This window comes from Cajanus cajan, chromosome 11 (genome assembly GCF_000230855.2).
Source record: "Cajanus cajan strain Asha chromosome 11, NIPB_CcT2T_4, whole genome shotgun sequence".
In the NCBI taxonomy this organism is placed as follows: Eukaryota; Viridiplantae; Streptophyta; class Magnoliopsida; order Fabales; family Fabaceae; genus Cajanus; species Cajanus cajan.
This window is the reverse complement of record NC_138527.1, coordinates 30,226,923-30,371,101: the sequence shown is the minus strand read 5'-3', so window position 1 is coordinate 30,371,101 and position 144,179 is coordinate 30,226,923. Positions and strand designations below refer to the sequence as shown.

The following is a 144,179-nucleotide window of genomic DNA, read 5'->3' as shown; positions in this document are numbered from 1 at the left end:
TACAATACAACTTAACTTGTCAACATACAACACAACTCAACCTCATCAACTTCATTATCTACTAGTCACCCCATCATATTCATTTCAACACAACTTAGTATATAGTAAAATCCCATCCACGCGCCTGGCGCACTCGTGGTTGCGCCCATCGCAGCACAACCAGAGAGCACTAGGGACCGACACGCCCGGCGTAATACCTATTGCGCCCGGCGTGAGGGAAGGCAGAGACTTTCTCCAAGTCTCACGCTCGGCGCAATATAAATTGCGCCCAACGCCACCTCTGGCAGAGACTCCCCTAGAGTCTCCACGCCCGGCGAGACAAAGCCAAGCCCGGCGCCACACCAGAACCTCAAAAACTGGAGTCATCCACTGATATTTCGCCCGGCGCGGTTCCACCACGCCCAGCGAGGACCATCCAGAGACTCACACCCTCAAGCCCGCCCGGCGCATTCACCATTGCGCTCGGCGTGCTTGCCTAAATGAAGTCTCTGATGGTCACGCGCCCGGCGCGAAGAACTACGCCCGGCGTGATACCCAGCAGTAACCCTCAATCTTTCGAAAAATCTCATCAAAACATACAAAATCAACTTCCCAGGCACATGCAATCGGTTCAAATTATCACATTTCCATCCAAGAACCCAAAAATACTACCTTTTTCCACATGCAACAACAAATCAAGGATTTCCCCAAATTTTCTCAAAAACTCCGAAACCCCCAAAAAAACAAACAGTACTCATTCAACACAGCCATGAATCGACCATCAATAAACATCTAATGAGTTTCTAGAACTCATTCACAGCCAAAAACAGCAAAAAAAGAAAGAAAATTACTAGCTTCCCTTACCTGGTCTCAAAATTTTCGAGCTTCCGGGAAGAGACGTTTAAGGAACGGAGAAGAGAGGAGAGTCGAGGAAGAAGAGGAACTCTAAATGCTCAGCTAGCAACCTGAATTACTTCACACCACCACCTTGAATCCAAGAAATCGAGAGTGAATCAGCAAAGAGGAGAAGAAGAGAGTGAGAGCTTAGGGCAAAAGAGTGAAGCTTGAGTGTGTACGATTGAATTGAAAAGGAAAAAGGAATTAGGGTCTCACAGAAATGTTGTATTATATATTAAAAAATTTGTTAGAGAAATAAAATTAAATAAAATTTTGACTTTAGTAACTTTTTTGTCTCGTAAAATAGGTTTTTTACTTTTATTTTTTTAAAAAAAAACAATCATTTTTGTTTCTATAAATTTTGTTGTTTCATTTTCATACTTGTCATAGATTGTCCGGCAAATCTAATGGAAAAAAGTTACAAAATTATATGGACCAAAATAAAAAAGAGAGAAAATTATGGGACTAAAATAAAAAAAAATCAAAACGAAAATAAATAAAATTAAAATGATTAAAAAAACTAGAATCAAGATGATTAAAATTTAAATAATCTTATTTTAAAAAGACTAAAGTTTTATTTAAGTTAAATTTATAAAGTTTGAATTCTAATTTATAATTATACAAAAATAAAAACATTAATTTTTAGTGACCATATAAAAAATTAAACTTAAACATAATAAAACTTCATATTAATCCTGTAAAATTACAATCGTTTTCAAGATACGAAGAAAATATAATAAACAAAAAATAGTAAAAATAAAATGTCTAAATATGACATAGATATTAAAATGAATGATAGTATACTAGTGTGAAATAATAAAAAGAGGTTTGTATTATAAGAGATATTAGTATGATGTGAAAATGATGTCAATATAATTTTGTTATTTTTTCGGTGTTTATAAAAATAAAACTTTTGAAAATTAGAAGTTGATTATTAAAAAAAAAACGAAGGCGCATTATTTCTATGTCTATTAATCTAATATCATTAATCAAAACTTAAAGTTTATATTTAAATTATAATTAAGTAAATTTAAAAAATAATAAGCGGCAAAAACAAAATAATCTCTGCTGGCTTTTAATCATGTTATTGAGTTGGTATTTTTAATATAATTACTTTTTATTATTTTATATCATAAAATTTGAATATAAAACCTTGTTTAAAGAGATAAAATTTAATGCAATAGAATTAACAACTTGTTAGTAAATTATATATATATATATATATATATATATATATATATATATATATTTATATATATTAATTTTTAAAAATATTGTAAAAAATAAGAATTTATTTTTTCCTATAAAATATTGAAAAGTGCATGCTTTTGTGAATATAATAATTAAAGGTAAAGTGAGAGATGAAACATTATTTTATGTAGAAAGGTCAATTGTTAGAATTGAACAAATTGATACCGTTGTCGGCTAAAAGGAGTTTGAACATTCAATCCAGTTTCTTGAATTTGAATTCCTTGAGCGTTGAAATACAACTAACTAGCTCATAATCATAATTACGGTATCTACTTTCCAAATTCAACTTTTTAAACCCCACCAAAAAGATTACTTTCAACTTTTCTCATTTTTCCTTCTATTCCACATCCTTTAAGTATTTCAATCAGCATAAATCTTATCATTAAAGATTCCTTTACGTATGTAACTCTCCAACGTAATATATATATATATATATATATATATATATATATATATAGAGCATATCAAGTGAGAAGAATTTATTATGAGAAGGTGAGAAGATTAAAATATAACTCTTAAATTAATCAAGTGAAAGAAAATTTGGGATTTAATCAAGTGAGAGAAAATTAATCTAAGGGTTATATTTTAACCTTCTCACCCTCTCATAATAAATTCTTCTCACTTGATATGCTCCCTATATATATATATATATAGAGAGAGAGAGGAGGGTTCAAACGACACCGGTGTAACTTTTACTAAGTGTTACACCGCTCAATAACTTTATATTAAATGTGAAGTTTGTAAATCCAACCGTTAGATTGAAAGTTCATATCTCTTAGATTATATATATCAAATTTTATATTAATCTAAGATGATTTGATACTTCAATTTTATAAAACAAAATCGACGTAATATATTTATTTCAAAATATACTAAAATATGAACACTTTGATTACCATCAAGTTGTTGTTCAATTTTAATAAAATTTGACATACATATATAAATTGATATGAACTTTCAATCTAACGGTTGGATTTACAAAATTCACATTTAATTTAAAGTTATTAAGCGGTGTAACACTTAGTAAAAGTTACACCGGTGTCGTTTGAACCCTCCTCATATATATATATATGAGGAATGCTAATATATTCCCACTTATTTTTTAGTGGGAGTATATTAGCAACTTACACCAAAATTTTAGGACAAATAAATAACTCATTTATTTTGATTTAGTTAATTTGTACAAAAGATATTATAGTAATTTAATTTAATTTTAAAAAAAATAAAATATTTTTTCTCTCTTATTAACTTCATTCACTAAGTCATTTCATGAGAGATAAGAGAGAAATGAGTTAAAAAAGGAATTTAATAGGAGAGAGATAAATAAGTTAGAGAAAGAATTTAATAGAAAAGAGAAATGGGTTGGAGATAAAATTTAATAAGAAAGAGAAATGACTTAGTGAAAGAAATTAATAAGAGAGAGAAAATATTTAATTTTCATTTAAAATTAAATTAAATTACTATAATATCATTTATACAAATTAATCAATATTAGCATTCCCCACACACACACACACACACACATATATATATATATATATGAGAGTTATAATAATACCGGTGTAATTTTTACTAAGTATTATATCGTTCAATAACTATATATTGAATGTGAATTTTATAAATTCAACCGTTAGGTTGAAAGTTCATATCACTTTTTATGTTTATATCAAATTTTGTTAAAATTAAATAATAATTTGAAGGTAAAGAACTTTCAAGCTAACGGTTGGATTTACAAAATTTATATTTAATATAAAATTATTAAACGATGTAATACTTACAAATTTTAACGATCCAGCCATTAAATTTAGAATTCTTAATGCATAGATCAAATCTGCAAGTTTTTAAAAAATTGAAAACTATTTGATACTTCGTTTCATTAATTCAAATCAATGTATAAAATGATTTTATGATTATCCTTCAATTTCAATTAATGAAATAAAATATCAAGTAATTTTCATATTTTTAAAAAGTTTATAAACTTGATCTATGCATTAAGAACTTTAAATTAAACTATTGGATCGTTAAAATTTGATGTAAAACATGAGTTATTAAACAAAGTAAGTCTAAATAAACTTACTCCTAGAATAAACGAATCCCTCATTATATATATATATATATATATATATATATATATATATATATATATATATATATTACTTTTAGAATATTATATATACAAAATTTAATATTAATTTAGGATGATTTAATATCTCATTCTTTTAGAACAAAATTGATATAGTATATATTGTAATGACCCACTATGATCGATACACATCACGAAAATCCTCAAATAGCAACAAAACTACTCACATGCTTAAGATTTTATACTAATTCTACATGGATATGCATAATATGACATGTATACAAGTATAAAAGCAATTAGAAACAACTCTATAAATATATACCTATATGTACAATCATTTAATATAAAACAGTATAGAATCCTTATTGTCGGTCAAGAACGACTATACAAGCTATACGCAGTAACACTATCATCAACAAAAAAATCACAATCCTATCATCACCAGCTTCTCATACCTAGTCTTGATATACTCACATACAACATATGATCATCATAGTTCAAACCCTAAACCCTAAACAGAAAAAAGGTAAGCTTGAGTCGAAAACACTTATATATATATATATATATATATATATATATATATATATATATATATATATATATATATATAACAATCATATAATATACAACCTCACTCCACAATCATACATGATAGTTACAATATTCCAAGCAAACATGTATCTCATCCAAACCATGTCAGACAAGACATCAACAATGCCTATGAACACACCTCAATACGCATCATATGCAACATATCAACCAATACGTTGTCGTGCATTCACCTATGGAACCAACCCAATCGTTTTCACACCTGAAGCGTCGGCTCGATCACAATAAAATAAGATACCAATTCCTCCTCTGGTTTCTCGAGTCTCATCATTTACACTAGGAAAGTCCAGTTCCACCATCAAGAATAGTATAGTTGAGTATAAGCTTATCACGACCTTGACATGTGTTACCAAGTCACATATGAAATTTTCCACTAATTATCCTCAAGGAAGCATGCTACCTTTCTAAGTATTTGGTTAAAGGTTGTATCCCTTGACCATCTACCTTACTCAACCACTAAGGACTTGGAAGAGACTCAACACACCTCAAAACCTACTCCAAGAGATATACTTACTCCATGAGGGTTTTCCAAACAATGGTCTACCTGAGCATCTCTCCAAGATACCCCATGTGGGATCTTCAATTTCCAAAATAATTTCCTCTCTTCAAGTCCTAAGTTAGCCATCATGGTTTAATGCTACACCACATTTTCAGCATCTACACCTCACCATGCATCTATTATATACATCACATCTAGTCAATGCATATAGAAATCAATAACATCAATCATGTATAGCACACTAATGTTTAACACCTCAACCAAAAATAGCATATCAATGCCTAACACCTCAACCAAGAATAACATATCAATGTTTAACAATTCATTCCATAATAACATATCAATGCTCCATTAATTCATTAAACAATAACATACCAATCATACAAAACATATCAATGCTCATCACCATTTCAACTTCACAAAAATAGCATATCAATGCTTATTATCATTTCAAATACACAAAGATAGCATACCAATTCTTATTATCATTTCAAATACACAAATATAGCATACTAATGCTTATTATAATCATTATACATCACACAACATGCAATAGACACAAGTATTCTATTCATGTTCATCAAATTCACCTATCATATATACAACATGTATCAACATACAACTTATCAAAATCACTTATCCTACAATGACAACCTTCACATAAAACAACGCATAGGAAGTTTTACTACTCCTATCATGTTCATCCTTATCTCATATGAAAGACAAGAAAATTTTATACAACTTTCATGAAGGATTTAGGTTCTAATTCCATCATCTAACATGTTAAAAATTGTAAAAGCCGCAACAATTTGCCTAAATGCTGACAGCTTGACCTTTGCTAACTAAAATGGTCATAACTGGAGTTCTAGAACTCCTTTTTAGGTAATTCTAAATCCATTGGAAGGCTAACATACAAGGTTATAACTTTTATGAAGAATAAGAACAAATTCAGTCATCTATCCCCATCACTACAACACTCAATTTTGCGTTTCAGCACTAAATTTTTACCAACTTAGTTTCTCTCCATGGCTGCAACACTCAACCGTGGCTACAACACTAGATCTCTGCCAGTCCAGTTTCCCCACCGTTGTAGTGCTCAACCATGACTGTAGCATTGAGTGCAAAAATTTTCTGCACTTTCATGGCTTCCCCCTTCGTTCCTTACCTACACTTTACCAATTTTTCACCTAAATACGATCTACACTCATTATCTTTACTAGATTCTTTCATGCAACCCATAAACCACAAGAAAAACAACATGCATGCACCAAAACTCAAAGAAATCATCAACATTTTTAACATTTCGTCAAGAACACCAAAACCTTAGTTTCAACATGCAATCAACTTCGAATTCATCCCCATAGTTACAAATTTTAGAAATTTTACCAACTTTAAGTTCTTAATTCATTCAACAACCCAACAATTAAGCCAAAACCTAAGATTCTAGTTTTCCTTACCTCGATTCCGAGCTCTCTAAGGAAAAAGAAGAGGAAGAGAACAAAGAACTCCAAGGCTCTAGCTACTTGAATGAAGGAAAGAGGGAGAGGGAAGGAAAAGCAACTATGAGCTTCCAAGGTAGCACCCCACCACCACCACAACTTGTTTTTCCTCTTTCACGGGCCAACCACGGAGAAGGAAGGACTCCCAGTATCCGTAAAGAGAAAAAGAAGAAGAAGAAAATCAAAGAGAAATGTTACATATACATTTTAAAATATACTAAAATATGAACATTTTGATTATCTTTAAATTATTGTTTAATTTTAATAAAATTTGACTATATTTAATTCACTATATTTAATTTAACTTAATTATCTTACATTTAAAACTACAAAACTTATTTATTATTAAACCTATCATACATAACTTACTTATTAGTATTTTATCATTTAAAGTATCACATTAAATTATATAACAAAATTAGTTTCTCTCCGTCGATGATGTTAAAAAATTAAAACAAGACTTTTGAAATTATATAAACTAAAAAAATTAATTTAAAAGGCTAAAAATAATTTTTTTAATTAAAGATATTAAAAATATATTTTAAATCTAGATTTATTTTTCTCCGCAAAACATTTTTTTTCTTTTCTATGAGATATAGATATCTTTATCAAAAATGTTTTTGATGTTCATTCAATTAACTTATTTTCTTATTGCATCATATAATTTTATTTCTTTTCCTTTTCATCTTTTTCTGTCTCCAGATATTTAAGGGCACATAGGTGCCAATACATCCACAAAAAATTTGAGGGCAACAGAGCATTGTAAGAAAAGGGTGGGAACCAATTTTTTTGTCCGATGGAAAATTGTCTGGAAGTGACCTAAGTAAACATGAATGATGAATCATATGTTAGTTGGATGAAGGACAGAGAGATTAGATTAGGTGCGAGTGTGACGCTGATACTGATGCCTGATGCCTGATGCCCAATGGCCACATTTATTTGATGCAAATCTTTGAATGCCGTGTTGCTTCGTTTTCGTCGCACAAAACTGCCCACTTGTCATCATGATATTATGTGCTTTTTTTCTTTTTGTAATATAACTTAATTCTTTTCTTTTTTTTCACTAAATTATTTGATTTGGAAAATATTACACTCATTACAAATTACAAATATATATAATGAAATATCTATTTATTTTAAGAATAAATTTTGATAGATTTATTTTATGTAATAATTTATATATTATATTAAATTTTAATGATTCAATTATTAAATTCAAAGTTTTTAATGGATAGATTAAGTAAAAATTTTAAAAATAAAAATAACATGATACTTGATTATATAAATTCAAATCAACTATAAAGTTATGAGTTATACTCAGTGACGGATCTATAAATTTTAGATAGTGGGGACAATTTTATGTATTTATAATATTAAAAATTTTACATATAACTTTTAAAAATATAAATATATCATAATTATTTTTACAAGTTTTTATATCTACGATTATAATTAAATATGAAAATAAATTAGATCAAACTAGATTATATTATAACTTAGTAGGTTTGAACCTAATTTTTTTAAAAAAATTATTATCCTAAATATGACTTTTTTATCTATCATAGACATTTTTTAAATGTTTGGTTAGAAATACAATCTCAAAGACCTACTTTATAATAATTTAACATTAATAAAAACATAAAAATAAATATGTTAAACTTTATAAAAATCAAGTTTAATTTATTTATGATATAAACATATTTTTAATATCTAATATAAATTTTTAGATGATAACTTATTTTAAAATATATTTTATATTAAAAATTTTAAATAGAACATAAATCTTTCAATATTTTTAATTTTGATTTTTTTAATCAACGTATACAATAAATAGAAAACACAAAAGATAAATATGTATGCTACAAATTTTATTTTTTCAAAAATTTAACTTTTTTCAATATATTACATTATATATGTGAGAATTAATATATATATATATATATTATAATTACACTTTTTAAATTTTTTTTGAAAAATATCAAATAAATAAAAATTTCCTATAAATTTATATTATAATTTAAATATATATTTATTTTATTAAAATATAAATTTTATTTTTTAAAATATATTATTTTTTAATAAAAAATATGTATGTATCAAATGATAGTGGGGGCAAGTGCCCCCACTATACTCTACGTGGATCCGTCAATGGTTATACTTAGTTATATAGATTATTGGCTTAATTTTTGTTGAAGCAAAAACCTTTCAAGTCAAGTTGATAAAAGAAGTGTTGGATATTTTTTGCAATGCCTCAAGTCTCAAGGTGAATACTTTTAAATTTAGATTTATCACTTCAAGAAATATTGTGCATGCCAAAGTTAATAAATTTGTTGTTATTTCTCTCTGTCAACACACTTGTAATATTGGGAAGTATCTTGCATATGATTAATTCTAGATTAGCAGGTTGGAAAATGAAGACTTTGAACAAAGTAGGAAGAATAATTTTAGCAAAGTTCACACTCACTTCTATGCCTATATACACCATGTAGAATCTATGGTTTCCAAAAGGAATTTGTGACAAAATTGACTTCACTATTAAGTAGTTTATATGGGGTAATGATCATTGCCATTAGGTTAATTAGGACACAACAAATTCTATAGCCAGGCCACATATCATCTCAAGCTTGGTTTCCAAACTCGATTAGGAAAAGGAAATGTGTCTCTTTGGTATGATTACCTTTGTCATTTTGTCCTTTTGTGCATATTTAAGACACTACTCTTCATGTTTGTGACTTATACAAGCATGGGTTTTGAAACTTTAATATCATACTAGAATTCTCGATGAAGCCAAAAAAGAACTCGTGAACCATGTGTTGCATGAAGACGTGAAAGATACCATCATTTGGGATCATTTTTTGACTGGTATCTACTCACCAAATTGTTCCTTCAAATGGCTTTCTATTGAGAAGCCATTGCTCTTATCTCCTTTGAAAATCTGGTATTGGGTTTATCAGAGAATATCCTTCATTTTTTATGGCTTACTTTACATGTTATCCTACCCACTAATATTTTTAGTCTTTTAGACATTTGTTTGTGAATTTTTCTTACAACAGGTGTGACATTAAGCAGGAGTCTTCAACACATATGCTTAGAGATTGTAGTTATTCTTAGCGAATTTGACAATACTTAAAACTAGATCAAAATAGTAACTTTTATAATATGGACTTGCATGAGTGGCTTCTTCATAATCTTCATAGTGCAACAACTACAATGTTTGTAGTTAATTGTTTGATAATATGAAAAGTAAGGAATGCAACCATCTTTGAGGATATCAACTAGGTCATGTGGAAGATCATCAATCAAATTCAGACTCTCTTTGTGGATATTAGTAACAATTTCTACAAAACTTTGAAGACGATGAAAGTTAGGACAATAAAATAGAAACCACCAATTTTTACAAATGTCAAATTCAACACAGATGATAGCTCACTAGGGAACCCAAGAGGTGCTAGTTTAGAGGTATAATTTGTGACCATAATGGACAATGGGTTTTAAGGTTTTTGGGCTATTATGGGGTTTTTACTAGTCTCAAAGCACAATTTTTGAGTATCTTTTATGAGCTTCAAAAAGTTTGGCATGATGGTATTTACAATCTTGTTTGTGAATTAGAATCCCTTATGACCTTGAAGTTGATAAGGAAAAATAACGTTTTCATCCATACTATTCACTTGTAAAGGGGATTAAACACTTTATTTCTTTAAATTGGATTGCTAGCTTTAAACACATCTTTTGAGAAGCTAATTCATGAGTCAATTTCTTGGCAAAACATGGTTTTACACATGATCAATCCATCCAAGTTTGGACGAGCAATCCTTCTCAACTTGCTCCCTTCTTGTTGGTTGATACTATAGATGATAACTGTAATAATCAAACAAGTCACTACACTTAATATAGTTTAGTTACAACACAGAAGAAAAAACTAAACAACATACAATTAATTCCATAGCTCTCATGGAATAATTACTTGGTCATTCATGAAAGCCATACATGTATAAGGTAGAAAACATAATATTGAAAATATAAAATCCTCTTATGAGGTTATATACACGCCTTGTACACATATACATTCTACATCAACTACATAATTGTATATAAAAGATCCATAATTGTCAATCACGCATCTATACAACAAAAATACTACATCAAAGTATCATTATCAAAAGTAGGCCACCCTTAGCGTGACCTTCCACTAGCAAACCAAGTATTCATGTTAATCTCATCCTCTTCCTATATCAAGTATGATCATAGCAATTTCAACCATAAAGAAAATACAAGATAAGCTTGTGAAATAATTTAACATGTACAACAATATAAAGTAGCAACATAGGCAACTTAAACAACAATAGTCATTTAAACAACACAAGTTTAGCTTATCAACAAATTACCACATACAACTTATAATATAGCACATCTTTAACAACTTCAACATAACAAAATCATCAATATAGACAACAATAAGCACAAAAATGTGTCATCATGCATGGCAACTACAAAGATCTCTTATAGTAAAGGTGGACAATTTAAGTGGTTAGGCCTTACCGAACTATAACGTTTGATCTAATCAGGTCAATTATGGACAATCTTAGGCCTCAAAGAGTGTTAGAACCAAATGGATATAAACCTACCACGATATTAGCTTGCAATACTAAGCCTCTTATGGGATTAGCTCATTGACTACCCTCCAAATACTATGCTTTTTTGATACTTGATTAGGGACTAAGTCCTTGACATTTTACTTTATTCATGAGTTGGTCACTTTAGACATGTATGTCTTGACCTTGCTCACATATGGATTTCACATAAACCCTAAAAGAGACAATTTAAAACAAGTACCCATTCATAAGCCAACTTACTTACTAAAGAATTCTCAACTAGCACTACAACTTATATCCACAAAATGAGATATTTTAATTTCTAAAACATTTTTCACACTCCTTTAGTTTCTATGTATCTTAGCAAAGACATATATATATATATATATATATATATATATATATATATATATATATATATATATATATATACCACATGCCTAACAATTTAATAATTTAATAAATTATATCATCATACAACTTCATAACTTAATCATCTATCAACTTACAACTTAATAGCATACATATCATTATATAATATATCAACTTGAAACATAATGAGTTATCATCATATCACCTACACCATACAAATTACTTATCATCTTTCAATCAAAAAACAACTTAAAACATGACATTAAAACCATTCAACTCGCGCTCGACAACACCCTTTAAGCGCTCAACACCATTGAGGCAAGGGCTTCCTGCCTCATCCACGTCCGACATCAAACTACCCATGTTCGATGCTAAACTACCCATGCCTGATAACCATTAAGGCAAAGAGCCTTCCACTCTTTCACGTTTGGCATGGCTAAACTCACGCCTAGTCCCAATCAAACATAGAGTTTCTACCTAACTCACATCCAACGCTACTCAACATGCGCCTAACATCATTTAGGCAGGGATCCACTAACTTGATCATGCTTGGCGCCACATCTTTGGGGCTCAATGTCACCAAGTCAGAATTCTCAAATTCTCACACTCAACACCACTTATTCACTGCCTACACTTGACTAAGACAGGGAGTTCGACTCTAATCCACACCTAGCGCTACTAATCCTATGCCTAGCGTGATTAGGGCAGATAGCCCCTAACTTGAGCCACACTCGATGCAATGAAGGCGTGCCTAACACGATGCTCATTTATGTACATAGCAGATTCACCAAAAGGCTCAAGTATTGAAATCAAACCAACCCAAATGATATGTAATCCAACAAATAACACGCACACACCACACACATGCACGCATATATATATATATATATATATATATATATATATATATATATATATATATATATATATATATATATATCATAGACATCACCAATACTACTCAAAACAATACATGCAACCAACAAAATACAAGAATCATCCAAGTCACTTAAGAGCACCTTCAAGAGAACTTCTCTAACTACACTTAGATTCATAATTTTAACCACTCTAATCATACAATAACGAATCTAGGCAACATAAATAACAATTATACAACATCATAATTCAATTCATAAAACTTTCCTTACCTGAACTCCAAGCACAACAGAAAAGGGATGACTCCGCATGTTTGATTTGAGACTCCCAACTCGAAAGCTTGAATCTCCAAAATAGTTAACTTGGATTAGTTGTAGGAAAAGATTGAAATCAAGTCTCAATAGAAAAAAGAAGAAGAAAAAGATTTGTCTCTACAAAATTTTTCTCTAATTTTCTTAAAATTTGAACTTATAAAGTTCACGTCTTAATAAATTTTTTTTTATATGTTATCCCTTAGACAAAACTATTTTTTTTAGAGGCAATCTAACTCTTAGGTCCCTAACAATCTTCATGACATTACAATAATATTAAAATCATATAATTAAATTAAAAACACTTAAATCACATAATATTACAATAACTTTTATCATTTTCATAAGAATATTTAGATCCTTCATCATTTTTGAGCTTCCTAATAAAAATTATAAAATCTTGAATGTCAACTCCATAATTATTTTTCTATTTAGAATCAAATTTTAAAAAATTTCATTTATCTTACATTATTCTCCCCCATTAAATAACTGTTGCACGTACATGTTTATAATTATGAACTTTTACTCTTTCAAATTCAAAGTCAAAAACACATTTTATAAAATAAAATCTCAAATTCGATTTATGTATATAGGTTAAATACCTCTTTTGGTCCCTTACAATGTTTTTTTTTCAATTTAGTCCCACTTTAATTTTCGGTCTCAATTTGGTCCCCAATAACTTAAATTAGTGCAATTTGGGACTACCGTCCAAATGATTTAGACGAAGTTAACTGTTGGCCACGTGGCATCTACGTGGATGCCACGTGGATACGCACGTGGGCGCCAAAATGCTGGAAAAAACCTGAAACTAGAACAGCTCGTTCTGAAAGTAGAACGGCCCGTTCTGAAACCAGAACGGCCCGTTCCAGAACGCCATGCTTTTTATTCTTTTTTTTATTATATCTATATTAATAAATATATAATAAATAAAAAATACAATAAATTAATATTCATTTATGAATAAAACTAAAAAAATAAATCAAATAAGATAAGACCTTTCAAAATATTTCTTTGATTTGAATTTATTCAGTTCAAAATCTTGACTAAAATGCTGCAATGTATTTCAAAAATTGAAAATAAAATTCAGGGTTTAGGGGTACCTCCTCAAGAACAGGTTGTTATTGTTGGGGTACATCATCAATGACTTCAAGGAAAAACACTGTTTCGTTTTATTCTTGACTGTATAGTGTCAATTTGGTAATAAGTGGTTCACTCCAGTTTGACTAACAATGAAATAAAACTTGTTACCATTGTCCTTAGTGATACACTGCATCATCCTTAATGATATACTGTATAGCCTAAATGTTTAGCAATTGAAGTTATTAATCCTCATTAACAATATTACCAAATCTAGTGTTTGAAATACTTTGTATTTTGATTTTTTGTGCCTGAAATTCTGGACTAGAACGGCCCGTTCTGAAATCAGAACGGCCCATTCTGGTTACACTATTGGTGTGTTAATTTTGGATCTGGAACGGCCCGTTCCAGATGCAAAATTTACACACCAATAGTGTAACCAGAACGGGCCATTCTAGTTTCAGAACGGGCCGTTCTGGTTCCAGGTGTATTCAAGTATTTTTGGATCCACTTACGTGGCATCCACGTGGCCACTAGTTAACTCCGTCTAAATCATTTGGACGGAAGTCCCAAATTGGAACGATTTAAATTATTGGAGACCAAATTGAGATCAAAAATTAAAATAGGACTAAATTAAAAAAAAAAACATTATAAAGGACAAAAAAAAGTATTTAACCATGTATATATTAAAATAATATTTAACCAATAAAAATTATATTTCACAAGTATAAATCAATCATTAATTATTAACTTTAAAACACTATATTTATCATGTACATAAAATTATATAAAAAAAGTCAAAGACACAAAATGTTAAATTTCAAATTTGTGATAATGTTCCGAACTCCCAAATCTATTGATATTTTATGGAGATCGTTTAGCATTTCCACGCACAAGCCTTTTTTAAGACGATCAACTTGCACTTTTGCATTCAATTTCAGCACGGCGGGTGTAGCAATTCAAAATCAAAATCGAAATCAATTCGATTTCATCAACTATTGTTCTTAGGTTGTGATTGGTTTATAAGGTAAATAAATTACTTTTTAATTATTTTAAAAGGGTTTTTGTCTTAATAAAATTTCTTGACAAATAAGCTTCTTTTACTAATTTATAATTAAAATGTAATTTAAAGTACAAGTTTGACAAGATAAATATATAAAATAATAACCTGAAAATGTTTGGTTTAGAAGAATTGATTTGAGTGACGTAGGGGGTGAGATAAAGAGGTGACGACATAGGAGTGATGTGTATACTACCTATGCGTATACGTATGACGGTATGGTGTGGGCCGCGTGGATTGGGTCAACCGACCAAATTATCCAATGAAAGTGTGGTGGTCAATGATCTCCATTTTTCAACGTTGCCTAATTCGTTTGAAAACAGCTTCATTATCATAAATAACTAGTACTGTACTACCAGTAATTTTTAAAAGTGAGTTCGATACATGTGTTCAAACTTCATTAATTTAATCGTAATTGAATTGTCTCAATTTCTTATATAATATACTATATATAAAATAACATTTCTACCCATTTTTCTTTATTTATTTCTTTGTCTGATTTTGTAACTCATTTAACAATGGATGGCATCACAAAGCCAAATAAAGGTTGCCTTGATGAACATGTGGGTTTATTTAAAGAAAGAAAAATAAAATAGAAGGCCTAAAATAAATAAAGAGAGTTGGTGAATGGTGACGTATGATCTTAGGTAAAGCAGTGACGACATAGGAATGATGTCATGTGTGTATTGCCTAAGTTTATGATGTGGGTGTATAGTGTAGACTGAGTCATCATGAGCTACCTTAATGTTCTCATTGGTTAAGCTGAAGTAAATGCCTGTTTCATTGGAGCTGAAATTAACATTGGGATCATAAATATGTGACAAATAAAATAATAAAATAAAAGAGAAATTCTTCTAGAAATATTTTTAAGAAAAATAAATAAATATATTGAAATAATTTTTTTATAAATTAAAATTAGTTTAAGTATAATTATTTTTTATTTTTTATTTTTTAAATTATTATTTTTGATTTATGTATAAATTATTTTTAAATTATAAAAAAAAAAGTTATTTCAATTTTCTTCCATGTTTTCTCTTCTAAAAATATTTATAAATAATCTTATAAAAAACATGGCCATACTAATATTATTATTAAAAGATACTCCACTTACAAGATTATCGATGGATGATCGAGTCATATTCCCAAAGCCGCAAACCCACATTTGTCGTAAGAAAACGAAACAAAACTCCATTTAGGTGAGGACTTTTAATTTCTCTGAAAACAACATAAATGAAGGACTTCCATATTTGTATGTTTTCTGTTTTTTACACGTTTCTCATTTTGTTTTTCATCACTCCGAAGAAGAAAAAACAAACACGTTTCTCGTTTATGAAAAGTAACGTAGAATAGAGAAATTGGTTGCAATGCATAATTATTATTTAAAAATTTTAATCAATATAAAATTGACATGTTTTAGTATGGTTAATGTAATTTTTAATTTGTTTTTCATCTCTTTAAAAGTTAGAAATAGTTTCTTTTGATCCTGTAAAATAAAAAAAAAAATAGTAATTCTGGTTGTTAAAATATATGAAATCACTAATTTTGATCTCTCGGTATTTATTTCTATGATAAATAAATAATATTTATATTAGGTATTTAGAAAAAATTTAAAAGTGTCACATGTTACTATTCTACATACATTAATAACATAAACTCTTAAGATGATTACTTGATATTTTGTTAAACGGATAATCATTTAAAGAGTGCCAGTGTGTCACATAAAAGTGAAGACTTACAAAATTAATTTTCTGATTTAGAAGATGATTTTTTGTTTTACAGAAACCAAAAATAAAACTCACTTATTAAAGTAATAATGTAATAATTTGTAATAAAAATAACGTGTGTATATTATTATTATAAACAAAATATTAAATTATTGTTTGTATGTGTTTAATCTATTATTTTCTAACTCAAATTAAAATCAATATTTTTTAAAATAAAATAATTACTAAATAAAATAATCTAATATTATGATTTACATTATTTATTGTAAATTCAAAATATAATTTTTATATTTAAATATATTATTTACTAATTTATATGTCCAAAAATATTTATTTGTTATAAATTTTAGTTTTAATCATATAAAAACAATCATTTACTCTGTATAATTTATGGGCTAAAATATTAGAATTAATAATGCCATGATAATAGATTAAATGATAATTAAAGATGAGATGAAAATAAAATAAAATAACATAATATAAAAGCTTGTGATTATTCCTCAATATCTGGTGGAATGAGTATGAGCCAGCTTGCTCCATAAAATAAATATGAAAAAAATCTTGTAATCTACAAGCTTTATTTAGAATCTAAAACTTTTGTGGTAGTAATTGTTATACTCATATTTTTACCTGCTTTCACTTTCAAATTGCAATATAATTCTTTTGTTGCTTCCATAGTTTGAATTGAAGCATGATGTTGAAAACCTGGTTATGGTGTTGTTGTGTTGTTATCATTACTGTGATTTCTTATTATCTTTATTCATCGGTGAAGAAAATTCGCATTTGCATACGTGGAACTTTTTCTAAATCATGTTAGTCAATTGTGCAGTCACGGCCAGCCTACAATCTTGTTTCGAAGCCCAATGGCCAAGGCCCATAATTGGGAAGGGTTCAATTTTTTTCAACTAAGATGTTTTTAGGAAAAAAAACACAAAAATAACTATTTTGAAAATAAAACGATATTTTTTTGTATAATTATATTATTCTTCTTTCAAGTATAATATATTTCATTCCCAAGATTAAGATTCAAATCCTCAACAATTTTTGGTTAAAATATATAAATTGCTAACACTCGTGTTAATCAATATTAGTAAATAAAATGATGTTTAGTTATCCTAATAAAACAACAAAGTTTAGTATTTTTTGTTGGTAAAATTGGGTTTTCTCCCCAATTTTCTAATGCATTATTTTCATAAAAAACATAATGGGATTTGAAACCTTTGTTTTGACCTCTGTTTCTTCAGACCTTTTTTCTTCCTGTGTTAACAACATTCCATTCTTCTTCTTCCTTTAGACTTCCCGGCTCACATTTTGCTAATTTTATCTAATTTGCTTTAGTATTTTTCTTTTAATTTCGCCATCATCTTTCTTTTTTTGACTTCATAACAATTTACAATGTTATTGCTCCTAGATTGACGGTGATTGTGTGTATAATGTGGCATATTATTTATCAAGAACTCGTTTAATTTTTTTATAGTACTTATATGGATGTACTATAAGTTATTTAATTTGTATTATAATATTTAAAATTATTTATCATGTTATAGTACTTTCAAAGTTGGCCGCTATGCCGTGCTAACCAACCAAGACTGATCACTATGTTCTAATATCTAACAGAAATTATGCTTTTCAAAAAATACTTCTATGTTAATTTAGTGTCACATAGGGTGTATTTTACGAGGGTATAGTTTTTACTGAATACAGTTTTTACTTTGATTGATTGAAAGGTTATGTGAGTTATGAACTGTTAAAGTAATTTATTTATGTCAGTTTTTAGATTCCTTGAGTTCCTTTGTGTTTTTTTCATCTCCATTATTGAAAATATATGTGACGTGCAATGGCAAAGACAATCCCTTTACTCTTTCTGTCAGGAGAAGGTAATTCACTACCATTCTACTCTTTTTCCTTGTTGAAACTTCTTTTATTATGTTAAGAGGTTCAATAGTTTTGTTCATTCACAACGGATTTTTGCCAAAGTTTGTAAAGCGATTAAAGGACATGAATTTTCCAAGGGAGGATTTTATTTTCAGCTCTCACAGTGAAGAGGTAATGTTAGATTTTCTTCTAGTCTACAAATTTTATTTGGCTGAATAAGTTTTCCTGAATTATAGATTATATTTTTTCAAGAGAGCACTATTTCAACTGAATGCTGATATCATTAAAAATGAGTCCGAGTATGTGCTTGCAGATGAAGATGCAAAGTAAATAAGAATTTGTTTGGTTGTAAACTGCAGTTTAAGCTCTACTCCACCAAATTTTTGGGTTTGTTTGCAAACACATCTATGTATTATACAATTCATATGGTTGAAATTTTGTTTTTTAATAGTTTGAAGGGTTTATTAAGTTACCTTGAAGTTGTGCATGAAGTTTGAAATGACCAGTTTTCTGGAGAAACGAGGGTGGACTAACCATGTTTATTAAGTTTTATGATCTATGTTTAGTTGGAACTTGGATTTGGAACCTACAGGAATGCGTTAGCATATTAAAAATTGCTAATCTTATGATCAAGAGCTAATAATTATCTCTTATTTTTATCTTACCGAGTATTTGACTAAAACTGTCATCCTATTCTTTAAGGAGTTAAAAATTTCATCCTCTATTTCAGATATATCTATATCTTTTTATAGTTTTTATATAATTATATCTAAATATAATTTTTGATGAATTAATCTTTACATGATGATTTTCTGTATTATTCTAACTGCTAGATGTTTCTGCAATATTTCTGTTATTCTTTGTTCATTTTCTTTGTCCAGACGGGGTACTGATTCTGGTGTTGAGGCTTGGTTTTTGCTTCTATCCTGGATGGGAGTTGTGGCATGGTATTGATACAAATGGAAACAAATGTAACTTTTTAATATAATATCTTACTAAGGTTCTTGAATAGGAAAGGATGTCTTGAATAGGAGGTATACTTGCTTCTCTATGTTGTAAACTTTCTGTTTCTAGAGTTTTGGCCATTGACCTTTAGTAAAAATGTTCAAATAGGATCTTTGGGATTGTTCTTTTGATAGAGTATGGGAATACCAGATTTACTTTCTGACACATATATACACTGTACTTTAGTGAATGCTTGCAGAAGTGAAATGAATAACTAATAGTACTGATGAATGAGAAAGAAGATAGAATGTGGGAACCAAGATTCTCCAAATTCTTCTTTTAAATATATTATTTTTAAAACTTTGAAATGTTGGATCCAAGAAAATGGCTATCAACAGTGAGCTAGGTGGCATCTTAATTTATGTCAGTGTTGTAGCAAACACAGGATTTGAGGAATATCTTTTCAAAACTAAGCAAATCTTGCATTTTGAGTAAGTTTGGAGAAATTTCTCAGCAAACACCTGTAGGCTGTAGGAGTAGAAACTGAAAAGAATTAAGGAGGTAAAACATATCAAACTTCTCCCATAGTTAAAAATTAACTAGTGCAACTCAATGTTTTTAGTAGCTCTCTTATTCAACTTATTCATAAATTCATAAATAATTATTTTTCTCCACATTTGTAACTAACAGGTTGTGGTGGTTTTTCTTTTTTCTTTTTTTGGGTGTTCGAATGCAGTTTGAGGTTGCAGGCAGAATCTAAAAGATTCTGGCTTGATGATACAAGCTTGTTTCCAGCTACTCAGGGTTTTGGTGACAGATGGGTTGACTTGGAATGTTATGGACTGTGTCCTGATTTGGTTCATTCTCACGTATACTTACGCTGCAGCAGAGTTCAAAAGGTAATGCAAGTTTGGAATTTTATACTGAAAAGGCATGGCAAGGCTCAAGTTAATAATTTGAAGCCTGGAAAGCATGTTCTCCCTTGATAAACTTACCAGGTTTGGCAATAGTAACAAAGCCTCGAAACCCATGGCATGGCAACTCCACAATCATAGGACTCTGCCTCATATAGGCAGCCATATTATCTGATACATGAGAGAATTTGTTTACTTATTTTTTCATCTTTGGGAAATGATGCACACAACAGAATGAAAAATATTGCCTCAATTTCATTGGCAAGTTCAAGTTACTAATCTTAAGGTGGCATGATTGAATTCTCATGTTGTAAACTCCACAGAGAACAATTCCTTTTCTTCTCTTTTCATCAACAAGCACATAAATCAATCTTAATGAAGTTGACAGTACAAATTATGCAAACACAAGACTTCAATTGCTGAAAAGGAAACAACAAATAATACAAATCCACTTTTGAATAACATCAATATAAAAAGACTGTAAGAGGTTAAATAAGCAAAGGAACAAACAATACAATGTTTTGTTGTAAATAGCCGTTTAATCACACTCTACCATATTGTAGGGTGTGTTGAGAATACTTCTTGCATAAAATAATACACAGCTCTGTACTACATTATTAGCCATGAAGGAAGTTCTATAATGGTATCCAGTAATGGGATGAATATCAAATTTTTTCCCTTTATTGCATAAACCCAGCTCCACCTTTTAATACATTGATAAAAAAACCATTCGAGGTCTAATAAAGGAAAAACAATACAAATATTTGAACATTGTACAAATATATGTTTGTACTAAACTTCATTGTGAACTTAAATGAAAGGAAGAAAGCACTGAAATCTTCAAACACGCTTGTGGAAGCTTGAAATCTTGGACCTCAAAGTGGCAAGAGTTCTGATCACAAGGAAGAATATGATTTTCAGTTTCAGAATAAAATGCATTCTGCAATACTGTACAATAAAGTGAAAATCTGAAATTGCAAAGAATAAAATACCTCTCTCTTGACGTCAATTAAAGAGATTATTTTTAAACAAAAAAGAAAGAAATATGATGCATAATGGGGAATGAAACATAGGAGAAATCTTAAAATTTGTCTTTGTTTGAATACTTAAAATTAAAAAATTTGGTGACAATAACAATTTATTCTAGTAATTTTTAAAACTCTATTGTCTGCTTTTCCTATAACTATGTTGGATATATATGGTTTGCAAAAAGATATTAAAAGTCCTTCATGAAAGGAATAGGATGCAGAATATACCTCAATCGGAATCATACCCTTCACCGCCCACTGTAATACGGGGAATGTGAGCAATTTTTGGCCAGTCCTCTCCTATTTCCTTCTCACATCGCTTCTCTAAGTCAGGATGGCAACCATAAATCCATAAACTATTCAGATTGCTATGACTTAGGCTTGTTGGAAGACACCTCAACTTGTCACAGAAACCAATAGTCAATTGGCGAAGCAAGGACAGGTTTCCAAAGCAGTCAGGCAAGAATTCTAGCTTTGGAAGATCATTTAATTCTAACCTCTTGAGGGCTGTCATATGTCGTAAAGCCTCATGCAAACCTTCGACCTCCTTACATCCTTTAATCACCAATTGCTTGAGAGAAGAACTAAACATCCATCGTGGAAAATTGGCACCTTTGTATCCTTTCACCATCAAACTTTCTAGTTGTTGAGTATCAGGTTGAAGTACTTCAACAATATCCTCACCCTTTTCTTCTAATTCTGACTCTTCATCATTCCTTTCCCATTTCAACCCCAATTCAATTAGTTGCTTACTTGACATATTAGCTTTTTGGGCATCCATTACACTTTTTACTCTCTCCAGATGTATGATGTGAAGATCTCCTTTCAGCTTCAATGCTCCCAATTCTGCCAAATGGAACCCTTTTTCCTTGCCAACAAAGAAGGTGGTTAAAATCCTTAGGGAAGTTAACTTCCTTATATGAAGTGGTAAGCTTGATAGTTTGTCACAATCCTTCAAGGATAGCTGTTGTAAAGCCATCAAGCGTGTCGAACTGTTAGGCAACTTTTGCAACTCTCGACAACCGTCTAATTTCAACATCAGCAAATTCCACAATTTACATAGGGATTCTGGAAGAGTTTCAAAGCGGCCCCAAGAAAGATTCAAGTACCTTAAATGTTTTAAATCACCAATTGAAGACGACAATTGTCTTCTTTCTTCACAATGAAGCAGCGCAATGAATAACATTTTAATACATGTGGACAAAGCTTGTTGGAACTATAACGACCAATATGTTGGGATACAAACAAGTCCCACAGTAATAAAATATAATAAAAATAATAATTTATATAGCTTAAATATACTTCAATGATTGAGAGGCCTTTTGGGTAATGACCAAAAGCAAAACCGTGAGGGCTAAGGCCCAAAGCGGACAATATCTCATCATTGTGGAGTATGTTTATGTATTAACCCTATAAAATAACTCTCATAAAATATTCTCTCAGACAAATACCATAAATAACCCCATCAGTGGTATTAGAGCCACAGGTTGGATTCGGTGACAACCAATAACCCTTATAAAAAAAATGATAATGATAAAGTGATATATAAAGACAGATTCCGTTGCATGAAAGGTTAGATCCCCTCAATGATAATGATAAAGTGATATATAAAGACAGATTCTACTGCATGAAAGATTAAGTCCTTTGTTTGAGGGGAGGATTGTTGGGATACAAACAAATCCCATAGCAATAAAATATAATAAAAATAACAACTTATATAGCTTAAACATACTTCAATGATTGAGAGACCTTTTGGGTAATGACCAAAAGCAAAACCGTGAGGGCTAAGGTCTAAAGCGGACAATATCTCATCATTGTGGAGTATGTTTATGTAATAACCCTATAAAATAACTCTCATAAAATATCCTCTCAAACAAATACCATAAATAACCTCATCACAATATAGGTCCTCAAAGATTTGAGCTTATGCAACTGACTTAGATTAATGGTTTCCTCACTACAATTTGAGAGATGGTGGATTCTTTCGGACAAAGTAGCTACAACATTGTCTTCTGTTGCAATGCAACAAACATCCTCTGCAACAGATTGTGCAAGATCATGAACAAGATCATGCAACTTTGAAACTTATAACTTTGCCAGATTTATCTGTTTTAATATCATGGAAAAGTGATCTCCAATATAATTCACGCCACACACCATCACCAACCTCTTCAGCATCTAGTATTTCATTTGATGAAATGAATCCATTGGCCATCCAAAGTTCAATTAAATATTGCTTCCTTATTTTTTCATCTTTAGGAAATATTGCACAATAAGCAAAACATTGTCCGAGTTTTATGGGTAAGTTTAAGTAACTTAACCTTAAGGCTGGCATTATAGAGTTTTCATCATGTGGTAAATTCCACAGGTTGCTTTCCTTGACATAGACCCACTCTTTTCTCTCTCTTTTGAAGCGTAGAAGACCTCCTAGTGCTTTTGCTGCAAGAGGTACTCCCCCGCACTTCTTTACTATCTCCTTCCCAATGTCAACAAGCTCTACTTGTTCTACCTCATTATGTCCAAAGGCTTGGTATTTAAACAATTCCCAACAATCATTGTCTGATAGCATTGACAATTCATGAGGAGGCATTGTTCCCATGACTGCTGCAACTGTAGGAAGACGAGTAGTGACCAAAATTGAAGCACCCTTTGCCCCACAAGCCTGTACAGATTTTAACCTCTGCCAAGTTGGTTGCTTATCATCCCACACGTCATCTAATACGAGCAAATATCTTCTACTTTGAAGCAGATCTTGCATTCTTCTTTGTAATGGCTCTAGATCCAAATCCTCACATGCATGCCCAGATGCTGCTTCGATGATAGCTTTTGTCACTCTCTTCAAACTAAAATCTTCTGAAATACATACCCAAATTCTCCGCTCAAAGTGGTTGACCACCTTCTCATGGTTGAAGATGAGTTTGGCTAGTGTTGTTTTACCAAGCCCACCAAGACCTACAATTGGATAGACCGATAAATCCTCATGATGAGAACCATCAGCATCACCAATTAAAAAATCTACAATTTTTTTTTGTATCTTTTTCTCTTCCATAGACTTGTGGTTCATTGATGAATGAGCTGGTTTGGCGCCACCCCATTGGCTCCACTTTTTTTCTGGAGCGGTCTCAGACAAATGAAACTTCTGCCTTTCTTCAGCAATCTCATCTAATCTCTCCCTTATACTTTTCATTTTGTTAGCAATTTTGAAACCAAAAACAACACGCTTGGGATGAAAAGAGTAAGAGAGGGTAAGCGAGTGCTTCGTGTAGAAAAACTAAGAGAGACGAGTAACACTAAAATTGTGGGTGATCGTAGCAACTCACTGTGATTTTTATTGAATAAGAGATGGCCTTTAAATAGCCATTGTACAACGTACTGAATTAACAAGAAGATAATAAAATATCTTATCAAATCAAAACTTACCAAAAAACTATCTTATCTAATCTGAAACCAAATAACTCAAAATCAAATAATTCCAGATAACTAAATCGGATATCCCGGATATCTTGGATATCTCGAATATCTCGGATATCTCGGATATCTCTAGAAATTTAAGATTATCCAACAAAACTCCCCCATAATCTTAAATTTCTCCTTCTTCTTTCATTTCGATGCTTCTTCCACCAGAGCGCGATACTCCTCTGTGTACCATGGCCCCGCGAGCCATGCAACGTCCAGCACCCCCTGCGTCGAGGTGGCTGATGCCTCTTTTGGGACACAAAAATACCCGTTGCTCTTTGGTCCACCTTTAAACCCAGAAAGTACTTCATGATGTCCAAATCGGTCATCACAAACTCCCTCTTCACTTCTTTAAACTCCTCAACTAGCTCAGCTTTACTTCCCATCTCACTCTTCTCAATTGATCCGATCTCCTCATCCGTTGCTTTCTTCCATCTTTCATCAAGTACCACCTCTTTAGATTTTATGTCTTCTGTTCTTGTCAATAGACATACTACATGTAACTCGTCAGTGGAGTTGTAGATGTCTTGCAAGCTCCGAGTTCTAAGTTGCTCAGGTTCATCATCTTCCTCGGAATGCTCATTGGTCCTATCCGAGCTTCTCCCTATTATCTCCGAGTTCTCCCTTTCAGAGTTCGAGCTCCCCGAGGTCGTTTCCGAGTTACTCCAACTCCACTCACTTTCCTCATCTACTTGGACATCTCGGCTTACCAGAATTTTACCTGTAACAGGGTTATACAATTTGTAGGCTTTTGCCTTTTCATCATACCCGATCAAAATGTACTTCTTGCTCCTATCATCAAGCTTCGTTCTGAGCTGAGCTGGAACATGACCGTAAGCAAGGCTTCCAAAGATCTTGAAGTGACGTATACTCGGTTTTTGTCCACTCCATGCTTCTTGAGGTGTCACATCATCCAATTTTGAATGTGGGCACCTGTTCTGTATATATATAGCACACTGTACTGCCTCTGCCCAAAACTTCTCAGGCATATTCTTCCCTTTAAGCATGGTTCGGACCATTTCAAGAATAGTACGATTCTTTCTTTCAGCTACTCCATTTTGTTGTGGTGAATATGGAGCTGTGAGAAGACGCTTTATACCTTGCTCTTCACAGTATTCCATAAACTCTGCCGATGTGAATTCTCCACCTCTGTCCGACCTCAAAGCTTTAATTTGCTTGTTAGTCTCTTTCTCCACCATGACTTTAAACTTCTTAAAAGCTTCAAATGCCTTTGATTTTTCTTGCAAAAAATATACCCAGGTCTTTCGAGAGAAATCATCTATGAAAGAGATGAAATATTTCTTACCACTGAAAGATGCTGGAGAGATTGGTCCACACAAGTCAGTGTGTATCAGCCCAAGTTGCTCCTTCGCTTTGTGCTCGGACGAGCTCGGAAAACTTGTCCTTGTATGCTTTCCAAGTACACACGCTTCACAAAACTTCTTGTCAAACTCAACACCACGTAATCCGAGTACCAACTCCTTCCTTGATAGCTCGGCCAAGCCTCCAAAGTTTAAATGCCCAAAACGAAAATGCCACATCATGGCTTCATCCTTCACGTCCAGCTTCAAGCACTTATTTTGAAGGATGTTCAGCTCCAGTTTATACATCCTATTCTTTTTCATCTCCACTCGGGCTATTAAACGATCATGCTTGTCCTTCAAATAAAGCACTCGATCCTTCATCAGAACCGAGTTTCCTTTCTCCATCATCTGCCCCATGCTTAAGATGTTATTCTTAAGCTCGGGAACGTAGTAGACATTCCTTATTTCTCCAACTCGTCCATCCTTCTGCATAAACTTGATGGTTCCACGCCCTTTTACCGCCACCTTGGAATCATCCCCAAATGACACGAATCCAGCCTTTACCTTGATGAGTTCGTTGAAGAAACTTTCTTCTCCACACATATGATTGCTCGCTCCAGTGTCCAAATACCAGACCGAGTTGTTTAGGCAACTTGAATCAAGCTCGGCTTCTGACTTCTCATATGAGCTTGGAGGCTCAATTGTTGATCTCTCGACGCAACTCAAGTTTAGCTGGACCTCGGAGGCAGAACTCGGACGTAGCTTGGTCTCCGAGCTCTGCGTCATCATCAAAATTCCTGCTTCCTCGTCCTCTTCTTCTGTGAGAAGATTCTTCCCTTTTTCTTCACTTCGGCTTTTAGCTCGGCAATACTTTGCTATGTGACCGTATTTGCCACAGTTGTAGCAATTTGCCGATCTGCATTCCTTTGCGTAGTGGCCGAGTTTGCCACACTTATAACATTCCACCTCGGACCTCGACTGACTTCCTTGGCTACGATCACCTCGTCCTTGTCCACCTCCATGGTCACCTCGTCCTCGACCTCGTCCTTGATCACCTCCATGATCACCTCGTCCTTTGCCTCGTCCTCCATGATCACCTCGTCCTTGTCCTCCTGATCTTCGGCCCTGAGTGTTCCGAGTTTCATTCAAATCAAGTTGCGCCTGTAATGCTTGATCAAGAGTATTCTTCATCTTCCTCCTCCTTTGTTCGTGGGCTTCGAGTGACCCAGCGAGCTCTTCCACTGAGAGAACTGACAAGTCCTTTGACTCCTCAATTACGCATGCAATACTCTCGAAATCATCTGTTAATGATCTCAAGATTTTCTCCACAATTCTACTTGCTGGCATTGGCTCCCCATTCCTTCCTAGTTGGTTAGCCACCTTCTCCACCCGAGTTATGTACTCGGATACTTGTTCCTTATCCTCCATCTTCAAACTCTCAAACTCTCCTCGGAGAGTTTGAAGTCGGATCTGTCTGACACGGTGGTTACCTCTGTGCGCAACCTCTAAGATCTTCCATGCTTCCTTTGAAGATGCAGCGTTTGCAATCTTCTCGAAACCTGACTCATCCACGGCATTGTACAAAAAATACAAAGCCGATTTGTCCTTCACTCGTGTCTTTTCCAATGTGGCAATCTGAGCCACAGATTGGTCTTCGTCCTCCTCGGGTTCTTGGAACCCCTTCTCCACTATGTCCCATAGACTTTGGGAACCCAACAAGGTCTTCATTTGTAAACACCAATTATCATAATTGGTTTTCTTTGACAGTTGTGGTACGGTCATTCCATTCACAACCTTTGCCATTACTCTCTCTTTCTTCTTTCTTCCCCCTTCACAGGCGCACACTGTTTTCCCCTCACACTCGGCACTCAGAGCATATAGCTCTGATACCAATTTGTAGAAAAACTAAGAGAGACGAGTAACACTAAAATTGTGGGTGATCGTAGCAACTCACTGTGATTTTTATTGAATAAGAGATGGCCTTTAAATAGCCATTGTACAACGTACTGAATTAACAAGAAGATAATAAAATATCTTATCAAATCAAAACTTACCAAAAAACTATCTTATCTAATCTGAAACCAAATAACTCAAAATCAAATAATTCCAGATAACTAAATCGGATATCCCGGATATCTTGGATATCTCGAATATCTCGGATATCTCGGATATCTCTAGAAATTTAAGATTATCCAACACTTCGTACCTCATCCAGCTCGTGAACTGCATGTTTTAGCTTTTGCAACCAATCCTTTATGGCTTCGTCTGAGAATTGCTTCACCGCAGCATCTTGAAGTGTGGCTTTGATTGCAGTAAACATGCTGCAAAGCTTAGTAATGTCACGACCCACACCCAGGTACAATGTCAAGTCCTCTTTGACGACTGCGATCAAATTGTCAAGCAGAAGTGCAATCATAGTCTCAGCCATCTTTCAAATTCTCACTCACAAAAATGAAAATACAAGAGAGGTTGTATGTTTCAGAAATGGCAATGCAATGATAAGATTACGGGGAAGTCTAGAAAGAACCCACAAGTAGTGTATCAAAAGAATTTTTTCTCCAGTTACAAATTTAACGTCCAATTAACTCTTGATGCTTTATGGTAGTTCTGTTTCCTCTACGCATTATTGAAATTTCATGGAAGGAGCGAGTTGTCTGTTTACTTTATGGTCAACTAATGAATGTGGTCAACTAGTGTATAGGCCCGTGGGATGCACGGGGAATACTTACATTAATGTTTGAAAATTTTAAAAATATTCATAATTGTATAAATACTAAACAAATTATTTATATATTTAATAAATTATAATGATTGTGTTATCTATAAATATAGTAATTAAGATATTCTTCATTCCTTATAGTTCAATGCTCAGAATTTATTTCAAAAAAAACTTTTAAATATAGTATAGTTATGATGTTGTAAAAAAATATTACAATCAAATTAAACGATTTTTCTTATTCACCAAAATTTCCTATATATTGTCTTTTTTTTATTACCATATTAGAATATTTGATAAATGGGTTGAAAATAAATAATATAATTATAAATCTCTTTTAAATATTATAATTTATTGGTTATTATCCTTTTTTAAAAAAATTAGTATGTCAATTATAAATGACAAAAATAACTTAGCGAATAACATCTCTTATAATTTCCTAAAGATCACAGATAAAAACTACATGGTATGGATAATATTTTTTTCTTTTTCTAGTAACTTATAAATATGATAATTAAAATATTATTCATTCACTTTAGTTTAATGTTCATAATTTATTTTAAAAAATATTTTAAATATGTTAGAGATATAGAGTTGAAAAAAATATTACAATCAAACATTTTTTTATTCATCAGAATTTACTATATATTGGCTTTTTTTTATTACCATATCAAAATATTTGATAAATAGGTTCAAAATAAATACTATAATTATAAATCTCTTTTCAAACATAATGAAATTATTTTATAATATTTATCTAAAGGAATATTTTATAAAGGTTATTTCAAACATAATTCCACAATAATTAAATATTATCCGTTTTGAGCCTAAACTCTCACGATTTTATTTTTAATCATCGCCCAAAAAATCTTTTGATCATTGGAGTATGTGTGTTTTATAAGTTGTTTCTTCTCTTATTTTATTGATGGGCTTGTTTATATCTAACAAAACATTATAACTTATTTGTCATTATTCCTTTTAAAATTTTTTAATATATTAATTACATAGTAACAAAAATAAATTACGAATAAATATTTCTTTAAAGATCACAAATAAAAATTACATGATAAGGACAATTTTTTTCTTCTAATAATCTATAAATATAGTTATTAAGATATTCTTCTTTTGTTATAGTTTAATGTTCATAATTTTTTTTAAAAAAAACTTTTAAATATAACATAGATATGGAGTTGCAAAAAATATTACTATCAAACATTTGTTCTTATTTATCAAAATTTATTATATATTAACTTTTTTATTACCATATCAAAATATTTGATAAACAGGTTGAAAATAAATATCATAATTAATTTTTTTTTTCAAATATTGTAATTTATTGGTCATTGTTCCTTCTAAAATTTTTTAATATGTAAATTACAAACAAATAATATCTCTTACAATTTCTTAAAGATCATAGATTAAAAATTACATGTAAGGATAATTCTTTTTTTTTCTCTCTCTTAATAATCTATAAATATAATAATTAAGATATTCTTCATTTGCTATAGTTTAACATTCAAAATTTCTTTTAAAAAACACTTTTAAATATAACATACGCGGTTGCAAAAATATATTACAATCAAGCATTTGTTTTTATTACATATTGACTTTTTTTTTATCACTGTAGCACAATATTTGATAAATAAATTGAAAATAAATGTTATAATTGAAAATTTATTTTCAAACACTGTAATTTATTGGTCATTATCCCTTTTAAAAAAATTTAATATATAAATTCCAAAGTAACAAAAATAAATTGACAAATAATTTTTTTTTATAATTCCTTAAAGATCACATATGAAAATGTTGGGATACAAACAAGTCTCACATTAATAAAATAATAGAAGCACAAACATATCTCAATGATTAAGAGACTTTTTGGGTGATGACCAAAAGTAACACCGTGAATACTTAGGTATAAAGCGGACAATATCCCATCATTATGCAGTTGTGTGTGAAATAACTTTATAAAAAAATAACTCTTATAAAATATCCACTTAGAAAAATACTATAATAAAACCCCATCAATGGCATTAGAGCCGCAGGTTGGATTCGGTAACAACCCTTAATAACTCTTTATAATTGATAATATGATCTACAAAAATAGATTTTGTTGCATGAAATGTTGAGTCCCTTGTTTGAGGGGAGGATTGTTGGGATACAAACAAGTCTCACATCAATAACATAAGAAAAACTCAAACATACTTCAACAATTGAGAAACCTTTTGATTGATGACCAAAAGCAAAACCACGAGGGCTTAGACCCAAAGCGGATAATATCATCGTTATGAAGTTGCGTGTGAAATAACTTTATAAAAATAACCCTTATAAAATATCCTCTCACAAATACCATAAAATAATCTCATCAAAAAATTACATTATAAGGATAATTTTTTTCCGAGTAATATACAAATAATAAAACTATATAATTATAGCAAAATATGAAATAATAATATAAATAGATAACAATCAAGGATTTAATTATCATGAATATAATATATTTTTATTGTTTATCTTTTTTTTTTAAAAAAAGAAACATGATCCATCCCTTTTAAAATTCAATTTTCTAAGTAACACAACAATAAAAACAAGAAAAACATAACGGTTAATGAATTCAATATAAAATGTGAAACTCTTATTTTTATTAGTCTAATCATATATTCACAAAATTTGAGTTCGAATTCCATATTGTAATCTTACTTTCTATCATAGCCATAATGCATGCCCACCAAATATTTGATAAAAAGTATTTGTATATGACTTTAAAAATTCTTTTACCAATCACTTCTAGACATACTCCCAAAATTACTAAATAGACATATACAACTCATCTTTAAGCTATATCATTCTCTTACCATATACATCTCTATAACAAAAATTAAATTCTTGCAACATAACTTTGTGGTTAAAAACCAGCCACAATTCCTCAACTTATTTTTTTTTTGTTATGATTGTATTCAACTTATTTTGGAACAAAATGAAATATCCTTCAACCAAATCCATACAATAAAATTATTTCAATTGGTACCATTTGTTAGGTTATTTTATGATATTTGTTTGAGGGAATATTTTATGAGAGTTATTTTTATAAGATTATTACACAAACATACTCCACAATGATGAGATATTATCCGCTTTGGGCCTAAGCCCTCACGATTTTGTTTTTGGTCATCACCCAAAAGGCCTCTCGATCATTGAAGTATTTTTGTGTTATATAAGTTGTTATTTCTTGTCTTATTTTATCGATGTGAGACTTGTTTGTATACCAACAATCATCCCCTCGAACAAGGGACCTATCTTTTCATGCAGCGAAATTTGTCTTTATATATCACATTATATGTTATGAGGGGTTATGATTGTATTCAACTTATTTTGGAACAAAACGAAATATCCTTCAACCAAATCCATACAATAAAATTATTTCAATTGGTACCATTTGTTAGGGTTATTTTATGATATTTGTCTGAAGTGATATTTACAACTCACAATCAAAAGGCTACCGGGTCTACAATCTTCAGACAAAGAAGCTAACAATCAGTAGAGATATTGAAGTAGATGAAAATGCTACTTGGAACTGGGAAGAAAAGTGAATTGAGAAGAAGACTATATACATGCCCATCAATCAACCAACTACATCAAGTTTGGAAGACAATAATCAAGACATTGTTATCTCTCCAGAATCTCCAAGAATAGTTCCAGAAAAAGAAGAATCATCACCTGAGTTTACTCTGAGACGAGTTAGATCACTAATAGATATATATGAAACCTGCAACTTGGCCATACTTGAACCAAGAAACTTTGAAGAGGCAGCAAACCAAGAAGTATGGGTCAAGGCTATGGAAGAAGAGATTAAAATGATTGAGAAGAATAATACATGGGAGCTCGTAGATTGCCCTCATGGAAAAGATATCATTGGAGTAAAATGGGTATATAAAACAAAGCTTAATCCTGATGGAACTATACAAAAGCACAAAGCAAGATTGGTCGTTAAGGGCTACTCACAACAACCAGGAGTGGACTACAATGAGACATTTGTTCCAGTCACATGCCTAGACACAATAAGAGCTTTAATAGCTCTTGCAGCACATAAAGGATGGAACATCTATCAACTGGATGTCAAGTCTGCCTTTCTAAATGGTGTACTTGAAGAAGAGATCTATGTGGAGCAACCACAAGGATTCGTGATGAAAGGCCATGAAGGAAAAGTAATGAGATTGAAGAAAGATTTATATGGCCTAAAGCAAGCTCCTCGAGCATGGTATAGTAAGATCGACCAATACTTCACTGATCATGGATTCAGGAGGAGTAAGAGTGAGCCTACACTATACATCAAGACTCAAGGTCAGCATACTCTTTTACTCTGCTTATATGTAGATGATTTTATTTATACTGGAATCAATACAAATATGATAATGGATTTTAGAGAAGACATGATGAAGACCTTTGAGATGATTGATCTTGGCTTGATGAGTTACTTCCTCGGTATAGAGGCAAGATAGAGAAATGATGGAATATTCATCTCACAAAAGAAATATATAGAAGTTTTACTGAAGAAATTTAATATGTACAGGTGCAAACCTGTAAGTACACCGCTAGTGATGAATGAGAAACTACAAAAGGAGGATGGAGCACTGTTAAGTCTCAATTTTACTTCTTTTTAGATGAGACTTATTGAACAAATTACACTCATCCTCTGAACCATTGCAATATAATTGTTCTCTTTTTGGTTCATTTTGTGTACAGATATAACTAACCCAAATTCAGCTAACAATACCTTAATACACCTCATTTTTTGTGCAGGTATTGAGCTAGTGACTTGAGGATTGAAGACTCTTAGGATTGGAAACCTAAGAAGCTAAGGAGCAGAGAAGAGGTTCTGCGCCGGGCTCAATATAACCCGCGCTGGGCGTGACAAAAACAGAGTATTTCATCTCTGCCAGTTATATTGCGCCGGGCGCAAAAGGAATTGAGCCGGGCACAAAAGGAATTAAGCCGGGCGCAAAAGGAATTGCGCCGGGCTTGTGTTGAGACAGAGAGTGCTTGACTCCTCTGGAAGAACTTGCGCCGGGCGCGAAGAATTGTGCGCCGGGCGCGGAACCCTAATCTGATCTCCCAGGCTCGTATTTGAAGCCATTTTCGGGGATCTTTCTCTCCATTCTCACATTGGGCGCCTCCAGGAGCTGCGGAAGGGATTCCCAGGGCTTGGGATCGTCCGTGTGCGGATCTTTCCTTCGGTTCTTCACTTCTTCTTCCATCTCTATTTTGTATTTGCCCTCTTTGTTGAGTGGCTTCACCCATTTTGTGGGGTTAGATGTAACCAACGTACTCTATTGTAATCTTTACGGTTTTAATGATATATATACATGTTGTTTTATTCTTTGTTGTGTTTGTTTCTATTCTTAATGCTTGCTTTGGATTGATCACCCTTTGCATGATTTAAGGTTCCATGGGTATTGGAAAATAACCTTTGAAACTAGTTCTGAAACATATGCCTAGTGGTGATTGTATCTAGGGATAGAGCTTGACCCATTAGTAGTCTTAAACCCTAGCCCGTAATGCGGGTGTAGATATTGGGTACTCAAGGGATTGATATTTAATATCCGCACCTAGGCTCTTTCTCTAAGGGATTAGGTTTGAGTAAACTTATGGGTTGACTAAGCAATGAATTCAACAAGAGATTAAGGATACATTAGTGTTACGTTTGGTGAAATCTGACCCCCACAACCTCACAATACCACAATACCATTCCTTACCTTTTCCACTCACAAAACAATATTTATTTACAGCTTTCATTCCAATAGTCACAACTTTGAATTCACTGCACAAACTATGAAATTGGAATTATTCTTTAGTCACGAATAGTCAATAAATGCTTATATTACCTTCTAATCCCTGTGGATACGATATTTTTACTACTTGAACGGCCGGTATACTTGCCGTGTTTGAGACCGTTGATAGAATTAAACGAATTTACAAATATTAACAAAAGTGTTTCAACGAAAATCTCAACAAGTTTTTGGCGCCGTTGCCGGGGATTAGAATGGCGATTTAGTATTTATAGCTATTTGTGACTTATTCTTTTACTTTTATTTTCATTTTAAGGTAGCAATGAATTGTTGAAGCTGACCTGGGCGCTCTAGTCCTCTACTTTCTCTTGTATGCTAGGTACTATGAACAAGATTGACCAATCCCTCTGAGCAATTGTTGAGCAATCATGAGATTGAGCACAAAGCAAGGAGGAACAAGAGCAACAGGAGGAGAAGGAGAGTAGAGCACTTCAAGTTGGTCACCGTCAGGCTCGGGACAGTAAACAAGCGCTTCCTGGGAGGCAACCCAGAGATCTGAACTGTGTTTTAGATTTTTGTTGCATGTTGTTCTGTGTTATAAGTGTTGTTTTGTATTATGTGTTGTGTTTTGTGTTATATGTTTTGTGGTATATGTTGTTTGTGTTATGTGTTAGTTGTTAGAATCATGTTTGAATGGGTAAATATAGGGTACATTTTGTTTGGAATGTGAGGAATGAGGCAATTCTGTGTCTAGGTGGAAATAAGGCCTGATCCTAATTTAAAACCTGGGCAAATTGACCTTTTAAAGTGACTACGTGTCGGGCGTGACTCTTTTGCGCCCGGCCTAGTACTCAATTTTTGGTCTCTGGAACCACCACGCCGGGCGCGTTTAATGCATGCCCGGCGCGATATCAGATTTTGGACCTCGTTGAGTTTTACTGATATGAAGCCCGGCGCATCTGTTCTGCGCCCGGCGCAAAACATACCTGATACCTTGTATTTAACTATTTTTCATTCATGTTTCTTTGTGTTCTGTTGTGTTGCATTGTCTTAGTCCATTTCCGTGTACATGCATTTTGTGCTTAATTTTGGTCTAAGGATATTCTCCATTGTGTTATAGTTGCTTGGTCATCACTATGTATACATTTTTTGTGCTCACCATTCTTTTTTATGCTTATACTCCGCGACCACTCTTGGTTTCTAGGACTTTCAGGCATATACTGGTTGGCCTGGGGACCAGGCTCCTAAGTTTGGGGGAGTGGAGCTGCTGATGCAGACGGAGCCGTTGATGGTGGAGCAGCCCCTAAAGATGATGATGACCAGACCCCATAGAGGGAAGTATAGGGAGCCTACCTTAGTTTACCTTTGTCTATTGCAAATTATTTTTTGTCTTTTAATTTCAGTATTTTAACTGTTTTTATATTTAGTTCTTTTTTGGTGATTACTTTGTTGGTTCTTTTGTGAATAGTCTGCCTTAGCATGGTTTTTAATCTTGTTGATACTTGTTCTGCTTGTGATCGATTCTGGATTATAGTTTGCTTGATGTTTATGGTGTGTGTACCTTAGACATTTTCAAGTCACATTAGATCTTTAGTTCATGACTAGTTGCATACGGGTTTCAATGTTGATCATAGAACTGAGCTGAGTTTGATAATTTGTGCATGCATAGCCGGGTGAGGTGTGAGCTTAAATACCTATGAGTGAACTACACTTAGGTTGCATGATAGACTTTGCTTGAGTTTCCCTGGTGGTTTGCTTATGTTGTGCACTTATATGATCAAGGCATTCATACTCCTCTATTTTGTAACCATCTAAGCCAAAAAGCCATCTCCACTCTTCACTTGACCCATACCTTTCTAAGCCTAAACACCACACCTTCCACTTGTCCCAAACCATGAAAAATTAACCATAACCCTTGCTTTGGTTAAGAGAGCAAACTGATGACATCAAATAAGTTTGGGGGAGTTGAAGAATGGGGAATTTTGGGAAGAAGAAAGTATGTGGTCAGCCATTACAAAACAAAATAAAAAAAAAAAAAAAAAAAACAAAGCAAAACAAAAACAAAAATATTAAGATGCAAAAATGTAAATATGCATCTCATAAAGGTTAATGGCTTGGATCAGGTAAAGGGCATGTGCCAAATTGTTGTAATGGGGTATGGAGAGGGACATCATTGTAAAATCTTATTTGCTCTCTTAAGCTATAGCACCTTCAATCCTTGAAAAACCATAAAACTGCTACCGCTTGACCCTGCTTGACCCAGATTGCCCTAATAAAGACCTTGTGATAAGTGTCTGCATTTGTTTTACCACTGGTTTCATTTGGAAACGAAGAGCAAAGTTGAATTATGTGGCGTGAGTAGTAGACTAGAGAGAAACACTCACCCTGATACACTAGTGTGCATAGAGAGAAACATTTTCCTAGTGAGGATGCATACACAGATAGTCATTACTCTTCTCAGCTCTTTGATCTCTTTTGAAACCTTTGTTTGCACCTTGTCATGTTCTATTGCAATAATTGTGATTGGAAATTCATCTGAGGTTCATGCTTGCGAAAAGAAGATACAAGTGAACTAGGATGTAGAAATTGACTCACTTGCATTGCTTGTTATCTGCTAGATTAATTACCTTTTGCTTGAGGACAAGCAAGGTTCTAAGTTTGGGGGAGTTGTTAAGTCTCAATTTTACTTCTTTTTAGATGAGACTTATTGAACAAATTACACTCATCCTCTGAACCATTGCAATATAATTGTTCTCTTTTTGGTTCATTTTGTGTGCAGATATAACTAACCCAAATTCAGCTAACAATACCTTAATACACCTCATTTTTTGTGCAGGTATTGAGCTAGTGACTTGAGGATTGAAGACTCTTAGGATTGGAAACCTAAGAAGCTAAGGAGCAGAGAAGAGGTTCTGCGCCGAGCTCAATATAACCCGCGCTGGGCGTGACAAAAACAGAGTATTTCATCTCTGCCAGTTATATTGCGCCGGGCGCAAAAGGAATTGAGCCGGGCGCAAAAGGAATTAAGCCGGGCGCAAAAGGAATTGCGCCGGGCTTGTGTTGAGACAGAGAGTGCTTGACTCCTCTGGAAGAACTTGCGCCGGGCGCGAAGAATTGTGCGCTGGGCGCAGAACCCTAATCTGATCTCCCAGGCTCGTATTTGAAGCCATTTTCGGGGATCTTTCTCTCCATTCTCACATTGGGCGCCTCCAGGAGCTGCGGAAGGGATTCCCAGGGCTTGGGATCGTCCGTGTGCGGATCTTTCCTTCGGTTCTTCACTTCCTCTTCCATCTCTATTTTGTATTTACCCTCTTTGTTGAGTGGTTTCACCCATTTTGTGGGGTTAGATGTAACCAACGTACTCTATTGTAATCTTTACGGTTTTAATGATATATATACATGTTGTTTTATTCTTTGTTGTGTTTGTTTCTATTCTTAATGCTTGCTTTGGATTGATCACCCTTTGCATGATTTAAGGTTCCATGGGTATTGGAAAATAACCTTTGAAACTAGTTCTGAAACATATGCCTAGTGGTGATTGTATCTAGGGATAGAGCTTGACCCATTAGTAGTCTTAAACCCTAGCCCGTAATGCGGGTGTAGATATTGGGTACTCAAGGGATTGATATTTAATATCCGCACCTAGGCTCTTTCTCTAAGGGATTAAGTTTGAGTAAACTTATGGGTTGACTAAGCAATGAATTCAACAAGAGATTAAGGATACATTAGTGTTACGTTTGGTGAAATCTGACCCCCACAACCTCACAATACCACAATACCATTCCTTACCTTTTCCACTCACAAAACAATATTTATTTACAGCTTTCATTCCAATAGTCACAACTTTGAATTCACTGCACAAACTATGAAATTGGAATTATTCTTTAGTCACGAATAGTCAATAAATGCTTATATTACCTTCTAATCCCTGTGGATACGATATTTTTACTACTTGAACGGCCGGTATACTTGCCGTGTTTGAGACCGTTGATAGAATTAAACGAATTTACAAATATTAACAAAAGTGTTTCAACGAAAATCTCAACAAGCACCGGAAGCTAATGCATCCCGATACAGGAGTTTAGTCAGAAGTCTTCTATATCTCACAGCCACAAGATCAGACATTATGTATGCCACAAGTCTTTTATCAAGATTCATGCAAAAGCCAAGTCAAATTCACTATGGAACAGGAAAAAGAACATTGAGATATCAACAAGGCACAAAGGAGTTTGGTATATGGTATAAAACCATGACCAAATCAAGGATGATTGGCTATACCGACAATGATTGGGCAGGATCAATAGACGACATGAAGAGTACATCAGGATATGCCTTCTCACTAGGATCTGGATTTTTCTCTTGGGTGTCAAAGAAGCAAGCAACAATAGCACAATCAACAGCAGAAGCAGAGTATATAGCAGCTACTGAAACTACAAGTCAAGCAATATGGCTATGAAGAATACTTGAAGAAATGAGTGAACAACATGGACCGACTGTCATATACTGTGACAACAGATCAGTAATAGCAATGGAAAAAAATCCAGTTCATCATCAAAGAACGAAACACATAGCCATCAAATATCACTTCATCAGAGAAGCAGAGACAACTAAGCAAATTCAATTTGAATACTGCTCAACAGAAGATCAAGTTGCAGACATATTTACAAAGGCACTGCCAAGAGCAAAGGTTGAACAACTACGGACTATGCTTGGAGTTACCGAAATTTGCATCAAGGAGGAGTGTTAAATTATGATGCAAATTCTAGAAAAGAAAAAGAAAATTCTAGAAGCATAAGTGTATAATGAAAAAAGAAAATTCTAGAAACATAAGATAAGATGTACAAGTCTCTAGAAAAAACTAAAAGAGTGTAGAGACTTGAAGAGTTTAGAAAATTCTAGATAATTCCACTATCATCTAGAGATAGAACACCGTGCCTATAAATAAGCAAATTGGGACTTCATTGTAACAACAATAATTACCATAATTACTACTACTCTCTGAATACAAATAAGTTTCTATTATCCCACCAACTATTCCTTTGACAACTATCATATACTAACAACTTGCTTAATTGCTTTTACTTTTGGTCAAATAGCGAGATAAACAACTGTTTTTACTATGTAGGATACAATTCACGTGTCTGATTTTAATATATTTTGTGTACAAAAAATTGGACGAAAGCAGTTTTTCTGGAAGGATTTGTTTAAAATGTTCGTCCATAAGTTCCTGTAATGACTTAGCACTATGATCCCAAAAGTTGGAAACAACATGCAGAATGATATAAGTGATTCTTTGAGTTTTCAAACTGTTCCAGATAAGTGATTTAAGTTTTTTTCATTCCCTACTCCAAGAAGTCTCTAAATACGTTTTGACTTTACACAGATTGAAACTAAGAAGTTTATGAATTAAACTCAGGGTGCATTTCTGTTGATCTTTGAGAGGTGAAAGGCAAGGGAAGGTCAACAATTTAGTAAATTGAAGCCTGGAAAGCATGTTCTCCCTTGATAAACTTGCCAGCAGGTTTGGCAACTCTTGAATGAACCTTGAAACCCACGGCATAGGCAACCATGTTACCTAAGACATGCTAGAATTTGTTTATTTATTTTTTGATCTTTGGAAATGATGCACAGAAGCCAAAACATTGTCTCAATTTCGTTTGCAAGTTCAAGTAACTAATCTTAAGGGAAGCATGACTAAATTCTCATGTTGTAAACTCACAGAGCAATGTCTTTGCCTTTCTTTTCATCAAGAAGCACATCATACTAAGTTGATAGTTTAAATTATGCAAACAGAAACCCCCAACTTTTTGATGCCGAAAATGAATCAGCAAATAATACAAACTCACTTTTTAAATACATAAATATAAAAATACGGTAAGAGGTCAATCAAGCAAAGGAGCAAGCAATACAAAGTTTTGTTGTAAACTTTAAATAGCAGTTTACGCTCACCTCTACCACATTGTAGGGTGTGTTTGAAAAAAGTTATTGCATAAAATGATACATCAATACACTACTTTTTTTTGTCAATGCCTAGTAACGATATTTAAGTGTTTAGCATGAATGAATTCCTACAACGATAGGAATAAATTGAAAATCATGATGAGATATTTTGTATTTGTATTATAAAAATATATTTTTATTAAAGGAACAGAATCTAATTTTCTTTGTAAACTTTAAATATAAAAAAAATATATAATATAAAAATCAAATATTAATAATAACATATTCTAAAAATAAGGAAACAAAATATAAAATAATAAAACAAATTAAATTCAAATATTTGAAAAATAAGAGAAGAGATAACTATTATAGTTGTCGGAAAAATGTTAAAGAGTCGTAGAAGAAGACGCAGATCGTTCGAAAAAGAGAGGGAGAAGAAAGTTACAAGCTTAGTGCAAAGTGCATCACTCAATAGGGAGGAGGAAAGGAGTTATATGCTTGGGACAAAGTGTGTCTATCAATAGAGAGAGAAATTCAAATGAAAGGATAAAAATATCCTTATTTTATAAAGTATTTTTTGTTCAATTTGTTTTAAATCCCCGCACCAAAATGCAATCTCACCCGCTCCAATCCACGACGATCTCGCCCACTTAAACTACTTCACTTCAAGGCTTTTGTAGCAACACAAAGCTACTCTACTCTCAGTTATCGCAACTGCTACAACCACTATTGACTATTATGATACATCATTACCAGATGAATAAATGTTACTAGTGTTAGATTATATGTCTCAAAAGACTACTTCCCTTAATAGTAATTTTGGATTAAAGATCTTAAATAAAGTTGACTTGGTAAAACTTTGCTTATATTTAAATTTTTTAGTCGAAAATATAAACAAATTTCTACCAAGTCAACTTTATTTAATATCTTTAATCCAAAATTACTCTTATAGTAATTAATGAAAATATTATTTATTATAAATGTGATTCAGAATATTTTTAAGAAACATAATATATATCTTATATAAAATTATAAAAATTAAATACATTTAATAAAAAAAAATTAATATGTATAAAACTGATTATTTTTTTGCTTATATATAAGTAGAGTGGAAGTACTCGACAAGATTTTTTTTTTTTTTTTGAAAAGCAAAAGTATATTAATATATGGCACTAGGGGTGCCATGAACTTTATGTACAAATAAAAATAACAGTCTTAGTTAGATATAATATAGTCAATTTGACTAGTAATCATGAAAAAGATATTACAATATGAAATCAAGCCACGTAAGTCATAGGCCCATCTTACCCTCAAAAGATACATTTCAACCAATAATAAGAAACATGTAATGTCTGTAAGCTCGCAAAGCCTAAATGATGTAACCTTCCACAGTGCCAAATTAGTAAACTTTTCAGATGTGGGTACCAACTGTATCGCAAAAGGTAAACTGGTCACGAATTGGATGCTTCACCAGCACTTAGGGTATGACTTTTGAGATAGCTTTGTATGCCCAGGCTTTTCCATAATGAAGAACAAAGTAACACTACTGCATGTTAATAATCCAAGTTTCCTTCTGCATGTTTGATCACCTTGTTGAAGTGCCTTGTTCTAATGCAATCAATGGCCTGCGGATCTATAGCCAAACCCATGGGTACTATGAGCATTGCTTCGACCACATAATCAACATTTCTTAGTTGTAGTTCCTTTCCATTTGCTTTGAACATACACCAGAGAAAGACACGAACTCCAACCTATATGCATCTGCTCATTAAGAGTTGTGTAAAATGTTTGACTCCTCAACAACCAGGTTTTTGACCTTACAACATTCTTTCACCATCTTATCATCCGACTAGCCTTCCCCGCCTCTACTACATAGTGGTCCACTTTAAACAAACAAGCATGACATCACTCCACCTTATTAATCTGTAGTGTCAACCTTCTGATGTTCTGATTCCCGAATTCCTCACCAGTTTTATTTGTCAAAATATTGTATCATGTGGCCAACCTAGAGTAAACACAAACCAAGGTTTGAGCTCCACTAAGCATAGCTGTAATTGAAATTTTTATCTAATCTTAACCATGTCCAAGTGACAAGCAATATCTTTCACCAAATATTTTGCATCAAATCGTATGTTCCCTAAACATAACATTGTTTCTATTCCATCAAATAGTCCAAATGATTGCACACCATAGTACTCTCCACTTTTGGAAAACAACTTTTGATGGGCTTAGGAAAGGTTTCTGAAAATAGTGTTACAGGGTGTTGTCTGGTAGTACTACTACGATATCCACCCACTCATAACTCCTTCCATACGTTATCTATGACCCAACAGGAGAAAAATGTATGTGACACTGATTCAGGCTCTTGATTGCAAAAATTGCACCTCGATTCCATTTCATTCAAAACAATCTATCTTCTTCTCAAATTATTGCAAGTAGCCAAGCCATTCAATTGGAGTCTCTAAATGGTAATAGCTGCCTTGGGAGGAATTGGAAGCCTCCAAATTTGGGTCAACATGTAATTTAGTTGTTATCCAAATCTCGAAAATTGAAGGATTGAGTACGCTGATTTAAAGACGGAGAGCTTAGCCCTCACGGCCGTGTACAATAAAATTAGCCACATAATAAATTAATACAAAATCTTCTCAAAACTTCCATTTGATAATTCTACATAGCTTGGCAACAAAGATCCAAAGAAAGAAAAATCTACCACTAGCAAAGGCAAACTATACGTGATACCTCTTTGCTTACAAGCTATCATGCGTGTAAATTAGAAAACTATACCAAGAATGATAACAATAATCTTAACAGATTGATTCTTGTGGGTAAACTACATTATTCAAGAAATCAATAGGATCTGCAACCGCTTTTAACGGTTTCTAGATCAACAATAGGCTACAGTACAGACAAATTTCTATACTTTCCCTCAATTAATGGTTAGAACTCAAAAAATTGATGTGAACGAGCTCTTACCAGTACTTGCCGGCAGCATATATGCAAAATTAAAATAAAAAAAAAAAAATAAAAAAAAAAATAAAAAACTGTTATAGTTTATAACAAGAATTTATTGCAGAATATAATGTCTTCTAGAGGAAGATGTTAATTTCCTTTTCGGTCATCTCCAAAACATGGTCTCGTGCGTCAGCCAAAGCACTCTGCATGTGAAGTATTTTCAGATCCATTAGATAAAATAAAAGGTAAAACTAAGTAATAGCAATAGCACAAAAATACATCACCTGCCCAAATTTTGTAAGGAAATTACTGGCAATGTTTAAGGATGAGACAGCTACATCATCATTAGACTTGAGTGCTTGAGCAATAGCAAAAGCTCCATCATCCTGTGAATCAGACAAATATGGCATTAGAGGAAATATAATTTCCTTGTCAACAAAATATACAAAAGAACACACTCATACCCGTATTTCATTAAATCCTAAATCTAGAGAGGTTAATGCTTCGTTAACCACTTTCAAGCTGCGAGCCAGGCATTGTGCACCCTGCAACAGTTGGTTCATAAAACAATAACATCCTCATATTGACCGATGAAGATTTAGAAAAATCGATTAAAGGGAAAATAACAGGTAATGAAAACAAACTTCATCTCTTAGTCCGTTTGCTCGCAAGTCCAAAATTGATATGGTGGTATTGTATTTTAAAGCATCTGCAATGAACTCTGCCCCTTTTGCTCCGATCTATTAAGTTACTCTATGTTACAAATAAAAGTTATTACAAACAATTTACAGGTAACTCATGGTTAAAAGGTTACCTGGCACCAACCAAGCTTAAGGGTTTTTATGTTCCCATGAAACTTGAGAACTTCAGCCAAGGCCTTGGCTCCATCTGGTCCAATGGGATTATAACTAAGTTCTAACTAAGAATGGGATAAAAATATGTATCAGTGTATAGAAAAACAAACAACAGAATAAAGATTAGAAGCTAAATAACTATTGACGCTTACAGTGGTAATAACTAAATTATCTTTTAAAACTTGGGCAATGGAACTAACACCATCTGCATGAATATTATTTCCCCCCTGCAATATTAACTCAGCAAGTTATTTCCCAAGCAATAGTACTACTGCCTCTGCCTCCAGGTTTTTGTATTTTCTTTTATTAATGGCCAGAGCACAAGCAGTCATGTATAAAGTACAAAATAAAAGGTAACAAAAAAGGAGATCTTCTTACCAGATCCAACGTTGTTATTGATCGGTTTTCCTTTAAAGCAACTGCAATTTTTTCGGCTCCCTGATAAATTATACACAATCAGTATAATGACTATAATCAGAACTCATATTGTCCTCTTAAGAATCTATCTTTGCAGAACTATTAATTTTGTTGTAGTAGACTTGTAGTTGTTACTGCAAATATAACGGGAAAAGGAAAACATAAGGGGCTGTTTGGTATGTCTATTCTCTATTTTCGTTTTCAGTGAAAATGGAAAATAGTGGTGAAAACATGCTTGTTTAAGTTATAAAAATTATTTTCTATGAAAACTCTCCAAAATGAAGGCCAAAATTAAAAACAGAAAAATGTCGTTTTCAATATTTTCCAACAAAATGCAAACAGAGGTATAAACCGTAATTATAACAGGTAACAGACTATAAAGTTGAGCCGAAAATCCTTAATAAATATATGGTGGATGCCATGACAACCTATGGCGGACAAAAAAAAAATATATATATATATATATCACACAAAATAACAAGCAGTAGAAATAAATTAAAAACAAAAAAAATATCAACTTAAATAGTTAAATATCATAACACAATACCATTATTCGTTAAGTCTCAAACATAATTGATTTAAACACAACAAAAAGAGTAGACATTGTTCTAAAAATAAGAATAAGAACAATAATAAAATAGGAACTCAATGTTAGTCTTAGAATTTAGAATAAAACAGGAACTTAAAATGGACCCAATTGGAAGAAGTAGGATTAAAATGAAAAAATGTTTTGCGTGGCATGAGTTCCGTTTGAGACCGCAGTTTGCATGAGAGGTCAAAGTGAGTTGACCAAAAACCTAAGGCCTCACTCAAATTTGGGCCTGGGTTGAAGCCCAAAAACAGGTTTTTGCAACAAAAAAAAAAACTGTTACTTACAACAGCCATGACTGCCATGAAGCTTCATGAGGTAATAGCCATGGTGGGCACCATGGCAGAAATGGCGGACAACACCATAAATCACCGTATAATGGATGACGAATGGCGATGAAGCCAAAATCTGATCTGCCATACCTTTATAACATTATAACCATTTTTTGACAGCATTACATTACCATCGTCTCCTCCATGACCTCCAACATCACCATCATCATTGTCATTACTGCCACCACATGTCGATGGTAATAGCGGTAGTGACAATAATGATAGGGATATAGCATATTTAAATTCACATCAATTTTGGTTTGATGCAGATCAATTACATTAATTTGACGTGATTCTTACTTAAAATTGGATCATGAATGTCGAACCAAACAAGCACATAGTAGTGATGGACTAATAGTAGTGTTGGTTGGGGCGCCACCATCACCATCGCTGCTACCACAATTAGGATATTTTTTAGTTTTTGATTTTTTGAAAACAGAAAATAAGTTCTCAAAACAAACATGTTTCTTAAATATTATAAATTTGAAAATGAAAACTATTTTTAGAAAACAGAAATAGAACAAAAATAGAAAATGCTTTCTTAAACCAAACAGCTCCTAAGTTTTCTCAGAATCTCAGGTATGGCTATACGGATCCACAACTACTGGCCATCAATCCTTCCCAAACCTATTTGTAAACTTAAATGAGACACCCAAATACCATATACAGGGTTATTTCTGAGTATACCCATCAATTTACTATTCAACTTGTTGAAGATGCAGAAAACTAGTTTATACGCCACATACATGAAATTTTGACAATATAGAATGCAATTTATACTGAACAGTTATGGAAAAAACAATTTTATGAATCTCAAATATCATGTATTAATATAATACTTAAAAATCTTAAGGATCCTATTCATTTCATGACCTCACTATGTGAAAATTTTGACAAGGTTTATGATAATCTCATTATGTGAAATTGCGGGCAACCATGAGATAGAATACCTCATCACCAATGTCATTCATGTAAAGATTCAACCATAACAGGCTTTTGCTCTTCCTTATATACTCGGCAACATGGAATGCACCTTTAGCTGTTAATGAGTTGTTGCTGATGTCTAGAAGTGTAAGTTTCCCTTGAGAATAAACATTAGTTGTCAGTTAATTGTAAAATATTAAACTGGAATCGTAGAAGCATGAATGATACAGTCAATATCATAAATTAGTACAAGTTAACCTTTATGTGAAGATAATCCTGTCATCAAAGAACGGATTCCTTCATCTCCAATAGAATTTCCATGCAAATGAAGTTCCTGTTCATATATTCAAGTTCAGGGTAAATCATGCTTGTTTAAGGCAGCATACAGCCACATATGCCTCTAGTGGATGCAACAGCATTTTGTCATTGTGATAAGAGAATACATGTTGAAGGATTAGCACTCTATTTCTTAGATATGCTTTGGAATTTGAGGTGTTCTTTAGGGAAATTCACAATAACATTTTGTGCTATAGGACACATGTTTTGCAATTGGATAAAGATAACTAGATCTATCGGCCAAGGTGGGAATTCTGAAAGCTATGCCAAAAACTTAAAGGTATAATGTAATGTTGGGCATTTCATCAAAAAAAAAAAACAAGAATAGTACCCTTAATGACTTGTTGCTCTCAAGTGCTTTAGCAAAAGCATTAGCCCCCAAAGCACCACCATAATTGCCACTTGAATAGTGAAAATGTCAGACACATTCATAAAAGAGGAGAAGAATAAGTAATGAGCAGTGAAAGATTTGCTCATGAAACAATTCCAAGGGAAAATAGCAACATCAAAAGCAAGAAGATCATAAATCAAACAGCAATTCCCTCAATATCCAGCAGGGAGGATTGGGAGAGGAAAAATTTGCAGAGAATACTTAATGTGACAATTTTTACTCACTTGAGATGTATATTGCGTATACTGTTATTCTCAAGAAGTGCTCCTGCCAGACTTGAAAATCCCTGCCTCCATTTCCAAGAAACAAATTAAAATAATATTTGAATAGCCAGACATCTACGGTCTTAGAATAAGCTTAGGTAAATTGCATACAGAATATTCAATCATGTTATTGTTAAGTTCAAGAACCCGCAAACTTGAGTTTTTCTTCAACATTTCAGCAATAGCTTTTGCACCCTACATAACACAGTAAGCATTTCTTAGTGCCACCCGGGAGGCATTCTGTGAAAAATACAAATCACCAAGCTAACCTCATCACCCAAGTCAGTACTGTTTAGCTGGAGCTTCTCAATGCTAGAGTTATTCACCAATATGTCACATAAGCACTGTGAAGAGTGAACAAGGACATTGATGATCAATAGTCAAATACAATAGTTAAACATAAGTGTGTGACAATGATCAGCAGTAACTGTCAACAAATTATTTTCTTTTATCTGTTTGAGAGAGGATGGAGGTGGGTTATAAAAACATCTTAAACACAGTTCTGATAATCATCATGGTTAGTTAAATAAGCCACAAGTTTCTTGATCGTTAGTCCAAGGTTCTATATGGCATAAAGAGAAATGAATATATTCTAGCAAACACAGTATAATAGAGGAACATGTTGTCATAGTTATTCCTGTAATCCTGTATATGCTTGGTACAGGATTGCAAATTATTACACAAGCTCAAACAGTGAACAAATAAGCCTATGTATGCATGTCAATTTTATAATAATCCATTTTACTCTTCATCTTCACTTGAATAGATAATTAACCTAACTACCCAAAAGAAAGACATGCAACAGATTGAATTTATTTCAAAGGAGTTATAGTACCCCCTAAACCAGTGAATCAAGCTCCAACAAAATATTTGACTTGTTCTTTCTTGGATATAATTCAATATTATATTTAATTGCAAAAAGCCTTGAAAACATAAGCAATAAATTTATAAATAAAAAAATATGACTTTTGAGATATAAGAGTTGAAAAAATAAACTAAGATTCAGCTTTATTCAAACAAAGAGCAGGATCTTTCATAAGTGTTCCATGTCACAGAAGTATGTAAGAATATTACATAAGGTTACACGACTTTTATAAAACTCATCTAAAATGTACCATGTGGACCTCTCAAATAATTACATAAAATAAAGGAACAGTGACAATAATTAACCCAAATCTTGAATTCAGAGATGTAATAAATCCGAACACTTAGAGACTGACCTTAGCACCCTCGTCTCCAACAAGGTTTCCTGACAGATCAAGAGTCTTCAATGTGATGTTTGATTGAAGAACCCCATCAAAAGCTCTCAATCCAGCTGCAGTTATTCCATTTGCTGCAAAACTCACTTCCTCTGCAGTCTTCATAACAAAATATATTTAGCACAGAGAGAACCGAAATGCATCTTTCATTAACAAAATGGAACCTGTGTCCGATCTCATTCAGGGGGGCATCAGCAGATACTAATACTAACTAATCATCTAACTCAATGCATTCAATCATAAAACCCTTGGCCTTTAAAGATTACAAGGTTAGATCAGTAATAAAAAAAATTGTTAAGCAATTTAGGAAGCATTTTTACAATTGGGCTCGTTTGTTTAAACTTCTTAGAAAAGCATTTTTTTTAATAAAATAAAAATTTTCCTGCTTTTTTGATGTGTTTATCTAAACTACTTATTTGAAAGAACAAAAAAAAAAGACTTAATTGCATTTTTGATCCCTCAAGTTTTGCAATTGTGAGATTTTGGCTACTAAATCTTAGTTGAGCAATTTTAGTCTCTTATGTATCACAATTATATGATTTTAGTCCCTCTGATTTAAAATATAACAGTTTTAAAATTATAATATATATATATATAATATTTTTAAATTATACAATTGTTGACTTATTTAAGTTACATATATTATAATTTTCATTCATGTATCAAATGATATATATATTTATTATTACTAAATAAATAAAATTTATATATTATTAATATTATTGATAAATAAATATCAATAATATTATTAGTATTTTATAGATAAATAAAACCACTAAAATCAGTCTATTGGTGAGAGGGTGGGATAGTATGCACAAGGTTCTAATTTTGAACCTTGGTGTCCAAATTTGTAATTCTGATTAATAATAAAAATAGATAAACTAATAATTTCATAAATATAAATTAGTATATATTAATATATTTTTATAAAAATATAAATATATTTGGTAAGATAAATATATATTAGAATAAAGTTAATTAGAAACACTAATACATGATGTTACGCATTAACAGCACATCAACAAAAATTATTAGAATTTAAATGGGAGAGACTACAATTGCACAATTGTTGTACTTGGGAACTAAAATTGCTGAATTAAAAATTGAAGAACCAAAATTGCACATCTGCAATATTTAAAGGACTAAAACTACTCAATTAAAATTTGAGAGATTAGAATCGCACAATACTCAAATGATCAAAAATGCATTTAAGCCTAAAAAAACAGCTTTATGTTATTTTAGGAAGCAAACTCTATCTGGTTTTCTAAAGGAAATGGTTTTCTAAAACAAACTTTTCCTTAAAAATTTAAACAAACTGATCCATACTTTATAATTCATGTGTTAAAAGGATCAATTGCGTAAATGTGCTATTTTTAAAAACAAGTTGTTACATGACACATCCATATTGGCACTTCAAGGCTAATGGCTGATAATGAAACATTTACAATTATAACTAACAAGTATATACTTGTGGCCACCATTATTATGTTTCAATTAGGGGGGAAACCATTACATTAACACTTGTGTGTGGCATCCAAAGATGTTAAAATTGATTCAGCTGTTCAGTAGATTTCTTCCTTTAAGTAACTGAAGCAATGAATACTCTAAATAATTCCAGCATATGCCAGTACAGAAGGTAACATCACTAAATATCTTTCAATAACAGTATAAAAACTGGCAGATCATCTAAAGTCAATAAATATACAAAAAATATGAAAGCAATGATAAATGAAGGATAATTGTTACCTGGTTGAATGCCAAGCTCTCAGCTAGGAAGAATAATCCTTCATCTCCAAAGTTGCGCCCTGCCAAATTAATGTATGATAAATTAGTTATTTTTATTTTTATTTATCCATTCATCTCAATAGTACCTACACTTTAAAATGGTATGTCAATACAGTCCAGTCAACTGCAATAGAGCAAGAAATATCTGTTGTGTTAGGAGTGATTAAAATATGGAATTTGTTTGCTTTGTTTTGAACTGAACTAATTGGATTTAGAAATCAAATCATATGTTTTGACTTTTGATACCAATACAAAGGTTTGAATTGATTTACAAACCAAATCCATGTTTGGAATAGATTAGTAATAAAAGAAATTCATTAAGTAATTTACATTATCATCCTTATTAAGATTGTGGAATATATTAGCATGCATATAAGATTAAAATGGAAGGATACCATATATCAAGGGAAGTCCAATATCAATTAGATTAGCCTGTAATGGATCAGATTCAGTCCACAAATGGTAAAATAACAAAGTTATTATCAAAGAATCTTCACCATCAAATATATTATATTAGATAACTGTAAATATTTTTTTCATGCATCAAATTATCAATCCATCCAGCATACCTGACATATCAATACTAGGAAATGACCTCAGTTCCCGAGCAAACTCATTGAGCTTCTGTTTAGATTGTCTCTCAATCTTTGCCCCAAGCTGGGATAACAAGTTTGTACCAGCAGCAAAAGACCATTTCAGTCCTTGTGAAGGGGATTGACTTTCCACAGTCGAAGATTTCAATTGCTTCTGAGTTGGAACAAGAAGTTTCTCCACTAACTTCCAGATAACTGTAAGCTGAAAACAAATTAGTACAACCACTATTATGAAATATAACTTGCAATCATAACAAAATCAAAGAAAAAGAACAGAACCATACTAAGCAGTGAAAGACTGCTTAATTAAAAAGCATGGATATTTCAAAATGTCTACCAAACTAGAGTCAAATAGATACTTCTAAGTTGTATCTGATACCCAGTAGCAGAGCTAGACATGAGAATTTTATGCATTTAAGTCATGAGGGGGAGGTGTAGGTTAAGGAAAAAATACTACAGCAAAATAATGTGTATTTAAGACATAGAGTTTCAAAATTTAAAGGGAGCAAGGCCTCTCCAGAGATACAAGCCACGCCTGTAGATCATATCAGATACTTCTCTAACACCAACACTTACTACTACCTTGCATAATATGATTTTTACTTCTTTGAATTTTGTGCCAATATAAGTGAAATATTAATATGCTATAAGAACTTGATAATACTAGCCTTCTATAATTCTATTTGAGCTCATGAGTTGACTCAAAACTCAAACAAGTTCAATGATTCCTTGGTGGAAAAATGAGGCAACTCGCTTGGAAACTCAAACTGGATCAAACTCAGCTAGACTTGGGCACATAGACTCTGCCAAAATCATGAGTATGCTGCCAAGTTAGCCAGTCTATGTGAAAGCCAGATACATGTCCATAAAATGCCCAAAACAGTGCTGTTTTCTTTGAGTCCCTTAATTTTTTTCTTCCATTCTGTGTTATCCCAATCATCTTCATGACACATTTCCCATTTTCCCCATTCACAACAAGCCCCATCCTTTACTCTGTTACATTTGCTTCCTCTAACCCACCTCTGGCGACCACAACTCTTAAAATGAGCCTCCAGGCTCCAGCACTCTTTTATTTTTCATCTGAACTTGCAATATTAGTAGAGAACTTCAGAATTTGAAATCATTGTGAATTGTGATAGTTGATCATTGTGAATGTATATCACTTGTAAATTGTGATAATTGATCATTATGAAGTAGGAATGCTGGATATTTAGTATTTTATGGTATAATATTCTAGTTGGGATCAAAGTTATCAATGGCACAAGGTGGAATATGGTGGAAGGCTCAAAATTTTTCCATATAAACATGTCATTGCAGCCTATGGCGCCACCATAGCAGGCCTCCCATAAAAAATTGTCTATGGCGGTGGGGTTGAAAAATGCCATGATATAGCAGTATGGCAGCACTATAACAGTTATTTAACATTTATTGGGATTATGGGATACTATCATTATGTTATTTAATAGACTTAAATATGTTTTTAGTCCTTTAAATTTAAGGTAAATTTATTTTTAGTCTTTCAAATTTAAAATTCATCTTTTTATTCCTTGTAATTTAAAAACAAAAAATTATATTAGTCCTTACACTCAAATTTTGTTAAGGAATTTGTCAAATAATGTTGTATAAAATCTACCTATTGATATCCTGTTAGTGAAACATCACAATAAACTCAATTGATGGTGTATAATTGTCTCAATCTGACACTTTCAAATATATTATTGGTGATCTGAGGAGCTAAAATAAAATTCTAGAAAATTACAAAACTAAAAATAGTGATTTTAAATTTGAGAGACCAAAAACAAATTTATTCTAAATTTGAAAGACTAAAATCATACTTAAGCATTTTTAGTATTTCTATCAGGTAAAGAAGTTTCTAGAGCCTTCACAAGTTTGCATAAACTTTCGAGTTTAAAAAGAACCAATGACATATCAAATTACATTTCCCTATCATGAAATATGCTTAAACTATACTACCCTTCCCTATAATCAATAGTAATATAAAATCTATCCAGCCACTACCGCGGGGCCACATTTTTTTTTTTCCTTCACGCCTCTCTTACTTTCTTTCTCTGCTAGTTTTTACTGAGAGTGCAAAGCACACAGGACTTCTCTAGTTTTAAAAATTACACTGCCTTCCCTTAAGAGACGAATAATTCACTTAGGTGCGTTTTAATGAGTTTTCCAGGGATATTTTTTTTATTGATTTTGCTTGTTATCATTAGTGACATTATCGACAGCTGATTTTAAACATCGACTATCAAATTTAAGCCGTTAGAAGATGAAATAAATATTTTAGACAAAGTTCTAGTCAAGTTTTAAAACTTCATTTAATATTTTTAAAGTACTAAAATCTATAAGAAAATGTTCAAAATTCTGTCATTGATACTGAAAGTCGCGTAGAAAGGGAAAAACGTCCTTGAAAGATTCGTTCATAACTATTTGCCACCGCTAAAAGAAAGTGTACCACGCGGTGTTCTTCTAACAATAAAATCAGCGTTAATCAGTGTACTTCCATTATACACGCATCATAGATTAAAATGCAGGCTACGATACGAACAACTAAAGAACCGTCAAATTAAAAACACGGAAAAATAAGCATTGAATACCAAAAGTGAGGGCGAAGAAGGCGGCAAAGGGCGCAACAATGTTGACAATCTGTTTCACCGGAGCACTTGACAGCGGCGCGCTGGCCTGAGACTGGCGATAGACTCTGCGAGAACCGGTGCCGCGCGCGCGAGTTCCTTCCACGCTGGAGGAAGCCCTAACCACGAAGCTTCCGAATCGCAGTCTCGGAGAACACGTTCTCCGGTAGTTCAGAGCCGGAAGCCGCGCAAATTGAGCAACGGCGGCGGCGGTTGAGAGCGGCGCTTGCAGGCGCTGGTTGCGGAGGCGAACCTGCAAAAGCGTTAGGGTTTCAAAGACGGAGAACGGAAAAGAGGAAGGGTTAGTTAGGTGTTACCGAGGGAGTTAGTTACCTGCGGGTGAGAGTAGAGGGAGAGAGTGGAAGTGAAGACCATGGCTTATGATCGATGAAGGAGCATAGAACGGTGGATAAATGAAAGAAGCAATCGCAGATATAAATTATGAAAAGGCTTCGTGTGCAGATTTTCGCGGAGAGATGAGTGTAGAGAAGAATGGAGAAGCGAGTAAGGTCACTCGCTAGCTATGAACCATGTCTCGTTCGTTCTATTCCGTTCTATTCTATCAAGTATCAACTCAACTCTAATACTGTTACCAGTGTGTAAGCAAAGGGAAGCTCGGTGTGTCTGGGCTCTGGAGGAGCCAATGGGCTGGTTAGGCCCAATTGAAGGGCCCGAAATAAACAGGGCCGCCCAATGTTCAATTACCACTATGCAACTAACCATTCTAGGCATATATCTATGGACCACAGTCCCAAGAGGTGTATCCCTAACTACATTTACTTAAAGGCAGATGATAAACACACCTCCACTCTCGTATAGATACACCCCCTTTTTAAAAAAATATATATAAAATATCTAAATTACCCTTAAAAAAAAATAAAACTCCTAAATTTACACCTCCTCTCCCGCACCCCCGCACCCCCGCACCCCACACCCCCTTCTTCCTTCTTCCTTCTTCCTTCTTCCTAATGCTTCTTTCCGCTCACACGAAGTGGAAGAATATGTTTTGCGGGCATGACGAGTGTTGGAGGACCGAAAGGATCGCCGCCATCGATCCTCGGATGTATGTCGTGTCCAGAGTCATTGTCACCTGTACATTATGAATGGGCTTCCTAAAGGAGGGGGAGCCTGCACACATTGATGCTCACAAGAGAAACTAGGGGGAGATTATTTTTTAATGTAAATGGCAATTAAGGATCATGAGGGTCTCATGAGAGAGTGGAACCCATTTTTCTGCAGCCAACCTTGGGAGGGTCTAATCTGCGGTGGGAATCCTGATGATGCTGCAGCAGTTGCTAACAAATGTGGAGGCCCGGCTTGCCATTGTTGTTCATCCGACATTGATAATGAAAGATCACTTCCAATACGGCCTCCATTACTGCTGCTAGGAACCTGCATGTTCGAGAGAAAAGAATTTAAGCCCACTTCGGTGCGTGCTTCCTCAATCGTCTTTTGTCCATTTAAATATAATGCATCAGCTAAAACACAAAGTAGTTCAAGAAGGAAGAAGGGGGGTGTGGGGTGTGGGGTGTGGGGGTGCGGGGAAGGAGGGTGCGGGAAAGGGAGTGTAAATTTAGGAGTTTCTTTAAGGGTAATTTAGACATTTTATATATATTTTTTTAAAAAAGGGGTGTATCTATACAAGAGTGGAGGTGTGTTTATCATCTGCCTTAATTAAAACACTTGAAATAATGGGCTGATTGACCCATTTGGGCACTTTCACAAATTATTTACGTAAATTGGGCTGTTTTGAAATTATATATACTTTTGGAACATTTTACTATAGTGTCGCTATGGGTCATAGCGACACCATTGACACGTGAATTTTTTTTTTGGTAATTACGATTGACTAAAATTTAGTCAAACAGAGTCGCTATAGGCTAGAGTGATTTTTCTAAAGTCGCTATAAGCAATATCACCACATAAAAAATATAATTAATATATATTTTTTATTATTAAAAAAATAAATTATGTAAAGGCGCTATGGGTCACAACGACATTCAATGTCGCTATAGGCCAAAGTGACAATCTTTTTGTTTATTTTTTTTGTAAATATTTACATTTTATTTTAAAATTTTCATTTTTATATTTTTAATTAAAACTATACAAATTAAAAATTTTAATTAAATTTATATTTTCATTATTTTGTTTAATATTATAATTAAATTTATATTTTCAGTAATTTGTATATAAATTTAATTAAAAATAATCAATTGTGTAGTTTAAATTAAATTTTTTGTTTAAGTCTATTAATAATTGTTTTATATGTTAATTTAAAAAAAACTGGGCAAAAAATAAGTAATTAAAATAAAATAAAAATAAAAATAAGGAAAAATAGGTGTCACTATGGAAGCGACACCTTTGTTTAATATAAATAAATTAATATTTTCAGTATTTTTTTTAATATAAATAAATTAATATTTTTAGTATTTTATTTAATATAATTAAATTTAAAGAAAAAATAAAAGGAAAAATAGGTGTCGCTATGGTCAGCTACACCTTTGTTGTTTATATTTTATTTCATAAATATTTACATTTTATTTTAAAAATTTATTTTTAAATATAAATATATAAAACAGAATTATAAATTTAAATATATAAAACAGAATTATAAATTTAAATTATTAACTTAATTTCTTTTTTTCAAATTTTAATTTATATTATGAATTTAATATAAATTTATATTTATATATTTATCTTTTCTGTAATTTTTTTATTTATATATTTTATTTTATATATTTTTTCTTTTTATATATTTAAATATTTAAACAAGTGGCGCTATGGTCTATAGTAACACAATGTCGCTATAGGCTATAGGGACCTTATTTTTTTGTTTTTTTTAATTATTAACTTAATTTTTTTTTCAAATTTTAATTTATATTATTAATTTAATATAAATATATATTTATATTTATATTTTCTGTAATTTTTTTATTTATATATTTTATTTTATATATTTATTGTTCAGTTTATTTTTTTATTTTTATATATTTAAATATTTAAATAAGTGACGACCTTATTTTTTTGTTATTTTTTAAAAAAAAATTTACTTAATTTCTTAATTTCTTAATTTTATTTTATATTATAAATTTAATATAAATTTAAATTTATATTTCTATTTTATATATTTATCTTTTCTGTAATTTCTTTAGTTATATATTTTATTTTATATATTTAAATTATTTCCTTCAGTTTATTTTTTTTATGTATTTAAATATTAAAATAAGTGGCATTATAGCCTATATCGACACAATTTCGCTATAGGCTATAGCGACACAATGTCACTATAGGCTATAACGACATCCTTTTTTTAATTATTTATTTATTTTTTTAGTATTTTTATTTTATATTCAAAATGTGACGTTGTGGGATATAGTGACTTCATTCAAGTCGTTTTGTGTCTTCATAGACTGTAGCGACATTGTTAATATGACTTTCATGGCTTCTTTAGAGTTAAAAAAATTCATGTGTCAATGGTGTCGCTATGGCCCATAGCGACACCATAGTAAAATACCCCAAAAGTGTATATAATTTCAAAACAGTCTCATTTATGTAAATAATTTATGAAAGTGTCCCAAATTGATCAATCAACCTAAAATACTGTATTAATAATTAATAATTAAATAAATACCATCCTCGTGAAAGAAAAATAAATAAATTTATTTATCTATAGATACATTAAGAAAAGAAATCAATGTTTTTAGAACAACAGAAAATCAAAATTTAAAACAAACAATATCTTCTTTTCTTAGATGATATCTTTCTTTTTTATGAAAGAATGGTGAGACTAAGAAGAAACTAATATGGTATATTTGTTAATATTTATAATAATTAAATTAACAATTAAAGAAGTGCTAGAAAGTAGGAATACTTTTTTTAAATCATTTTTTTCTATTGTTAATTAAAAAATTTATAAATATATGAGTTAGATGCATTAAATAAAATTGAAATCAACAAAAATTTATGATTTTCAATAAGTTTGAATTAATAATGATTAGTGTAAAAATATATTCTTCAACGTCTTTCTATATCAGTTGTATAATAATAAAATTAAAGTCACACTATGACTTTTTTCAATTTAAAGTAACTTTTTTATATAAATTTAAAATAATTGATGTAAAATAATCTTTTTTACATCAGTTCCAAAATAACTAATGTGAAAGAAAAAAAAAACTCTTTCTACTTCAGTTTTAATTAGAACTAATGTAATATGTCATTTTTAAAAAATATATATGTTACATTTTTGCATTCACACTCTCAATACCTTTATTTTTCCTTTCTCACATGAACCCTTTATCAACATGGCTATCGTGATTTCAATGTTGGCAACACTTTACCGTGAACTGACATTGATGTCTCTTCTTAGCAAGTCCAACATTGAGAAATCTCCACTTTTGGACACTATCATCCTTGGTAATGTTTTCACATTGTGTAAAAAAAAAAAGAATTAGGTTTAGGTCTAATAGACCCTTTATAAGAGTGTTTTGGAACCATAATGTCAAAAGTTTAAAAACTTACTAAAAACATACCTTATTATTTAAAGCTCTTTATTTTTTAAAAACTTTTTAATTATAAAAACTCACTTTAATATATGGGTAATTAGAACTTAATAACTAATTTAAAAGGAAAACTAAAAAAGAATTATGGTCATCTCTAATAAGAGTTTTTAACTGTATTCTTAAATATAAAAATTGGTTCTCGTAAATTTTACTACTAAAGCATACTTATGTAGATGACAGTGTAAGAATTGTTTTATATAAGAAACGGTTTTTATCAATAAAAAATATTTTATTATTCTCACTTAACTATTTTAAATAAAAATAAATAAATAAGACTCATTGTGAAATCCACATATCAATTAAAAATTCAAGTTAAATTCTTGTATATTAAAAAATAAAGAATGTTCTAATGAATAAAAAAATAAAGAAAATTCTTTTAAATCCTAATTAGCATATAAAAATCTAAAAATAAATTGATTAAGAACAAAAACAGGTTCCACTGGCATAGATTTTATTTAAGAAAAGGAAATAAAACAAGACGAAGAAAATTTATGAACTCCCATGCATGCATTCTTAGTATCAATCACTGTGAGTTGCCGCACTACTAGAAAAGTGTTATTTTTTTATAAATTTTCTTGCAAAAAAATATTCATGGAAAGTTTTTGCGAATTTGCCTACAAAAAAATATTCGCAGAAATTTTTTGTAAACTTTTCTGCAAAAAAATAATTTACAGATATTTTTTACAAATTTTGCTACAATTTTAATAATCACGAAAATATATTTTCATGGTAAAAATTTGCAGAAAATATTGTAAGAATTTTATTTTGTTTCTTGCATATTTTCTTGCAAAAATAAATCCACAAATAATGTTTACTAAATGGTAGAAAAATTTTGCAGGTAACTTTTCCTGCGGATTTTCCTGCAAATTTTAATTCGCAGGAAAAATAAAAAAAAATCTATTTAAATTCATAAGTTTAATATTTTAAAAAATCTTCAAGTCCCACATTGATTGAAAATAAAATAATTAAAGAGTACATAAGTTAGAGTAACACTTACCTTACAAGTTAAATTGTATAGTTGAGTGTTAGGCTTATAATCTACAATATTAGAATTTGAAAGATTTATGTATGAGGCATGAAAATAAAAGATTATGAATTCTTAAAATATAGAATTTATAGTAATTTTTTTTAATTTTTTTCGTAAAAAATATTCCTGCAGAATTTTTTGCGAATTTTTTTTTGCAGGAAAATTTCCTGCAATTTTTTTTTGCAGGAAACTTTCCTGCGAATTTTTTTCGCAAGAAATTTCGTAGAAAATTTTCTGCGAATTTTAAAATTCGCAAAAATATATTATCCATGAAGGTATTACCTGCAAATAAAATTTAGCATAAAAATTTGCAGGAACAATGTTTTCTGCAAATTTTTATGAAAAATTCGCAGGAAAAGTCGCATGTAATAAGAGAAATTCTAGTAGTGACGGTGGTTCCTGTTATCAATATTATAAATTTACAAACTATTTATAATTTGTAGATGATTATTTATTTATTTATTTATTTACATATTATTAGTGGTAGGGGTGAGCATAAAACCGAGACCCGAACCGAACCCGGAAAACTCGATAAAAAATATTACTTTTGGGTGGGTTCGGGCGGGTTTTACGGGTAAATCGGGTTAAAATTTTTATTTTATACGGGTTATATTGGGCAGGTTCAGTTTTAAATTTTTAAACCCGCTAAAAACCGAACCCAACCGAAAATGAGATAAATTTTTATTTTTATTACTTTTGTATAACTAAACAACAATGGTCCAAATTCAAAAGTCTTTATTTCAAGTATAATATAGCCATCAATTTGTAACTTTTTTTTTTATTTTTTTCATAACCTAGATATTTCTTTTTTCTTCTCCTTCCTCATTCAATTTCTCAACACACTAGTCTATTTTTAGATTTTTCTTTTTGTTTCTTTCTTTATCTTTCTTTTCCATCTTCCTATCTCTATTTTGAGTATAACTTGTGTGACAGTAGTTTTTTATAGATTTTGTAATCTAACTTTAGATTTCTTTTGCATGTAACAACTATGGATTTTGTTATCTTTTGTTTTTGCTTCTTTAGTTTGTAAATGTTTCATCTACGAATCTACTTACATCATCTATTGTTACCTTCATTCTATTTTTGTACACTGTTTTAAAAATATTTTTTTACCGTTTTAAGCTTCACCTTCGTTAAAATAACTTGGTCCACAAAAAATCTTAAACCCGATTGTACCCACCCGCACAAATCCGAATCCGTTGCAACCCGAAACGCCTCAAACCGGAAGCTCAGTCGGTCGGATATAGGTCACATTTTTCCAAAATCGGTTTACAACGAGTTGAACATTTTTCACCCGAACCTGACCGAACCCGCCCGTTGCCCACCCCTAATTAGTGGTTATTCCTAACATGTCACGCATTCATTTCTTAATTCTAATCGTAGTTATTCCATTATTGTTGCTTTTGTGTTTAAAAGAGTTCAACTAAACTAAATTATTGTTAATTACACTATTTTTTCTTTTTTTTATTATAAATTTAACTAAATTACATTATAAAAAAATTATTATATTATTTTATATTAATTAATTCTTATTCTCAAACTTAATTATACAATTTAATTTAGAAGAACTAAAAATTTTCAAGTGACAAATCAGCCAAAATTATTTATCAAATATTAAAGCAAAATAGTTTAAGCTCACATAAATAATAATTATAGAATTATTAGTTGATGTTCCATCTACTTGAACTATACTTTATATTAAATTAAATTAAATAATTTTTGTACTTTATATCAAAGGTTTTTTTTTGTGATTTAAACTAAATGAAAGTGATTTTTTGTAATAACTTAGTTTTTAAAATTAAATTTAACTTCAATTTAGTTTTTATAATAAAAATAGTGAGTATTTTTTTATAGTCTTATTCTATTTAATTTTTTAGTAGTTTAGTTTGAAATAATTTTTGGATGACCCAATCAATTGGTAAGGAATTTATTTTAACTTAATAAGTTCTCTTGAAGTTTGAGTTATATATAAATATATTGTTGTGTTAAATATTTAAAGAGAAAAACACTTTACCCTTGAAAAATATCATTTTTTAATTTATATTTAACTAAAAATAGTAAAAACAACAATAGAGATGAATTATACATAGATAAGACAAATTAAAACAAAATAAATAATTTAAAATTATTATAATAATTTTCTAACGTATTAAATAATTTTATTTGTAGTCGGTTGTATTTTAAAAGAAAGTTTAATTTTAATACATTGTTTATTCAATCAAATCAACTAAAAATCATTATAAATATAACTTATCAAATAATTATGAAAAAGATAATGTTTTAATATTCATGTTAATGTATAATTAGATAAAAATATTTTAAAAAAAACTTTAAAATATATTCTTTTATTTATAATAAAAATCATTATTTATACATATTGAATACAACAATTATGTAAAAATCATTATATAACAAGTTTTTCTTTTATAAATACAATGTACTAAACTACATTTTATAATAGTTTAATTTTTTAAACACTCCAACTCCTAACCTAAGGTGTACTTCACACAAATTGGTTCGTACTTTGTTTTGTACTACTGAATGCCATTGACCGCGTACTTCCCCATTAGAGTTTCTTTATTTCTTGGTACAACAATAATATAGTTAACCTTGCTATTTTTATCCATCAAATTAAAGAATCCTAACTTTCCTTAATTTATAATTAAAAAAATTGAGTCATGGACATTGACCAAACATTTTTCTTTTGGTTGGAAAACATATATTTTTTCGTAGACATTTATCTTTTAGAAAGCAACGTTTCTTCTTCCGTTAAGCAAGCATTCAATTCAATACAAATATAATAAACACAAAATGTTTAAGAGATGTTAATGTTAATGGCTTGCAGCGTGCACTACAACAAAATTTATTATTAACGATAATTATTTAACGACAATAATTTAATTGTCGTTATATATAAAAATATTAATAGTTAATATATAATAGTCACTAAAAATGTATTTATATTATATTAAAGTTTATTATTAACTACAATTATTTATTAGAAAAAACTTAAGTCTCACGTCGATTAGATATAAGATAATTAAATAGTATATAAATGAGTAATAATTATCACCTTACAGGTTCATTTTCCTAATTCACTATTCTAAATTGGTATCAAATCACTCATTGTTATCAAATTCAATAGTGTTATAAAATAATTAGAAAACAACTTTCACCTTATAAATCTCACATTTCTTAAGAGACAAGATAATTAAAAAATATATAAATAAAAAATAACTCTCATCTTACAAATCCCACATCGAGTAGATATAAAAAAAATATATAAGTTGTGAATTTTGAAAAGGAAATTATAGGAATAAATTATTTAAAGTAAAGGAGACAATTGAAAAAAATAACTTTTAATAGCCTTTAAAATAGCTACTAGAATTGCCACTAAAAAAAATAAGATTTTCCGACAATTTAGTAGATTTTTACCAGCATTTCATATAAATGTCGGTAATAGTATTAGCGACACTGGATACACCAGCTTTTATTTAAATGCTGGTAGAAAAAATAATGGCCATTAAATAATAAATTAATTGCCACAAAAAATTAATTTTGGTGTAGTACTGCTATATTAATATTTTTAGTGATATTTACTTACTTATACTTAATAAAATATTATTATAAATTAAATTAATAGATTATTCTAACATTTCGTTTAGAAAATGTTATTATAAATAGAATAATATTTTTCATCTTAATATTGCTTTTTATAAAATTAAGTTTCACATTGAATAAAAGAATGATATATAAAAAGTATATTTTTTAATTTTTAATCATTTTTTAATATTGAAATTTCACTTAATAATATGTATAATCATAAAGCGAAACTAATTAAAATAAATAAACTTTAGTATGTCATTTATATTTAACGGTGACTAACTTAGGATATCTTTTCTTATTAAAAAAACTTAGAATATCTTAAATATCGAAGGATTTAAAGACAATAATCATAAAGTATAAATGATGATATATAATTAACATTTTTTAATCATGATATTAGTATGAAGTATTAATTATCATAAGCAATGACTAGTCTCTATTGAGGATCATGAACGCACAAAATGGATATTTCACTCCCAACATAATCAATCTCATATACAAAGTCAGCATTAATATATAATAATCATTTTATAGAGATTATAAAAATTTAGCAACATTATTAAAATATTACAAAATATCACATTTGGAAACTTTTTTTTAAAATATTGTCGGTTAGATTTTTTTGTTAAAATCCTAAACATTTGATAAAATGTTGAAAAAATATATTAGTAATATTTACTTATAATTTAATATCATTTTTCTAATATTTCTAAAAATACATTTTATTATAGTGTGTGCCTTTTTTAAAAATAAAAAAAATAGTATAAGTCCATTTTTTTAATCCAAATAATATGTATCTTTTTTAGAGCCAATTTTTAATATATATATATATATATATATATATATATATATATATATATATATATATATATATATATATGAGATAGATAAATAGATAGGAGGGAGGTTATTTCAAAAATAATTCTTAGAGTTATTTCATCCTATAACTCATAATATACTATAAATGTTAACTATTCAACAGTTAAATTAAATATTTATAATAAATAAAATAAATTTATAACTTTTTATAAAATTTTAAAGTTATCTTATACTAATTCATTACATTAATTTAAATTAATGCATGTTTATAAAATGAGATAATTTGAATCTATAAAAAAATAAATATAATTAGTATCTCACATTGAAATGGTAAGAGATATTCAACTTTGATTTTGATTGGGCTTTGATGTATCCTCGCATAGACATAGTTCCTCCTTTTAGGTATAATAGAGATTGGTGATGAAGTGTTGTATATATAGGAAACTGTAAAGGCACATTAATGCTTGAATTAATAAGATTTTCTAATTTTTTTTATTATAAACTAGTAATTACTAAAAATCACAAATTTTAATAAGATCTATTACTTAATTACGAGGGAAACCATTATTAAATGAAATATGAAATCTACTAAAATTTATAGTTTTTAAATTTCAGCCCATGATAAAACTTTGTCACTAGCATCACTCTTCATTGTGTTGATACAAGGATATGCCATCTGGTGACAGCTAGCATTGTAAAAGTCAACCGAGCATGGTACTATATAATACACCCCAATTACGTTAAAGCCAGAATCAAGTGAAGAATTGTGTACCTTGAATAAGCAAGTATGGGTTCAAGAGTCAAATTATCTTTCTTCATATCTCTTTTCATTGTTGTTTTGGTTGCAGTGGTTGGTGCTCACGAAGGGCACGATCACATGGCTCCAGCAGAACCACCTTCTAATTTTGCAACCACCCTCAGTTATCATGCACTCATCACTCGACTCTTTCCCCTTCTCATTACACTTCTCGTTGCCAGAGAGAGGCTTTGAAAACTCTTCTCCATTTGTGCTTCTTAATTTTGTACGTTATGTCATTTTCGTTTTGGCCTCATTCCTCTTGTATGCTGGTTGAATTTTTGTATCAATAAGCTGTGTGCCGGATGTTATAATAATAAACACAGTATTTTTCATATGTTATAATAATAAACACAGTATTTTTCATATATTGTTCATATATGAGAATTAATCTGCTTGTGAAGGTGAGTATTTTTCATATTCTTGATAATTGGAAGAAATCATGCAATGAATGCTATTATATATTAATCATCAAATTCGGCACATAATTATTTAGCGATGCTTAATTGCTTCACATCAGATTATTTTTCTCCAATTTTGCCTTATTAATTTCCAATAAGCTTTTCTAAAAACCTAAAGTTTGAAGTGTTTATTTAAACAGTATTTTGAAAAATCTATAAGAAATAAAGAATACTTTTCAATAAAAAAAAACTTTAAAAAATACTTAACTTAATTATATCCAAATATAAATTCTAAATATAACAACAGGTTAGGTCATGGGTTTTAGTAGGTTATCTCGCTTATTTTTACTCCTATTTATAACATTGACATTTCGCTTACTTCTTCCATGAGAATTGAAACTATCTTAAAAATAAAGGTGAATAAAGGATAAATTTATCATTATTTTTAGTTGACTTGAATTTTTAATTAAACTATTTTTCTAAACTTTAATATAAGTCGATCAAGATTCAAAATATATATAGGATAGTATATTAGGTCAATTCAAATTTCTGACATAATATATTGATATATTAACATTATATATAGTTAAACCATAAAATAAAAGAAGTATAAAATTTAAATTAAGATATCTTTTATAATACATATTTTAAAAAGAATAATATTATTATAAATATAATATCATATTATACAAAAAGTATTATCTATTAAATTAAAAGGTTTCATTATTAATACATGATAGTTAAAAAAAATTAAGAAAAAAATAAGACAACAAATTGAGTTGAGATAACTCCAAGTATAACTTGAATTCATCCTTAATTTATGTTGAATCTAAATTTATGCCTTTTCTAAATCCATAAAAAAAATTATGAACAAATCGGATTAACATATTGAATTGGATTATATATATTCTCCTTTCATAAAAGGAACTCCTTTTGTGATTATATCTGACGATGGATGCATTTGAAGGTTTCTATATACAAATTAATAAATATAATAAATTATTTATTTATTTTGATATAATTTATTAAAATAATCAACTCTATTAATAAATATATTATTTTTAATTGTACTGATTGAATAATTTATGAATAAATTAATTAAAAAAATTAATTAATATTATATTGAAAAGTAAAAATATTATTTTTAAAAAATATTTTTAAAATATTAAAACTGTAATCATGATGAAAGAAAGAAGTGGTACTTAAAGGATGATGAAATAATTTATACTTGCAAATATTACGGATAAAATCACTATCGATAATAAATGGTAACTCAAACACGTATCTACAAGTAATAAGGGTTTTTTTCTACCTACCTGTGAAAGGGATACGAGCGAGTATAAATAATATTCACACCCCACGAGTGTTGCAATATATAATATTATATTTAATTACCCTTCATTATTACTTATCTTTACTTTTTATTTAGTAATGTTACTTATCTTTACTTGGTATTATAATTATTTATATTTAATTGCATTCATCAATTGGTAATTTGATATATTTGGAATGAATTATTAATTATTTTGTATTTCATAAATTTATTTTGTGAAGTGGTAAAATAACATTAAATGAAAAAATGCTTCCAAAAGAATTGGGATGTACACAGGCCCATAATTATATTAATGAAATTAACATGAAATGCAAGTAAAAAATTATTTTAATATATATTTATATATATATATATATATTATTTTTAATTTTTTTCACAAATGCTCCTAAATACCTAGAGATATTAATAAAATTTGTGAGTTTATACTTATTAAATACTTGCACAGATATAAGAGAGGTATGAGATAAATTTTATTTTTCAAAATTCGTAATGAGTGTCTGCTATCACTATCTTACGAAGTCTTATTTTAAAAAATATAGCATTCAAAATTTTAAAAGCCAGAGCTCAATTGTTTTCTTAAGTTTGAAACTAGACTTATTTATGAGATCGGACATTGTTTAAAATTAAAATGATGTGATTGCTCAGCTAACAATTGGTCTCTCTCAAATTTAGAATTTGGATCTGGAGTTGCTTTGTCAATAAAAAATGCTGCTACTAATTATAAATCTTCCTACATGCACCTTTCTGCAGATCATCTACAGTACTTCCTTTCTCTATAACATTTTATAATTTTAAGACATTAAATGCGTTTATCTTTTTCATTTAAAGATTTATTAATTAATTTTTATTTTTAGTTTTTCTATAACATGCAATTCATAATTTTAGTCTTTCAATTTTTAATTTTATAATTTTATTATTCTAATTTTATAAAATTTACATTTTTTTATCAAATTTATATTTTTTAATTATTAAAATTGTAATGTTAATCATAAATTAACATTAATTAAATATTTGGTTGCTCAAGATAAGCAAAGATCACGTCAAAATTGACACAAATTAAAAGCCACTAATTATTGCTTCTGAATGGCACTTAGACAATTAATATTTAGTATTCCTTTTGATCCATTACAATTTTTATAATTCTAATATGTTTGAATTTGATTCTCTTTTTATACTATCAATGTAATATTAAATAATTTTTTATATTATACCTTTAATCATTATTAATGTATTTTTTAAGAGAATATGTCGTATTTCTTTTTCAATACTTGTTTTATTTTTGAAAATCTAAAATGTTTAAGGACATTTCTTTTATAAAATCAAACATATTAATTATATTTCTTGAGTATTGTGTCAAACGTTATAATTTGAACGATTTACAGATAAATATTAAGTGAAAGGATAAGTTATAAAATTAAAACTTGAGATATTAAAATTGTGAATTTTTACTTTATGGGAGACTTAAAAGTATAATTTTTCCTACTTTATTACTCTTTTCACCTTACAGTAATCGTAATTTATAGTTTTTACACACAAATTAAGGATAATAATAAGTATATCACTTTTTATACAATTTCACTAAAATAACTCACCATCTTAATAAATAAATTATTATTTGTTGTAATTGAATAATTTTTAAAAAAATAATTAGTATTACATCAAAAAGTGAAAATATTATTCATTCGAAGTCATTTTCGAATGTTAAAACTATAGTAACAGTGAGACAGAAAAAATATAAAATAAGAGAATGATTTGTTCAATACTTATTTATTATTCTCCTTTTATTTAATGTACTTATATATTAGACTTATTTTTTTTTTCTTACACGATATTCAATATAAGGAACATATGGTTCCTCGTTCATAATTACCTCGCAACATTAAAATGTACACAACATATCATCACGACAAGCAGTGCATAACAACGATTAAAACAAAGACCCCTTTGTTGAGTTCATTTGATTCATCGATTATATAGTTTTTAATTTAAACAAGAAACAATAGGGGTCAAGTCCAAGACCACCTTTGTTTGTCTGTGCAAATAAGAACCAACTGGCCGAAGCAGTGCACCCTTGTTCACTATTTATATCCAAAAGAGCATAACAAATCTGAAAGTGCAATCAACAAGCAAGAGTACCTTAGATCACAGATATGGCTTCACCACTCAAGTTGTCTATGTTTTCAGCTTGTGTTTTGGTTTTGTTAGTGATGGTTGCTGCTCAATATGGTGGTGACCCTAACTATGACACGCCTGGAACGCATATGGGTCCTGCACCACAATCTTCTGCTCATCCAAGAACCATCACTCTCATAACCATTCTCCTTCCTTTCATGCTTACCTTTCTTGTAGCCAAGGGGAGATTTTAAGTAACTGGTTTGATTTTTGCATTAATAAGCTGTGTACTGGATCTTATAATACACACCCATTACTTTATATATATGTTGTTCATATCAGAATCTACTTGTAATTGTCAGTAACTTTCATGCACTTAATAGTTGGACGAAAGCAAATTATTAATGATATTATCGATGAAACTTTCATCAAGTCTTTTAAAATGATATGCATTTTTTTTTAATTTTTAAATGAATATTAATATCTCTTATTTATTTATTTAAGTGATATATACAATCTATTAAGAGAGAATTAATAATAAGTACAGTAATTGAATGAGACTTTTTTTATTGATAAAATCTTAACTCTCAAGTCATATCATAAATATTATATGTATTGTGATTTTAAAAATATATTAATCTTAACGAATAATTTCAAACAATAGATTGAGAAACTATTATTTTCAAAATTAAAGAATAATGAAATTTTTTGTAAAAACTATAAAACATTATATTGTAATTCAAAAATAAATGATAAATATGTATATGATTAGTAAAATATGAATTAATTTTTTTATTTTTTATCTTTCTTTCATTTTAATTAATGACGTTATTATAAGAAATGTTAAGTAATTTTTAAAAATTAAAAAAGAGGAGTATCTCATCTAAACATATATTAAGAGACACGAGTGCAATTTTTCATATTATATATTAATCATGAAATTAGGAAAGGACCTGTTACGAACCTTTAAGTAAGAAAGAATCGAAAGTTAATTAATACCGAATTCATTGTCCCCGAACACATGGATATTTAAAGGCATATGCCAATTCGTAGAGTCACTTGGCATCAACGGAGTGAGAGTCTACTAACTGAATTGAAAAATCAAAACAGAATCCATAAAAGAAAATTTTAGAAAATATTTTATATTGAATTAGGTCCATCACTTGCTTCATTCTCTGCTGTAAGCTCAACATTGACGCCGGTCAAACAACCTTGTCCTCAAGGTTGTTGGAGTATTTGTTTGTTAGGACTTGGGATAATTGTATCAAGGTACTTAATGTCTCGTTGTATAAGGAATATTCACACTGTTATGATATTGTATCAGAGGTGCTTAATGTCTCATAAATTTATTTTTAGTTATCATCCACAAAGTTTTAAGCTAATGAAATATGTACGTTTTATAATTTTTATTTTATTTTAATGATGTAGAATTTTATTTATACTCAAACAATTATTCCTTCAAACAAAGAATTTAACCTTTCATTCATTTTGAAATTTATATCTAGTATTACGTATTTTTTGTTGTTTGTTTCTATGGGTTATGTCACATATTTTTTGTTGTTTGTTTGTATGGATATTATGGGAATATAATTTTTCTATCAAACCATCAGTTCTAATAATATTGTTTATTAAAGATTAAAATATCTCTACATTTATATAATATTATTGTCCATTGAGACTAATCCTTCATGAATTTTCTTTTTTGATCATCACTCTCAAAAGGTCACAAACTAATAGAATTTCTATTTGTTTTATAAACTCGTCTCCTCTTGTTCTAGCAATATGGGACCTTATTCATATTACAACAACATTTAAATTAGAGTGTGCATGAGAAGAGAGTTGAGTTTGAGGTTCAAATTCTTTTATGTTGCATTATGCAAGAACCATTCTTGTCACTAGTTGCTTATTCAACCCAAAACTGAATGATTGTTGTCAGCGTAACACCATTAATCCTTTCAAAATGAATGATAAGGTAAACACCAATGAAACCTATAGTACTTCTGATTATATATCCCCTCTATAGATAGCTAATAGCTTACTTAAGATTAAGGACTTTTATGATATAAAAGATGTACATCAACTCGACTATTGATATGACCAGAAAGTATATATAAGTAAGGGGTAATCCTAATTTAGGAGTCAATATTGTATGTTGAATTAAGCTCAAATCTATTAAAAAATGATATTATTGTGCGCATAATAGTCATTATGATACCGAGATTAAAAATTTTGTCTCAACTCTAATTTGTTGTTATCATATACTCCTACTAACCAAACACATCAAAATAACTCATAATTACGTATGTTCTCATGTCTTTTTGAAAACAATGGGCTTAAGTCCCTTGGTTAAGGGATCAACCAACATGGAATTTGTGTACCCCACATTCTCTAAGTTGTCAGCCAACTCTCCTATATATGCTATCATGTACTCTTTAGTCATTTGTAAGTGTCTCATCACCTTTCTAGAAATTATCAAATAATTATTCATTGGATTTGAAAAGTATCTACCAAGAAATTCAAATTTAAAGGTAATGTCAGGTCTAGTACATATCTAAGCATACATGAGGTTGTCCAAAACATTCCCCAAAAGTTTATAATTCATGTGTGCTTGTTAGAGTTTAGGATATATATATATATACACACACACATATACACACAGACACAAAAACAAGTAAAAAACAATCATCATCTTACAAATCGATTTTATAGATTTGAGTTAGACTCAAACTCACTCCAAAATGACAATGGCATAATAGTCCTTATGACACGAACTTAATTTTTTTGTCTCAACTCCAACTTGATGTTGTCATACTCTCACTAATCAAACACATCAAAGTAACTCGTAATTATGTATGTCCTTAGACGTAGCCTAGTGTGGACCACCTTTATTAATGGTCTACCATGTATCATTATTTTTGTTATGGGATACATGATATTAAGATGTACTCTCTATATTGTATCTTACTAAATTCATCTTCTTCCCTATCACCAACCACCATTGATAACTAATGGAATGCCTTTTTTTTTTTTTTTTTTTTAGTGCATCGCTATTAAAGATAATTTTTGATAACAGTACCATCATTTTTCCCTCTCCCTTTTCTCTTTCCCCTCTTCTTTGGGTCTATTTTTTTAGGTTTAATGAAAAAGACAAGCAAGTGCAAATTAAATGTGACAATAGAGGAAAGCGAGGGTGAACTACACTATGGAGGTGCCAAAGTATGAAGTATAGGAGGAGGAGGAGTGTGAGTGCGAAATGCGACACACATAAAGGTGCTCAACATAGATATTTTGTGCATGAGTTTAGATCTTGCTCGATGTAATGGAGGGACACAATGACGTGGTGATTGTAAGGGATAAGCTCCAATATGCCTCAATGAAAAATGGAAGCGAAGCAATTGGGTGTTATCACTGCCATCGTCGTTAGGGTGAAGGAAATGTGACACTGACGTTGAACTCGAGAAATTTGAAAAGCTACACTACTAGATTTTAATTTTTTAGCAACATTTTCTTGTTTACATTTGTTAAAATGTTACTAAATATTAAATAAATAAGTTATTTTGCAACACTTTTTTAAAAAATGTCATTATAGATAGAGTAACATTTTTATTTTAATATTATTCTTTCTAATTGTTTTCAAAATCAAGGTCCCATATAGAGTAAAAATATTTTACATAAGTTATTTGGCAACATTTTTTTTGAAAAATGTTACTATAATTGTTTCTAAAATCAAAGCCCCACATCAAGTAGAAAAAAATATATTTTTCTTATCTCTAATTATTATCCATAATTAAAGTCTCACATCGAATAGATTAATGACTCATAAAGAGTATATATAACCATATAGTTATATTTAAGATAAATGAAATTTGATATTTTATATATAATTAGTGGTAACTAATTAAGAATGTCTTCTCCTAAAAGGTAACTAAGAATTCCTAAGAGTTTAACAGACATAAAAAATATAATAATTGATAGTAATATATCTAAATTAAATTAATTATTATTTTATAAATTAACAAAATATTAGCAACATCATTAAAATGTTACAAAAATACTACTTTGCTAACATTTAAAAAATGTTACCTAATTATATAAAAATGTTATTAAAAGTCTTTAGCAACATAGACTATATACAACATTTGATAATATGTTGCTAAAACAAATTAGTAACATTTATACATCATTAAGTAACAATTTTCAAATGTTGCTAAAAGCTATTTGTGTTGTAGTGCTATATAGCAAAACTTTGGTGCAGAAGAGAAAGATGAAGTTGTCGCAAATAAATAAATAATATTCAAGTACAAATGATGTATTATATTGAGATAGGGATGAGATGAATATGAAGCATAAAACAAATGGTGCACGGTAGACCACATTTACAGTTACTCCACGTCTCCACCATAATTACATCCATCATGTTCTCAATGTATTTTGAAAAAACAATGGATTTGAAATAACCTAATTGTATGACATGATCTAAGTAACTTATATCGTGGATGCTTTAAGGATATCCCTTTGGCGATTAATTACTTTTGATGCGATGAAAATGTTTCTGTACTGGTATAAGCTTGTTTTTAACCCGGTCGAACGAACCATTTTTTTCTGAATTTTGGGTTGTGTCCCTTCTACGCATGCTTCTCAAGACAACACTATAGGCCTAGCCTCTCAAGATACACGCTTCGTATTGTGCATCATTATATCGATCTGTAAGCAACTTAGCAAAATTACAGTGAAATAGTCATCGGCTACACTCGAACCCTAATCACATCAGGTTTAGACTAAAGAAACCAACTTAACCACTGCACCTAGTAAACTTTTGATTTCATGTTTAACAAAATTAATTTATATAAACTAAATTATAGTGATACTGCTACATTGTTTAATTCAGAAGATAGTGACCATTAATCTATCATTCTTTTATTGATGTTTGTTTGACTTAAATAATTTATATATATACACGTCTTTAATTTAAATTAATTATTTATAATTATATATTAATTTATATTTTTGAATAAGATGAGACTTAAATTTTGATGAATGTAATTATTTAGCACCTTAGTGATATTAAACTAGCACATTTTATTATTATATAATTGAATTAAATAATTTTTATAATATATTTTTAATTTAAAATTATATATTAATTTATGCGATTCAATTAATCTATAATTTGATTGTTTTGTCAGTATTATAATGATTACAATTTTTTTGAAACTTATTTAAGATATAATATAAATTTTATTAAAATTTATATATATGAAATATATATTGTATGAATATTTTTTTAAAAAAATAATAGAAATCGCATTCATGTGGTTATTTTAGTGTTTAATGGCCTACTAATTCAATCTCTAATTCATTGACTCAATACCATGACAAGTTTGATAACCGGTCCAATTTTAAAACAATAATTTTAGTATTTAAGCATTTATTATAACACTTTCAATTTTTACAAAACTGAATTCATAACTCAAATATATCATAACAATTTAATTTTGACCCCATTATCTGCAAAATTTCATATTTTATAATTTCAGCATGTTATATTTGTGTTTGTTTAGCAATGTACCTGTGTTTTCTGTTCTGTTTTCAACATTTTCCAACAAAATCTAATTCATACGCGCACGATTAAAAAAAATCAAAACTCAAGCATGCTTAAATGAACTCAGCTATTGTTGGCGGTAGATGTAATTACATTGCAACATTATAATGTGATACCAATCATCATCACGACAAGCAGTTCAAAACAACGATTAAAACAAAGCACCCCTTTGCTGAGTTCATTTTATTCATCGATCATATACTTTTAATATAAACAAGAATTACAAGAAACCATAGGAGCCAAGTCCAAGACCACTTTTGTTTCTCCAAGTAAAAACCAACTGGCCGAAGCAATGCAGCCTTGTTCACTATTTATATCCAAAACATCATAACAAATCTCAAAGTGCAATCAATCAGCAAGAGTACCTTAGACATGGCTTCACAATTCAAGTTCTCAGTGTTCTCAGTTTGTGTTTTGCTTTTGTTTGTGGTTGTTGCTGCTCAATACCCAAGTGATGACACGCCTAGCATGCCTGGAATGCCTATGGGACCTGCACCACATTCCTCTGCTGATCCAAGAAACCTCACTCTCATAACTATTCTCCTTCCTTTCATGCTTACTTTTCTTGCAGCCAAGGGGAGAATTTAAGTGACTATCTTTAAAGATTATTGCCTTGGCTTCCTATTATTAATGTTATCGTTTTAGTGGGCACTTGTTGTGCCTATGTTGGTTGTATTTATCTATCATTTGAGTTTGTGTTGTGTACTCATGTAATAATACAAATCTTTGTCCTGCTACTTGCTAGCCACTGTTATATCTATATGAATAACTTGGATTTGATTAATTATAATGTTTATGGTTTTCATTTTTGTTCTGTGTGAAGGAAATTGCATGTGAATGAAACTGTCATTCCTCAATTTACCTTATTTGTCTAAAAGGTTTCAAAATACAAAGCAGAATTCCAGCTTTGTTTAATGAAATTCATCCATGCAATATCTTGGCATTGGGGGTTTAGCCTTTGATTTTGCATAATAAAAGGGTATCTATAATATCATTTTTGTTCATTTAAATAAACTCCTTCTTTACCAACTTGGATTAGATCAGTGCGATAAGCAAGTCACACTCGCCTGAAGCTCAAATTCTGTAGAAGACAATTATTAAAGTGTATATAGTTTCTGGATCATAAGACCAAAACAGCAATTTTCCCCATTGAAGCCCGCAAAAATTTAAATTATATATATAGTTTGAGCTGATGCAAACAGTAAGTGACTCTTCTATGAGTTTAATTTAGATACTCAGTCACTAAAGGATTTTATGAACCAGTTTGAAATCACTCTAGTGATTATTATAAAAATCAATAAATTTTATATAACAGTATATGATTAAATGATAATGTTAAAAAAATTACATTGGCAATGTATTCAAATTAAATACTTCCTTGCTCAATACACCAATTGTTTGTTTTTTAGTCCAGATACAGCATGTGTTGACGGTAGAAGTTCATTTAATTTCTAATCATTTTCACCTTTGCATCTGCACCATATTTGCATAGCAAATAGAAAGATTTGTTAGGAATTCAATTTGCACCTCAAATTCTGGCAAGCTTGTCTGTAACCGAAAGTAGAAAAAAGCAGGGTCAGACAACAGTGGCAACACTCTAATAGTAACCATCACCTCGCTCCCTGATTGAAATGCATGTGAGTTCTCTCTTCCACTGCTCCACAATAACACTGTCCCTTAGGACCTTTACCCTTCAATTCTTCACAGAACTTTCAATTAACTTCATCTGGTTCTTGAAGTTGGCCTTTTCTTTTTAGTGTAGAATGACGGTACGAACGTTAGAAGTTATGATTTCATGCAAATTCCCATAAACTTCCTCTACTAAACCAACCTTACATTTCATGGTTATTATCCCAACCATAATTATTACATATGAGCTATTGTCCACTTTTGCACTCTAAGATGTCATAGCTTTTGCATCAACGGATTAAAAAAAAAGTGTTTATAAATTATCCTTGGTCTCAACTATGTTAGAATTACTGTGTTCGAAATATTATCAACTTTGACACTCATTAGACCATCATGATTTTGTACTTGAAAAAATGTCTAAATAAATTAAGTGAGGAAGATGTTTATAACTTACCTTTACTCTCCACTACTAAGTGATGTTGGACTTCATACCGGAACAGTTATGTTTACAAAGACTTGACACAACTCCATCATTCGTTCTCACATCCATGATTCATAGCTTGTGCACAAAAAATTAACAATCTTAATTATCAGCATTTTTTTTTTGTGAATTGTTTTGTTTTATCCCAAACTTGATTATCTTTACATGTTTATCCAAGCACACAATGACAGTGTCTCAAGTGGTAGCAAGATTCTAACCCCTTTGGGTTTTCTCATGGCTGATAGGTTAGCAATACCTCATAAGTTGCGGGGCCGTTGGACTTGACCACAGACAGTGCCTTGTGGGTGGATAAGAGGACTAGGCACTGCATGTGTAGTTGTTGAATTAAATTATTCAATACAAACTTTCTACAATACAATATAATTTTATTTTTCTCTATATCTCTCTTCATCACATCCTTATCATATTCTAATTCCACACTCCTTTCGTTTTTTTCTTCTTCTGATTTTTCATTGTACAAAACTGTATATACTTGTTGTACAAATTCAATTTCTCAAAAAATGATTTTGTCATCGTGAGCATATATATTCTTTCGTATTACACCACAAGAAAATTGTCATACAATAAAAACTACTTTTACCTACATAATAAATATAATATATATTAGTATATTGTTAAAAATGTGTAGGTATAAACAATAATGACACACAAAATATGTTGTTAAATCTCTTTCAAAATCAATACTAAAATTATATATAATTATATGTCAAATAGATATATACCTACACATATTATACCTATAGTGATACTTTTTGTATGTCACTATATGTAACATTTATTGTAGTATTAGCTCATGTCAAGCCAAGAACAAGGTTGATTTTTGGTTTTGCAGGTAAAGTCTAGCATTAGAGGTAAGGTACAAATGCCATTCCTTTTATTTGCACAAATGACAAGGTTAATATATATATATATATATATATATATATATATATATATATATATATATATATATATATATATATATATGGATTCACTTATTTCATGAGTAAGTTTAAAGAAATTATTTTATTCAATAACTTATATTTTAGTTTAAATTTTAATGATTCAATTGTTAAATTAAAAGTTTTTAATGTATAGATTAAATTTGTAAATTTAAGAAAAAATTCATATAATTCCACCTCGTTATATAAATTTAAATAAACATATTAAATATTTTTATGATTATCTGTTAATTTGAATTAATGAAAGAAATATCAAATAATTTTTAAATTTTTAAAAAATTGTAAACTTAATATATGCATTAAAAAAATTTAATTTAACAATTAGATAGTTAAAATTTTATGTAAAATGAGTTATTAAGTGAAATAAATCTAAAAAACTTATTTTTAAAGTAAATGAATTCTATATATATATATATATATATATATATATATATATATATATATATATATATATATATATATATATATATATATATATATATATATATATATATATCACACGTATTGTACAATCTTGTCATTCTATGCAAGTAAAAAATATCTACAACACAACAAAGACGCGCACTTTCTGTGATTTTTTTTATATCGAAACCTGAAATGGAAAATTAACAAGGATGACAAAATCAAATATTCTTTTTTAAGTGAAATTTCCTCGGAAAATTTGTATTCTTATTTATTTATCATTTTTAAAGTTCAAGATAACATTTTTTTTCTTTTGTCAAATTACACCCATTCTTTCCGCCTATTTTTTAATTTATATATATATATATATATATATATATATATCATGGAAATGGAAATTAAATAATATACATGATAGAAATGAAAAAGGGTACAATAATTTTATTTATTTTTTGATAATTACTATACAAAAACAGGGGGAAAAATTATGTCTTGGTTTCTCTATAATAACCTTAAATAATTCTTGAGAGAAAAAAAAGGGAAAAAATGTAAGAAATGTCTATTACTTGTATGGATACCGTTAATTTTTTAATATTTGTAATTATAGTCAAACATAGTAGAACTACCTAGCACATTTTATAAAAGAAAAAAGTACAACTAAGTTAGACTACATTTAGCAATCCCTTATACATTTACCAGTTTTATTAATGTTTAATCTTTGTTATACAACTTAGCTGATAAACTTTAGTAAATTAGTAGAGTCTGCCAAATAATATTTTATTCATTAACAAGACTAAAATTCAAAGCTCAGTTTTACCGAAACCAACAACATGCTGATATCTGCCCCTTTAATTTTGAAACAACAAATTGCAACAATTAAGAAAAGCTTGGCCAGCTAATGATCTGGCCTTTAGTAGCGGGGACACTAGTATACTATCAAGTCTCTTTTTAGTTGTCGCAACCAGTTTGGCTGCATCCTTAATTAAGTATTAAATACGGTGTCCAAATAACAAAACACCTTTTCTTTTGTGGCATCCGGTTGGGTTGCTTTTACACCTCATTTGGTTAATAACAACCACTTTGTTTGTACGTTGTACCTTGTAGTAGGTAATTAAAAAATGTTATGATGTATATATAACAAATTAACAATACCGTAAAACAAAGCTTAGACTTACTAACATCTCCCTACTTGTTTTTATCGCAATTTTACAACGGAATCATTGCTATTCACATTGTTACCTGTAAATTGTCTTCTAGAGACATCATTACTCATTAGATGTTAGCAATGCTGAGGTGTTGGTCCACAAATAATTCAAGTTATCTTTCGGGCATTAAATAACTAACGAGGTGCAACAACCAATGTTCCAGCTTGGCACCCGCCCACCAAGATTAAAGTCAATGAATTAATAAAATAAAATTAAAAAAATAATAATAAAAAAAAAAAAAACACACACACACACACAATCCTCAGCTAATCATTGCACTGGTAATCATAAATTCTAGCAAAAGTCTAAGGTTCTCAGAAAGAATCGAATGCCTATCTTACATATACAAGGTGAATCATTATGCGAATTGGAGACGGCAGGGACCAAAACTAAAGTAAAATAAAAAAAGCTAAACGTGAATGTCACAACGATATAGGTTAAAAGGCATACTGCAATAACTAGACTTAGCCCGATTCCAGCAATTAAAATTTGGAAACATGAAAGTACAATTAAGCAAGAAATTACCTGACCCTATCCTCCAATAATTTGCCATTACATGTAATGTAAACAAAAATTACAATCCGCGCAAAGAGTTAACCATGCTTCTTCAATAAATCAAACAATTTACAAGTACGAATTCTGAAGATGAGCTACTGAGAGACAAATGAAAAGGGGGGAAGGGATTATACATAAACAATGAGTTGTTGTCATCCTTGATATCATGCTTGAGTGACAAACATAAACGAAACCTTCCGACGACATTTGGTTGTTGCTTTGGTCTTCCTCTTAACTTGCACAAGTAATAAACAATCAAAAGGGTGCAGACCAACTGATTATAGTTTTACTTTGGAATGCAGAGTTGACAATGACAACCAAATGATAGAATAATTCATTACTTATCAATACATGAGTGACAGAAGTTCTTAATTCTCCAACTCTCACCTTAGCAAGCCTTTCTTTTATCAACTCTTAAGTGGAGGTTATACCATTTCTTTTTCTTAGGCCGATCTCTTGTACTCCTCTTTTCCTTTGCTGGGCCATCTTCTTTTGCCTCCTTGGAAGAACTTTTACTTCTGCTCCTACTTGTACTACGCCTTAAAGGAGTAATAGTGTATGATGCATGTATTTCATTTCTATTCTTCAGTAGTTCATCAATCTGCACAAGAATAAATAGCAAAGTTCAGTGACTTCCATTTGATGAGATTTTGTTCCGGGCAGGGGGAGGGGGCATGATGCTGCATAGAAACTGTTGTAATACAAGAACTCACTGCTTGCATTTCATGTGCATATCTGCTAGTCATCTCTGAGAATTGAGCCAAAACCTACAAAGACCCAGCATGAGATTCGATGAAAAGTAAAGTAATTACAACCATACAGATTCTTGTATCAAAGTGCACACCTCCCGATATTCTGCCTCAAACTTTGATATTTCTGCCCTTTTTGACAAAATTTGAGCTTCTATATTTCTTAAATTTTCTTTTTCTTCACTAAAAGGGGCAGCACACAGGGCTTCTATTGTATAGTTTGCACTTTTGAAAAAGTTGTCACCTAGAAGAAATTTGACGGTCAATTCCTATAATGCAAAATTACAGCAAACAAACATCCCAGCAGCACTGGCCCACTGGGCAGAAAATATTTACCATAAACAGCGAATACATGGGTACCAGCCTTCAATTCTGTTAATTCACAAGGCTGAAACCCATCCAGTTTTCTGAAAAATGATGTATCTGGATCCTTAGCAGCAGCTATCTGTAGAGAAATAATTCAATGACCAAATTTAAAAATAAATAAATAAATAAAGATAGAAAAATTTTAAATTGAATACTGTCCCTTTTACAGTAGTTACTCACGGAGTTCATTGTTTGATCCAACCGATAAACAGGAAAACCAAGAAAATACATCCCAGCAGAGGTAACCTTCCCTGTTTTTGCACTGTCTTCCTACAACAATTAGTAATGTCATAGAATGTCACCAGAGAGACACAATCATCAAATGAATAAACATTACATCAGAAATAATTAATTCCTCAGGGGGGTGGGGGGGGAGAGGAATACAATCATTATGTTTACAGACATACAGGAGAAAATGTATAATACCTGAAGTGCAAGACTCAAACCACCATTGTCTTCCTGATCGAAATACAATAACTGTGGAAAGGTAATAAACACCATACAGAAAAGATTATTTATAAACCTAATAGATTAATTTTTTGAAATAATAAAAAAAATATATGAAAAACAACTAGAACAATAGTATAACCACACACATCAATATTAATATCATCAGGTTGAGCATAACTCATGCAATCTTCATTGAATGACAGATTTAAATTCCAACCTTGAACTTGCTTTTGTCTGACGACTGTACTCGACAAACAAAACCAGCTCGTGCTTCTGCCTCTGTTATTGTAACTGAATAGAAGTGTGCACATTGCTTCTCAACCTGTCAAATGAAAGCATCAAAATAAAAATAAACATAAGAAAATTATGACAAAAAAAGGATTAATGAATTTAAAAAAGCAGCAGCTCACCCTTTTAGATATATAATGTCCCAATGGAAGTGGACGAATGTTCACTGCACCATTGAGTGCCTCTTCCAAAACAGTTGCAGATACAGTTGTCTTGATTGGCACACCAAGTTTACTGTCATGCATGGAGAAAGTAAATGATGAAAAGGAGGGAAAAGGAGGGAAAAGAAGGGAAGAATTACGGAAAAAAAATAAAAGAAATATTTAGCAATGTTATAAGCATTCAACAGAAGAAAAGGACTTGCAGGCGAAGAGGAAGAGAAGCACATTCAATCTTTCTAGTTTCTACCTAAAAAGTGCTGCAAACATTGTATTGACAGCACCCAAACTTGAAAGATCTAACTCCAACTCTTGGTTATCTGATTCCACAGCCTACACGCAAACATGACATATTTCAGTATCAATGATCCATTTGAAGAGATTGAAGACTACGTTTCCAGGAAAAAAAGATTGGGGACAAAATTGGTAACAAATCAGAATCTTCAAAATGCGATGAAAATCCAAATCTGAAGGATTGATGACACTCCTAATGTCTTGATGTTTGTAATAGTATCAAATCTTATATCACCTCAAAGCCAGCTGAGTCATACTGACGCCGCTTGTCAGGATCTGACAGGATATTGTAAGAAAAGGTAACCTCTTTAAACATATCAGCTGCTTTAGGATCATTAGCATTCTTGTCCGGATGATATCTGAAATGAAATAAATTTAGCTAATTAATAAATTAACCAATCCTGTTCAGATGAAAAGAAGACAGGAAGAACAGTCAACTAGAGAAACCAGGTGAACCTGAAAGTGTATTAATTTATTCTAGTAAAACACCTTTAATACATTAAGTTTAACTGTAAGCCGGTATCAGATGCACGATGACATGATCAGAGGCTTCGTTCCTACATTACATTATTTTTGGAAGGTTATTTGGGCGTGTCTAGATGAACAATTAGCAAGTATTCAAATCGTAAAACAAACAGGTGCCCTGGATAAAATCAAATGAAGGCAAAAAGTGACTTTTCTCGAAAGTTCTATTCTAAGATTTTAAACAGCCTCTGCTCCTTCCTTTCTCCAGATTAATATGACTACATCACCTAAAACTGATTTCAGGTTCTAACACCGAAATTATTCCCTCAACAACTAAACAACCTCCAAAGCACCTTATTCCACATAAAATAGAATTATATTTGCAAAGACCACCAGACACATATTATTCAACACTCGGCAGTTAGAATCACCCTTACAATTATACATAAATAATCCCAAGCACTGACTACTTCTACCAATGCCCAACCACAACATGAAAGTTAAAACCACTTTTGCCAATCATCTTCACTACAATCAAGATTTTAAATACCTATCGCAGTTTCATCATAATCCTTACGGACAATTGCTGCCGAAATCGTGATGTCAGACCATTTTCTTAACCTTGATTGTAATATATCTACCTATCTATCTCTATATGATTTTGAAGAAAAAAAAACCAAGTTCTGCAGCTGTTTGAACAAAGCGGCTACAACAGCTTCTTCAAGAGACTCTGAGAATTAAAATAAAACATATTCTTTTCGTGAGTAACATAAGCATCAGCTAGAGGCATGATTGAAGGAAGAAAAACATTTTTCAAACACATTAATCTCAATATTTAAAAAAAAAAAACAAAAAAAAAAAAACTTAATCCAATAAATGTCGGCTGAGACTATAGCACTATCTCCAATCCACTCTCGAGCACACTCAAAAACCAATGCTAAAATCAAGACGAACCACAACCTCAAACAAACACCAAACAAGAACAAAGCAAAAGCGCGAGCAGGGAATCTAAACGCACTTGAGCGCCATTTTGCGGTAGGCGGTTTTGATTTCCTGATCCGTGGAGTTGCGCGAGACGCCGAGGACCTCATAGGGGTCCCGCCGGAGCTGCTTCTGGGCGGCGCCGTCGTGCTTCTCGGACTTGGAGCGGTGGCCCGTCATCCTGCGGCGCCGTCAACGAAACGACGCGGTGCGCGCGCGTATTCGGCTTCCGCGGGTCGAGCAAAACCCTAGAAGTGGAGTTCCGACGCAGAGAGAGGCAACAGTCTAAGGGAGAATCGAGATCGAAGGGGAAGGGGAAGGGCTAGGGAGGGAGTGATATGGTCCCGCGCGGGTGAGTGACGGAGAAATGTTGGAGCATTGAGAAAGCGTGGCGGTGACGGTGAGATCCAAGCTGGAGCTGGAGCTGAGCTTAGAAGAGGAGAGAGAAATGAGAAGAGACAAGAGCAACAAGTTAGAGAGAGAGGAGAAGAAATTGGAGGGGGAATTGGAATTAACAATATTTGGTTTTTTTAATATTCATTTTAATTTTTCAAATAATAGTAATACTACTGGTGGCTGGTGCTACTGCTACTGTACTTTTTTCTTTTTTCGAATTCGGATGTGATTTGGGAAAGGGTAAGGTGCGCAGGGTGCGTAGTGCGCACGGGGGAGGTGGACGTTTGACAAGTGGGTCTCATCTCTCAACTGACACGCGATTTGGATTGGGTTCATTGCGTTGCGTCCCGGAGATACCTCTCATTAATTTATGCTAAATGCCTTTTAATAAGTGCCTTATTGTTTCCAACTTTTTAACAGAAACTCATCCTGTTATGATTCTCTTCCTATTTTTACACTCGCCTCTCACCTTCTTCCTAAATCTCTTCTTGTTTTTATTTTTTTATTTCCAAACCAATATATTTCTCCACTATTTGTCTTTACTACGACGGAATTTAGTGTGCTTAGATGGTGAAACTTTCGAGAGTAATTTAATTTTTTTTATGAATTTTAAATGTTTGTTTTTATATGATTATTTATAATAAATAAGTATTTTTTAAATATATTGATGTAAATAGCTATTAAAAAATATATTTATTTTAAATAATTATTTAAATTTATATGTAGAAAATATATAAATCAACAATTAACTAGCATTTTAACCTATCTGATGTACATGATAAAGGTTTATTTTTAAAATATCAAATTATATTTTAAAATGTAACATTGTGTGTCTATGCTTTTATGTATTTTTTAATGATTTATAATGTTTTGTGGTGATTTAAGTTATGTTATGTCTTGAGTTATTTTATAGAGCTTTAAAGGTTATGAAATATTTGAGAGTTAAGTTGTTTATAATTATTTAAGTAAGGTCCAGAATGATCAAAAATGGAAAAGATATATAAAATTTTCATAAAATATAAATTTTATAAGTTTATTTTTTAAAATTCTAGAGAAAATTTTTAGAGAAATGAACTATAGAGATAAGGAAGACTTTTCTTCTTCTAACTTCACTAGAAGCGACCTTACTTCCCCTTGAAGTTGAGGCCAAGTTGTATAAGTTGATATTCAAGCTGAAATAGTTTGAATTTGTATAGAGAAGCCAACTTTTAAGGGTTTGAGTATTCTTCCCTTTTTATTTAATCTTTGTTCGGCAAAAAGTGTGGCTCGAAGGATAAGTCGTCAATTTATGAAGGCCAAAAGCCTATTAAAAGACATTTTTACTCAATGACACATTGGTTGCCTAATGAGAATATGTGATCATGGTGAACACTTAAAGTTATGTAAAGCGACATTATCGTCATTAGGTGAGCTTGAGTTTTTGTTGGTGTGAGTTGTAAACTCACTAAGTTAAGGTGTATTAGCTAAGCGAGCTAAGGCCTCTAACCTAGACCCATAATTTCTTGGGCACCCGATGAGAGAAGTTGCATTGGGCAAGGGGTAGGTCAGAGAGTTCCACTTGCCCAACAAGATGTAGCTTGCTTAGCGAGAGGAGGAAGAGAAAGTTTTGTTCAACCATTGAGTTATAGCTCACTCAACGAGAACTCCTATTGTTGGTTTGGTTGCTTGATAAGTCAAAGCCTGCCTGATAAGAACCCTATTTTTTGAAACTTTAAGTTAGGGGATTTTATGTTGTTTTTCTATGAAGTTCTTTTTTACTTGAGTTGATATATATGTTGCAATGAGGTGAATGCTAATAGATTTCCTACTACAAAAAAAATGCTGATTTCCGACGGAAATTTCTGACGGAAATAGGTAAATTTTTGACGGATTTTTCTTTTTCCGACAGATTTCTGACGGATTTCAATCCGTCGGAAAAAGTGGCGTCGGAAAAAAAATCCGTCGAAAATAATTTTTCTGACGGAAATTTCCGACGAAAAATTCTGTCGGAAAAATTCGTCGAAAATTTCCGACGGAAAAATCCATCGGAAATTATAATTTTTTTAATTTTAATAAATTTATTAATGTAACAACTCTTATATTTGGCCTCTCAAGGGTTCTATTTCACAATATTTCACTGTTTAGCGGGAAACTTCCCAGAAGGTCACCCATCCCAGTACTACTCCAAGTCAAGCACACTTAACTGTGAAGTTCTGATGAGTAAGCTACCGAAATGTCTATGTATGTTGTCAATATAACTTGTACAAATTAATTCATTTAAGTCATCCTCAAATATACAATCTCATATTTATACTATAATAATAATATATAATAATTTTATATTACGAATAATAATAATAATAATAATAATAATAATAATATATTTAATTATTCTTTATTTATATGTACTTACTTTTATAATTAACATCTACTTATTTTTATTTAAAATTATAATTTAAATTATTTAATTTTATAATTTCTAATGATAATATAATTTATAAAATTATAAATATTTATTTATTACATACTTATAAATTAAATTTTAATATTTTAAATAAATTATTAATTAATTTAATATATTTATTTACCTTAAATCAAACATATAAAATTCAAAAAATATATTTCTCCTTATTTTGTTTCTAATTATCAATTATTAATAAAATACTAACTTAAAATCTTATCTAATTATATATAATATTTTCATATCAAATTTAAAACCAGATATTAGTTATATATGAGGAGGGTTCAAACGACTGCAGTGTAACTTTTACTAAGTGTTACACCACTCAATAACTTTATATTAAATATGAATTTTGAAAATCCAACCGTTAGATTGAAAGTTCATATCTCTTAGATCATATATATCAAATTTTGTTTAAATTGAACAACAACTTGAAGGTAACAAGGTGTTCATATTTTAGTATATTTTGAAATGTGTATATTACGTCAATTTTATTTTATGATAATAAAGTATCAAATCATCTTAGATTAATATAAAATTTGATATATATGATCTAAGAGATATGAACTTTCAATCTAACGGTTGGATTTTCAAAATTTACATTTAATAACAAGTAATTGAGCGGTGTAACACTTAGTAAAAGTTACACTAGTGTCATTTGAACCCTCCTCTATATATATATATATGTGTGTGTGTGTGTGTGTGTGTGTATATGTGTGTGTGTGTAGTGTGTGTGTGTGTGTGTGTATATATGTGTGTGTGTGTGTATATGTGTGTGTGTGTATATATGTGTGTGTGTGTATATATATATACACACACACACACACATATATATACACACACACACATATATATACATACACACACACACACACACACACATATATATATATATATATATATATATATATATATATATATATATATATATATATATTAAATGTGACTTTTACAAAGTATTACACTACTCAATAACTTTATATTAATCCAAGATGATTTGATACTTCATTTTTATAAAACAAAATTGATGTAATATATTCATTTCAAAATACACTAAAATATGAACACTTGGATTATCTTCCTGTTGTTGTTCAATTTTAACAAAATTTGATACACACGTATAAAGTGATATGAACTTTCAATTTAACGGTTGAATTTACAAAATTCACATTTAATATAAAGTTATAGAGCGGCATAATACTTAGTAAAAGTTACACTAGTATAATTATAACCCCCTATATTATATATATATATATATATATATATATATATATATATATATACATACATATATATACAGGGACAAATGCACGTTTGGAATAGTGAGGCACTTGCCCTCACTACTATTTGACATATACATAATTTTTTATCTAAAAAAATAATATATTTTAAAAAATAAAAATTATATTCTAATAAAATAAATATATAGATTCATAAAAAATGTTTATTTATTTGATATCTGTCAAATTTTTGAAGGAAATTAATTCTCATGTGATAAAATTTTTTTCTTAATAATGAATTAATTTTTTTAAAAAGTTTAATTATAATATATATATGTATATATATATATATGTCTTAATATTCACATATATAATGTAATATATTAAAAAAAATATTTTTTTTGATAAAATAAAATTTGCAGCATGCATGTTTATCTTTTGTGTTTTTTATTTATTGTATACGTTGATTGAAAAAATCAAAATAGTAAAATTGTATACATTGATTAAAAAAATCAAAATAAGAAAAATCATAAGATTTATGTTCCATTTAGAATTGTTATTATAAGATATATTTTAAAATAAATTATCATCTAAAAATATATATTAGATATTAAAAACATATTTATATCATAAACAAATTAAACTTTATTTTTATAAATTTAACATATTTATTTTTATATTTTTAATAGTGTTAAATTATTATAAAATAAGTCTTTATGATTGTAGTTCTACCCAAACATTTAAAAATTGTCTATGATAGATAAATAAGTCATACTTAAAATATATATTTTTAAAGAAAGTTAGGTTCAAACCAAGTAAATTATAATAAAATATAGTATGACCAAATTTATTTTCATCTTTAATACTAATCGTAGATATAAAAAAATTGTAATAAATAATTATAATATATATTTATACCTTTAAAAGATATATAAAATTTTTAATGCTACAAATATATATAAGAAATTAAAAATAATAAATTAAAAAAAGAAATTAAAAATAAGAATTAAAAATAATAATTAAAAATAAGATTTCCGACGGAAGATTCTGTCGAAAATTTCTGACGGAAAAATAAATCCGTCGGAAATTTCCGACGGAATATTCCGTCAGAAATTTTCCATCGGAAATTTTTTCCGTCGGAAATTTTCGACGGATTTATATTTTCGTCAGAAATTTCCGACGGAAAATTTTCGACAGAAAATTCCGTCAGAAATTTCCGACGGAAAAATAAATCCGTCGAAAATTTCTGACGGATCCGTATCCGTCAGAAATTTTCCATCGAAAATTTACATTTTTTTTGTAGTGTCCATATGTTTCTTAAGTTGCTTTAATATGTTATAAAGTTGTCAGTATATATAAATTGTTGAGATGTGATGAGTTGATTTAGTTGTTGACTTAAGTTGACTGTGAATATTGTAAAATATAAATTCTTTAAGTTGCTTAGTTGTGTTAGGTTAGTGAGTTGAGATGTTTATGTTGTATGCATTGCTTGTCCCAAGTTGAAAGTTGAACTTAGAAACTAGAGAAGAGTGAGTTGTTTTGAGTTGGAAGATCTCATTGTGAAGATGTGAATTGTCGTACTCTAAGAGCCTAATGGTGAAAATCCTTCACTGAGAGAGTTGGTTCTTAAAGGGAGAGTTGTTTTGCAAAGTTGTCTCATCTAAATTCTTAAGTTAAATATAGCACGGGGACAAGGTCGAGTGATACATGTTAATAGTGACCAATAGAGTAAGATATGAAGTGGGAGCCAAAATTCCTAATCAAGTGTCACTCTACTCATGCTCAATGCCAACTAGGCAGGGAGTTTACATTTACTTACATTGAGTGTCACTCTACTCATGCTCGACGTGACCTTGGCAAATAAGTTTCTTCTCTTTCTCGTGTGCCTACACTTGGCATGGGTTAGCCTACATCGGATGTCATTTTAATTATACATGACACTTTTGAGACATTTTATCCTCTTTCTGTTCAAGGTATTTTATAAGTATGATCATTCCAACATCTTCCCTTTCTTTTAATCACAATAAGATCTAGTGAATATGTTTCCCAATACACAAAATTCTTTTGAGAAAATGAAACTTCTTTAGTAAGTCAATCAACTCATTGATTTTCATCTCTATAAACATGATTGAAAGAAACCTATCAAGGTGACATAAATTGAAAAAATATTAAAGAGTTTAAAATTTGAGATACAGATAAAATCTAAATGTGAAAGAAATCTCAAGTTTTGGTCTATTAGCATACTTAAATTAGGAATTTAATTAGAATCATTTAAGACAAATGAAAGAAGGAGTAATTAACATTTTAAAATGTAATTGTCATGTTATAATATCCCATTAGATAAACTAACAAAACTGTAAAGGGATAGCAACAAATTATAGGGATCTTTATATAGTATTTTTAAATATAGGGACCTAAATAAAAATCTAATTTTTTTTTACAAACTTATGAATTAACCTTTTACTTTATTATTTCTTCAATGGGAGATAGGTGTATGCAAAAAATCCAAATTGATTTGAATCAATTTGATTCGTATTGAAAAATTTGATCTATTTTGAAAAAATTTGAACCGATCCACTTTACAAAATTAATTCAATTATCTAATTCATTTTTATAAAGTGGTTCGATTCGATTTAAAAAAATGATTCATATATAAGTAAAAAAAATGATAACTGCATCATACTGAACCGATCCAATTTAAAAAAGACTGATTCATATTAAAAAGAAAAACAAATCAATCCATTTTATAAAAAAATAGATCAGTTAACCGATTCACTTTTATAAAATAGATTAGTTTGATTTAATTTAAAATTTTCAAAAATTGATCCATAAAATCCCTAATACAAGAAACATCAAGATACAAAGTATCTCTTTCATTAGCGGGGCTTAGGGCAAGTAAGGGGTGTAATGTAAAAATTGTGGTGTGGGATGGGAGGAAAAAGTAAAGGTGGCATAATACCAAAAAGATGGAGGTGGGAGAAGTTTTTTTTTTTTTTTTTTTGTTATTAATACTTCTACATGGGGTAAAAACAACCAATATAGAAAATCATATTATTTTACAACGTGGACATTTATATTAATTCTTTAACCAATATATAATGTCTTTTTTTTTTAACTAATGTAATAAATTCCTTATACTATTAATAGACTTACCTTATTCAAACAAAATTACTTTCAATAAAAGATATATTTGTTCTATCAAGCAACTATTTAAAATAATTATAAAAAAAACATATTAAGTACATTCATATTGTATTTTTACACTCATTTCTATTACAGTAAAAATATTAATTTTTATTAGAAAACCTTTCATAACTATCAAATTGTTGGTTGATAGAAATTAATTATTCATATACTTTACAACTATTGTAAATGGTGTAATGGTTCTTCACATTCTTGTTCCATAAAAATAAGTGCTTATAGTGCGCACCCGGTGCATGGAAAGATTGCTTCAGTATTGTTAAATCATTTCTCTCCACCATGAAACTTTCAAGTTTAAGCCATTGGAAAAGGTGGTGAATAAGATGGCTGAAAAATCATTAGCAACAGCCATAATTAATGTTACTAAGCCAAGCAATTGAGATAACAATCAGTAAAGTGGGTCTCGTAATGAATATTGGCCTTAACAATATTCATCATTTTCACTATGACTCTTAATTTATTTATTTGCCTCTTCAAGACAGAATTGAAGAATAAACTTTTTGAGCACGTGACAGATTTGAAAGACCTTCAACTTAGAACATTTATCCATGGTAGACACCAAAAGTAACAAATTATTAGAGTCCCCACTTTGGTATGGTAAACTGAGTAAATATGATTGGGATGATGCTAAAGAGGACAAGCTATATTTCTTGCTATGGATACAAACGGAAAAGGGTCTTGTTGCAAATCTGAAAAGGTCACTTAAAAGTTTACCTTTGTGGGTTCAAGAAATGACAACTTAAAAAGGTATATTTCGAAGTTTATGCATGCATGTATCGGTGTTATCAAGTAAGCCATTACGCATTTTGATTTACCATTGTCCAAATTACAGCTAGTGAGTGTGATGTTACATAAATTGTAAAATAGAGATTTATACACACATCCATTGACCTAAAATATTATAATTTTTTTTATTATATTAGTATTATTGGCTATAATTGACATAATTCTCCATAAAATTTAAAGTTTTAGTTAATTGGTTTTAGTTCTAGCAAAATTCAAACATTTGATTGTAGTTTCACAAAATTATAAAATTTGATTTTATTAATCATAAAAATTAAATTTAAATTTTAGCTATTAATTCAAAGTTTTATTCATTGGCACAGTTGACTTCACTATCAATATCACACAACATCATTCAAATTGTTATGTCAAAACATTTCAAAGAGACTATTTTACACTTATTAATAGCTGACATTCAAGATCTGCAAAAATCGTCTACTAAAGGAATGATACTAGTTAGTGTTGCAATGTTGTTAATTACTAAAAAGTATGAAGGTGTAAGCATTAGAGATTTTAATATCAAACTTGGATTTACATCATTCGTTTTTTAGTTGTCAGTCCTTAATAATAGTTTGAATCAAAATTTTATAATTGGATCATTCATTAAATAAATTAAGATAATACTTAAGATTTTATTGTCTAATTGTGATTGAATAAAGATTAAACATGTATAGTATCAAGCAATATTAAACAAAAAAAAAAACACAATATTCTTAGTTATGATATTATTAGTAAAGGGGTAAACTTGGTGTGTTGAGATAAATTTATAATATTTTTTACACCACCTATAAACTTTACAAGAGTCATTTTTATGAACCAATAATAATAATAATAATAATAATAATAATAATAATAATAATAATAATAATAATAATAATAATAATAATAATAATAATAATAATCGGAAGAAGAAATATTATAATAAAAAACCCAAATAGTAATTATATATAAAGTGTATTGGAAAAGAACAAGTTTATACATGTAAATCTATTATCATACAATTTTAAAAATTATTACATTTTTTAATTTTAGCTCAAAAAAATTATTCTTATTGCATATTTCCTCTAAATTAAAAATTAGTGGGACACAGCTAGCATAAAATAATTTAGCGTGGATGCAATTCATATTTTGAATCTCTAGATCATGTTTGAACATCAGTACGTGTCGACATATTTGGCACAATTTGGTTAGACTCATGCTTGTTGTATTAATTCCACATGTTGCTTTCTTATTTAATATATTTATACCCCTTTTTATGTATAAAAAATGAATAATTGAGCGGAATATATATGAAGATTTCTAAATTCTGATAGTTGAATTTTGAAATAAAATGATTTAAAATCTAATTTGAATACGCAATCCAATTTTTATCTACTTTTTACAAATAGTAATAATTAATATGGTGAATTTGGCTTTATTATCGTGTCTCTTTATCTATGTCATTCGTTAATTATTATTTGAATATATTTTGAGCCACATGACTAGTTAACGTAACGAATGGATGCTTGAAAATTATCTAGTGACAATGATGAAAATGATATTTCAACAAATGTAAATAAAAGATCTCATTCTCAATATATGCTTTATGTTTTTTTTTAATATTTTAATATTTTAATTTGAGTGAATATTTATGCTTAAAATGAAGTATATTTTGAGATGCTAAGAACAAAATTTGCCCCATAATTTAGAGGTAGGCTCCATTGGAGTCAGTCCTAATGAAAGCACGGAATCTTGAAACAAAAACAAGACATCAATCATTATCGTCAACACTGCATTTCTTTGTTTGACACTCATGTACGGCTCTCAAATTAGTCACCAAAAAAAGGACATCACAACCTTAATTTCTTAAAGCACATCCGAGACTAAAAATAAAACAATAATATACTTAACAAAGTTGTAGTGCATCAGAAAGAGAATGAACTAGCAAAGTGGAGCATTGCATATAAATGGTGAGACTCACTTTCTCTACTCCACAGATGAGTTTCGTGTGCATGCTGGCACGTATTCAATACTCAACAAAAATGAAACTGAGTAAATTAATGAATTTGTTAGTTTGTTACAATCAATTAATCCTAATGATATATGAATTAAGACAGAGTGAAGCCATGAAATTAAATCATGGAGGAGGAAAAGGAACATCAGGTATGTTAGATCTGTTAATGACATTTCCCAATTTGTGTGGCTTCCTAGCTATCTCTTTAGCACAGTCTGATTTACTGTTTCTAAAAGAGGCATGATGTCAATTTTTATTTACTTTTAATTTATTTCCACAAGAACTCAATGGCCATAAGCTTGCCTTTGTGCTTGCTGATATTGATTCCATTATCTAAAAAGGTTCTTGAGAGTAACCCCCACAAAGGATAAGAATGCATGGCAGGTGCTATAAAACAAACTTTTGATCACATTATCCTTTGATCTTACTTTGAGAAAGACCATATGCATGAGTAGAGAGCGCAAAAAAATTGTTTGAAGGCAAATTAATCAAGGACTTTATGTTTTTGTAAGAGAAAATAAGTGATATATTGATAATATAAAGTAATTTTACACCATTATTTAATCGCAAATTATTATTAATAATTAGATTTTGACTTTTGAAATAAGTAAGTAATGAATAAAACTTAGATATAATTATTTAATTGTAATTAATATTGTTCTTCAAAAACTAAATTACTAAAGTAAAATTATTCAATTTTGATTAGAGAATTGCATCAACCACAACTAAAGAATTGTCAACCATATCTAAATTTTGTTCTTAAGAAAAATGTTATATTAATGATGATATTTAATTATTTGGTAGTGTAAAAGTAGTTTTAAAATTCAGTGCATAACATTAATCGCTTTATAAATCTCCATAGTTTTCACCATATTTTCCCAGTTTTTAATAACTTGGGCTCCTTCATTTGTCTTGGCAGCCCATTGCAGGTTGTGTTGGGAGTATTTATAGACCCATGCAATCGAATAAAAGCCTAAAAAACTGATTAAAAAACCCTAAAATACTGAATAAATAGGTAGTAAACATTTTATTTATAATTATATAATAGTACAAAGTATCACTATTTATCGATGACTAATCTTTAAAAAAATAATTTCTTTTGAATTTAAATGCTTAAACTTCTTGATTGTAATTATTGTAATATAATAAAAAATAATAGTTAAGTACTTTAAAAAATATTATTTTTTTTTGAAAAAATCTATATATTTATTAAGGAGGTAACATAGAGGATGAATGTAGTACCACTTGTCTTCCCCAAACCACAGTTGTAATGTACCAACATTTTGGAGAGGTTGAATGTCAACTTAAACGGCAATCTTCCTAGTGTCGGCGGCACACACGTAAAATGAGGAAATTATATTTTTAATTTATTTATTTATTTATTTTAAAATTTAATTTAGTTTTATTATTTTTAAAATATTTAATTTAATCTTTTAATTTTAATATTGTCTTTCTGTCTAAATTGACACTAATGACATTAATAAAATCAGATGAAATGACAAAATTAAATATTTTTTAAAAAATTAGATAATTAAATTGAACATTTTAAAAATAATAAAATCAAATTAAATATTTTAAATGATTTAATTTCGTCATTTAACTTTTAAATGATGTTCAGTATTATTTTTTCATCAAATTTCATTAATGTTGTAATCTCAATTTGGACGAAAAATTAATATTAAATATTTTTTAAAAATTAGAAGAATAAATTAAATTTTTTAAAAATAGTAAATTAAATTAAACTTTAAAAATAATAAAGAAAATAAAAAATATAATTTAGTCCACGTGAAAATATAAAAACCTCTATATACTCTTGTTGTAAACTTATAATGCACCTAAATTAAATTTAACCCAAAATATGTGATAACTAAACTTATTCTTTCTGCACATATTTATATTTATATTACATGTATTAATAAGTTGCATGTTGTTGCAAGTAGAACTTATCAAAATAACCTAACTATATTCTAATATTCTATCACGAGTAAGAATTAGTTAGATTTCTTTAGTTGGTATTTTTCTATATAAAAACAAATTGTAATTTTGTAATGAATAAAGTAAGTATTTAGGAAGCTTGTTGAGTGTTATAGAATTTTTTTCATCACTTTAATTCTTATTTTTCCATCTTCGCATCTATGATGAACCCTATTTTCAATCCAATTTTGGATCCTACAAGCCACTATGTGCATGTTTAGTTTACAGTTGGAAATCTACAAAATTATGTTGAACGGAAAAGACAAAGATTTTTACTTTTAGTTTATTATATTAGGATGTTTAAATTTTTATTTGTATTGATATAAATTTCTCAAACTCACTCTATTACACGTATTCAAACGAAAATTTAGGAACGTCTTTATATTTATTTTTCTTAATGGAGACAACTACCTTATTGAGTAATAGTGCTTAATATAAAAATAAAATAAAAAAGTGAAACAAGAGTCTTCCTTAGAGGTGTTCTAAGGATTGTTCTTAATCTCTTATTTCTTTTAATATATTATTTTCATTTTTATTTCTAATTAGGTTTTAATATTTTTTAAAAGTTATCAATGATTAAAAATAATCTTATATCATTATTAATTATTTAAGATTAAATTTATTTTTAATCTTTCAAATTTAAGGCAAAATTATTTTTAATCCTAAAATTTAAAATTATTATTTTTAGTTTTTTTAATTTTTAAAATCTAATTTTATTTTCTTAGATCACCAATAATATATTTAAAATTGATAGATTAAGAAAGTTGTGCACCATCAACTAGGTTTAAATGGTATTTTCATTAACAGAAATACCAATAGATAGACTTTATATAATAATATTTGACATATTTCTTAATAAATTTGAGTAAAAAAAACTAAAATAATATATTTTTTTAAAATTATGGGACTAAAAAGACTAATTTTAATTATGAGAAACTAAAAATAATTTTACTTTAAATTTAAGAGACTAAAAACACATTTAAACTAGTTATTTATCATAAATTTGTAATGTAAATTATATGATAAAAATGTTTTTTATTACAAATTTTGATTATAATAAAATTTATATATTTAAAAATATTTATTTATTATAAGTTTTAACTGTGTAAAATAAAAGTTTATCATGCATATTGTACTCAAGAAACACTATTTTTTTTAGAAAATAGAAAATCATTTTTCAAAATAATAAACAAATAATAAGGCCCAAGTCTTCAAAACAGTTGTCTTAATTAAGTATAATACTTTATGTTATTTGTTTTTATTTAAATTTAATGTTTTACCTGGATAACTTACACAGATTTATTCAAACGTGTATCAATATATGCATTAAACAAGTGATATAAATGAATAAAATTATACATCAAAAAATGAAAATAAAAAAATGAATGACGGGTTGATGCTTTGGAAAATTAAATGAAAGGAAGATTTCTGTCTACACTCTACAAACTAACTAGCTTTTGGAGTTAACAATCTCGTTTATTTTTAACTTTCAAGTTTGAATGTCTAATATTATTGCTCCCCTAAATTATAAAGGGGAGTTTGAATCTCTTTAAACTTTGATGGTTTCAAATGTACCTGCGACGTGTGCTTTTGACATGAGAAAATGTTTTAATCTTGATGGAGATCTCACTTTTCTTAAAAGACTAAAATTATTAGAGGATATTAAAGTTTATATTTTAGTGGTTATTTAGTTATTAAAACTTTACGTTTAAGGTTTAATCTTTATCGTAAAAGAGTGTATTAAAGATCTTATTATTCCAAAAAATTTAAAACTATTTTTAGTCAAAATACTGGCTACCACCAATGACTACCTAAAGAAACACTGAAATTCTTTCTTCCTTATTAGTTATCACGTCCAAGAGACAAAGAAGCAACACCTTAATTAATATCCATTTCATGCAACAAAAAAGGACAAATGCTCTTAGATTATTAATCTCTTAAGAATTCTTGATAGATTATTTACCAAGAGTTTTCAAAATGGTATTGATGGAAAGGGTCTTCCTTTTAACATTTGATATTTTACTCTTTGGAATTGTCTGTTGCTTATAAGGTGGAAGAATACAATTTCGACAAATGAAAAATTATGAAAAGAAAAACAATGTAGAAAAATTATATATTTACTTGTCTGACATGGGTTGACTTAACGATTTTGAAATGTAACAATGATCAAGAGTGACTTAAAAGATAAATATTAATTGGAATGTCGTTGAATAGACACTAAAGTTAAAAGTCCTCGTATGATATATTTTTTTTCCTAATAATATTTTAAAACCATTTTCATAGTTTTTGGTACTTATTTTTATCGATCATATGTGTGGTTTTTTTCCTCACTCTTTGTTTTTTGGGGCTACGTGTGTAATTAATTAAAGTTATTTATGAGAAAAAATATTTATTATGTAAAATAATTGTTAAACTTCGTGTAATATGGAAAATTAAATAATCAATCATATTAAAAAAATGATTAACTACACTTGTATAGCCCAGATCATGCCCAATGGTCAACAAATAAATCCAAATCAAATCTGGGCCACAAGTTACAAGTCCAAATGCAAATTTCAATGGGTCTTTGTCTGTACCCCTTTGAGTTATTTGGACCATAAAAATCAGATTAATTTCTAATTTTTTTAGTTTTATTTCCAAACTTTGTTTCTTTTAGAATTTCAAGTTACAACGCATTTTTTTGCAATTTTTTTTGTTCTAATTATATTTATGCGTAATTTTGAGTGAACCATTATGTTTTACAAGAATATGAAGGAAGTAAATGGAATCATTGTTAGAATTTGTAAACTAATAAAAGAGGGTAATTTAGTTCAAATATATATAAATTCAGGACAAATTTTAGGTACAGTATCTTAGGTGTAGTTAATATTATTTTTTAATCAGAGTTAGGATTTTACATTGATTGTATATGTAAATATATATTAATAAGACCTATATTAAATATAAGTGTATAATACTAAGGTAAAACTTTAATTCTAATTGGAGAACAACATCAATTACATCTAAAAAAAAGTGTATCTAAATTTTGTCCATAAATTAAATATTTCTTAGTCTGTGTAAAATGTTAGAAGAACCAAAGTTTTGGAATGGAGAGTAAATTTTTGTCTAGGAACTTAGTGTCATCAAAATATCACAACTAAATTAACAAAATTTATATACCCTTTGGATCTATATATAAGCAAAAAAAAATGCTTAAAATTTTGGACTCAAATATAAGTAAATTTTCAACCAAATCAACCTTATTTAATGCTCTTAATCCAAAAATACCTCTATGATAATAAAAAAGAACACTATCTTCAATTAATATGATTAATAATATTTTAGTAAACATAATATATATTTTATATGAAATCATGAAAATTAAATACATTTAACTATCATCCTTAATATGTGTGAATTTTTTTTTCTTATATAACTTCAGAAGGACTATTAGTAAGTAGAAATTAGGTTTCTTAATTACAATTTGAATTTTAGTAGTATGCATGAAAAAAGGATTCGTTAAAAAAGTAAAGTTCCTGAAAAATAATTCGTAATTGTCAGTTAAAAAGTTAACATTAACCGTATGCAAAAAATAAAATAAAATAGGAAAAAATGATTTTAGTTTTTTCCAAAAAAAATTTAATTCAAAATTTTTTGAACTATTTTGGTTTCTCTAAATTTAAAATGCACCACTTTTAACTTTAAATAGTACTTAAAATGATTATGATGCGCTATTTAAACCACTCATGAACAAAAGTGGTATATTTTTAAATTAGAGTATTAAAACAATTTTTTTTAGATTAAACCCAAATTTGAAAAACTCTAAAGGGACAAAATATATATTTTATCCTTAAAAATATTGATAAGAAAAATGAAAAAATCCAAGTTCTTACTGTAAGACGCGCAAGCTCTTCTTCTTCCTCTTTCCCCTCAACACTCTTATTTTTTCCTCATTTCCTATTCTCTCATTTTACCTTTCTGAGTTTTCTTGTGGTATTGAAGGTGCTGCATAGAAGTGTGGGTAGCTAGTCGGAAGCGCGGACCTTCTCCTTCTTCTTCTTCCTCTCCCCGAAGCTCGGATTCTACTTCTCTAAGGTAAGGGAAGCTAGATGGTAAACTCGTTGGTTATGGGTGAGTTTAAGAACTCATTTAGAGTAAAAATTGTTGAGAATCATTGATTGATTTGAAGAATTTCTCATTTTCAGGGTTTCGAGAAAATGGAGAAATTTGGTGATTTTTGATGCGTTTTAGGGTTGCATGTTGAAATTGAAGTTGTTTTTGAGTTGTATGATGTAAATGCATTTCAGTTTTTGGATTGCATGTGGCTGATTTTCAAGTTTTTGAAGAAAATTTTAAAGTCTTGGGGTTAACTATTTGAAGTTGCACCGGGCGCAGTTTTTTGTGCCGAGCGGCATTCATCAGGGACTACCATGTTCCAATCACACTAGGCACGAGATTAGTCGCGCCGGGTGCTATTGAGAATAGGGTGTCTCTGGATGAATCGCATCGAGCGTGGGGAGAACCACGTTGGGCGCGATATCAGATGTTTGTCTTATAATTTTGGTTACTGATAAGGCACCAGGCGTGCTCTGAGCACGCTGTGGCATAGAGACTCCTTGGGGGTCTCTGCCTAGGGTGGTGCCGGGGGCAGAATGAGCACGTAGGGCGTGAGACCCTAGTGAGGTCTCTGCCTTATTTGCGCCGAGCGCGAGTTTGGCACGCCGGACTTGGGAGACTCTTGGAAGTCTTTGCTTACCAACACATCGGGCGTGATGATGATACGCCGGGAGTGGGAGAGCTTTAGAGCTCTCAGGTTGGGTTCAGGCCGAGCGTGAGTTTACTTGCGCCAGGCGTGAAGGTATTTGATTCTACGCCTAAGAAAATGTTGAATATTGTGATATGATGAGAAGATGTAGTTGTGTGTTGAATCATGGTTGTGTATATGTGAAGAAATATTGTATGTATGTTTGGGATAAGTTGCTTTGTTACTAAAACATGTTAATGTTGAGTTGATTACGTTGCTTAAGTTGAAAGTTGATTAAGATGATGAGTTGAAAAGTTGTGTGTTGTTTAAAGTTGTTGAACTGAGCTGTGTTGTTGAGTTGTAAGTTGATTCAGTTGTGATGATAAATTGTTGATCACTAGGACTAGAGGAGATGTTTTTGAAGTTGCTCATCCTATTGTGCGGATTGAGATAGTTGTGGTGCTCTAAGAGCCCAATTTATTGAAAACCCTCATTGAGAAGTTGTCCCTTGGAGTGGACGTTGTGTTGTTCTCCTCTAGGACTTAGTTGATCTAATGTGTGGGCAAGGTCGAGACACACGTGTACAAAGCGACCATGGTATAGGGGTCAGGTCGAGCTATATTGATTACAAGCGGTCAAATTTGAGTAAAGTACGAAGTCGGGAACTTAGTTCCTAACCGAGTATTGGAGGGTTGTAGTATTTTGAGGATAGTTGGTAGGCTAATCCCATAGGTGGCTTAGTTGAGCTAGCTAATGCCGTGGTAGGCCTAAACCCTGCTGTTCTATCCTGACATAGTATTATACTTCCTTGTTTAAGTGGCAAAGTCTGAGAAATCGTAAAGTTGTGGATTGATATCCAAATTTTCTGTTTACCTAGCAAGCCCAAAAAGGTTCTGTGTTGTCGGTTCAGTAGGGCCTAGCCACTTAGACTGCTCACCCATATTGTAGGAGATCTCCGAGTTGAACTGTGTGACGACGCATAAGTTGTTGATAAGTTGAATTGATGTTGATATGAGTTGTATATATGTTGTTGTGTTGTGAAGCTGTGATTCAGTTGGGTGTTGTTATGTGTTGAACGTTGAACTGTTGAAAGTATTGTTCTGTTGTTAAAGTTGTAAGTTGTCTATATCTATATGTTGGTTATTTTCACTAGCTTACCCTTGTATGTGGTTTGGACTGCGATGATCATATTGTGTATGGGAGCAGAGTAGGGATAGGCTAGAGAGTAGTAGTAGTGTCACAGGTGGTGGCAGGAGCTGATTTTGTGTAGGCTACGTCGGTGTAACATTTTGTTAGTTTAGATACTTGGACTTGTTGAGCCTCAGGCAGGATATATGTATATACTCTTTTATGTATGCATATTCTACTTCTGTGTGGTGTTGTTTTGTAGTGTGACGGTTAGGCGGGTCGTTATACTTACTTCTTCCCGTATTTCCAATTTATTAATATAAGAATGGACGCAATATTGAATAATCATTTCCTTTTTTGTGCATGTTTTTTTAAGGTATATGTAAATGTATTTAGACAAATTTTGCATGAAAGTAAATATCTTTGTAGACAATGAAAAAAAGATATATTCCTTATGTATTTATGTAAACCAACCTTTTCTATTAATTATTCAATTTTTGTGTTTTACAAGGTGTAGCTCAAGTTTAAATCTAGAGCATATACGATGAATTGCTTAATGGTATGTTCGGATGAAAAATTTTATAAATTTAAGGAATTTTAAATTCTTGGTATTTGAATTACTTTGATTTCAATTTTTATCATTCTTAAAATATTTTATTTGGATAAGTTAATTCAAATTTATCAAATTTTAAATTGTTAGGTTGGATATGATAATTTGATTCCACCATGGTAAAATTGATTTTAAAAATATATTTATATGTTAAAATTTTTAAATTAAATTTTATAAAAATAAATACTAGCTAATTTTGAAATATTTAATAATTTTAAAAATTAATATTAGATAATATTTAATAATTTTAAAAATATTTTTGAATATTTAATAATTAAAAATATGAAAAGATAAGAGATAAGATAAAATAAATAAGTGAAATAAGAAGGAAAAAAATATGAGAAATTTCAAATTTTTACTCTTTTATGAGAATTTAAAATTCTACTGTTTCAAGGAATTTGACAAATACTTGAATTTTAAATTCCTTATAAATTCTTTATCCAAACAAGGTATTTCATCTCAAAAAATTTAAAAATTTTCAAATAAATAAATTACTCCATTTAAATTTCTCATCCAAACATACTAAAATATTTATTAGCTTTGATTATTGTCGATTGTTTTCAATAAGAACTACTTATTTTAAAAGAGTATAATATATACAGACGTATAGATGGATATTACTTTAATTACTCAAACTTATTTGTATGTATTTTCTAACATAATAAAATGATAAATAATTAAGGAATTGGGTAACACGCTTTAATGAACAAATAATAATTTTTTTTGAAGTCGAGTCGTGCATATCTATCCAAATCTTAAAAGTACAAACATGTATTAGTAAACTACAAAGTCATTAGTTATTTCAATATTTTAATTATGTCAAAAAAGTAGAAGTACATGCACTTCATTGTATTTTATTCTATCCGGTTATTGTATATAAAATAATAAAAGAAATGTGACCAAAACAAGAAACTTATCATTGACACAAAAAATATAGCTTGCATTGAGTCATATTCTTCCTATAGATGGAATCAAAGCTGAGACTGAAATTTGTCAATTCAATTTGTGCATACTAATACTAATATAATCACACGAAACATCATTTCCATTCAAAGATGAGTCTCGAATAGATTGAGTATCATAATTAATAAAATTTTTAAATATTTGATTATAGAGTTTATAAATTTTATTTTTTAGTATCTGTATTAATTAAAATATTTTATTTTAACCTTTATACATATCATTATCATTTCTTTTTAATTTTCATAGTTTTACAAATTTTGTTTTTAAGTTCTTATAATAATACACAATAAAGTTATGATTAGGTAAAAGATTAACCGTCCCAACCACAATCGTGTCTGTGTATTAAAAATAATCGATGATCATCTCAGTATGATAGCTTAGCCAATATAATTGGCCTACAATTATATATAAATTAAAGCTTTATCCTTCAATATTATTGAGAACTACAAATAATATATTCTAATTAATTATTTGGAATAAATGATCAAATTATTCTTAACCAGTTACGCCACTTAAGTTTCGTCTTATTTTTGTTTCAAGATAAAGATTCTCGTAATTATCCTACATCACGTACATTATATTCTCTAGTCACGAAAGAATTTTATTTCCAAACTTCATTTTCTTTTCCATTTATTAATGATACATGTGTCATGTGTTCTTGGATTAGTATTTACAAACAAACGTAAACAAAGATAGAACATATAAGAATCATTAAAATAATATGCTTAGTGCTGGCATGGAAGGGGAATGCATGCCATGAGATAAATAAATAACATATTTTTATTATTATTAGAAGTAAGGATTCAAATATGAATGATTAGCAAAGCCATCAAGAAATCAATAACATTATTTGGGCACCATTCCAATTAAGACCAATCAAATGACGGGGTCTTCATTAGACTAATTAAAGCTATAATATTTTACACAATAGTTTAGTGGATGATTAATACTACTAATCAAGTTGATTTTTATTCTATATTATATATTTTGTTATGTCGGGAAAAACGTCTAGAATGATGACGTGGGAAACAATCTGTAAAAAATGTGACTAAAATTTGAAAACAACTTAATGGATTTATATTTTAAAACAGTAGGTAGCTAGGAGGAGAAGAATTCAAACAAAGTATAAAATTGAGTTATCTTTCAGAAAATACATAAATAAAAACATAATTAATAAGAATATATAGTTTATATATAAAAATAATAGTGAAATTTGGGACCTCGCGCATTTAGATAAGTGGGTCATATCATATTACGAAAAGAGAATCCACAAATTTCGTGGTGACCCAGCATAAATATGTAATTTACAAAGAGAACCTTGACCCGTTTCATTTGTCAAAATTCCAAACATTTAGAAAGAAAAAAATGGTAAATAAAAAAAGAAAGGAGACAGATTTATCAAGAAACAATTAATATACTACTTTGGAAGCAGGACGGAGTCAGGTTATATTACAGGGGCCAAATTATAAAAATTAAATAAATTTAATGATGTAGTTAATTATATCTATGATTTATAAAATATTAAAATAAAATATATTACATAAGAAACAATAAAAACATAAAATTATAAATGTTAACATTAATTTTAAAGATCAAGAACCTTCTTGAACGAATAACGTTTAGGAGAATGATCCACAATATTTATGAAATGATATTTCTTTTCTTTCAAAATTATGCAGTCGGTACTTTTCTGCTTGTAATCTTATCAGCAGATAATTTTTATGGTTTTCTTTATATCTTTGAATAATGTAAATCGAAGCCTAATTCACTACAAGAAAATTTTTGTATATTGACATAAATTCTATAATGATATAATAAGTATTATTAAAAATTATTCTTATCTATATAATAAATATAATATATGTTGATATATATTATTAAAAAGTGTGAGTATAATCTATAATGACACACATTATTAAATTTTATTCAAAATTAATACTAAAATTATGTGTAATTATATATCAAATAAATATATATTTATATATATTATACTTATAATAATATTTTTTTATATGTCATTATGTGTAATATTTATTATAATGATTCAACCTCAAGAAATTGAGTAGTTTTCAAACGATCACGTACAATATATACATCCATTTTAATCTGTATGTATTCAAATATTACTAAAAAGAGAAGGGAGATTAAACTTTTTTTTTTTCTTTTTCAGTTATATAATAGTATATATTGTTGAAGACGTTGCTTTCCATTTCCAATATGAATAATATATACATCTGTGCAGTCTACCCCTACCCCAAACTAAAAAAAAAATGAAATTGTGTGCAGTCAAGCAATTGTTTCTTAATTAACCATGAAACAAATTTCCTTATATAAATGAAATTCAACTATACAGTACGTATTCAAATATTATTAGAAAGAACAGACAATGCACATTATTGACTTTGTTTTTCTGCCCCGAATCACCAAGATCTTCATTTAAAAACTCTCTTTAATTAATCATAAACTAATAAGTAATAAGAAATAATGCCATTCAAGCATGTGTCCGGCGGCTGGTTACGAAAAGGATTAATTAAAGAAACATAATTAAAAAGGAGATTTATTTTGTCTTGTAGTGTTTGACAATAAAAAAAAGTGCGTGATATAAATATATAATATTTTATCATATGTGACTGTGATATGTGTTAATTTATAATAAAACTTATATATATATATATAAAAGGAGAATCACTTATTTTAAAAGTAAGTTTACCTAAAATTATTTCACTTAATAATTTAAGTTCTATACCAAATTTCAATGATCCAATTGTTGAATTAAAATCTTTTGATGTTAGATCAAGTGTGCAAATTTTTAAAATTTTTGAAAGTCATTTGATACTATATTTCATTAATTCAAATTGACAGATAATCATAAAAATATTTTATGCTAATTTGAATTAATAAAATAAAGTATTAAATAATTTTTAAATTTCTTAAAACTTTGTAGAATCGATCTACGTACTAAAGAGTTTTAATTCAATAGTTAGATCATTAAAATTTGGTTTAGAGCATAAGTTATTAGGTGAAATAAGTCTAAGTAGACTTATTCTTGAAATAAATGGATCTTCCATATCTCTCTAAAGGATTCAAACAACATCGATGTAACTTTTACCAACTATTACATTGTTTAATAACTTTTAATTAAATATGAATTTTTCAAAACTTATTGTTAGATCGAAAGTTCCCTACAACTAGACCATATATACAAACTTTTATATTAATTTAAAATGATATAATATCTTATTCTTATAAAACAAAATTAACGTAATATATATTTCAAAATATACTAAAATATGAATACTTTGATTATCTTCAAATTATTGTTCAATTTCAACAAAATTTGATATACACATATGAAGTGATATGCAGTTATAATTCAACGGTTGGTTAAACAAAATTCACCTTTAATATAAAATTATTAAGTGGTGTAATAGTTGATAAAAATTACATTAATTTGATTTGAATCTTTCTTTATATATATATATATGTATATATAATATATATATATATATATATATATATATATAGTATTTAATTAAAATGCTGCTGACTAATTAAAATATGGATGTAATAGGTCACTAGGTTAGGTTTGTTCTTTAACAAACATATATAAACGCTGCCATATTTCATCCAAGTAAAATAATCAAATCAAATTCTACAGTAAGCTTAAACTTAGACTTGGTTTCTTGTTCTAGGGTGATCACATAGAACCTCAAAACAAGGCCTCTCGTTGATTTGCTCCACCCATGTATATATGCCCTGACTCATAGCTCCAATTACACTTAAGAGTTTGTTGGTGATAGTTAATTAAATTCATGATATTGAATGTGAAGGATAGGAGGGAGCATTAAAATATTGGGAGATTAAAAAAGGAAGATATGGTAAGTCTAAAAGAGAAGCCAATATAGGTTAGATGGGGATAAGCACTATGACAAAAAGAAAATGATATTTTAGAGCCTATCAACAACAGTAAAGTCAAATTAACAGTAACATATGAAAGGATTAGGATATTAAGTATTTTATTTCAAATATTTTTCAAAATATCAAAGTTAATGGAAGTACGTTACTCCTAATAATGGAGTGAAATTAGTCCTCTCTTGGACATAGAATGATGAAGTTGATCATAGGATTCTATCTCTTTGAATACATGTAAAGCACTAATTTGCTATATATACCTTTATGATAGCTGAAAGTTATCGAGTTATACCTCCTCCCATTGGCATATATAGGAGTGAAAATTTAAAAGGGTTGTTGCATTAATGATTTTTGATTTTCTAAAAGACAATTTAATGTCAATTTTTTTTTTCTTCTTTTTTTGCCACAGGTATCTTTAGTCCACTGGGTAGAAACTAATTCTACTCATAATAATATAATTGTTGTTAGTTGAATGAATTGCCATACACAAGAAGAATTAAATATAAATTTTTACTAAATAAATTGTCTCACAATATGAGTGTAGGAGAAAACGTTAAACAATATACATTTAAATTATTGATTAAGAAATTAAAAGTTCATTTTCTTTTATAAAACATTGTTATTAATAACGCACTTAATTATACCCTAATTTTTAATGTAAATTTACCGTAATAAATGTTTATATTTATTGATTTGTTTACTAGTTTGTTTGAACATTGGCTATCAAAACCAGACCTGTTTGGAGAATTATAATGTTTAAAGACAATGGATGATTAGTTTTCCCAAGTTAATTTGATGTTCAAATATTAACACCTGTACTGTAAGTCAAGTCTTGTTTATATAGAATTTGTTTAGATAAATTTCTTGATAAATATTTTTATGAAAAGAAAAGAAAATAAAATAACATTATACATAAATTAATTTATAATTTTTTTAAAAATTAATTTATAAACATATATGCCTATATTTCGATAAATTGCAATAAGAGATTGAGATTCACACTTGTCTCAAAAGTCAAAACACTGGATTGAGAAAAATTAATTTCATTCATTGGTGAATTTGTTAGTTGTACAAGCAATTGCACATGGGAGAACTATATTTTAAATGAAACGAAATTAGTAAGGTAAATGATACAACTACCTTATCACCAAATCGAAAATTATTTTCAGATCAATATTACAATTATATTAGTCTTTATTATATTCCTATACCTCGTTGAATTACTAAAATAATGGAGAAACCAAATGTTTTACCCAGGGTATTATGACAATAGTCCAACTTGAAATACGTAGTTTTCGAATTTGACAGCCTTATATTACATTCTGTATGCCCTATATTCAGGTTTCCTTTGGAGTTTGTTTCACTCCCTTGACATGCAACATTACAACTAGGCCTTTGTGAAGATAAATTTACCCTAATTTATATTATCAATTAATCAGTTCTCTTGTCCAATCCATCTGTGTTAGTGTATATATGATTCTATGAATATATAAAAATTGATAACTCATGAACTTAGAGAGTGCAAGAGAACGGTTTCTAAGCAGCATAATTATATGTACTGAGATTGTAGAAAAGTGTATGTAAAATATCAAATAACTACATGCTATAATAAATACATCATATCAATCGTAAATGCTGTCTGAATTCTGGAAGGTGGTCATTGTCAGACTCTTCTGTGATTGGCTCTGTAAGGGCCAAGGCCAACTAACTCCAATGAATTTTTTTTCTTTCTTTCACTGTTTCTCATTTTCTTTTCCCAAATGTTTGAGAATTGATGCATTAAAATAATTCAAGGAAAAACAAGGAAACTACTGTTAATGTAACCTATATGTCCTATACATACTAAATTACATCCTTCTTAGAGAACTTGTATTTGACTGCAAGTTGAGGCCTAGTTGAAGATCTAAGGCTTTACTATGGCCTTGGTTTGAAGTAGGGAAGTGGCAAGGCTTGAAGAAGAAAGGACTATTATTATTGTTATTTGAATTGGAGAAAGTGAACATGCAAGTATCTTGCTGTGAAGGAAAGTGGGATGCTATAGGATACCAACTAGATTTCTGATCACAAGAAAAGTTGGTATCTATAGCATTTGAATTGAAGCTAATCTGAGGTTCTTCACAAAGGGTGAACTCAGAGTTATAGGTAGAGGGATCATAGAACCAAGGAGTATCAGAGGGTTGGTAAGCAAAGCCATGGTTGGTTTGGAAAGGGTGTTGCAAGTAACGGTTTATGGATTGAAGCTGCAACCTCTTCTTCTTCATTCTTTCTTTCTTGTGAGCATTTTGGTGGCCTCCTAGTGCTTGTGAGTTTGCAAATTCTTTGAAACAATATTGGCACTCAAACTTTTTCTCATCAGGGTCTTTGGCTGAGGTTTTCTCTTGCACAGTTTTCTCTCCTCCTGATGAGACTGAATTAGAGGAGTTCACACTTTCATCTCCTTCACCAGACTCCTTGGCACTACCCTCTTTAGAAGGGTTTAGCTCAAAGCCAAATAACCTAAGCCTTTTCTCAGTAGAGTTGGCATTATCACCATCCCATGTTGGAGAAAGATCACAGATATCCTTTTCCATGTCTCTCTTATGGGAAAGAAATATTTTGAGGTTGGAAATGCAGTGAGTAGTTGCTAGGCTTCTCTTCCTTTTATAGTAAACTCTTTAAGTCCCAGCATGCAGTGTATCTATTAAAATAACTAGTTTTATAGTACATGGACAGCATAAGGGTGCCCCAGGGTCAATAGAATAAAAGATAAAAAGAAAAGTCAGATTAGAGAAAGCCGTCTCTCATGCAATGTTTGTTACTAAAGGAACTCTTTTTGGTATTGTAGTAGATGCACCTCAAACTTCTCAATCAAAGAGGATTCACTGTAATTTATTTAAGGTGGAATCAGATGGTCTATAAGCACTTAATAATATTTATAGTTCCACTTGGCTTTCTCCCTTATTAAAAACAGACATATTCCATGCCTAGGACATGATTAAAGTTATTAAACTAACTGTAGCAGCAAAAAGTCAAAGAAAGAGGGGGCACTAAACTTTATAACATATCTACTACTGTACTAAAATTCATATCTAATTATTTTACTGACCAGCCAATGACTTTGTGGCTTCATGTATTGTCCTCTACCTAAGCTAATCATATATTATAAAGATTGACAAATGAATTTTAATAGAATGGATGCTAAGCCATAGCCTGAGTTGATTCAATGTGATGTTATTTATAAAATGCTGACATCTGTATAAATGTAATTATTCAGCACTAAATAAAGCTTCTTTGTAATTATCCTCCACCCACAATCACATTAAAAAAGACCCTTAATATGTTTTTCTTGACCATGTTTTATGAATGCTCTTGTGATATAGAAAAGAAAGAGTAGAAGCTAAAAAAAGGAATAAAAGAAGTGGGTAATGATGTAAGCATATATACTAATAAGAGTCTTCCATAAGATCTGGGCATATCTTCTTAGAGCAGGCAAAGCCTATATTTTATAAAACTTATATACATATTTTCAGGTGAATCAAGTCATCAAGTATAATATTATTCTAGAAATAATCACAGCATTTGCGTTGGACAGTTGTTATAGTTGGCCCCACACTGTGTTGCTTTTGGGACAATTTAGAAATCATTAGATTGTGTTTTATTCCATTGTCTCTAACTAGATCTTCAATTGGTTGACTTGTTCTACCAATAACCTCTCATGCCCATCAATTCCCACTCCTTTTTCTCAAATTTCATGCTTATTAAACCGTCTTTTCTTGCTTTAGGAGGAGAATTCCAAGTAGGCATGCTGTCATGAAGCATTTCATTATCCTAACATGTGGAATAAAAAGAGGCCATGAGGGAGAAGATTGGGTTATGGTGGCTAAGTGGGTGGGTACGTTGGTTTGATTGATTGATTCTAGCTAATTCCATTTTATTACACGTTGGTTTGAGAATATCAAACCGTGGTCCCTACCCAAAAACCTTGCTCTCCCGCCACTGGGTATTGCCCTTGCTTTTGGACAAATCCAAAGTGGGTTACTAATTTTTTATGTGACATGATAGAATGCCAAAACTGACTAAGGAAAATTAAACTATATATATTGGAGTATCATAATGCACTCATGTTATATCAAACGACAAAAATATGTTGCTTCGGAGAAACAACATGTTAAGTTGAAATGTCTGCTTAGGACTGGTACATCAAAACGCACTTAGGCATTTAAGTTAATGCGACAACCAGGAAGATTCAACCTTATTTGTGTTGCTGACTTGCAGGGTTGTAACTTAAGGCTTACCACTTAAACCTCTATCTTCAATAGATCAAGGAATTCATGTTCTAAACTATTCTGACTTCATTTGTAGCGTATTATGCATAAAGTGACATCAGAGAGCATTGTGAGAGAAGGTAGTATATATGTGATGAGAACTTCATGAAATATAATCTGACCCATCTAAGGGCTAAAAGCAGCATATAATTAAGGGCATCTTGGAGTTGCTTTTACATTTAGCAACTTAATAATCAAGCAACATGATAGCATTCGAGCATTCTATTTTTGCCACGTAAGAACAACAAACGATTGCTAGGAGAAATAGGCCTGTAGCTTTTTTACTTTTTTTATGGGTCACTGAATTAGAGTAAAAAATTTAATTATGATTTGGCTTGTTGGCATGGATTAGTTTAGGTTAAAAAGCAGTATCCCAAGGAAAGTGTAACATTGTCAAAAACTGTCAGAAATGAGGCTATGTAGGTTGTTAGGTATGGAAAAACTATTCGTTACAGTTAACTAACTGTTAAAACTGACACACCGCTCGCCTTCTCAAGGTAGAGGTCCTTTGTTTTTTTGTTTTTGTGTTTTAGTACAATGCCTCTAACTCTCTAAGCTCACCTGGTCACTCATCTCATTGACTATCAAAGACTTCAAGGAATATTATCAGAGTTAAAAAAAGTAATTCTGCTGTCTTTTACTTCCATTTTTATTTGTTTATTTAAAAGATTGCACATAAATTTTTAAAATATAATTAACTTATTTGTTATGTTAAAATTATTTTTAGCTTTTTTTCTTCTACAAGGTATTTTTAACTTCTTAGCAAAACTTCAACTGTTATTTTTTTTTTCTTTCTCATTTAGATGTGTAAAATATCTAAATACTAGGTAAACATGAGCACACATATTTAGAAAACAATAATTGGTGCTGTCTTTAATTTTAAATAGACAAAAAAAATATTATAAAAATACCCAAATAAAAAGGAAAAGAAATATTTATTTGTTCTCACGAATGAAGAAAAAAAAAAGGACTAATTTTCATTAGCTCTGCTACCACAACATCAGAACGTTGGGTAGCTCAGCTAACATAATCATGGAAAGTGGTCAACAAGCTAAGTATAAAAAACATTTAGTGATTTTGAAATTTTTTCAAAATCAAAATAAACTGATTCAAATTCGGAAACTAGGAATATAAAAAGCAAATGTACAATAAGAAAAGAGGAACATACTAAAAGCACCAAAATAACTTTTGATATTGCATTATGCTAAATTGACAGTTCAAGTGCTCAACGCCAATAAAAAGAAGAAAAAAATGTAGACAACGTGGCCAATAAACAGAACATAATATATATATATATATATATAGTTAATTACCTATACACTGTTAGTGTAAATTTTTTTACACCGATAACCAATCATATTTTTTAATAGTGTCAAGTCATTGCTTATTTAATCAAATAAAAATAAAATAAAATAAAATAATTTAAAATACATGATTGGTTGTCAATATAAATTTTTTTACACTAATAGTGTATAGATGTATAGATGATTAACTCATATATATATATATCAGATTACGCAAACAGCTAGAAACCCCATCTTGATTATTAAGAAATTAAAAATGTTCGTCATACTAGTTATTTTAAAGACCATGTATCTAATACCTAAGGATTAACACGGCCTACTCTTGCAATTTCTTAAAAATAGTAACGCTTTTTTTGCTTCATTTTAAATGACTAACGTGTTTTTTATTTTATTGTTTTTGGTAGCAGACTAACGTGAATTTCTCAACGACGAATTTAAGAATATGACATTATAAAATCTTACTTCAACGGAGAGTGACGAAACAATTTTTTTAGTGCCGTAACACGTGACGCACTTAAGAAACAAGGGTACAGTGATTATTCTAGAAAGTAGAAACCACATAAAATCTAATTTGGTAACGCATCACCTACATTTCCTAAAGAGATTTTAACTCATGAAATTCATTTTCAAAATCTGGGGCCAGGAATTGGGTGCTTACCGACATGCGATGATGTCTTAAATGTTGGGAGAAAGTAAAGCATATGCGGATTCCCAGCAAACATTTAGATTCGCTCAGCCCAACATTCCTTCAAGAACCAATAAATTATCAATTAACCTCACAGCAACAAAGTCTTCTTCCCAAACCCCAAGGAAAATTGGGACTGAAATTAAAACATATTTTAAACAAGGGATGCATCAAGGAGTGCCAAATGTCAAACTCCTTCGGGTCGCTTTACATTCGCACCATCATTCCAGGGGTTGCTACACAAATTGTTAAAAAGGAGGGAGTGAATAAAAATGATTCAACACACTTTGCTGACACAAATAACCTTGCTTAACGCATAGGCGGCAAACCTGTGTTAATTTTAGACAATGTTACAGATCGATAGATCACTCCAGATTAATGGTTCAATTTACTATTTCTTTCAATAAAAAAAAATGAGAAAGAACGGACCGCATATATTACATGTCAATATTTGTAACAAACGCCGAATTTGTTCCTGAGTGCAAAAATGCGACAGCTCGAACCCCACAAGGGACGAGGGAAGGGATGTTATATTTGTGAAATTCTCAGATCTGTGCATTACCAACCATCACCCCAATTATAAAAGAAATAAAAAAAGAAACTGGTGATCCAACAATGTGTCAGTTTCAGCATCCTGAGCGATACATATCAATCATTGTTGACGTTTAGTACGGGGCAAGAGAGCGAGAAGAATTTTTTTCCTTGGACCCTGCAACCCAAGCAACCTCTGTTAGACAGATATAACACCATATAATCAAATTGTGTACTCACTACTCAGCACATGAACATGAAAACACACGTTCTTTTAAAACGAACACAAGTTGCGTAGACACAGACAATAAATGCTATCAACACATTATTTTTAATATCACCTATACACACTTCAATATTGAGTATTTTGTGTTGATCTAACTGAGTAGTGTGGGCACAGGTTATTTAGTGAGACCTACACGAATTTACCCATTAATAGAAAGACCACTGACGAGTGTGTTGCCAACACCCCACCCGAACACATATACTCCTCTTAATCTTGTTCATCTTTGTTACAGGAAACTACAGGAGCAATTTTAGAGGTACATCACAATTCACAAGCACAAGAAATAAAGACAAGCATGATACTTGGACTACCAACTTTCACGGGGTTCAGATTGCAAAATTTACAGGACATTTATATTTAGCCTTGTCTGGGAAGTGAAACTTTTAATGCAATTTGATAGGACACAAACCATGCAAGAAATAGAAAGCATATCCATGACTAAATTGCCAGTACGATGAAAAGTCATGTCTTCTAGCAAAACAGCAATAAGTTAATAAACAAGTGAAAGAGGATATATTCAATAGTGATATTATATAAAAGTATACACAACAGTAACTTATAAATGAAATACAATCAAGAGGGTAATGGTTGGTTCAAGACTAGGATTTTTTTTTTTTAATTTTACTGTTCGTAAGTAAGGAGCCACACTTTATTATAACCACTGACAAAAAATATCTAAACAATTTCCAAGTTTGTTATACTTGCACTTGTATAATCTCAATAGTTAGTTTTCTAATTTACTTTATCCAATAAGCACACCTCTCAATTTAGAAGAGCCAAATTTAGATTTTTAAGGGTTATTTGGCATCTAAGGCATTATACTTTGTTTTACATGGCTTACGATCAAATACTTGAACATTGATGATGAAGCCATTGCATGAAAGAGAAAGGCATGGAATAAAACAAGGCCTCTAGTACCAAGAATATGGATACATAAACAAGGCAAACAATATTAATATTAACATGAAGATAACTTCCAACACAATTCCACTAACTGAAGTTATGCTACATTGTCTGAATTATACATAATAACAATAACACTATTCACCCAAAAAATAATAATAATAACAATGCCTAAATCCATATATTTGGTGTAATATTCACAACAGTAAGCCTTAGTGAACAACACCTGAATATATATGCCGGTGCCACATATGAAAAGAAAGAAATAATTACCATAGGAATCCCAAGCTCTTTGAGGTCATTTTCTCCCATCTGCTTCAATGCAGTCATATCCACCTAAATGAACATATCAGTGTATAAGATAATTTAACTGTGCAAAATTACAAATAATCTAATTCATAGCTTAAGTGTACAATTTATCAAAATCATAGTTCATATTCCTTTAATTTATTCTTCAGTATTAACATAAATAAAGCCATAAGACAATACATGATCACTTCAGCCCTCAACACAACAAATTCAGTTCAATTACAAGTTGTAAGAGTAAAGAATTGTCTAAATGCCAATTGAAGCTAAAAACTTATTAACCACTGCAGGATAATAAACTGAGCTCACATCCTGTTATTTAACAGGTATGTTTAATCATTGAAACATTCCCCCTCATGCGAGATTGAATGCCAACCTGAGAGAAGAGAAAAAAGAAGTCTTTACAAGTCATATTTTCTTTAATCAATGGTTCAACTGTTAACATTACTACCCAATTTACACAACCATGAAAAAATACACACCACACCAAATAAACAAAATTTGTCAATGAACACTAGAACACTGCAGATAATGTAAAACTATAACATTTTTAATTAAGGAAACAATAGATTTAATCTGAAACCACTATGTAACCAATTTAGAGAACTATAATTCTCAGTCATTCATGTCACGATAAACATGAAAGAGCATTTTACAAGTTAGTAATATTGTGAAACATTTTCCCCACCATGGAAACAGAACACAGAGCTTAAGAAGAATTCATGCATAAACATAAAAATGAACCAAACTATCCTGATGGAGAAGAATTAAATCATATGGCAAACTATTGCCTAAGACTGTCCCAGAGGAAAATCAATCAAAAGTTCCCTTAGTCAATGATTTTGACATCTCATTAAACAAATGACACAAATTGTAAATTAAATTTGAGAAAAAAAATGAACCATTGTAATTTCATTTACACAAACAAACTAGTAACATACTTCCTCAGCCTTGAAGAGAATGGCATATTTTTGAAGTCCCAGTGCATGTAACAGGCTATCCACATTTTGGTTTGATTGTTGTACTTGTTCATCACCCTACATGATAACCATCAAAGCCACACATTAGGAAGAACTTTATAATCTGTTCAGAAAATTGAACACATCAAATTTCCAAGATCAATTCAAAGGGACCAGTAAAAACTATAAAGTCAATTTACAAAAACTATCATTAGTTAAAAACCTTATTGTCCAGATAGGATGCTAGCATTTCTTCACATTTCATACAAAGAGTAGAGCACATTCTTCCATAAGCAAAAGCCAGAGAAGCATAAGATCAAAGACACAGTAATTTTGTTTTATATAATAAGGTATCCATTATCCAATGCAATTGTCTATTGATGAAATATTATATTTATGTTAAACGAGAGTTTCTCTGGTATAACCTCTCTTCTTTTTTCTTTTTTCTGTTTTAAAAGGCAGTATTAGGTCATACATTATCAATATAAAATGCCTTCATAAATCAAGGATTTTAAATCATACCACTTAAGTACTCTACCGAGCATCCCATACTATCCAATATGGGATTTAGGCACCCTACAATACCCAAGTCCTTATCATAGAACCTCCCCTAAAAGACTAAGTCCTGACATCTTCACTTTACAACATTTCACTCAGCTTTTCTGGTAAGCCCTTCCCATAGTAGCTTTTCCAAGACACTGAAAACCAACCCTGATACCAATTGATAAGCATCCAAACACTTGTCGAACCCTCCCTTTAAAGCTAGTTGTTCTCGTTTGAGAGCCCAAAGCCTTATAAACCCCTCACTCCTACACTTAAAAGTACTATATAATATTTAAAAAGATTTTAAAAATGTAGAAACATAAATACATAATTATATATTACTTAATAGTGACAAATATATAATCATACATAATCATATCATATTCATACAACATATATATAATTGGAATTTAATATAATAACAAGTAAAAAGAATATAACACATTATTAAATTAAATAATTAAATAAGTACATATATTGTTATATAATAGAAACTATATGTATATGTATGTATTGTTAGTCTAAGGCATAACTAACAACTTTGTGAAAAATAAGAGTCATCAACATTTTAAATTTCATACTTCTGTAAAAAATCCTGAGCTAACAACGCTAATTATCACACAAGGACACAATGGACGTGAACAGGGGGATGGAAGACAGAAAGACAGCAGAGCGAGGAAACTGGCCTGCACAGTGCACACAGAGGCCAAGAAGGAAGGTCAGAACAGGGGCTGTTCACTGAAGGGCTGACCTTAGCAGGAAAATGCCAGAAAATGTGCAGCTGGCTGGAAGTGCGACACAGAAAGGTTGTTGATGGCAATTAAGAATTTCTCATCATAAAATGGTTCTGAAGGAGAATACGATGTGGAATCATAGATGTAAACTAAAAAAATGTCTTATCTAAGAAATGACAGGAACAATATGGACTTCTATTTCTAGTTGGCATAGAACCCATACTAGTATGGTCTGGAGAAGCTTACTTATCTTATAGTTTAGGTGCTTTATCTGTTTTTGGTTTTATTGCTTGTTGCTTTGTCTGGTTTAATAATACCGCTTATCCTAGTGAATTTTACGGGCCCACTGGACCAGAAGCTTCTCAAGCTCAAGCATTTACTTTTCTAGTTAGATACCAACGTCTTGGGGCTAACGTAGGATCGGCTCAAGGACCGACAGGTTTAGGTAAATATCTAATGCGTTCTCTCCAACATATCAGCCACAATTTTGGCTACTACCCAAGCATTGTTAAGTTCCCAATACCAGGTTCTCCACCACATCACAATAGCAGAACTATACTCTAGGTCAAACACAGGAAAAACTCTAGTTTTTCTGATTATTGACAGTGCAAATTATACAACATTTATCATACTGTATCAAGTAAACTAACATCACCAAATCCACAAATCTAGCTAAACCAGGTACTCAAGCACTTGTCTTTAATAAGAAACTGGGATTACCATCAAAAAGAGAGCTTCTAAACTATCACAATAAGCAGTTTCCATGGTTCACACATGCATATTGAAATATAGGATCTGATTAACCAATAAGCACCCAGAATTTATAAATATCAAGCCCCCAAAAACATATTCCAAAGTGGAATATCATGAATTTGTAATTGTATTAAATCTCCCAAAGAAAATTATAATTTGTCTGTTATTGCTGTTGCTATAAAATTGAATGCTGAAAGCATCTTTCAATTTATGTATTCATTTGTCTTTCTGACTATAGGAACACTCATGCCAATAAGTTAAATTTCCATTAAACTTGTGGTATAGCCAAAAGGATATTACAGAATCAAGTATCAACTCATATATCCATCAGATGGCCATCGGAAAAGTTTCTCCAAGTAACAACAACATGAAGGATTGAGAAAAAGGACATCTAGAGGTCAGAAGATAAGTAATACTCACCACATATGAAGACCTTTGTGCAACACTGCTTGATGGAGGAAGTTGGCTGGGATGAGATGCTACGGGCTTAGCAGTTACTGGAGGCAATGTGGACATTGTGGAGCGGGACATGAAAGATTGAGGTGTACTTACTGGAGGCCTTGAAGTTTCAAGAACACCCCTACCTACATATGGAACTGATCTAACGCTGTCATATGTCCTGCTTAATGGCCTTCTCTGTATGTCTTGGACATCCCTTTGGGGGGAAATCCCCCTGGAAGCACTTGGAAAACCATCCGGTGATCTTCTCCTAATATGATCCAATGTCCAAGGAGAGTATGAACTTCTCATGGATTCCATACGCATTAAATCATCAGAACTTCTAGCTGAGGGAATTGGTCTCAACAAACTTGTTTCCCTTGATTCTGGCACATGCTGCTTTGAATTATAACTGTTAGTCAGAGGATGAGTTGCCTTTGAAAGTTTTTCACGGAGATCCATATGCCTCTTACTGCCATTACTGTCAGCCTGCCTAGATGCACTTTTTCGCATGAGCTTCAATCGGAGATCATCTTTTCCAATATTTCAAAATAAGTAAATTAAAAGAAACGAAATTAGAAACACAAAAGCCATAGAATTATATAATGATGCAAGGGTGATAAATTCACTGCTAAGGGAGCTTACTTCCATCCAGTCCATTTTGCATGCTTATATCTCGCGGTCTGCAGAAAATACAAACAAGAAAACTCACGAAAGATAATTTAAATTAAATCATAAAAAAAATCAGGCAGCATAATCTCTTTCTCTTGTCAGCCATATGGGTGTGTGTGCAAGGGCTCGTGTGTATAATGCTGCAGGTCTGACACCATAGATAGCAAAGGAACCACAGATATACCGTTTATTGCTGCCATATCCATTTCCATGCCACGCAGAACTATCCGCATTGTTTCCAATTCTGTCTCGCACAGACCGCTTAGTACCAGTCGACGGAAGAGAAGAGAAAGAAGAATCTAAAGTAGATATATCCCTCTTCACAACCTAAACTCAAGTGTTAAATAGAAGATGGGAAATTGAAAATTAAACTGCATTCCTTTATTCCAAAATAAATAAATTCAACAAAAAAACTTGGTACAAGCACAAAGTCATGCCGAATGTATAACTAGATGTCAACAACAAACAAAAGCATTCTGTATCAACAAACTTATCGGAAAACAAACAAAAAACTTCGAAAAAAGGTAAACATCATATTCATTGATATCTTTCGAGAAAACCATTTGACGAAGCAAGTAGAAACAAGTCAAATCCAAAAAATAGTGAACAAAATCGAAGTAGCGAAAACACACACAAAGAAGCTCCATGTATAGAGAGCATTAACTACAATCAGGGCGAAACAAGAACGATACAGATTTCGAATTAGACGAAATTGCAAACTACCTGACCGCTACGCCCAAGAGTAATGGTAACGCGAGCCCTCGAAGGATCGGACATGTCGATAACCGAAACCCTAAATTATCAATTGAGCAAAAGCTTCCGACACGAACACACCAACAGGATCAATCAACAGCCGCAAAGAGTTACCCTAACCCTAACCCTAATCACATTGCCGCGAGTCGAAGCAGTGATAGAGAAGACCACGACGGTTAGAAGAGGAAGAGGTGTTTGGAGATTCGAGTGATTCAGCTTCCAATTAGAGAAAAGAGGAAGAAGGGGTTGGTGGTGGAAGAGAGAGAGAGAGAGAGAGGCGATGATTTAGCGTTGAAGTTGAAACGGTGGAGCACCGAGGGGGTAATGGTGGCGTGCGCAGGGAATATGATCGCTGCGTGATCGAACCGGGACCGTCTGATCAAAAGACCGCTGTGCTAGGGCTACGCCCTTGATAAATGCTCATATGTTTTCTCTCGAGTGTGGGTTTGATTTTTCGGGAAGATCTCGTGTTCAGTGTGAGAAAGAACCCAGACCCCCACCAAAAAAGAAAAAAGCCTAATAGATAATTATAGAAAAAATTATATTTTAAATTATACCTTTATTTTAATTTTTTTTATAAATTTAATTCTTTATTTTTTTAAAAAATTGAATTTAGTCGCGTTAAATTTTGGGGCCAGCTATCCTACCTTTTGAGGTGTCTCCAACGTAACGAGAAGATTAATCACTGTTATTGACGGTGGATACTCCAGGAAGGAAAAAAAAAATTAGACTAAATTGGCTCATTGATATTATAGTGACGTCAGGTGTTCAAAAAAAAATTTAATGTTGCAAAATAATTTATTTTGATGTCTTATGTGGCAAAGTGGACAACATCGTTTTTAGTAGTTTGAAAATTTGAAACTCAATAGTCGAATGATGAGGCGGAAACTAATAGTGTGTTTGGATGAAGAATTTTACAAATTTAAGAAATTTTAAATTCTTGATATTTGAATTACTTTGATTTCAATTTCTATCATTTTTAAAATATTTTGTTTGGATGAGTCAATTCAAATTTCTTAAATTTTAAATTGTTAAGTTGAATATGATAATTTGATTCCATCATAGTAAAATTGATTTAAAAAATATATTTATATGTTGAGATTTTTAAATTAATTTTATAAAAATAAATATTAATCCATTTTTAAATATTTAATAATTTCAAAAATTAATATAAGATAATATTTAATAATTTTAAAAATATTTTTGAATATCTAATAATTAAAAAAATGAAGAGATAAAATAAAATATATAGGTGAAATAAGAAAAACAAATATGATTTGGGAGAATTTGAAATTCTACTATTTTAAGAAATTTCACAAATGCTTTAATTTCAAATTCTTTGTAAATTCTTCATCCAAACAAAGTATTTCACCTCAAAAAATTTGAAATTCTTCAAATAAATAAATTATCCTATATAAATTCCTCATCCAAACACACCATAAAGAAAATTAGAGAAGACAAGAATGAAGGGTCATTCAAGTTTCTGCATTGAAAATGGGATAATTTTTTTAGTGAAGTTGGAGAAGAAGTTTGGTGGTGGTTCGAAGACTGAACGAGAGTTTGCTTTCGATTTCTTCATTGTGAGTTCCTTCATTTTTGTTTCAAGAGCCATTGAATGTACAAATTGGTGAGTTTCTTCATTTTGTTCGGTGTTTACGCAGTTGTGTCGATCATTGCTCTATTTTGGAGTTTGGGGGGTTTTGAATAACATTAAATCAAATTATGATTATTGGAAAAGCTGCACGCACTTAACAATATTGTTGTCTCCTGTCTTCTCTTATATTGTCAATCCTTCTGGTTTTATTTGAGTTTAATTACATAATGGCTAATTAAAGTATGTTTTGTTCTACTTGAATTGGTGCATCAATCTCACAATATAAGAGAAACCCCATATATCTTGGGTTTTTTTAGCAAACATTCACAGCGCTATCAACATGTGGCTTAGCTGAACCTGAAAAACTTACAAAGAGAAAGAGAAATGTAGTAAGAAGAGTTGGAGATTGTAAAATAGAAGACAAAGTTTTTTATTATCTTAAAACACTCGATGTCATAACATACATCGAAGGGTTCTTTTTATAGCAAATCATACATGTCTAATTTACATATAAAAGTATTGGTAACCTTAAATTATTAAGAGCATAGATAGTAAACGAAATATAGTACAAACATTATTACAAAGGAACCTAGTCTATAGCTATAGATAAGAAAATGGCAGAAACATCTTCTTTATGTCTTGTCTTCTTAACATGGTAGAGAGATTTTTGAAACACTTATCTTCGAGAGAAAAATCTTGTCCTTTAAAGTATTTTGAATAATTTGGTCTAGACATCTTATCTCTTGAGAATCTTAGTCTGAGCATCTTATCTCTTGGGAATCTTGGTATGAACATCTTATCTCTTAAAATCTTACCTATTATCCTTTTGAAATCTGAAAATCTCTTAAAGTCTTCAATTAAATATGTTGTAGGGATTAATATAAACGGAGTCAGATGATCCAGTTTCTTCCTTTTAAAATGGATCTTGCATTGCTTGAGTGTGTTTATCAGTTGTATTGCGAGACTTTAACTTTCAATTTTCTTTGTATCCATCACTAAGTAAAAGTTTTTACCCCCTATGTAGTTGAATGCACATTACTTCACCAACAACAATAAAAAAAAAATGCAAGTTAAAACGAAAAAGCGATCAATTATTGATAAGGTGTTGCACTTAAAAAAACTAGCTTGTTATCATAACTGTAGTAGTCCACATGACTTATGTAGATTGAGAGTATTACCTTTTATGTATTTTCGTTTGTAACAAATGATTGGCGACTGTCATCATAAATGGCAATCACCATACTTATATGTTTTTAAATAGTTTTGGTCCTTGATATTTTTAATATATTCAATTTTATTTTTTGTTTATAAATAAGTTCAATTTGGTCTTTTGTATTTAGAATTATTTGCTATTGAGGACTACTACGTGAAGCATTTGCTGACAGAGAGCTCCTAAAATCATATTCCATATTCACATTTAGTACATTTTGGTTCTAATTTACATTTAAATTACTAAAACTCAGTTATATTTGAAGGGAACCAGTGATTACTATGGGTAGAATGGATCAACGTATACAATTGTAGGGGCAAATGACCCTCCAACATTTTGACCTTCAGTTATATTATTAGAATGCCCCCATTAACCATATTAAATACAAATTGCCTCCATTATTCTCCAGTACTTTTATTTTGCAAAGAAAAGTTAAAGCTAACATGTTAACTTTTTTTAAGTGTTTTTTTTTATAATATATAATATTAACTTAAGTAAAAAGAGGTCATTAGCCCAAGCCCCAAAGCCCATGTTTTGAAAAGTAAAAAAGGTCAAAATGTGGTAAAACAAAAACTTCTCTTGCACATTTTGTAGTTTCTATTTCCAATTTTCCATTTCATTTGTTATTTGGTTTTGCAATAAGTTACACCATACACCATGTGCACTTTCTATTGGAAAAAAAATAATGAAAACTTTGACATTTATTTAGGCGATTTGAGGAAGACAAATCATCTATATAATGAGGTTATTATATTGTTTCATCATTTGCGTTGTTGTTTGGTATCATAAACAATAACACTTAAAGGGAGCATAAATAGAATGTTTTGACAGGTATCACACAACTAATGAAACACAAAAAAAATAAAAAATAAAAAATCGTAATATATTTATTTATAGAAATTTCAAACAAAAAATGGGTTTTTGAACATTTTGGCCCAAAACGCAAATGGTTCATGGTCTTCTTTTGCATAAATGGGTTAAAAGCCCAATTTTGAAGTCCACCAATTGGACTTTGAGTCTCAATGCTCATGGTCAACAAAATAGAAACAATTTTGACGAAACCCTAAATCTTCAACTGATTCCCTTTTCTACAACATCACTTTTCACTTTTTCTTCATCGAGCCAAAAAATTCAGAGGGAGCCTATTTGTTACACTTTCTTGAAAACTTTGAAAAACGAGTATCCAACCCATATTATTTGTTAACACAAAACCAGTGACAGGAAGATAGTTGGGTTCATCGAGGAGGTGTAAGTAGAAATAGGTTATAGAGGCATGTTAGGGTTGCAAGGAGCACAAAAATTGCAAAAAAAAAATTTGTAACAAAGTATGAAAGTTGTTGAATCATTGTAGACATTAAAAAAAAATAGGTAAGGAACAACTTAATACACATCTCTCTCACCTACAAATGTTTGATCTTTCGTGGTTCTTTCACAAACATTTTTTAGATTTCAAATTTCAAATTTCAAATACCTATTAATGTGTGAAATCCCTATATATAGCATAGACATGTGCAGAAAAAAAATTATTAACAAAGAGGTGTGTAGTAAATCTTTTAAGCAAGTCTAACCATATCAATATTAAGATCGACTCTCAAAAAGGAGAGTTGGAAGATTAGTGTTAGGGTTATTCAATTATGGTTGATTTTTGATTTGGGAAGAGAAATAATCCTTTTTTCTATGAAAACGGTTTTGGTTTCTAAGATTATTTATATTTTATATTCTGAGTTTGTTTATATTTGTCATGGACGTTAGTTTCCGTTTTTTTTTAATTTTTTATTTTTACTTATTGTGTTGTAGGGAGATAGGATTCATGCATATGTGAAAAAGATCTTGATATACAAGTTTCAAAAAGATTTAAGAGAAGGAGTTGTATACCAAATAAATTTTTTGGAGTGTTTTTTTCATAGAGGTCATTTTAGAACATCACATCATAAGTACAATATTAATTTTTAGCTTTCAATTAATGTGGCATTTTTGGATAATGATGTTGTTCCTAAAAACTACTTTGATTTATTCCTGTTCGTAAAATTACCGGTGGCAAATGGAATTCAAATTATTTAGTTGATAATAAAAAAAAATTATTCTCCTAATAATAAATATTTTTGGTTATATGCTTATTTGTTTACTTTGAAGTGTAATTGATATATGCAATATGTAATTATTATTTTTTATCTAAATAGATGTGATTAGGCTCCTAATTGGAGTTGGTATTTAGAGAGAGCATGAAAAAGATGGAAACAAGACTAAGATGTTTAGAGGATGCTAAAAAGTCCTTGTCAATCAAAAAAGATTAATTTTCCTTAAAGATAATTTGGGGACACTTTCTATAAATTTAATTCAGATTGTTATTTAAAACATGACAATTAATTATAATATAGTAAAAATGATATTACTTATATTGCTATCTTATGAATCACATGTTGGAAAATATGAGGGTATTAGTGATGCATTTATAACAGAAAATTTCATATTGGGAAAAGGTGATAGATTTTAAGTTGGAGGTCCAAGTAGTTCTCACAATCGATTATGGAAAATTGTCAAGCTTTAATGAAAAAAAAGCAATATATTGAAATTGTTATATGTAAGTATTCTGATCAAATTAAACGGGAATGCATAATTTATTTAACTACTATAGTTGATTGCATTTTTTTTATTGTGTTGAGGGCAAGCTTTTTGTGATAATGATGAATCAATGTCATCAAGTAATAAGAGAAATTTTCTTGAACTTTTAGATTTTCTTGTTAGTCACAATGAAGCTATTCATGATGTTTTGAAGAACGCTTGTGGAAATTTTAAGTTAATAGCTCCTACAATACAAAAATATGTTATTAAAGTTATTGCTAGTGAAACCATTAAAGTTGTACTTGGTGATCTAGGAGATAAGTTGTTTGATATTTTGATTGATGAATCTCGTGGTATCTTAATTAAGAATCAAATGACTGTGATTTTACGTTATGTGAATAAGAAAGGACAAATCTCGAAATAAGTTGTTCATATTCTTAATACTAATGCTTTATTATTAAAATTGGCTTTAGAGTTAGTATATGCAAAATATGGGTTGAGCTTATCAAGGTTATGAGGACAAGAATATGATGAAGCAAGTAATATGCAAGGGCAATTTAATGATCTCAAAAGTTTATTGAAAGAGATTGTTTTGCATTCTATATTCATTATTTTACCCATAAACTCCAATTAGCTCTTATTATAATGGCAAAAAAAACATGGTGAAATTGCATTATTGTTTTGAATTTAGTTTCTAAATTTTTCTAATGTTGTTGGATCATCATATAAGTGTAGAATTATTATTCGAGATAGTCAAATTATAAAGGTGAAATAAGTATTGAAAAAAAAAGAAGAAATCTCTAGTGGATGGGACTTGAATCAAGAAACTACAATCAAGAAAACAGGGGATACTAGATGGAGCTCACATTATGGTACATTACCGTGCCTAGTTTCTTTATTCTCTTCTATGATTGATGTAATTGAAAAAATTGAAGAAAATGACGTATGTTTAGAGCAAAGGCTAAAGTATGTGCATTGCTGAAGTTTATGCAATCTTGTGAATTTATTTTCATCTTGCACTAGATGACAAATATTTTAAGGATTACTCATGAATTATCTCAAGCATTACAAAGAAGTGATCAAGATATTGTAAATGCTATGAAATTAGTTGTAGTGTCCAAATAAAAAGTTATAAGCAATGAGAGATGATGGTTGACATTTTTTGCTCATTGATGTTTCATTATTTTGAGAAAAGAATAATGTTGGTGTTCTAATAAAGAATGCAACTTTCAAGTATGTGACATCTTGTTTTTTTTAATAAATAAATAATGAATTAGAATAATTGGAAGTAAAAAAAATATTTTATTAATTAAAATAGATAGGGATAAATCATCAAAAACAATTATGCTAGACTCAAGGGCGACTCAAAGAATTCAAAAGTGAAAAATAAAAGAGGGGTTAAATCATTTTTCGGGTATTTTAAAACCCTAAAAAATCACAAGAGAAGAATCAGAGGAGATTGTGAGAGAAAGCACAAATTGACGATAAAAACTACTGAATGGACATCACTTCTCGAGACTCGTCAATCTAGTTAGAAGGAGGGGATTATCGATTCCTATGTGTATATGAGGGATAAGGATAGAGGGGTGACTCCTAAGCCTTATAGATTATATGTTTGCAATATGGTATATGTATGAATACTTTTGTAGTCTTGTTGATAATCTAAAGACATATTTGATTTGGTGTTTTGTTCTATCTAGTTGAATGATGAATTCGTACAATTTAAAATTATGGTTTTTATAGATGAACTGAGAATTTGGAGTTAAATGGGATGAACCTTGATGAGTAGATGTTAAGATGATTCATGTGGAGTTTGAATTAATTGTTTGACCAATTGGATTATGTTTGGAATTCTGAATGAATATGTATATGTAATAGATTGAGAAGGGAAGTGCAAATCACAAATATGCGATGTAAAGGTTTAGCGGCCATGCTGGACATAGGCCTGTCAATGAGGTCCCAAACCTCTCGGTGCTGGACATGAGGTGCTAGCCCAATGCCATTTGACGTCGATTTTGTGAGCATGGTGACATCGAATATGACCCAAACCACGACGAGTGAGACTAAGATAGAGAGGTCCCAAACCTCATCACGTCAAGTGCTGGTGATTGCATGTCAAGCATGAGGTTGGCAGAGAGACTTTAGTCACTCCGCATCGAGTGTGGCTTAAATCTCGTCAGGTGCCACACCTTTTATCTTTCTAAGATGTTTTATTTTATAAATAATTGCCTATTAGATGAGGGACATGAGGAATGATTGATATTGTTTACTAATAGAAGAACTTGATGAATGATGTGTAAATTGATGTAACCTATTTGTTATATCTATAATGATGTGTGGAAAATTATGTTGAGATACCAAGTGATGGATTTTATGATGAAGTATATGTGACACCCTCTATCCTGCATATATATTAATTGTAACAAAAAAATAATTCAAGCTAAATAACTAAGTTTATGCATAAATATTTAATCTGAATAAAATCAAGGTTAGTAGAGGATACCACACAACAAACTCCTCATAACAAATTCTCTGGTGAAATTTTCAAAAATAACACATAACTAAACAACTCAACATCTTGTACTATAAGTAGATGACATTATTGTTGGATGTATCCAATTGAAAGCTAATTCTCTTATTATCCAAAATTATATCATTTTATTCTTATAGATTTCTTTGTAAGTTAAAAATTTGTATGCATAATATAAGTCATCTAGAGGGTTTCATTACAAAAGGATATATAACATATGAATATTTGACATTTTGTTCAAGATACTTGAATGATGATGTTCTAACAAAGATCAACAAGTTTTTAAGGAAATTAGATGGTTCAATAAGGGATGGAGTAATTAATGATAAATTTGCAACATCTTATGTGGGAACAATCTCATTGTTATGTGTTGTTTAATTGCAAGTTTACTAGGTCATATATAAAGTAAGACAATATGTGCATTTTTTTGTATTTTGTACGAGATATTTTAACACTAAAAAATATCACATTTTGTTTTGTCTAGGGAACATGAGAATTTTCTTTCTAGTTATAATTATTAAGGTTTAACAAGAAAAGGAAATAAGAAAAAAGATCAATATATTTTTTTTTTTGCAAGTGATTTGAAGATTGTGTTAAGGATGTGTTTGTTAATGAAAAACTTAATTGATTATTTAGAGGGCCTAATGTTGTTGTTAGAAGATTTTCAACTTACATGATAAATTGTTATAAGTTTATTGTTGAAGTTTGCAAAAAAAAAAAAAAACTTTGTAATTGTGGTCACTTCACCTACTTTTAAGTTTAAAGGATGAAAATATGAAAATATAAAATTTAAAATAAACACTTGATTTGAATTATTATGAACATTTTAAGTTTATGATATTTGAATGTGATTAGTTTCAAAGTAAACAACATTATTTTAGGCTAATGTGTGTAAATTTTATCTCAAGGTAAAATTTTGTTATAATGAGGGGAATATCTGTTCGACCACTCATATACATGTGCTAATTGATTCAAAAAAGGGTGAGACGTTACAAAGAGCATAAAGGAAGAGTAACAAAATCATGTATAGGTTGTTGCGTTTGAGGAGATTGAAATTGAATATTTGAGAAAAAAAATTTAATAATAGGGAAGGAAAAGTGATTTTAATTTCTTCCGGGTGATTTCTCTTTATTTCTTCAAAATATTCTTATCTTCATGTCCTCATCATTTGAGTATTGACAAATCTTCTTTTATGGAATACTTTATTCCATAAAATTTCTACGTACTTTGTATAAAATTTTGTATACAAAATTTGCTTTAATATAATTTTTTTTTGAAAGGTAATATAATTTTTCTTATATTGTTTTTATTGAGTTATTATAGAGATATTACAAATTCAAAATGTAATTGACAAAAGGTTAAAAGAAATGTTCAAATTGAACTAAAAAATTTACAATGATAATGCAAAAGGAAACAAAACTAAAACTAAGTGAGTAAGTAAAAGTCATTAAAGCAATTATAAACAATAATTTCAATTTTTTTTTGACTCAATTACAAAAAAGTTTTTAAGGAATAGAAATTTTATATTTGTGCAATATTCAAAATATAAAAGAAGAGAAAGTTGTTGATTAACGTTCTTTTATGACTACTCATCGTATTTATATTGAGGTATAAAACTCATTATTAATTTATTATTAAATCACATCACATGCATGTTGCATAGGTGTATATTTAAATGTCTCTTTTATTTATATGTCTTTTGCTAACTAATGTCAGAATTGTAATTTTCTCTATATATGATTAATAATTTTAAATTTCAAATAAAATAATTACAACATTAAAATTTTGCATTTATAATAAATTTATTTATAATTTAACCATTATTTTCACTTTAGTCTCAAAAATAAAGTTATACTATTCGAGAGAGAAAGAAAAAGAGAGAGAGAGAGAAAATTCTTAAGAAACAACAACATAAGAAAGGTATGTAAAAAGAGTTAGACCTTGATTGTTTCATTGTCTTATTTTACTTGAATGATGTATAAACTTGTTTTTATTTTATTTCTTTATTGTCTTCTTGCTTAATTTATATATTTAGATTATGAAAAATCTCGTTGAAGTTAAGAAGTTAATTAAGAGTTGAATCCACTTTACTTTATTATGTATTTAACTTATATATATATATATATTATTTTATATATATTATTAGATCTTTTTATTTTATTGTATTATTATTTATATGTTGTTTTCTAAATAAATAAGAAGGACATGTAAAAATAGTTAGACCTTGATTGTTTTATTTTCTTAAATTACTTGAATTATGCATAAGCTTTTTTTTTATTATTGTCTTCTTGCTTAATTTATAAATTTAGATTATGAAAAATCTCGTTGAAGTTAAGAAGTTAATCAAGAAATGAATTCACTTCACTTTACTGTGTCATACCTATATATATATATATATATATATATATATATATATATATATATAATTTTATTTCTATTCATATGCTGCTTTTTAAATAGGTTCTTAGAGCCAAAAATTCTTTCTCAAAAAATTAATCACAATAGTAGTTAAACTATTAGAAATGATAATATTGTCAAGATAAAATTAAATACTTCATGATAATTAAACAAGATGTACATCTAGAAAGTTACTACTACTCAATCTCTTTTCTATAGTAAGTCAAGTCTGCGAAGGAAACAATTTATAATCTACCAAACTTGTGAAATGAATAGTGCATACGTAACAAATAATCATTTATCCCATAGTTCAAATACATGTAAAACATATTTACAAAAATGTAAAGCATAATACATTAACGAAATAAGTTATATACAACATAATAAACAAAAATAAAGGGTGAGATAAATAAATTAAAAAATTATAAATAATTTACTTAATTAATTTTGAAAAAGCTTCCAAAAAAATTTCAACGAAATTGCCATCTATAACAACTTAGGTTGTCATGAAATTGCAAAAATATATTAAAAGTTAATGGAATCGTCACCAACTTTTACTTTAGGAAAAACACTAAAAAAATTATATAATAAAAAGTAGTCTATGAAAATAAATTTTTGAGTTTGGAAGATAGTTACGTATCAAGAAGATATTAACATCTATAACTTTCGTTGTAAAAACGATTAACTCTAATTGATTAAATAAACTATTTATAATTTTTAAAATATTTACCTCACCCAAATTAATAAAATTAACTATAGAAATCAAATAAATTTTACTCAATAATTTATTTTAACAAATACTAAAATTATTTATTATTAGTTATAAAAAAATGAAAGATAATATTTTTTTTTGGCTCAACGGGAATGATGTCTTGTTCCTATGCATCTTCATGTGTAATAGAAAACTAGAGTTACATAGTTTTTTGATAGAAAATATTTGTGTGTTAACTTTTTAATTTATTTTTTATAGATAATTTTTATATTTGTTAAATCTTAAAATTTATGGATCACAATTCATACATTCTAAATTATAAAATGAGAGAGGTGTACACACAAGTTAATTTATTCAAATATTTTAATTATTATTTATTATTATAGAAGGATTATAAAAATTACAAAGGAGAAATTTAAGTATATCAAATTTTCACGATTGGTATTCTCCAAATTTTAAAAAGTTAAAAGATGTTACATCTATTTAACTTTATTTTCTATTTTGATAAGTTAATTTATTTAATTATTATAAAAAATATTATTATGAATTTTTAAAAAACTAAATATAGAATAAAATATTTCTAAAAAAATAGACAATATATATTTATTAAAAAAACAAGATCAAAGCCATTAACCTCAAAATAACAATTTATGACATATCATATACACACTTCTCCAATAGAAGACTAAAAAAAAAAAGTTAGGCCTAATATTTTTTATTAACTTTTAAAAATTTTACTATGAGTCCAATGTTTTTACTAGTTCTAATTTTAGATGCCCAATTGGTTGAAATTTTGTTGTGTTAGAAGGCTTAGGATCTCCTCTTTATACAAGGTAAGTAAAAGGTGCATGAAATTATTGTGGTAATTTGAGACTTTTGGTTAAGAAGAAAATAAAGTGGGATTTGAACATTTTTTTAATAATCATCTATTTTGAGATTGATTTTCATCAAGATAGAGATGGATTTTGGTTTTCATGCTAAAAATGTAACAACCCGGCAGACCACTACACTCACCATCACAGTACACCGGAAACTCGAGACAGGATAGAACGAGTATATAAATATAGTATCTAGAATATAAATATATACAATGTCCTACATCCGACTAGAATTAGAGTGTAAAATACAAAATACATCCAAAGCCACTATATCAAGTAGCCGTAACAAAACAAAACAAAACATCCATAGGAGTTAGCTCCGCCTACCAGCTGCAGACTCATCACTATCCACCACCTATTCCTGCTCTGCTCCCGTACATAGTACGATCATAGCAGTCCAACCACACGGAACACACAAAAGGGTAAGCTAGCATAAAAAGGAACAACATATAGAAAGATTTAGGAAATATAAACAACTACAACTATCAACACTTCATCAACATACATTCCGTCAGTTTTCAACATGATCATTAGTAAGCAAGAAAATGCGTCGTCACGCATACTAACTCGGAGATCTCCTACAACAACTCAACCTTATGGCCTACATCAACTCACCCTTTCGGCCTACATCAACTCAGCCTTTCGGCCTACATCAACTCATATCAACATTCAACACAACACAAACTTCTACATCTCAACATATCAACTTGCAACACAACACAAATTTTACAACTCAGCCTCAATCAATCAACATCATCTACTAGTCACTACATTATATTCATCCATCTCAACTAACTCAGCATACCACATCATTAACCAACATATAGAAGAATCCCATCTCCGCTCCCGACGCACTCGTGGTTGCGCCCAGCGCAATATAACCCGAGAGCACCAGAGGGCCAGCGCGCCCAGCGCAAGCATGCCCGCGCCCGGCGGGACTCAACCAGAGAGCCCATGGCTCTCACGCGCCTGGCACAATAACCAATTGCGCCTAGCGCATGCCAGGCAGAGACTCAAGGAATCTCGCGCGCCCGGCATGCCCAGCGCGGGGAAGGCAAAGACCTCCCTTGGTCTCGCGCCCAGCGCAATTCAGATTACGCCCAGCGCCCACAAGGCAGAGACTCCCAAGGAGTCTCACGCCCAGCGCGACAAGGGCCGCGCTCAGCGCAGCCTCAAGAATCCAAAAGCAAGTTACAATGAGTATCACGCCCAGCGCGGTCCAAGTCACGCTCAGCGCGGGCCAACCAGAGACCCACATTCTCAAGCGCGCCCAGCGCACTCATCATTATGCCCGGCGAGCTTGGCCAAATGGGGTCCCCTGGTGGCCATGCGCCCAGCGCGATGAACAGCGCTCAGCGTGAAGCTCAGCAGCAACACTCCATTTTCGAAAATTTTAACCAAAACCTGCACAACTCAATAGAAATCCAACATGCAAACCATTCAAGTTACCCCATTTTCAACCAGCAGGTCGAAAACATCAACCTTTCTCACATGCAACCATAAAATCATCAAAAGACCCAAAATTTGTCAAAACCCACAAAAAACCCCAAAACTTTCGATTTCAGAAATCCAACAAAAATCATCAAACACCAACCAATCTCAACAGCTAATGAGCTTACAACGATTCATTCTCAACTAGAAATCAATACCAAACTAACTTCCCTTACCTCGGGTGAAGATTTCCGAGTGTTCGGGAAGAGAACGGAGAAGAAGAGGGAACAAAGTGAGCTTGAATGAAGGAGAAAGGAGAAGAGGAACCCAACACCAGCTAGTACACCCAACTACTCAGCACCACCACCTTGAGTTCAAGCAAAGAGTGAAAGAGAGAGTTTTAGAGAAATGGAGAGAGTGAATCAGTTCAAATGAGAGAGGATATGGTTTTGGGAAAGGAAAAAGAAAAGAGAAAGAAAAGGGGCCTCACAAAAAACAACAATTGTAGATCTATTGACAAACATTTCAATGGTACAAAAAATAGTTCAAACAGATAATTATAACAAAAGATATGACACTGTGAACTTATGATGTTGAATATAAAACTTCAAAATCTTTTTTTTTTCTTAGTCATTTACTTAGATAAGATTGTAAATACATTTCACTAGTTATTTTATCTCTTCTAATTATATATATATATATATATATATATATATATATATATTTATTTATTTATTTTGTATCATATTTTATTTTTTATCTTCTCTTTTTCAACCCTTTTTATTACAATTTTTTTTCTTTTGAATTTTAGTATTTTTCAGACGAAATTAGGTTACTATAATCTTCTATTTTAAAATTACATTACAAATAAATTCTTTTATGACAATAACAATTTAAAATTATTAAATAATTAATCTTAAAAAAACTAATAGAATTAAATAATATAAGATAATAAAATAAAAGTTAACTTATAATTTTATATCTTGAAAATAATAAGAAATATAATAATCTTTTGCAATAAAAGCTTAATAAAATCAGTCATATTTTTTTTCTTCCAATTTCCTATAGATATCCTCTTTTAGAATCAATCTTGTTCGAAACAAGACTAAACATTGAATGTAGACACCTCTTGTGAGAATTTTACCTTGGTTTGCCACTTCTTAGAAAATTAATTTTTTTAGTTGGACGCAACCCTCATTAATAAATTATTAATAACTAAATCAACGAATTATGTTTTTATGATTTAATTCTTGAAAATTAATAATTAATGTAATTGATTTTTCATTTAATTTTCATTGCATTTTTTTAAATAGTTCTTATTATTTTGAAGATTAGATATTTGAATGGTCGATTCTCTGTTAATCTAATGATATATTAACATTTTTATCATTTAAGTATTTTATATTTTCTTACTCTAGTAGAAGGATTTAATTATGGTGCATTTTTAAAATAGAAGTAATTTTGTGCAATATTTAAGAAATTGAGAGGGAGTTTATGATGAGAGATAAAATTTACAATAAGGAGGATTTTATCAATTTCATAAAAAAAGGTAAAGTTTTGAATGTAGTACTATATTTATAAAATATAAAGTATATATTATATATAAAATAGGAGGGAGGTAAGAAAAATTTACTTTATTGTTTTATTATTTACTCTTATATTTATAATTTCAATGCTGAATAAAATTGAAGGACCCATTGCTTTCAAATCCATTCCTTGGTAGCGGGCCGTGGGACTTATACGCAATATGTATGGGGGCCTCGTTTCAATGATGGTATTGTACCACATTTCAACGCAAATCATACTTTATATGGTTTGCCTCCAAATTTAACTAGAAAAGTTACGATTCTCATTTCTCAAGACCCATCCATAGATGCTGTTATGCACTGTTGGGATCATGAACCATACAAGCAAACAAACACAACATACAAAAGAGCTATCACGGCTAGTTATAATAAAGACATTATGTTTTTCATTATGTTTTTCATTAGTTATTTGCATGTACCTAGTTAATTAATTATTATATGTACTTATTCATATTGACCGAATTCGTAATTTGTTAATCATATGACAACGATCAGTGCTAATTACAAAATATAGTGTTAGTTTATTCACGTTAGCAGACGTTCCTTTCAACTTTTTCATTGCGTGGATCGCTGATACTAGATGATGCATGAGTGTACCATACAACATATATATTCATACTAGCTAGCTTGATTAGTAATCTCTAGTATATCAAGGCACAAAATAGAATAAAATATGATATATATGTAATAATAGATAAAAAAAAAAGGATACTTTTTCTTTCACATGTTTTTGATCTTCATTTTCAATAGGACTTTTTTTAATCTTTTAAATGAAAAGTTTCATTAAGTAATTATATATTGCACAATTGTTCTCAAAATTATTTTTTTTTATAAAAAATAAATAGAGATACAAAGTATCTTAACTCTTCTATCAAGTGATATAACTTAGTTTTTAAAATGACACTTTATGTGATGCAACATATAGATGGGTTAAATTTATATGATTTAATCCTAATTTGAGTTGCTACTTGCTAATGAGGTGGTCACTTAGAAAATCCATTTATGTTTTTAATGTCATTGAAAAAGAATCTTTACTTAATGACAAAAGATTGATGAATATTGCAATAAAAATAAAGAATACAAGTCAGAATCACTTCTGTCAATTAATATTAATTAGTAAAATATATATCAATCATAAAAAAAATGTGTTATGAATGTATATATTCTCACAAATTTGACTTCAGTGTTTTAATTAATAACAATTACTATTTTTTAATAACCATGTAATCATTATAAAATATATCAACATACTAATTTCCGTCAACAAAAAAATTAACTGACTATTTTTTATCGAAGTTCATAACAATTTTTTTTCTTCAAACCCATGGTACTTAACAGCTGCTCATGGTTTTTCTATGAAACTGTTCATGTAATATGGAAGGGCACCGATATTGATGAGCGCAAATGTACTTAACTATATAATTTTTTAAAAATATTTTGAGTTAAAATTATAATTTATTTCAATAATCAACACAATAATCGATATTTAAAGTAGATACAAATTAGCAAAATAAAAATATACTTTCCATTAGAATACAATAACAAAATTACTTAAAATCATACACACTAATTAAATTTTGTTATATAGATAATTGACTAAAGTCATGATAAACCGAATCGAGCATATGCTTGACATTAGAAAGCTGGCCAAAGCTAGAGGCGTATAAGTGACAGATAATGTTTGACATTATTTGAATCCAACAAAATAAAGCTATATGCATGGCATCTACCTCTCTAGCTTTCTTATTAAAACAAGACAAGGAGGGGAGCTTTGTTTGTAGTAATTAATTAATTTAAAACAATATATATAATCTAAGAAAAGCATCCTTAATTAAAATTCTTAAGTTCGTAGCATATTTTAAGGATGGGTATGTGAGTGCATAAATTGCTGATGAGTTTTACACAAGACGCTGAACAAATTAAATGCTGAGAATATCTTCTATCTGTTATCCGAATTTAAGTGCAGAAAAGATAGAAAGAAGAAAAACTTAGCTTAGTTGCTTCATCGTATGATTTAAACTCTTCTAGCAATGGGATTAAAGCTGAACGCCTGAACATATATATTGATCATCACAAGAACTTGATTCATAGGATTTGGAAATAGTTGTTCTGTGATTCTGTATATCACTTGCTGTATCATTTGCATTTTCTCGAGAGTTAATGGAAAATATATAGGTGCGATGTACCATTTATTTTTGAAAAATATACATGTCAAACCCCCTCAGAAAATTTCAAAGATAAATGGAGCCCTACTTCAAGAAAGGAACCGCACAGAGATCATGATGATAGTTGCTGGGGTCATGAAGACATTAAAGTCTAACCTATAGTACACAAAATATAACATAATTTGGAACAATCAAACTGTGTTATTCTCACGAAGAATAACATTTATTAACATACACATATATGGAAATCCAGATCTATGCCTCCAACTGTATTCAGAAACTTAAATCGAAGCAATAACATAAAGCTGATCAATCTCCGACTCAACAAATTTACAAGTAAAAGAAGGCACAAAGTAACCGTGCCTCAACAACACAACACAAGAGAAAAAGAGACTAGTTTTGTTTTTCATCATCATGTTATCTAGAAACAAACACCAAGCTCAAAAACCACGTACCACGCTAGAGCTATATATATATATATATATATATATATATATATTCAAATCCATATATATAATCACGTAACTAAATCAAACCAAACCCGTAAAATAAAGAAAGTAAGAAATTAAACCCATGAGAGATATGGTGCAAGGTGATACGATAGACGAGTATATATATAGGTTAATTTGCTTGATCTAGCAAATAATCGGACCACAACGCTTCAATTCCCCGAGAAGAGAAGAAAGTAGCATGAGAACTTGAGAAGCTTGGAAGAAGAAGACTGACCCTTGAATCAGAACAAAAGAGGGTAGTGGTGGCTAGGAAACGGAAGCGGGTAGGGTTTCTTCTTCTTGAGTGAAGCCATCTTCTTCACCTTCTAACCCTTCTCTCTCTCCTTGCTTCTCTTTCTTCTTGTGGTGATGTTAGAGGCGGAGGATGATGGCTTTGGTGCGGTTGGTGGGAGGTAAAAGATGCGGTGGTGATGATGAAAGCGAGGGTCTAATGATGAGGGGAAGAAGAGGCCAGAGGACATGATGATTACTAAGGGTTGTGTGTGTTCTTGCGTTGAAGGAAGAGAAAAAAAATATATATATCCCAAATTAAGTGTTGGGTTTGCTAGCTACATAGCCAAAATTCATAGAGAGAGAGAATATATAGATGATGGTATTTTGTTTATTTCTTTTGCTTTCTTCGCATGGTGTCAAGATTTTTCAATCTTTATTAGGTAAGGGCTAATCACATGAAATATTGAATTTTTTTTTCTCATAGATAATTTTGAGTTTATTGAGTCAAAGATTAATCTATTAACTCATAGTATTTGATCTAAAAAAATTTGCATAGAAAATTAAACACAAGATTTTTATATAAATAAATTGTTTTCACAATATATAAATTCAGAATGTCTAATTATTATGTTAATCTATCAAATTATATATGAACTTTAGAATCAAATTCTTAATTATATATTTAAGAGACAAAATTATTTTTTTAATGCAATATAATAGGTAAAATCCTTTTGAAGCCACCATTTTGGTACTGTCTTTTTCTCTCTCCTAACACACCAAAGAAAGGTTAAGGCTCTAGCTAGCACACAACACTTGTTCTATACTTCATAAGGAGGCAGGGTGAGGTTTGACTATAGGAAAGAAAAAAGGAGGTAATGGAGGTCAGCTGTGATGCCTTTTGCCCATGGAAAGTTACAAATGGAGTTGCCATTTGGTACACTTGTTTAGTAAAATAAAATGACTGAGATGTTGTATCTAGAATATCATGGAAAAGGGGGACAAAAGAGATAATAGATGTCTACACCCTTGACATGAAAATGATGAAAGCCAATCCCCGTTAACAATATAATCACCATGGTACCCTAATATTACGCTATATGTATCTTATTTTATTTTTTCAACTACTCCATATAATCAGTGCTGGTTTTCTTTCTTCCCTGATTTAATCATTACGTTCTTAACGTGGGGTATAACACTGTTTTACGATAAGATGGCAACTGGCAAGAGAAATTATTTTTATACAGTTAGTTTGTACACAATAAGAAACGAGAGAAAAATAATACAGTGATATACAACTATTCTAGTACCAATCAAAAAATAAAAACCATTGCTAGTAACACTATTTGGACTTGGAAGTGGCATTTTCACTAATGTGGGAATAAAACTTAAAACATTATAAATTATAATAAAGTATTAATTTATTAAAAGTCATACCTTAATTTCTTTTGACATTATATTCTTAGCGATAAATATTTATTGAACTTTTGGATGAATTATTTCTTAAAGTATTATTTAATTAAATGATAATGTTAAATTCTTTATTCTGAATTAAACTCTAATATTATATATTAAATTATCTTTTTTGCATGGTAGTTAAACACTAAACCTTCAAACTCTATAAGATAGCTGTAAAAGGCGTATGAAGCTAATTTGAATAAACTATAACCCTTAATTGATTCAAATTTAATTTAATAAAAGTGGGATTAAAAATTGATTTCATGAATTAATCTGCATGTTCCATTTAATTTGTTTTTAATTTGTAAAATAAATAGAAATAGCCCTCAACTTACAAATGCTCCGCAGGTATATATATATATATATATATATATATATATATATATATATATATATATATATATATATATATATATTAGATTTATTTTATAAAAAAAAATTAGACACTTGATTAATCTTTCAAAGATCTAACAGATTAACTCATTGTTTTTTCAAATATTTATTGTCAAATTAATCTCTTAAAGATTTAAATTACCATTACATATATTATATTTATTTTTATATATAGAGTACAAAAATGTTACATATAATTATATAAAAAATAATACTATAGGTACAATATATGTAACTATAAATTTATTTAACATACACTCATATATAATTTTAATATTGATTTTAAATGAGATTAAATAACATATATTGTGTATTAGTCAACACGTACATTTTTTTAATAATATACTAATATATATCATATATATCAATAGTGTAGATAAAAATAGTTTTTTAATAATAAATATTATATCACTAAAATGTATCTATCATTACAAGACATTTTTTTTTTGTAGTGAACTAAGTAATAACACAATATGATTAATTTAATGATAGAAAATTACAAATTCAGTGATGGATTAAATTTTTAAGAGAGTAATCAGTGACAAAAGTTTAAAAAAAAGTTATTTTGTATTGGATTCTATTGGAATTTTATATATTTTGTATGCGCCTTTCAAGTTTGTCTGAAATTAAAATTTTTATATAGTATGAGACATGCATAAAAAAAATTGGTTGATGAATTCTTACCCTTGAAAATTAAATGTTTACAAGAATTTCATTGACGATCTAAGTTAAACATATTTTCTTATGATGGAAATATTCCAACAATTTTTTTTTATGCATAATAATTGTGCAATGCACTTGAAACAATTCTCTGGTTTTTTTTATGTAACTCTCAGAAAAATGATTGTTGGATATCTATTTGGTTAGTCATATATGGACACTATGATTGACTAGGAATGATGTGACCTTTTCTTCCACTCAAATATCTGTATTGGAGATGGTAGATTTGGTTAAAATTAGAACCTGGAATTGGTTAAGAACAAGACATAAAAATTTTAGGTATAACTTTGTTTTTTTGTCCATGAATCCAGCAGTTTGCCTCACATAAGTAAATGTATTCAGGTGATAAATGAGACTACTAGAGAAATCTGATTCTGTAATTTCTATCTCAAAGTTGTGGGTTTAGATGTGATAGACTAGCTTAGGTTCCTAATTTTGGAACAATATTTTTAGTAATACATAGTATACATATCACATGTGATATTTTTATAATGGATTGGAGTATCCCTTCTACTTTTTTTTTCCTTTCAATTATTTAGATTATATAAAATAAGAAATAAAAAAAGCTTCAAAGTTACCGCAAAGATCAAAAGGGGTAAACAAAGAAAATTGCTTGAACTGCACTATTGCCCCTGTGATTAAATTAGTTTTATGACAATGGCGATACATGCATGTGAATGAAGTGAAGTAAAGATAATCTAATTGTAATGATTAAGAAAATGACTCATTTACAAATATGATTACATTTATGAAATTTATAAAGCCCTTGCCGTTTTGATTAATGAGTTGAATTTAAACTATGGTTAACGTGGATTAAGGTCACATTTCTCATCACTTCGTCACCTCTTCGCCGGTGGTTATACCAGCCATCTCCCGTAAAGTAAATTGTTTTTTCTATCCATTTATGTTCATAGTAATTTTTTTTTTCTTAAATATATTTTTAGTCCTCAAATTTAAGATAAATTTATTTTTAGTTCCTCAAATTTAAAATTATTATTTTTAGTCTTTATAATTTTTAAAAATTTAGTTTTAGTCCTTTAAGTAACCCATAATATATTTGAAAGTGACTAATTAATTAAGACAGTTATGCAATATTAACTGGATTTAATGTGATATTTTCACTAATAAAGACACTATTAAGTAAATTTTATGCAATAATGTTTGATAAATTTTTTTATCAAAATTTGAATATAAGAACTAAAATAAGATTTTTTTAAATTATAGAAATTAAAAACAATAATTTTAAATTTAAGAGACTAAAAATAGATTTATCCTAAATTTAAGGAATTAAAAAATATATATATATATATATATATATTATATTACAGTTAAGGCTGCTGCATGTGCATTAGATTCAATTACCGTTATTATAATTTTTATTTATAGATAAAAGAAAATAACAAATTTAAATTTGATGGAATTTTAAATATTATATTATATTTATTATATTATATTAAATGTTAGAATTTATAAAAAAAAATATTTTAATTTTTAGTCCTATAAACTTATGATATTATATTTATTTAATATTATTGTTGTATTGATAATAATAATAATAATAATAATTTTATTAATATTAATTTGATTATAATTTAATTACGATTAAATTATTAAATCTTGAATCATTTAGACGAATTTAATGATTAATTCAATTTTAAAAATATTGATTTTAACTAGTTTTTGCTTGGTTTTTTGCTTTACTACTTTTTAGGATTATCTTTACTGATAGTTTAACTAATTCTCAGTTAAAACTAGTGGCATTACACTAGCATTATTAAGAACTATATTTTGTTGATATGAATTTCTATCTCGATGTTTCACTGTATTTTGGCAAGTAAAAAAACTTTTGTTTTTCTTTTGTTAGTCACCATGAAGAAAAACAAGGAGATATAGATAACACATGCATGAAGTGATTCCGAATTTTCTCATATAAATTAATTTGATCTTCAAAATATACTTTGTGAATATCGACAATGAATTCCCAGGCACCGTTGAGATGGGTTGAATTTCCATTAATTTACATACACTTTGTTAAGATATTTGGGATGGTTCTATGTATCAATTAATTAATTGCCAAAAAATGCAATAATCAAAGTCAATAAAAATTTGTAGATATTGAGCAATTTTATCTATACCTCATTGTAAGAAAATTATCATATAATAATATATACTTTACAGTGACACAATATATGTAATTAAAAATTATTTTTATCAAATTAAAAAATATAATATATGTTAGTATATTATTAAAAAGATTAAATATAAATTACAGTGACATAAAATATGTTATTAAATCACATTTAAAATTAATACTGAAATTGTATATAATTACAATTAAATAGATATATACTTACATATATTATATTTATAATAATATTTTTTATATATCAACATATGTAGCATTTTTTTATAACATTTTTTATAGTAATTATTACGAAGGAGATATGAGAAGTAGGAACATATTATTTTGATAAGCCAAAACTCTCTTGTAAATATGGGTGGCACCCCTAGTGTCCAAATATTAATATATTTTATTTGTTGTTTCAAAAAAAGAAAAAGAAAAAAAGAAAACGAAGGAGATATGGGTTAAAAATTATTTCTTTAGTTTCCATTTTTTAGTTAAATGGTTTTACTCTTGAATTTAGTATTCATATTTCGAAATAAAATACCCTTATTGTAAAATTTTAATATATATATTTTTTTTCAATCATCTTTTTTAAAATCTTTTGTAAAATAAATATATAAAGATAGGAAGTGTTTTTTTTTTTTGTACTAATAACAAATAAATGGAAAAGTACTTAAACTAGAAAATACCACTTTGTATACAAAAGAAATTAGTGTAAGTATACATTTGATAAATATTATAGTACACAACCAATTTTATTTTTACCTTAATTGGCTATTTCGTTTGTTGTTTATAGGAAAAAATTCAAGCATATGAATCAAATACATCATCTCTTTCACAAGACATATCAACTCAAGATTCTCTAGCTCACGCACTAGGAAGTCAAGAACATTGTGGGCGTGTTCGAGGAATGGGATTGGGACCTTGCCCCTCTCGCGTATTTGGGTACACTAGGCATTTATATAGTGGGGTGTCTTCATCTTCTCCTTCTTACAGAGAATTACAAAATCAGGTTATTGTGGTTCACATTTTTTATGTAATGATTTAGTGATATTTACATTAATTGGATCTGAATAGTCTTGTGGATTTTATTCTCTAATTAGTATTTAGTATTATTATCAATTGTTGGTTAACTTAACTACGTGGTTGATGGTATTTCTATTTTTCTGCATGTTTTTTTAGAGTTTAGCTTAAGTAGGTGGTTGTTGGTTAGCTTATCTAATTAATGTTTAGGGTGGCTAAATTATCTTAAATTAATAAGTGTATGAGTGTAATGATTTGTGATGATGTAGTTGCATAGAATTAAAATAGTTTTGACCTTCGTTATTTTATTTTATTCTGACTCAATTGAGTTAACTCGTGTTCATGTTATGTGTGTAGTAACTAGTGAGTACATATTTTCCGTTAAGTCACAACACATTGTCTTTCTATCTTTTATTATTTTTTCATTGTTGCTTTGCTGGTGAGTCTTGTGTAGTATGAACCTAGAACTCCATAAGTTGAACTCATCTTAAAACCACTTAACTGCTAAACTTGTGAAATATTTGGTTGAGTTAAGAGGGAAAGGAATGAAATGCTTATTTTTTTGTTTTTAAGACCCCTTTAAGATATTTGTTGCTTATTTTTCCATATAAACTATAGATAACCACATTCAGTTGAATTTCCAAAATTCCCTAAATTAAGCATCCATGGAGCTTTTTCCAAGTCTAGTAATGATGTTTGTTCTTGTTCTATACTTTGAATCACTTCCTAGTGGATAAAAAATGGTTGAGTTTGTTTAATTTGGTGTATTAATTATAATAAGGTGAGGTA

At 29.9% G+C, this 144,179-nt stretch overlaps 5 protein-coding genes, 1 long non-coding RNA gene and 2 pseudogenes across 12 annotated transcripts in view; 2 read left to right on the top strand and 6 right to left on the bottom strand.

The window, feature by feature from the left end:
• The window catches only part of LOC145953290 (uncharacterized), a 9,723-nt gene extending 2,753 nt beyond the window's left edge, over positions 1-6,970 (bottom strand). For 2 of the 3 annotated variants that reach the window (XR_014430830.1, XM_083067221.1), the window contains exons 1-2: positions 6,776-6,970; positions 844-966 (exon numbers count right to left, since the gene is read on the bottom strand). The gene's annotated coding sequence lies outside the window, so the exon portion shown is untranslated. The remainder of the gene's footprint in view (positions 1-843; positions 967-6,775) is intronic. The other variant, XM_083067222.1, reaches the window with a different exon arrangement.
• A 14,247-nt stretch (positions 6,971-21,217) lies between these two features.
• Positions 21,218-28,779, bottom strand: LOC109800941 (uncharacterized; annotated as a pseudogene).
• A 10,200-nt stretch (positions 28,780-38,979) lies between these two features.
• LOC145953500 (secreted RxLR effector protein 161 pseudogene) lies at positions 38,980-39,309 on the top strand (annotated as a pseudogene).
• Positions 39,310-43,583: 4,274 nt separating this feature from the next.
• EMB2004 (RNI-like superfamily protein) lies at positions 43,584-54,706 on the bottom strand. Of its 2 annotated transcripts, XM_020362733.3 has the most exons (18): positions 54,464-54,705; positions 54,095-54,383; positions 51,465-51,683; positions 50,857-50,915; positions 49,072-49,209; positions 48,121-48,195; positions 47,963-48,046; positions 47,813-47,874; positions 47,529-47,598; positions 47,120-47,195; positions 46,888-47,018; positions 44,978-45,037; positions 44,752-44,826; positions 44,560-44,664; positions 44,390-44,485; positions 44,210-44,290; positions 44,030-44,131; positions 43,584-43,948 (listed from the first exon to the last, which is right to left on the bottom strand). In XM_020362733.3, exons 1-18 carry the CDS (start codon positions 54,503-54,505, stop codon positions 43,880-43,882), a joined length of 1,833 nt encoding a protein of 610 aa, XP_020218322.1. In that variant the 5' UTR covers positions 54,506-54,705; the 3' UTR covers positions 43,584-43,879. The 2 variants fall into 2 exon arrangements, with proteins under 2 accessions (XP_020218322.1, XP_082922497.1); XM_083066371.1 differs by lacking the exon at positions 44,390-44,485 and having other exon boundaries at positions 54,464-54,706.
• A 24,867-nt stretch (positions 54,707-79,573) lies between these two features.
• On the bottom strand, positions 79,574-83,894 carry ARL1 (ARG1-like 1). Of its 3 annotated transcripts, none has more exons than XM_020361945.3 (12): positions 83,408-83,894; positions 82,160-82,283; positions 81,881-81,963; positions 81,595-81,706; positions 81,402-81,506; positions 81,161-81,211; positions 80,915-81,004; positions 80,705-80,813; positions 80,464-80,612; positions 80,333-80,386; positions 80,007-80,220; positions 79,574-79,854 (listed from the first exon to the last, which is right to left on the bottom strand). In XM_020361945.3, exons 1-11 carry the CDS (start codon positions 83,548-83,550, stop codon positions 80,008-80,010), a joined length of 1,233 nt encoding a protein of 410 aa, XP_020217534.1. In that variant the 5' UTR covers positions 83,551-83,894; the 3' UTR covers positions 79,574-79,854; position 80,007. The 3 variants fall into 3 exon arrangements, with proteins under 3 accessions (XP_020217534.1, XP_020217535.1, XP_082922722.1); XM_020361946.3 differs by having other exon boundaries at positions 79,574-79,849; XM_083066596.1 differs by lacking the exon at positions 83,408-83,894 and adding an exon at positions 82,414-82,432 and having other exon boundaries at positions 79,574-80,220.
• A 24,352-nt stretch (positions 83,895-108,246) lies between these two features.
• Positions 108,247-109,394, bottom strand: LOC109801326 (zinc finger protein GIS3). The gene has a single exon (XM_020362373.3). It carries the CDS (start codon positions 109,281-109,283, stop codon positions 108,561-108,563), a length of 723 nt encoding a protein of 240 aa, XP_020217962.1. The 5' UTR covers positions 109,284-109,394; the 3' UTR covers positions 108,247-108,560.
• A 3,987-nt stretch (positions 109,395-113,381) lies between these two features.
• On the bottom strand, positions 113,382-120,383 carry LOC109800725 (Sterile alpha motif (SAM) domain-containing protein). 2 transcript variants are annotated; one of them, XR_003804290.2, is made up of 8 exons: positions 119,855-120,383; positions 119,316-119,458; positions 119,105-119,142; positions 118,442-118,992; positions 115,974-116,069; positions 115,342-115,408; positions 115,000-115,062; positions 113,382-113,715 (listed from the first exon to the last, which is right to left on the bottom strand). XR_003804290.2 is itself a non-coding variant. In XM_020361578.3 (7 exons), the coding sequence occupies exons 1-7, from the start codon at positions 119,906-119,908 to the stop codon at positions 113,659-113,661; spliced, it is 1,002 nt and encodes a 333-aa protein (XP_020217167.1). In that variant the 5' UTR covers positions 119,909-120,381; the 3' UTR covers positions 113,382-113,658. The 2 variants fall into 2 exon arrangements, 1 of the variants encoding a protein (XP_020217167.1); XM_020361578.3 differs by lacking the exon at positions 115,342-115,408 and having other exon boundaries at positions 119,855-120,381.
• A 22,758-nt stretch (positions 120,384-143,141) lies between these two features.
• LOC145953194 (uncharacterized) overlaps positions 143,142-144,179 on the top strand; it is a 1,784-nt gene continuing 746 nt past the window's right edge. Inside the window, exon 1 of the long non-coding RNA XR_014430743.1 lies at positions 143,142-143,379. This is a non-coding gene — a long non-coding RNA (uncharacterized LOC145953194). The remainder of the gene's footprint in view (positions 143,380-144,179) is intronic.

What these genes read in the sequence shown, in the direction of transcription:
- EMB2004 (XM_020362733.3), bottom strand. Translation starts at nt 54,505, where the DNA reads ATGGTCTTCACTTCCACTCTCTCCCTCTACTCTCACCCGCAG. An exon ending in TTGGAGACGAGGGTGCTAAG is followed by an intron (nt 48,196 to 49,071) that starts GTCAGTCTCTAA and finishes CACTCTTCACAG; the next exon opens with TGCTTATGTGACATATTGGT. An exon ending in ATAATTTAGTTATTACCACT is followed by an intron (nt 44,665 to 44,751) that starts GTAAGCGTCAAT and finishes TCCCATTCTTAG; the next exon opens with TTAGAACTTAGTTATAATCC.
- ARL1 (XM_020361945.3), bottom strand. Translation starts at nt 83,550, where the DNA reads ATGACGGGCCACCGCTCCAAGTCCGAGAAGCACGACGGCGCCGCCCAG. An exon ending in TACCGCAAAATGGCGCTCAA is followed by an intron (nt 82,284 to 83,407) that starts GTGCGTTTAGAT and finishes ATTTCATTTCAG; the next exon opens with ATATCATCCGGACAAGAATG. An exon ending in CCATGTATTCGCTGTTTATG is followed by an intron (nt 80,613 to 80,704) that starts GTAAATATTTTC and finishes AATTTCTTCTAG; the next exon opens with GTGACAACTTTTTCAAAAGT.
- LOC109801326 (XM_020362373.3), bottom strand. Translation starts at nt 109,283, where the DNA reads ATGGAAAAGGATATCTGTGATCTTTCTCCAACATGGGATGGTGATAAT.
- LOC109800725 (XM_020361578.3), bottom strand. Translation starts at nt 119,908, where the DNA reads ATGTCCGATCCTTCGAGGGCTCGCGTTACCATTACTCTTGGGCGTAGC. An exon ending in CACAAAGGTCTTCATATGTG is followed by an intron (nt 116,070 to 118,441) that starts GTGAGTATTACT and finishes GTTATCATGTAG; the next exon opens with GGTGATGAACAAGTACAACA. An exon ending in AAGAGCTTGGGATTCCTATG is followed by an intron (nt 113,716 to 114,999) that starts GTAATTATTTCT and finishes CTTGGGTTGCAG; the next exon opens with GGTCCAAGGAAAAAAATTCT.